This window comes from Gymnogyps californianus, chromosome Z, assembly GCF_018139145.2.
Source record: "Gymnogyps californianus isolate 813 chromosome Z, ASM1813914v2, whole genome shotgun sequence".
Classification (NCBI taxonomy): Eukaryota; Metazoa; Chordata; class Aves; order Accipitriformes; family Cathartidae; genus Gymnogyps; species Gymnogyps californianus.
The window spans coordinates 68,954,358-69,073,115 of NC_059500.1; the positions used below are offsets into that span (position 1 = coordinate 68,954,358).

General features: G+C 42.2%; 1 protein-coding gene across 1 annotated transcript; it reads left to right on the forward strand.

The window, feature by feature from the left end:
• The first annotated feature begins 9,434 nt into the window (after positions 1 to 9,434).
• On the forward strand, positions 9,435 to 91,565 carry PLCXD3 (phosphatidylinositol specific phospholipase C X domain containing 3). Its single transcript, XM_050913444.1, is given in 4 exon segments — positions 9,435 to 9,537; positions 63,964 to 64,578; positions 64,581 to 64,671; positions 91,359 to 91,565. Coding segments are annotated over 4 exon segments (966 nt in total). The 3' UTR covers positions 91,516 to 91,565.
• The last annotated feature ends 27,193 nt before the right edge of the window (positions 91,566 to 118,758 follow it).

Below are 118,758 nucleotides of genomic sequence, written 5' to 3' on the forward strand. Positions count from 1 at the left end.
AAATTACACTAATTAAGCCTACATAAATGCTTTGTTATGTTCTGCCACTGTGCTCTGCTCAGAAAGGTCTTTTCATTTGTCTGGAGAGAGATGAAAGCAAACACTGGGCTTTTTTCTCTCCAGCTTATTCCTCTTCTCCAAGTCTATCTGCGCCTCCTTCATTTCACAGTGTCTTTGCTGGTGCTGGGGACTGCCCTGACAGCAGCTGTGGACACAACACAGCTGTCCCCTGGCTCTCCAGACCCAGGCTCCATGTCAGCCCCAGTGCCTGAGGAGCTTTCTCTGCACCGCAGCCCGCTGATGCCAACATTCCCAGCACCGCTCCCGCCAGCCTCCTCCCAAGGCTAGTTTAGCTTCATCCTCAGGTATGTGGGCTTCGCAAAGCTGTAATTACCATGAGGAAAACACCCTGGATCTCCCCTTAGGTGAAAGAAAACAGCATGCGCACTGGCTGGATTAAGTTTCTGCTTTCCATAGCAGCAGAAATTGGAAATCTGGTGCTTTGCACACACACGAAAGCGTATTTCAGTGAAGTTTGTACTGTGTGCAGATTACGGCAGCATTCTTTCGCTTTTTGTTGTCTTGTCTGTACGAACTGCCCCCGACCTCCACAGGGTCTGTAGCCGACATGAGGAAGAGCAGCTGCTGCATATTATAGCACAGTTGTGCTCTAACCTGCTCAGCCCTTGCAAAAACGTGTTGAAAGCAGCTGGTTTGTGGAAAGGACAGGGAATATTTACTGCTGTAAAGGATGGCTTTTCCATATTGCCCCAAAAAATTGTAACAAGAAGACTGAGTATCTGAAAAAAAGCAGAACAACTAAAAGATCAGATGTATATTAAGGCAAAGTGATGGTACGCTGAGTTCACGCTATGGGTTGAGGAAAGGAGCTGCCCAGTGCTGTTGTGGGAAGCGCTGGGGCTTTGTTTTGTTGTTGCAGTGACGCTTTGCATTTGCAAGTGACACTGGCAAAGTGGAGTTTAGACCCCACTTTTGATGAGACACCCTTCTCCCCTTAAAAAAAAAAAAAAGATGATCTCTAGTGCCTGCAGTGGGTGTTGTGGGGGTAAAGCATGAACAGCCGTGCTCCCAGCCCTGGCGCCGGTCCTGCCGGCAAGGGCGCGAGCACTGCCTTTCCCTCCAGCTGCTCATTCCGAACGGCCCCATCCCTCCCACCGCCGTCCTGCTGGGATCCGTCTTCCCTGCCCCCTATTTGATTTAGTTGATGGCATAAGACAACTTTTGAAGGGATGATTTTAATTTGGCCAATATGTATTTTTCAACAGGGCTCTGGATGTCAGGAAAATGCGACCAGACTTTAAGGTCTTGAATCCAAAAAGCAGGTGCTGAAACATTCTTTGTTAGACTATGACCATATGTAGGTGTTTTAGTGGATCAAGGCCTTATTCTGATTTCCAAGCTACTGCATCCAATGAAAAATAGTTAAAAATGGGTAAAATGGAAAAACACTGCTAAAATACTGGCAGGCTGCGAGGAGCACTGTATTAAAGCTGCAACCTGCACGAGCTGCTGGAAGCATGCAGCACTTGCAGTGCCTTGGAGGGCGGTTTGCAGGCTCTCCTACCTGCTCGAGAGCAGCGGGAGGAGGCTGGTTGGAGCCAGACCGCACCTTTTGCCCTTTGTGTTGGTTTATGGTGCTTGCAGGTTATGTGGGGAGAAGTCTCTGATGGCCTTTTTAACTCTGGTCTTTCCCAAGAGCATTAGGCAAATATTTTACGGCCTAGCAGCTAAAATGTGTGACTTTATATTGCAAAAAATAGTAAGTTTTAATCTTAAGGGGATTGTATTTTTATTAGGAATTCCTCATATCTTTTATTCGCTCAGTGTCATGCGGATCATTACATTTTCAAACTTAATTATCTTTATAATCCAGAGCTGCACTGCATTTAATGAAACTGTTTTTAACAACTTTTCATTCTGGTAGCAAGTCGTGATGCACAGCAATTAGGGCCCAATCCTGCGTGCAGAAAATTCTTTCGGAAACTGATGCCTGATTTCCAAGCTCTAGTTAGAAATATTTACAGCTTTTTGGAATGGTTTATTAGGTGCAGTGCAGTCAGGCAATTAAGGTCTTAGGTGCATAATTTAATTTGCCACGCAGGTCAAGGGTGAGGCAGCAATTCAAAGCAGAGAGAAGTGGAGCAGAGTCCACAGGAATCAGGAGGAGCTGGATGGCAGAGGGACAGACACTCCCTGAAGGAAAGGCAAGACCAGCTCCTCCACCCCATTGCCCCAGAGGATGGAGGTCCAGGGGCAGAGATAAGCCCTAGAACTTGGTCTCTAACCTCTTGGTGATACCACCACCTTTGGATATCAACTTTCTCCATGCCCTTGGGGGATTCTTTTCCTCTCTTCGTTACCACCCACTTTTTCCATTTTCTTGTTCCATCCCTTTTTCTCTCTCACCTCATCTTCTTGGGCTGGAAGAAGAAATATCCCTGGTTTCAGGTAAGAAGTTTTAAGCACAGGATATTACCTTTCAGCAATGACCGCATAGCATTCCTTAGCATCACAAGGTAGAGTCGGGAACACCACGGAAACGCTGACTTCCCACAATTCGTTGTCATCTCTGTTTCTCTAGCGTCCATGTCGACCTCTTCCTACCTCTTCCTCTAGAGAAGCCAGGTGCACCACCCCTTTCTTTGGGGTTGAGACACTGCCCTGCATCCTGTACTACCCAACCTGCAAATGCCAAGCTGGAACAACTGCACCGCTCACACCGATCATGGGGTGTGTGTAATTCAAAAGGAACGTTACGTCTCATCCCCCCAGCAGGCACTGACTGCAGCCTGCGAAATGTGGCTAGCATACCAATTCGAGTAGTGTGCTAAAATCTCATTAGTCCTGCTGACTATTTTCAACACCTATTGGGAGTGCTTCATTACCATGCAAACAGCAGGAGCCTGTTTTGAAAGCCAGGAGGCAGAAATGCATCTTTCATGAAACATGACTCCCGTTGCCAAGAGTGGAACTGACCACTGTTAACACTCTGCAGCTCCTGTTGGTAAGTCTCACTGTCATCCATCATCCTTTCTATTTAAAAATAGAAAAAGACTTTTCACCTCCAGTGGCTTAGGATATAAGCACAGTAGATGTATCAGCTATTAACCAACTGATACTAGTTTTCCGTCCAGGGGATCCAAATCCTACTGAATTCAGTGGAGTATTTTCATTATCTCCACTGATTTTGGACTATTCTCCAACAGGCACAGAAATAAAAATTCTCCAACAGGCACAGAAATAAAAATAATTTGTTTATTATTGCTTAATATTCATTGCTTAAGCAACCATTATACATTTATTTGCTTTCACTGTTTTCTCATTTAATGCAGTTCCCATTTCTTTTAGCCTCTTTTAAATAACATTTACTACAGAACATGAATGGTTTGACTGATGTTTGCTCTTTTAAAAAAAAATCCTACAGCAAAGAAATGGGAACTACATAATAGTGCATATGTGCTGCTCAGTCATAGCCAAGATCAATTACAAGATGTCATTCTGAATATCTTGATGGTAAAGAAAGTTGTAAAATCTGAGAGTCCCTTTTTATAGCACTTAATTTCCATACTTTAACAAGTTAAAAAGTACTTTACTATCTATTTAGAAATACTGTTTTCCTCTTCTCCCTCAGTTGCTAAATACCCTGCCCGATAGGTCTGAACTACATCCTAAATGGCTGCCACATACAAACTGATTGCATCTTCTGTTTCTGGTGGTCCACCAGAATCAGGCAAATCCTGCAAGCACTATCCACTTCTGATTATCTCATCCATTTCATTCCTGCTACCTTCACTGATTTTTCTGTGTATGGGTTTGTATTTTCTCACCACTATGTGATAATATAATAAATATTGTCAATGAAAATAGTTTTTTTCTTGACTTGGTTCTGTCTTGCATTTTTAACAGTTTTTACCCTGCCTTGAATGTTCCTAATTTGTCTATGCTAGCTACAAACCCAAAGGCAAGATCTTAGCAGCCAGATACTCTGAATTCTTCTGGAGTGTGTTGTCTATTATTATATTGCTTTTTAGTGAAGATTTTAGTTAGACTGGTCAAAATTTTCTATTCATACGAAGGGCTCTGTTTTCTGACAAAACTAAATAGAGTCATTGGACTATCTGACTGCCTTGAAAACTTTTCATTCTTTTTTGCTGCTGCTGGAAAACTTAAAAGTTAGGAGGGGAGAGGTTGGTTTGCGGCTTTCAACTCTATTTTTTTTAACCAAAGGTAGATATTTTCATATTGATAAAGTCTTTTGTGACCACGTCAACAGTGCATTGGGTTGCTACATGTATTACGATCAGCACTGCAGCTTGCCTCTGCATTGCCTGTGTTAACTCCACCACTAAACTAGCTCATTTAGCTCGTTTGTATTAAAACTCGGTTTTCTACCTTGAGAATGTGCTGAAATTCAAAATGCTTGAATCAAGCTTTCTCTGCAAGTTCTTTATCAAGCTAAACATGGGCCCTTCAAGTCACAGAGACACTTGTTCATGATAAAAAGTTCATGAGCTTCTATAGAAGATTTTTAAACACTGTCAGGCCTGTTTAGAAGTAAAAAGCAACCTCTGTCTCATCCTTTCCTGTACCAAAGTTGCATACTTCACTGTGATCTTATAACACTGGCTAGAAAATAGGGTTTTTCATGTTCTGCCATCGCTGCTTTTGGTAATGCCATTAGAGTCTTTGCAGTAATGCCAATATAACCAAACTTGTTTGTTTTTAACCAGATAAAAAAGTAGCCACTGCTGTGTTTTTAAGCAAACATCTTAGGTGAGACACATCATGACTGCATGACAAACTTAGAAAAGAAAAACACAAAACAAACCTTCTTCCAGAAACAAAACAAACCTTACAGAAATCTGAGAAATACTCTTCAGAGAGGAGCAGCTATGGTGAAATTGATTTCCACCTGAGGACTGGATACAAATATTATAACTCATCTTTTAGGCTCTTTATTTCAAGTTTCCAGAATTTGGTTAACTAACAAACTGTCTTGCCATACACTTTAATTATTTTATTCTGTTCTAATAGTAGATGTAGTGTGCATTTTGGACTTGATTTTTATTTGCATTAAGACACATATACTCCCTTAGGTCCTCTCTATATTATTGTAATGTCTCTGCTCTGGTTATAAAGTACACAAGTAAAAACGTATGATGGATCTTTATATTAACCCATTATGTTCACAGGCTCTGTAGTTCACAACAACAAAGAGTGGGGATAACATTAACATCCTGATATTTGTCAGCTACCCAGAACAAATATGGCTCCTTCTCAGATTCAGTATCAGCACCAGCAAGGATGCTCAGATTTTCTTCGTAGAGAATAACAAATCAGAGTGCAGAATAAACCACATTTTCTTTTGCTTGAAAAGCAGAAACAGACTTATTCTTTACCATAAAATGAAGGAAAGACTATTTACTCTGTTTCTACAAGGCTTTTTTTCTGTCTACTCAGAAATTTTGTAAGCTGTTTTGACAGGATGAATGCTGCCAAATAGAGGTTGCTTAATGAATGCAAGGTGAGATTGTCAAAGTAACCAGATGAAGTATGAAATGACAATACCCTAACCCTCTTCTACTCACCCATATGGTCATTTAAAAAATTATCTCTTCTCATTCAATCAATCTACTTACCTTGACTCTTCAGGGTTTTATGTTCTTGTATTACAGATAAAAATGACTTTTTACACCTGTTAGCCATGAGGAGTAACGAAGTTGAGAGTAACGCAGATCCACTGCATTTTCAGGTAACAAGAAGATAATTAGGAACTCAGCTGCAAACAACTGCAATGGCTTTGCTGCCCAGATGTGACTGATGGCGTCACTTAAAGCCATGAGAGCTGCAAATATGGGATGGCAGCCAGGATTTGTCCTGAAAAACTTCTATTAATAGAAATGGGTGGTAAGGAGGAGGAAGAGACCAAACCTCAGAAGCAGAATCCACTGAAAAACTTTGAATATTTAAACAATAGTAATTCTTGTGTTCAAAGCCCCATTTTGAATTCATTAACAACAGATTGAGAGTAGCCTCTAAATAAATCAGATATAATAGGAAAATTACAGAGAGACAATGTCCCATTAAGCCATTTTTTTTTTTTACCTTTCAGAGTGGAATGTACTTTATGTAATTTAGAGAAAAAGATCCTGTTGCTCCTTTGTTATTCACATGATTAAAATAGATGCCAAGGACATATGAAAAGGCAAAGTATCTGGCTGTTAAAATGACAAAGTATAACAGTGAATGTTTACCATTAAAATGCTAATTTTTAAGAGACTAAAACCAATGGAAAGCCTTTTTTAACAATGAAATTAATTTTGAGTGCTCAAGTGCCATTCCTACTGGCTAAATTACTCTGTTTTTCTGTTCCATAGAAGCAGAGGTATCACTATTCATCCATGCTGTTATAGCTGCAGACTGGAGAGAACACAATACATGATGAACAGATAGTACAATTTCAATTTTTCTTCTCTTCATTGCATCGTCAGTGAGCTCACCATAGCTGTGAATAAAAGAGCAAAGATGGTGTTTTTCAGTATCTTGGCACTGCCTTTCATCAGGCACTGATGTATCAAGTATTTGATTCGTGGAATCCACTTTCTTTGACAGTTCAGACTTGTTATGTGTAGGGATTTCAGTAATTAGACCAAAAATGTGATTTTTATTGTTTTACTCTTTTTAAATAGGAACAAAAGTTTGTTTGGATGCTCTGATCTTGATTTACAGGCTGCCATTGTTTATAAATCAGTTAAAATTAGTAAAATGGCAGGTTCAAGCTAAACCACAATAAGCTGCTCTTCAATCAAGATAAGCAAAGAGCTAGCTCTGGTTTTTATTAAACTCTTCCCAAGCAGATACATAGACAAATGCTGAAGTTTCAAACCACTGAAAATCTTCAAAAAGCTACCTTTTTATTTTAAGTCAAAGCTTCCCCATAAATGTTTCTTCAGGTTGCTGTAGAAATGTTTCCTACTTTCTGTTCCATAAAAGCTTCCTCTCCCATCCCACTTCCCTCCAAATTATTTAAGCCTGCGTTCCCACAAGTTCATAGAGACCCAGTGACAGATTTTAAGGCTGCTATCTTAGCACTTACAGTGCATTAGAAATAGAGGCAAACCTCTTCAAATATGATTAGTGTGAGACATATTAGAGGGGACTGGTTTTTACAAAGCAGAGTATCCATGGTTTGAAAATCCAGACTATGAAGAATTTTGCTTTGGGCATTAAAAAAAAGACGAAGATACAAAAGCTCTAATTACTTGTGGAAGCTAAAGCCCAACAAGTTTCTAGTCAGCGTAGAGAGGGATATTTACAGTTCTCCAGTAAGGCAGAAAGCATTACTGAGAGACCTGGAATGATATCAGATAGTTTAGGCATTATTATACACAATAATACATTTTAAAATGACAGGATTTTGCAGGTATGTTTTATTTTGCTCTGAGCTACACCCAAAGCTTTAGAGACTGGAAGAGATCAACAACAGTATTAACAACATGTTTAACCTTTCAAAAAGCTGTATATTTCAGTTTTATCTCGGAAAAGATAGAACACATAGTGGAGTGGATAAAAATTCAGCAGCAGTTTTCCAGGTAACCAGTGCAATCCATTAATAACTTTTCCACTTAAAATGATTTGATCCAATCATGTTGATAAAAACATTCATTACTCCCTACTTGAATGCTCTTTAGAAATCTTGACTTTTTTTACTGTAATTTCTTCCTGTCCTTTGAAGATGATGTAAAGTAACATTTTCCATCTTTAGGTCATTAGTGGGTTTTATGTCTTTGTATCCAAAATGTGGATTTTTCTTCCCCCCCCCCCTTTACTTGTACCAGTGATTTTGGAAGGGGAGATTAGCATTCTAATAGGCAGGAAGTAATATTGCAAAAATTAAACCTGTCTCAGTGACTGCTTACTTCTCCCCCTTTTTCATGTACTACTCAATTCAGATTCAACATCTCCCCTGAGGTCAACCATCTGTTCACATTTCCCCAGTCAAATCCCACCTTAAGAGCTGCTTCTATTGCAAAAAGTGAGTCAGCAAAATTTCCTTTATTTAAATACCTCAGAAATATTAATTCATTTTCCAAGAAATCGTTTCTTTATTTTGTGGCTGAAGGAAGAGCTTTTCTTCATACTTGCTCTGGAAACTTAGACAGAAAGAGAAATGAGGGTTATTATTAGTTGTTCCCTGCATTTTTATTTTCAAAGCCAGCTGTTATAGAAGATGTTGAGTGAGAACACAAGCTACAGGACCACAGCTGACCCTCCTAGGAATTCAAGGTGTACTGACAGTTGATCCTGGCTCAGGCATGGCTCTCTGCAGGCACTGTTTTTGACAGATCTACCAGGTGAACTTCCACATGTGTATAAACAACTGTAATAAAAAAGAAACAGTCACACTAAAGTCAAAATATCAGGCTTGTTGTAACAGTTCAAGATGGCTCACAGAGCTTTATCAGAGGTTCATTCATTCGTTGATCTGGAGGCAGTAAATGCTTTGTTAACGCCAACATTTAAGACGCTTCTCCAAAGACAGCTGGGTTGGGAATGAGAATGGAAGATACTACTTTGGATCATCCTCAAAGGACAATAAAAACTTATTGCCAAAAAAATTACAGATCTTCAAGGAGCGTTCAAGTAAGGAGCAATGTTTTTTTAATATGAGTAACCCACTGCAAAAGGAGAAGTTTGTATCAGAGGCAGAAAAGCCTGCCACAGGAATCAGCTGCGAGATGTGCCCCGGTCCCAGCGGAGAAGGCATTCAACCAACTAATCGCCAAGGTCAGGGAGGTTATTGCAAAGTCACAGGGCTACGCAGGGGAACAAAAGCCAGCCAGTGCCCCTAAATGCCATTCCAGGAGCAGATGCCTTGCCAGCTACAGCTCTGTGGCCGTGGCCGCGGCCGAGCTCTCGGGTGGGTTCTGCGGCCTCCACCCGACCTGGGGGGCGGCGATAGGGCTGAGCCGGCCGGCTGGAGAGCTGCGTGTTGCCGGGTGCGAGAGGCCGGTGCAGATGTGGCTCCCGCCCAGGGCCTGGGCCGTGACCCTGCTCCCTCCCCCGAACCCCCTTTTTATTTAGGGCGGGTTCGCCCTCCCGAGCACCCTGGGCCGCGCCGCCGGTGATGCCGTCGGGCCCCGCCAGCACACGCCGCTGCGAGGGGACAGGGCGGCACCGGCGGGGATCCCGGCGGCCTCAGCCCTAGGAGCTCTCACCGGACCCGGCGCTCCGCCGCAGTGAGGCTCCCGGGGCCAGCGCCCGGGCTCGGCGGGGCGGGAGGAGGCGGCCGGGGCCAGCGCCCGGGCTCGGCGGGGCGGGAGGAGGCGGCGCGGGGCGGGGCCGGGCCGGGCGGGCTGGAGCGAGCGGCGGCGGCGGCGGCGGGAGAGCGGCCGGGGCGCGGCGGCGGCGGCATGGCTTCCTCGCAAGGGAAGAACGAGCTGCCGTTCGCCGACTGGATGGCAGCTCTGCCCGGCAGCATCCACCGCACCCCGCTCACCAACCTGGCCATCCCAGGTAGGTGCTCCCATCTGCCCTCCCCGCGGGCTGGGATGCGCCGGGGAGAGGAGAGCGGAGCCTTTAGCGCGTTTCACCTCTTCATGCCGCTGAGGAGGCAGCGACCCCGGGCTGCGCTGCTGTGGCTCTCCTCTTGAGATACCTTACCGTGCTCCCGTGCGGTGCCTCAGATATGAGCGAGCGGGGCATATGCATGGAGGGGTGCCCGCAGGACGCGGTTCTTGCGGCCCCGAACTGTAACGAAGTTGGGAGGCGATGGTTGGCAGAGTGCACAGGCTGGATCTGTTATTTGTGTGGAAAAGTAGCGTGTTCCTATACCGCTTTACTGGCGTAACAGTAAACACTTACTGGACCTCATGTACGACCGAAATGCCATGTATTGCCTGTTTCCTCGTAAACTTGTGTTGCGAGGTCGGGTCTGAGCTCGGGGGGAGCCGGGGAATGATGCAGGGCTGCCGGCTGTCGTGAGGGTAGACAGATTGCACCACTGTGCGACCTCATTTCTTGTCGCCTTCAGAAAACATTCAATTTCAGCACAAATTTAAGTAAGATGAGAAATGGCAGGTCATGGTGCTCTGACTATGAACCCTCTATTTCCTGTGCTCTCTGCATTTTTTTGGTAAGGTATTAACTATAACTGTAGACTTACGCAAGATACGTGTCGGAATCCAAAACAGTAATTGATTCAAATGATTCCTGGTTTGAGGGAGCACCTCATTTTGCAAGACCTCTTTACCAGCATCCTGTCCCCTCTGAGATGTCTAATGGGAATGAGGTTTCAGAGATGCTGAAGCTGTAACGTCTCTTAAGCTCCTTATGAGAAATATTAGCTTCTTGCAAGTTTTGTGTAGCAGCTGCTCATGTTACAGCAATTTTTATAACAGTAGTCAAAGATATTTTTTTAAGACAATGTAATTGGAGCAGCTATTTGCTAGAACGTGTTTTCTATAGTTTTGTTTAAACACAGATGTGCCCTTTTAAAATCATGTGTCTCTTAGTTTATTACAGTTTACTCAAGCTATGTCTAGTATTTGACTTGCTACACTGGTTTTTGCTATTGGTTGAATAGATCCTGTATAAAATTGTGTCCCTCCAAGGCACAGGAATCCAGCATCTCTAACTGTTATGTCAAATTATGTTGGAGCTGTAAAAGCTTCTGGTGTTAATAACTTTTCATTAACCTAAAAAAGAGTCTATTTACAATTAATTGGGCCTTTACAGGTTAAATGTATTGTTTTAGAGACTTTTTCTTGGTTTTGAGGAGATCATGATCAAACTTACTTGCTTCCAGATGCAAGAAATTGCCTTTGATACACATCACCTGTAACTGGCCTGCTTGACTGAAGCATCATGAGGCCGTTATGGGTGCATCTACCTCACCAAGATCTCTCAGTTACTTTCTCATAGCCTCTTTGTAAAATATAGGACAGTTTTTCACTAGTGGACATTTTTCAGAGCTTTGGCAGGAATAGTATAAGCTTTCACACTTTGTTAGCATGTTTAAATTAAAAAAACCCCAACTACTATGGGATGTAGTTAATCCCAGTACAGCATTAAGCAGTGGACAAGTTCTGCAGCCTGTAAGTGCAGAGATTGACCCCTTGCATTGGCAGAAAGGTTTTGTTCATGTAACAGCCGTGCACATAGTCTTGCTTTTTGTGAAATTAGCAGCAAAACTTCTATGACTTGAGTGGCATAGTGTTAAGACCTTTGAAATTTGCTCTTCTGTTGTTGTCAATTGACACAAACATCACTCATCTGCCTATCTCACTTTTAAAATGCCAGCTTTGGCAAATAGAGCCTTATGGGGAGGGGGGCAATACTTTTCATCTGAATTTGTCAATTAGGGAGCCTGGCACACAGGCTGTAGGTATCAGTGCAGTTTAAATATTATCTTCTAACAGTAGATTTATTATTTTATTCAACATACAATGTGGAAATATACAATATTAGTACAAAGGCAAACATGGGATTGGTTTCATCGTCTAAGAAGAAATAACCTTTGAGACATTCATAATGTTTATTTGGAAGTTTTCTTCTATATGACCACAGCTGAACATTAATGCTATGTGTGCGTAATAGCTAATAACATATAACTGCTATTCAAGTAGTTAATGCAAGCAACATGTGGAATCCAAAACCTCATATGTCAAATCTTCATAGTTTTAACTTGTGAATTTTTAACTGTTTTGGAAACTAACATTTAATTACTAATGTATTCATAGAATTACTTTTATATCTTGTAAATAGCATTTTGTTTACATTGCTTTTTTTTTTCCTTACCAAAAGAAGTTAACAGTACATTTTTATTTTTTCCAGCAGGATGTAAACTTCCCTTGCGCAGTAGGAATACTGATTTTGACCTTAATTCAGCAGGACAGAATTCAGTTCCGGAGCCAGAGTAACAGTCCAATGCTAATGTTGAAGAAGAAAAAAACTATTAGCTTGAAAATGTTAGAATGAATTTTCCAAATGAATGTATCCTCACTTATCCAATACAGAGGATGTTCCACTAGATTACAGGAAATTTTCTTAAGACCAGGAATCCAGTAGATGAGGCAGAGATCTCTAATGTAACTTGTGCCAGCTTGGTCAATCACAAACTTTTGCATTTGGATTTCTTCCAAATACAAGGATGATGCATTATACCATGATGTTTTCTTCTTTCATTGTGCTGTCTATATCTGTGTTCTCTTGCACTGCAAATGGCAGATTTTCCTCCAGTGAAGGACAGCAGTAGCAAATAATAGTATACACTATTCTGAAATAAAATAATCTCTTAGCTTCCAGAAAATACCAGCATATTTAATCTTCTATTGCTACCACAGTTAGAACAATGAAAGGATATATTCTTAGGATTTCAGCCCCAGGTGTATGTCTCCTAGTGTTTGTAAACTGGCTCTTATGTTAAACGATCTGCCTGGCTAAACTCACAACAGTCTGGCTAAGAAAAAGGTGGAGGAATGTGGATTAGTTTTTTTGTTGTTTGGGGGGGACGGTGTCTTTTGTTAGTTGGTAAAGTGTACTTTTGTTCAATGCCGGTACTTCTTTGACCGGGATAAGAAATAGTTTTTTGTAGATAATGTGCATTTATAGAACTGAAATCTTTGTGCCCTCAAGTTGAGGCTAGAAGGTGAGGTATAGAGACCCTATGTATTCTGCTGTATTAATGCCCTCTTCTTAATCCGGGTTGAGGATATAAGCTATGTGCAATGCAGTAAAATAGACATCAGTAGGCAGCATTTCCTTATGAATTGACCCACTTACTGATCAATTAACTTTCTTATTGACAATCTGTAAATATGTATTTAGTTTTATGTCAGTCTGAGTTTTTGTACAAATAATATGTGTAATACATGTTGCTTTTTCTCCTGGTGCTAATATTCCAAGCCTCTGAGAAGTCTGTAAGAATAGTTTATGATGGAAGAAAGTGTTTTCCTTCCCAGGTAACTAATCCCTCCGCCAAAATTGGTGGTAGCCTAAGATCTGCCATATGAGCAATCCTGATGTGTGCTAGGGACATGTCTGTCCTTCATACAGTGTAGGTAAAATCTTCTGAATGAATTTGAGACCCAAAATATGCCTTGAGTGCATAATTTTGAGAGTTGAGACTCTTCAGGCTTTTGTTTCATAGGAGAGTTTTCTACTTTCTTTGAGCAGATGAAACCTTTGGCCTCAGCATGTGCTCTTGTCGCTGGAGGATTCACTGTGAGCAATACAATTATCAGTGAAAATTATTTTCACAGTAATACCAGCTTGGCAGCTATGTTTGCTTAATGTAGTTCCTTAAGGGGAATGCACAGGACCTGACTGGCTTCTTTTGTTTCTCAGATGAGATTTTTTTTTTTTTTTTGTATTTTGACCTATAAGGTTCTTTGTCCATCAGCCAGAAAGCAATTAGTAGACACAGCAGAGCTGAAGTTCGCTCATTTTAAGTAGGAAGTTGTTGGCAGGTGGAATTTTTTTACACTACCCATCTTTAGAAAGAGGCTCTGAGACTTTAAATTTGTATTTCCCACTATCCCACCATCATCATGCTTTGAAAAGAAAGAGCAAGACCTCATAGAGAATTAGTTTACAAAAAGGGAGCATGTGTGTTAGTGTCGAAGATGTATTAAGAGATGGGAGATGGTACAGGGAGACTTGGGAAAAGCATGCATGTTACTGTACCTGGAATATTTTAGCCGTTTTGTGAATGACAGCACTGCTGAGGTAATGTAGCAGCTCTGTTTCAAATATTTTGAATTCCTGTCTTCTATTGTAATACCCTGCAAATGTTCAGGTGATTACTTCTTGGGTGGACACTTCTCATTCTCAGCCTCATGGGGAAATTCTTTCATCTTAAAAATGGCTAGAAATACTTCCTTGTTGGTTACATAAATACACAACATTTTCATTGTTTAAATGTTATTGGGGAGCTCTTTAATTTTGAGCTTGAATAGCCAATAAATTGGATCTTCTTAGAGTGAAGAGTGAGTGTCTTTGGGAAGTGCTTGGGACCTGTTTCATCCTTGTCTGTCCACTAGCGGTCAACAGAGTACCTCCGCTTCGCTTGCCGGAATCTGATTCTGTACAAAATTAGCTCTGCCTTGAACTGTAAACTGATGATGCAGGTAAACTTATAAATAAACCTATAATGCAGGTTGCCCATTAGCTTTTGACATGCATGTAGGTATCTGGAGGAACCGTTTCTTTTTCCAGTGCACCCTGTACTCTATTTCAGTGTTCTTCTACCTGAAATAAGTACTTTATGCTTTATTTTCTACTCAGAAAATGAGTGAAGATCTTCATAACTGACCTTCCTAACTTTTTTAGGATAACTCTCTTCTTCCTTATTGATAGTCTTCTTTTTACATCACTTTTATCCACAAAACAGTCTGTCCCTGGCCCTGCACATGCTAATGTGTCATTTCCAGCCCTTGCAGAAATATTTCTGTGTGATACAGTTTCCTGTGGCATTCACCATTAATTTCCCCTGCTGTGACATGTTTCTACATGCACAAAATGAAGCTGTTTGGTTCCTCACACTGCCATAAAAATCAAACAGTTCAAGCCCTTCAGTTACTTGCCCATCTGCTACAAGAAGTAATTTGAAACCACTTTTGCTTGGTTTCCCAACAGGAGCTATTTATTTAATCCAGCAATCTCTGTCCCCTCTGTCTCCCGTGGCTTAGTTCCAGCAGAGCTGGCTTCTTCTCTGACCTGCCTCGCATCCCACCACCATGGCAGGTGTGGCAGAGGGAACAGCTTTATTGCCATCTGGAATTATTCCTCTCTTTCCACTCCATTGAATTTCTGTTTCATTTAGTCTCTTGGCCGAAAACTTCTTAACTGTTCTGTGTATCCAAACTGCCCTTATGTTCTGACAATTTTTAACTTTGTGTTTGGTATGTGTTTTATGTTTGGTAACTTTCTACAGTTCTTACTATGGTGCAACTTGTACTGTGTCTTTCACACAAAATGATACTTGCTTTGAAGATGCTCAGAAACACTCAACTGTGCAAGTAATTAAAACTGCAGGTGCAAAATAGACAAAGTTGTGGAGACTGTAACTTTAAGCCCCCTAAGAGGGCTATGCAATCTCTTCTACTGCTGTGCATAGAGATACTAATTAAGATTTTTAGCTACTTAATTAGAAATCGATTGTATATCTTTAATAAATACTTTTCAGATTTAGTAAACAGATCTGTGTTTAACAGTTCTGCTCTTCAAAAAGCAGCCAGTTCCAGGGAGAATAACCTCCATGCCCGTCTTGTCCTTTCTTCAAAGTAGGTACAAATTATAGGTGCTTAATTTGTGAATAGATCTGCTTGTGCAGTCCTTACAGTAAAGCCCATGGGACACTGCAAAAAATATAATTTGGAAGAACGATGGTTCGAAATTTGAAAGTTTGGTTTTTAATCTAAACTTTTGCAAAGTTGAATGGTTTTTTCTTTGACCTACTGTAGCATACCTTGGTTTAATCTCATCTTTTCCATTATTCTGAACAGCTGTATGGTATCAGCTAATAACTGTGCAGAAATACTGAAATGCTGGGGTAAATAAATGTAAACAAATGCAGTGAAACACTTCTTTTCCCTTCTCAAGTAGCCTGCCAGAAATGGGAATCACTAGTGATTTCTTCTGGGGGATGCCCATCTACAAGAAGGGCCGGAAGGAGGATCTGGGCAACTACAGGCCTGTCAGCCTGACCTCGGTGCCAGGGAAGGTTATGGAACAGATCATCCTGAGTGCCATCAGATGTCATGTACAGGACAACCAGGTGATCAGGCCCAGTCAGCATGGGTTTATGAAACGCAGGTCCTGCTTGACTAACCTGATCTCCTTCTGTGACAAGGTGACCCACTTAGTGGATGAGGGAGAGGCTGTGGTTGTTGTTTACTTGGACTTTAGCAAAGCCTTTGACACCGTTTCCCACAGCATTCTCCTGGAGAAACTGGCTGCTCATGGCTTGGACGGGCATACTGTTCACTGGGTAAAAAACTGGCTGGATGGCCGAGCCCAGAGTGGTGGTGAATGGAGCTAAATGCAGTTGGTGGCCAGTCACAAGTGGTGTTCCCCAGGGCTCAGTATTGGGGCCAGTTCTGTTTAATTTCTTTATCAATGATCTGGATGAGGGGATCGAGTGCACCCTCAGTAAGTTTGCAGACGACAGCAAGCTGGGCGGGAGTGTTGATCTGCTTGAGGGCAGGAAGGCTCTACAGAGGGATCTGGACAGGCTGGAGCGATAGGCCAAGGCCAACTGTATGAGATTCAACAAGGCTAAGTGCCGGGTCCTGCACTTGGGTCACAACAACCCCATGCAACGCTACAGGCTTGGGGAAGAGTGGCTGGAAAGCTGCCTGGCGGAAAAGGCCCTGGGGGTGTTGGTCAACAGCTGGCTGAATATGAGCCAGCAGTGTGCTCAGGTGGCCAAGAAGGCCAATAGCATCCTGGCTTGTATCAGAAATCGTGTGGCCAGCAGGACTAGGGAAGTGATCGTTCCCCTGTAATCGGCCTTGGTGAGGCTGCACCTCGAATACTGTGTTCAGTTTTGGGCCCCTCGGTACAAGAAAGACATTGAGGTGCTGGAGTGTGTCCAAAGAAGGGCAGTGAAGCTGGTGAAGGGTCTAGAGAACAAGTCTTATGAGAAGCGGCTGAGGGAGCTGGAGTTGTTTAGTCTGGAGAAAAGGAGGCTGAGGGGAGACCTTATTGCTCTCTACAACTGCCTGAAAGGAGGTTGTAGCGAGGTGGGTGTCGGTGTCTTTTCCCAAGTAACAAGCAATAGGACGAAAGGAAGTGGCCTCAAGTTGTGCCAGGGGAGGTTTAGATTGGAAATTAGGAACAATTTCTTCATGGAAAGGGTTATTAAGCATTGGAACAGGCTGCCCAGGGAAGTGGTTGAGTCACTGTCCCTGGAGGTATTTAAAAGACATGTAGCTGTGGTGCTTAGGGATATGGTTTAGTGGTGGACTTGGCAGTGTTAGGTTAACGGTTGGACCTGATGATCTTAAAGGTCTTTTCCAACCTAAATGATTCTATGATTTCAGTGATGAATAGTTTGTGCGCTTCTTTTCATGTATTTATGCTTCTGATAGAAAACTGTACCTGTGCTGCACATGTTTGCACAGCTAGACCACTTGAGGTCATATTTCCCATTTTTATAGTAAGGGTTCAGTTTCCTTATTGGATATAGATAGGTAGCAAAGAAATAGTTTGTGCTAAGAAGTGGTTGGTTCATCTGAAGATCTGAAATAATTTAACTTTTTTCTACCATTGGCTACATGGAAGAACAGCTAAACAACAAAAATATAAATTGCAGTTTATAATACAAATAGTAACCCCTCCTTAAATTGTCATCTGTCCAAAATGCTTGAGGCAAAGGTGAAGATCTTTCTTCCCTCGTAGATTATTGCCTGGTAGATAGGGACTAAATGCTGAAAGGTCCTGAGTGCTGCCAACTCCCTTGGAAGCTAAGGGTCCTTAGTCTTCCATCAGCTCAGGTCCGAGTATCCAAAGAGAATCTCGCTGGGTGATGTTCCTACTGTAGCAAAATGTCATAGCCACTTAAAAGTTGTTTTTCTTGAGGTGAAATGGAATATATTGTTTCCTCTGTTTGGAAGTACAGATTTGGTCTTTTTCTGTCTATTTTTAAAACCATCTCACAGTTTTCACTGTTACCTAATATAAAACAAATCACTAGAACAGTTTTCTGATGCTTGCCACCTTTTAAGACATCTCTGTTCATATTAAATAAAGTTTAATCTTTGCTTCATCTAATCTCTTATCTGGTTAGCTTGCATACCTCATGCTTAAATACTTCAGCTTAGTGTTTCAACTATGAAATAAAATATTGCAGAATAGCTAGAAAAAGAGAAAGGGAGGGAAGAAAAAATGGATTTCCTTAGTTGTGGTTCCAGGCTTTGCTCCCCTCTGTGTGTGACACTTAGGGTGTTTCACATGATTGGAGGTGTATGACATCTGCTGCTGCTATGAAGTCGAAAACCTGTCCATGAAGTTTATTGGATTATAAATTTTGTTTGTAATTTAAAAAAGCCAGGATAAAGGGCACTGAAGTAACCTGGCCTTTAAATAAATTCTGTAGCTCTTTTTTTTTCTTTTTTTTTTTTTTAAACAAAACAAAACCTGGTAAGATGAGTAGTATAATTGATGCTTTACCTTGTTGTGCTATCCTCCACAATGTATTCGTGTTTTGATAGAAGATTTTTTTTTTAAAATCTTATTAATCATTTGGCATGTATTTATACTTTGGCAGCCATGCAGCTTGGCTTGGTAACTGTGAAAGGTTGCTAAACTGGGACTTAAGTGAGAGTAGGAAAAATGTACAATATATGAGTTACGTGTAGTGCCATGCAGTCAAACTGTTGGCTTAGGGCCTCAAAGTGTATTAGTTTGTTGGTTTTGCTAAATTCTTTTGTTAAAACTTTGTATTCTTCAAAAATACACACTTCAAACTAGTCTGTATGTTCACACCAAAGCCAAATGACATGTTTGTACATCTTCTGAACCAGTGCGTGACTCGAATTGTCTTCTGATGTTTCACTCAGATGCCTGTCATTAAAGGGTGGAAGACAAATAGAGAAGTTTTAGTCGTGTTCATTATCTGTGAAGCTGCTGTATGATCTTAAGAAAGCTGTTAGGAATCTTTGCCATGTTTTCTTCTTTGTAGACCGGGGCTGGTAATCCCAAGAAGACCACTCATACTGAGGCTGGCCTTGTTCTTAGGAGGAGAGCTGGGTTAGGAAGTGTGCTCCATGGGTTGTCAACATTTCACTGACCCCTAGGCAGTGCTTTGGGAGAAAGGCTGTTTGTTTTACACTGCAGAGCTCACACAAGCTTTTGGTGGAGTGCTGCTCTCCAGCCGTGTGAATGCTGCCCAGAAGTTGCTTTGTCAGCAGAGGAGAAGTTTGAGTAGGTACTGATTCTAGTTGCTAGCGCAGGAATCCCAACATGTTTGCTGTTCTAGGATTAGTCTTACTTCTTTCTGTTGAAGTCCTTGAATTTTGCAAGACTGTTTGTTTTAATTGTGTAGATCATGTTCACAAATACTGTCTCAGAAGCCGTGCAAGCCAGGGAGGTGGCGTTCCTTATATATCACGTGTGCAGATGCATGTTCCCATCATGTGATCCAAAAATGTGAATCTTTTGCATTGACACTTCTCAGACTTGAAGTGTCTGCTTTGACATCTCAGAAGTGGTTTATCTATGCATGATGGACAGATCAGGAGATCACTTTGAAGCTACTGCAGAAGACATCTGCCAGTTGCTTTTTCCATTGCTGGAAAGCAAGGAGGACTACATTGGCGCTCTGTGTTGCACTGCAGTAGGAGTGAATCATTAGTCAGTGCACTGGGGTGAGTGGGGGCTGGATGAAGCTGGTTTTGAACAGAAATTCCCCAGTTATCCTCAGCCACAAAAAGGGGGAGGAAGGTGTTGACTGGAAGTTCTCCTGGAGGCAAAGATCTGACTTGGACATTGAATAGCAGAAGCTATGGGTTTGTCTGTGTTCATCTCTGTATCCTCACGGCACTAAAAAAAATGCTTTTAGGGGGTTGCATCATTGGATCCCCAGAACCTCTTCTCAGCCGGTGCGTGCTGAAATTAGCTGTGCTCGCTGCCTGTGTGTAATGGGCCTCAGAGTACACCATGGGAGTCAGCAGTGCATTTTTTTGGTCAACAAACTGCATGTTTAAATTCAGGATTACTTAGGCCATGTAAGTATGTGAATCCAAGCCTGAAATTTTCTGTTTTGGATGCTGTTTGCGGGTTGGTGTTGGTTTTCATTGTTTTTTTGTTTTTTTTTTAATGCTTCAACTTTTCCCCCAGTTGGTATAGTTCTCTCATCATCTCCAGGGTTGAAGTGCAAGCTTTTTCCGATGGCATGGAGATGTTTGGTTTTGATGAACTTTAATCTTCAAAGCATTGCTTGGTTGGAGTTCTGGCTTACCCTGCTTCTGATGCAAAATTGACAGCCTTTATGCTTTCCAGTAGGAGAGATTGCCTCAAAAGAGTCCTGTCTGGGATGGGAATGGGGAGTGCGTGTATTTTCACCTTCTAGTCGTGCTTCAAAGCTTATCTAGTAGTGCAGGCTCTTGCTACGAGAGGGAGCTGGACTTGTGCCATTAGCCAAGTGTTACTTAGTGCATGTGCCCAGTGAATGTTTTGAGAAACATTTTGTAAGTTGACAATAAATAAGGAGAAATCAAGCCAGCTTTAGTAATTTTTGGATGTAGCTGTCTTATAGGCAAAACAAACCAAAGCACACTGTGAAGGACACAAACAGTGCATGTACATATGAATGCTGTTGCTTCTAGTGTGCAAAGGGCAGGAATCCCTTTAGAAATCACAGTGTGGAATATGGAGAAAACTGGGATTTCTAAGACCAGTTTTAATGAACTGGCTGTCAGTGATGCAGGCTCTTCTGGCTGGAAACAATGTCAGTATGGACGGATAAAACCAGACACTGACTTCTTTGAGAGCTCGGGATGATGTGGTGGTGGTACTGCAGAAAAACAGTTTGCTTTTGTGCCATTGTGTATTTGGCCCTGTCACATCCTCCTGCTCTGCAAGGATCATAACAAGTCACTGAAAGGTTGGCTGGTCTGGTCCTCCTTATGATTTCAATTCCGAGCTGTTTCTTAATGTGCTTTCTACACCACAAAATTCTTAGTTTCCTTTGAGGCAGCATCCTTTACAAAACCAGGATTAATCTCTGCTATTGGAAAGTGACTTCAGTTTTACAAGAGAGCCCTGTCAGTACATAGACAAGTAAACATAACAAGGATTAAACTGAGCCAGGGTTACATGGTGTGGGAGATGCAAGGGTGGAGATCTAAGGCCAGGGTGAGAAGTGCTGTGCTGAAGGAGATCAAAGGTGCTGTTAGTTTAGTGCTCTGGCATCTTCTATGCGCTGTGTCAGGGAAGGAGCTTAAGGACGAGGTGAGAATAAAGGGATATTCCCTCCCACACGTACCCCTTTACTCTTCTGGTCTGTGGATTTCTTGAGCCAAAAGGTTGCATCCATATTATTATGTTGTATAACCCCTGATGGACTGCTTTTCCAGTGGCTTTGAAGGGAGTACTGTGTTCCTTAGTCTGTAAATGAGGCTGGAGTAGGAACTTTCCCTATTCCCCTTGGCTGCTGGAGAGTGCGAGGTTTGTGTGACCATGGGGAGAGGGCATAAGAGGGTTTGTGACACTGGGTCAGTGATGGGAGGACATGACTGGAAGAAGAGAGGATGGAGACAAGTGTGGGTCCGCGCTTCTGGGACTGCTTAGTTTTTTGACACTGGATAGATACTGGATAGAGCAACAGAACCTGTGCTGGGGGCAGCAGGTGCAGCCTGAACGCTTCCTTCCCAACTGAGAATGGATGTTGGTCTTGTTTGTGGTCTCCTGGGGCCTGTGAATCTCGCCCACCGCTGCAGAGATGCAAGGGCATGGCTGGAGGATGTCCTCTTTGTTCTCCCAATGCTCAGTAGCTTCTAGCTATTTATAATACATATAAATCAACATTTCTCCGCTCTGGGGGAAACATAAATCTTTCTGAATCACAAGCATTGTGCCACCTACCCTAGAGGAACTAACATTTGTGGTGGCCTCTTTCCAGCCCAGTGTGCTTCTCAAGTAAGTCTTCAGACAACAATAAGCCACCAGTGTAATTTTCAGAACTGGATTTTATCTTTCTTTGGCATTGCTTTCCCAGATGTGCCAAGAGAGACAAGGTTTCTTAATCTTTAAACCACCTTTCTAGGCTGTGAATTAGGTTGAATTTTATCAGAGAGAGGGGAGGTGATGGTGTTTTGTTGTCATTTTAAGGTTTTATTAATAGATGTTTTCATATTTCAAATGGTATTCAGAAGTGCCAATAAACAAACAAACTTAGTGCCTTGAAAGCAACTTCTTTTAGTCAAGTGAGAGGTAATGCCCTTTCCTTTTGAAATTGCTGTTGTCTACAAGAGCATGCTGTTCCTGGAACACAGAAGCCAAGAAGCTAAACGCAATCTCTTTTAAGCCGCACTTTCCTTCAGGTGTCATTTCAACTCGGTCTTAAGTGTGGGATACAGGCCAGAAATACTTTGATAGAGAATATATAAAGCCAGTAGAAATATGGAGTATTCTTCTAACATGGAAATCATGTTTAAAAGTAAGTGGGGATAGGCTAGCAATCCTTTGTCTCTGTCTTAGATAATAATTTGTGAGCACTGTTTTAATCTAGGAGGCAAAGTAATGTGTTTTCGAACCTCCCACCAGCTTATGGACAAACCAGGAAAGAGCCAGGGGGGAGGAAAGGAAACATTATGCTTGAAGTAAGGTTTTTGCATGAGTTCAACCCAGTTCACAGTTAAGTTTGGGTGGGTTTTCTTGTTCGGTCTGGTTTTGGACAGTTTATTGGATAATAGAATTCACTGACTGCCAGGAGAAATTTTGACACTAATCTGGGCCTGGTTTTCCGCTGCCTTGTGCCATTTGTAAATGCAGATCTGTATGAAGTCTCACTAAATCAGAGCAGTGACTCTGTATTTTTACTTTGTGCACTATGCGGTGTGGAACTGAGTCTTGTCTTGGTTTGCTCTTGATGAATAAATTGCTCTGAGCAGCTGAAGAAAGCAATGCCGATTAGATGATGGACTTAAATATGGCCCTCTAAAATACCCAATGCAACTAATTTGTCAGAAAGATGAGTACCAGCTTATGTTGCTTCCAGTCTTTAAGTGAACCATTTTAAAATAGCTACATGAAAGAAAAAATAATCTGCCTTCAAAGTGAAAAAATCACAAGCTTTACAGTTCAGCCTTATCCAAAAATTCAATTGTCTTTGATTATGACCTAAATATAAATTAGGGAACAACTACAGAAAAGCAGGATTTGGGATTTTACCTATTGCATTTTGAAGTCGACTGACAGACACGCTGTTATGACTAATAGTGCTAGATCAGGCCCTTAGTTTGTTACTGTAGTCAGTTAAAGAACATACAGAAGAGGAGGAAACAGCAAATAATCTAATCTTTTTTGAGACAGTGTGCTACTGAAATACCACTAAGTAATATTTTGGTTTTGGTCTGCATTATAATGATACTGGAGCCAACTAGTCTTTCACAGACTTGCTCTTTTTTGCTGTACAATTAAGAAAATATATGAGGCTTTCAAATGTATTAACATTTATTTATAATAATGTGTTTTAATATTTAGGTAGCAGTATTTCAAAAACAAGCTAGCTTATTTTCAAAGTCTTAACGTGTCTTTTAAGATGTTCATATAATTGAAGTCTGGAGAACTCTTGGGACAAGTAAAGGTTGTAATTTCTGTTTTTGTCTCCCAGTTCAAATGTAGTGATCTGTTCCTGGAATTACTATGGAATTGAGATACACATAGAAACAGAAAATATTCTCCAAGAAAGGGCTTTAAAATGTCTGTGGTGTATTTGAGGCCATGTATGGCTGTTTCATGAGAGCAGTATCAGTCTGTTTTCTGAAGCGCTGGAACACCAAGGCTCTTTATATCTCTTTTGAACAGCTTCTTACGGAAGACCAGTCCTCTTGCTTTGGTCTCTGATCTTTGCTGGATTTTCACGTCGTATTACTAACTGTGGAATAGTTTGAAAACAGGTAGTTTAACTAATACTGAGGTGCAAGGGGAGAACAGAAGAGCAGCTGTCAGAAACACTGTGTGAATTTGTGTATTGCATTGAAGGTAAGGATTTACGGAGTTTTTGGTGCCTGGACTGGGCCCTGAGAAGAGCAGTAGAGCTGTAGATCCTTGAGACATCGCAGTGTAAGTGACCAGACTGGGTGACTTTTGATACTAGCCCAGCCAAAGTGTGCAGCAGACACATCTCTGTATCAATGTGTGAAAACACTGATGATTGGTGGTATGGCTGATCGAGGACAGGGCTTCTGACTTCTGGCTTTTACCGACGCTTCCAGAGGGAGGTGTGAGATCAAGTGGACTTAGAGCCAAAGACATGTACTTAAAGCTTGGCTAAAAGGAACAGTCAGAGCATGGAAAGTGTGTGCATCATTTAACCATCTCCATAGCCTCTGTACTAAACACAAATTGTAAAGGATTCATATTCTGTGTTACGACAGGATGTTTTCCATGTTTCATGGACCAGAAAACTAAATGGCTTGCTTAAAATGGGGGAGGCTGAGGCAGGAGGAGTAGGAAATGAACCCAGGTTTTACAGATCTTAATTTAGTGACTTAGCCTTTGAACCATGCTTTTTCCTAAACAGTAGTGTAATTTAGAGTTGATGTATTCTACTGTGACAGTGAATTACAGCATTGTCTAATAGAGGACAAAGAGGGTATCCAAAGCTTCTCATGCAGCTGACACATTAGGTTTTCATGTCTTGTACGTGAGACTTGTGTGGTTTGCACTTTGTCATACCAGCAAGGAAAGGAAACGTTTCCCACAGGAAAGCAATGCAAGTTCATTAGTCATCAGAGGGTGTGATGGTGTACGGAGCGCTAGATTGCATTGCCCACCTCTCAGGTGGTCTCTGAAGAGAAGGACCAGTCAGAGGCGAGACCAGATCATAAGCAATTGTGGCAGATCCCCACGGGTTAGAGGGTGAGCTGCAGGAGAAGAGGTTTCTGGCCTCATTTGAAAAGCAAAGAAACTGTTACAGCAACGTCAGCTAAGTGGGAGGTTTGCAAGGTCTGCAGAGGAAGGGCTGGCCAGTTAGCAACAAATTCTGAGTTATGTTAAGGGTTGCACGTGCCATCCATTGGAGTTACGTGCAAACACTGCCTCGCCATTGCACTGGATGTTTCCTGGTGCCATCCAGCAGCACTTCTTCCCCTTTCAGCAGGTGAACCATAGCCAGCTGGTTTTATCTGTGTCCTTCAGTCACCCATGCAAAGAACCAGTGTGGCATTTGTTTCCTGAAGATTGTTGAGCAAGTTGCATATCACCGTAGTTTTAATATATGCTAGTGGGAAGTGGGACAAGGTGTGAGCACTCAGAAGCCTCCTCTAGCACTGTCTGAAAGCTTGAAGGCACCAGTAGTTTCATCCATTCACCCAAAATCATGCAAGAGAGAGAATATAGTAAGTTAAAAGGGGAATAAATACACTGAAGGCTGGAGGGATGAGGACAAGCCATTTAGGTTACTACCCTAAATCCCTGCCCGCAGGTTAGGGGGTGAGCGCTGCCAGATTTAGCTCCATCTCTTTGCAAAGCATTGCTTCAGAAAGCATTTAGAGCACAGCCCAGGGGTGGTTTGCTGTCTGATTTTGCTTCTAAGACTTGAGCAAAAGTGAAGGAAAACATGTGCTCAGAAAGAGGGGGCACAGGTATTATGCTGTTATTGGGAAAATAAGTGAAGTTTACAGTAGCAAAAAACACATTTTACTGCTAAATAAAAGCATATACCCAGGCACTTCACCAGCTGCTACGTTAATTTGTGGGCTCTGAAAAGACTGCTTTACTTCTGTTGTTCTTATGTATATTCCGCAAGTATGTATTGCTGCGATATCCCTATCTATTAAATTTTGTCCTCATGACCTCTGTTTGGAAAGAACTGTCTGTATACCATTGCAGCCCAGGCCTTTCTTTAAAAAATGTGAAAATGACAGAATTAGCTGTGGAGAAGTTTAAGTAAAACGAATGAGAAACCATGCAGGAAAAAGGTTTCTGCAAGCTCCCAGCAGAATGGGGCTGTGTTCTGTTGATTCGGCACTGAGATCAAGCTATTTTGCAGTATTGAAATATTCCACGGGTGCCAAACTAGGATATTTAAAGTGAAGACTGTTGATGGAAGATTTTTTTTTTATAGCTGCCAAATTTAAATCAGGATATGGAATTGCTGAGGGCCTAAAATGGTGTTTGCCAGTAGGCCTGTGCCTACTGTTACACGCTTCTGGCTGCTGTCCTTGACAGTGAATTCATGTTGACTTTAGAGAAATAAGCTTCAAGTAATTTCTTTTGGGGGGGAGCTGATGAATGACTTTTGCAAAACCACAGGTTAAAACTTGTTTACTATTGTCCTGTTGTGTATGATCCTTGCTAAAAAAAAAAAATGAAATAACATCTTGGTATTAGTGTTTGCATCCAGTCAATCTGAACGGCTTTCAGGTAAAGACACTGAATTGGTAAAACTGGGTTCTGGGCAGGGTGTTTTTTCACTGCTGCAATGTTTGGGTCCTGTTTCATGTAATGTTTTTCATTAATAACCTAGATAAGAACAAGCTCATTATGGAAATATGTGAGTAATAACAATTGAAAGAAGCACATGAGGAAAACAGTAGCCCATACTGCACTGCAGTGAAATGAAATTAATTTGGATAAAAATGAACTAATAGGCTGGGCCTGAATTGCAGAATTATTCAAAAGGCAGTTGTTTTTCCAGAAGAGGGATTTAAAACATGATAATTCAGGAAGAGACCTGGAGGGTAGCGGTGGCTGGGATTTTGGCAGGTGAGGCAGCTGGGAAGAAATCACCACTGCAGGCTTCAGCCACACACACTCAGAAGCACGGTGTGTAGCGTAGAGATGGTAGTCTGGTGTGGCTGCAAATGAGGTATGGTATTCATTGTTACTGGCAATGCAGACAGAAATGGAAGCTGGAAGTGAAGTGACAAAGCCCTTTGAGATAGTGTGTCAGTGTGAGGAGTAGTGAAGCACCTGGGTACAACTCTGGAAATCAGGCTGAGATCAGCAAGAGGTGACAACAACAGGAAAATGTATTGATGGTGGATTAACTTACTATGTGTTTCAAAGAAAAAAAAAAAGAGGTATGATCCCTTTGAGCTCCTTTAAACATGGATTGGAAAGAGTGCCTCGCTGTAAAACAGAAAGTTATCACATTGCCAGGTGGGTGCCCTGCCTTACCTCAGAAACCCTCTCTTCCCATCCTTTATTCATCTTCAGGAAACGTAAGTTGAAATGTAGTATTTTTCAGCCAGCCTCAGTTGTAGTAATGAGAGATAAATCACAATAGTTCATATGTAAAAAAACTTGAGGGCTCCTGGGGGACCAAGCTTATGCAGTCTCTTGAAGCTGCAGCATGGCACATCTTCACCATCACCTGTAGCTATCTTCAAATCTGCCTTCTCTTCCAGCAGCTTTAGCTGTTGGCCCTCTTGGGGAAGTCATGCTGCATGTGGATAATGTCAGATATGTTCCACTGAGCAGCGGTCATCAGCTGTGCAGGGGACTTTCTGCTGCAGGTTGGCAGTACGTCAGTGATGGTTTGCTCGTGAGGGAACCTTCCATGGAACACTTCTAGAAACTTGTTAAGAGATGAAAAATGTTCATCCATGCCTCACTGATTTTTCTCGAATTGAGATCACCTTCTGGCAAAAAATATTTAGGAGAAGTAGTTTAGAGAGTAGCAATTAAGATGCTGTTATAGTTCTTCATCAGGGACAAGTTTGGAGGGGTACTGTAAAATCAGAGAGTTTGCTGCCAGTGCAAACCATGGATGAGTTACTGGAACTGTTGCTCTATAAAAATTGATGCTGCTAATGCCTTGGTAAGGTTGTTTTTGCCATGCTGTTATAAAAAGGCTAGGTGAGCACTGGAAGAGTGAATTTTCTTACATGACTTGGCCTTCTCTATGAGCTCTTCTCTGCAGGGGTCATCTTAAACTCTGTCAAAATGCAGTGCTCCTTTTCAGTGAAGTTTTGTGCTGAGTAGCTCCAGCTGGTAAAGAGCCAGGATCTGCGACCTTGGAGCCTCTCTCTAGATGGTTGTGTGTGTGGCAGAGCCTAGCCAATTGAATTACAGCCTGATAATCATGCAGAAATCACTCATCAAGAAGCAAATTTTGAATTCTGTTTCTCTTACCGGTGAGATTTTTTGCATGAACAAGCCTACTGGTAGAACTGCTTACACCTTAAGAAACCTCTTACAAACTGGAGGATGACAACCACAGTTGAGCCTTAACTAGTCATGGGTATAATTCAGGTGAGAATTAAATTCATGCCTTAATGCTGTGCTGGAATCAGAGCATGTTCTGTCTTAGAAGAAAATCTAAAGCGGGAAAGATGCGATGAAATATATTAACAATTAAATGCAATATTACTTTCCAAGGTACAGTAATACTTTGAGGTTAGCTGTCCCTGAGCCCTGGGGACACACCTGACCGAACACTGTACCAGGGCAGTTCCCTGGCAGCCATGCTGCCTGTAGCTCACTTCCCATTGGTTTTGAGCTAGGCAGGCTGAACCGTTATTTTTGGTTACTGCCTACACTGTCCTTACTGCTCTGCCAGCATTTCTGCCTTAACCACATGGAAGAACCTCTGCAAGATCCAGACAGAGAGGAAATTTGGCCCCTCCATGTGGGGTTCTGGGGTGCTAGTTGCATCCTGTGTTGCAGAAGTACTTCCATAAGACGAAGGCAAACCAGAGGTTTGGTGATGTGGAAAAAATGACTAGTGTCTCCCTTTCTGAAGCTTATCTTGTAAAAATATATACTTAAAAAGAATTCCTGTTAGTTTTAATTTATACGGTTCCTGAATGTGTGTTAAAATGTGATGCCCAGCAGGGAGCCCACATGGTATTAAATTATCCTCCTCTCCTTTAGAGAGTGATGCTAATTTTCTGAGCTGTCCCTGTATCTGCAAAGGAAAGAAAGAACCAAGCCAAACCCCACACAATTACCACAGTATTTGTTACTGTGTCCATACTAATTGAACAACCCTTCCATCCCTAATACAGTCTGTTCTTTGCTCTCGTAAAGGCATTATGCCTTTCAAAGAGTATTTGAGGTTCAGATATGTGGCAGTGTCATTCTGTATAAAAGTGTGTTTTCTGACTGTGCTGTGCTCTATAATAACAGTTCTCTGGTTGCCTAAGAAGAGGGTATTACTGTATAATATGTTGGAGTAGGATTTCAAAGCCTCAAGAAGAGAAAATGGTGAGGAATTGCTTATGTCAGCCAAAGGGAGGAGGGGGAAGCTGGTGATACTAGGAGAAGAGGCTGAAATCTTTGCTGCTGCTGTGTAGTTCAGTCTCAGTATCATTGGGGGTCAGTTGAAGATGATGTCCCATAAATTATTCCATGAGCTGCCCTTTTAAAGCTTTTAATGACACATTTTATTCTGACACTAGAAATTATGAAATCCTGAGGAGACCACTTGCTACATCAAGACCATGAGGAAGGCTGCTACATCAAGACCATGAGGAAGGTTGCTACACCAAGACCATGTTAGAGACCCTGTGAGATTCATATTTTTGATGGAACTGTCTCTTCCTGCAGAGTATGAAAATGTTTCTGAGTCTGATTAAAGAGTATGAGCAATGTTTTTTCAGGATGGCTCTCCGGTAGGAACATAACTATCACAGCATGCTCTGAGAGTAGTCAAGAAGTGAAATATAAATGTCACTTTTACTCCATATATATTCAGCTTGGAATTAAACTGTGCGTTTTTACCAATGAGACTGCTAGCACAACTGATAGGTTGAGAAGTGAAATCTGTTAAAGCGAGATTAGAGTTCTTTCCAGAAAAAAGACTCCATCTCAGCATGAAGATTTGGGGTTGCTGTAGAGTCTATTGAATGGAATTATTCTGTGGCTTGAACCGATTTCTTCTGTGCTATGCAACAATCCAGCATAAATAACCATTACCTATTGTGGCCTTAGAGGTCTGTAAAGAGACCCTGTTCTGAAATCCCCTAAAACTGTCGTCGTCTCTTTTCCAGTAAATTCCATATTATCAGGAAAAGAACTTGGAAAGTAACAGATGCTTTTCTTTATTAGCAGTTGACAAAAGCCAGCGAAAAAGGAATACTTTATTTGGGATGGAAAAATAGGCATTTTCTCATTCAAAAATAAAAAGTTTTACTTCAGTCATGAGCCAATTTAAGTGTATTAATTCAGTAATGGCAAGATGTATCAAACCCAAAGGTTTCATTTCAAACCAAGATGTTATGTTTAAAGCGCCATATAAATAGCTGTGCTGCCATCTCCCCATTTTCCTGCTCTCCAGCAGTGACTGTATGCAGAGTCGTAGGGAAGAGCAAGAACAGTGGCAAGCAGATCTCCTACTTCCCTTCTATACTCTAGCAGTTTTCAGCTACTACAAATGGCATAAAATTTGCTTTTGTTTCACTGAAGTACTTGTGCATCTTCTAAATCTTTTGGTGATGCTGGGTGGAGAGATGCATGCCTTTTCAAGACCATGAAAAATGTTCAGCTAGTTCTGTTCAGAAAGCCTCTAAGATCAAAGTAGCTTTTTATTTTGTGAGTTTTTCTAGATCTTGAGGGACTTCTAACTTCTGTCTGGGTCATTTTACAAATAGGACACTTCTTGTAAAGGATTCATTTGCAGGGAGCTGAACGCCCCTGTACAGAATGCTGTACTTCACCGAAACTACGCATATTAAGCTCCTATTTTAAAGCTATTTTAAAAAATGAACAGATTTCTTGTTGAAAGCTTCCCTTTCTGTGACATCTGTAATATAGATTTTTTTCTTTTTTTTTTTAAAAACCACTTACGTTACATATTTCAGGTTTTGGTGAGTGTGGACTTAGATCAGAAGTAGGAATTGTAGGATGGAAACTCTTGGCAAAGAGCCAAGATGAGCTGGAAATACTCGTGAACTAAGTACATCTCTGCCTCCAGTGTTTTAAATCCACTTCTCTTGTGAAGCTAGCTGTTGTAGGCTGTTTTTGTTGAACAGCCTATATAGAGTTCTAATATGATTTTGGTGTGAATCTGTAGATACTGTCTGTTAGTTCCCTTGGATGTTTCTGTTCTGTAAACCAACCACGTAAGATTACCTTCCTCTAAAATAGTATCTTGCAGGCATTCTTGAACAACAAAATGTGTAAGCTTGGATTGATAGGTGATCACACATAAAAAATTAATGTTTTCTCGTAGTGATTTAAGTAATAGAAAATATTTCAGGAAATGGACAAGCTGTCTTGTTAGCTTAGATCTAAGAAAAAAAAAAATCCTTTTTCTATTACCTGCAAGACCTGGAAAGTGTGGTAGTATTAGCACTTTGCAGAGGCTTCTGAGATCTCTGTCAGAAACCAAACCATTATCACTTCTTTTTATTAAAAAAAAAAAAAAAAAAATCCTGCAAGAGGCAGAGGCTACTCCTGACAAGGTTATGAAAGAATATTTCACTGCAATGCCAATTTTGCTGTCTGCTTCAGGAGGAATTTTACCTGGATGGCTAAATGACTGGTTTACTTGTACGTGCCCTGAAGCACTGAGTCTTTTTTAGTCTTTTAGGAGCCAGAAACAGGCCCTGATGTCTGAAAATACTCACTTGGACAATATGCAGAGAATACGTGGGCTGACACAGTATTGCTCTCCAGATTGAACCAGGAGCGATAATTGTGGCACAGTTAATCAAGGGCGTTTAATCATGGCTGCAACAATTTCTTCTAACTAGATTTTTTCCTCACTTCATTTCTTCCTTCATAGTCATTAGACTTAATTGACTTATACAACAGATAGTGCAATCCCACTGACTTGTAGCATTTTTGCTTTCCTTACTCCTACTGTCTTTTGACATTAGTTATAAAATTTTTCATCTTCAATCTTTTAAAAATCAAACCATTACTTTGTAGTATTGGAATTCGGTAGTTTATTTTGTCTTTTCATCCTTTTTTGGCAGAAAAAGTAATGTTTGGTCGGGGTTTTCCTTTGGATGTTTATTTTCCCTGCAGCAGAGTAAGATCTCAAATATGGACAGTTTAGAATGAATTTATAAACATGGACTGTCATGGGGTAGATTGGGGTAGACAGAGCAGGGTGTAGCAATGAAAAACATGTTGTTTTCAGCTGTAACTTGTGTTCAGTTTTTCTGGCTAAAGTATAATCCTTCCAGTATCAGAGTTGCTTAGGTAGAGCTTTGTTCTCAGGATGTTTTATGAAAGCTCAAATTCTAAAAGCTTACTCATATCCTCAAAACAGAAAAAGTCAGAATGTGAATAGGGTACAATGTGGCTGTGATCCTGGTTCAGTAGGTTTAAAAACATCTGGGATATGAAAAGACACTTCTTGAATGCAGTGACCCAGTGAACTTTCTTGAACACTCGCATAACCTTTCTTACGAGAAGCAATTATGTGTGGGGAAACTACTTTGAGGGAGTTTACTCACCGCTACTCATAGGCGAATAAATTGATGAATCTGACTGATAAGTAGGCTGCAAAATGCAGACTGTATTATTAGTCCCAGCCAAATTCACTGTTTCAAAGCAAACTGTGGACTAAGCTACATAATATGAACAGTAAATCTGTATGCTTGGAATATGTGTAAGGACTAGAAGCATGAACAGCTGAGCTACAAGATAATGAAAAAAAACAACCTATGAGCCACATAAAGGCAGTGAACCTTCTTGATAGCTGATCAGCAAAAGGTAAAGGTAATGTGCATGAAAGCATTTTTTAATTCCTTGTTTACAACACAACCACTGAAATACCAAGAAGCAAATGGTATCTGTATATACTTTTCCAGGCTTCCAGGTGCTTAATGTGAGGTAGAGATTTACAGAATGCAAATATTTTTCTGTGGTATTTAACACACTTAACAAGTGCATACCTGCCAGTTTGGGATTTTTGCCAGCACTTGCTCAGGTAACATGCGTATATGAGTTTATTTTCATGGGAACTGGTAAAGGTTTAAATGTGGGTTTTCAAATGCAGCTGGAGTTCACAAAACGACGCTCTCGAGAAGTCAGAATTAGGTCACTGATGAGGTCCATGTATGTGTTGCCCTAAGCTGGCCCATTTGAACCTTAAGTAAATGCATGTGGGCTCCCCTGAGGACAGCAAGTTTTTTATGTTTTTAAGGCATTTTGAAAGTGGCCCCGTTATGTGACCGCATTCGTAATGCTTGCCCCTTCCCTAACACAAGGCAGACTACTGTCTGTTTCTGTCTGGGTGTCCTGATTTCACTACATGTTCTTGAATTCCTGGAGAGGGCAGTGAGTAGGATTAGGATGTAACAAATGACTGCAAGGATCCATCACAGCCTTGTAAAGGTGGCTGTGCGCGTTGCAGGGTAACTCTTTAGGCTTCCATTCAAAGGAGTCCTGCACACTTTTTCATTCATATATATATATATATATATATGAGTGAAAAATATATTTTTAATTGGTGTGTGTATATGTATATTTATATTTATGTGTATGTATGTATATATATAATTCATCCATTCATGTTCTTTTCCGACTGTTGAGCTAGGCTTTCACCTATAGTGATCTTCTCAATTAATTATCCTCTCTGTACAGGTCTTCAGGGTAAAGAGGTAAAAACGCAGTATGAGTTTTCTGCTCAAAGTTCATCACTACTTAATTGGTACATCAGAGCTGGCAATGTTCAGTGTCCTGAGCTCTGGGTTGGACACCAGCTGTGCCAGTGATTTGAGAGGTGGTTATTAAAAGTACCTGAAAGACTACCTTCTCTTCATCAAATATTGTAATCAGCTGAACACAGGGCTTTGTAGCTAACTTACCTCCTCAAAGCTGAGTGAAAGCAGTAGTATCACTCATATTTGGACTTCAAGACTACTTGCTCACCTTTCTTCCAGAGAGATGCTTTCTTTCTTAAATTCTGGAAGTTAGCTCTTTGAAACACATTGTTAAAAATGGACTCCCAGGGGCAGGTTGGTTCGACCTGTCCCCCTCTCTGCTGTGCATACTCAAAGGGCTCCAAGATTAAAGAGCCTGGGCTTGCTCTGTGCTATGCTTGGGCACAGGCCTCGCATGCTGAAAAGAGTAGTTAGGAGATGCATTATTTTAAATCTTGTTGAATTTGTACAGTTACATAGAATCATAGAATCACACAGTAGTTTAGGTTGGAAGGGACCTTTAAAGGTCATCTAGGCCAACCCCCCTGCAATGAGCAGGGACATCTTCATGATCAAATGCTTGCTAGAGACCAGCACGATGTTACTTTAGTAAGTCAGCTCCTCGTTAGACCAACCCTTCAGGTAGGAGAGCCGAGGATGTCCTTGGCAGTAGCTGTGTTACTCTTCCTGCACTGGGAACAGGTATGCAAACCTGACATAAACATGAACAGGAATTTGAAACCCAAATTTTCCCTCCATTCATGGCTTCCACCAGTAGTGTTATGCAGATTTGTCTTTTTCTTCCTTTGCACTCTTTTGTCTGTCCATCTCTTGTCCCTGTTTTAGATTGTACGGTGTCCAGGGCAGAGGCTGCCCATGGCTTAGCATGCTTAAGTTCTACACAGGGGTAATTTTAGTGAAATCCTAAATTCTTTTTAAAAAAACCAAAAAACAAACCCCAGACCAAACCAAACAGGGTAAAGGGCCACAATTGGTGTTGCACTGGCTGCTGGGCTATTTTGATGAGTGAGTGAGAGTAGAGGTCTCAAGAACTGAAAAGCTATCCTGGGCCAAATCCTGATTGTTTTGAAGTCTGCCTTTTTGAAGACAAGGCAAAACTTTTCCTCCCCAGGAAAGCAGATTACCCCTTCAAAGGATAAAGAGCTAGGTTTCATGTGATGCTAAAGTAATCACTTGGTTAACAGATACCCTAATTTGGACATGCATTAATCATTGCATTGACTCCAATACGTGTGTGTGTTTGTGTGTACATATATTTTTCTGTGTTTGTTCATTCAGGTGACGACTCCCTGTTGAAAGTTCATAAGGGATGAAATTAGAATTTATTCTGCAAGCTGCACAAAGTATATGGGACAAATTGAGTGATAGATGAACAAGCTAGAAAAGGAAAACTTGTTTAGAAAGTTGTTATGTCTTTGTAGGAAACCCTCAAAAGCTGAACAGTCCTTTTTCAGAGTAAACATTGCCACTGTCTTCTCCAGTTCTCTGTTCCTCTGTTCTCCGTGTGTGTGGCACTGTTGAACACGTGGGCAGCCTACACCAGGTGGTGCAGAAGCAGTTGAGCAGCAATACCGGTCTTGCTCTGACAAGAACCCACGTGGGAACTCTCAGAGAACATACATAAGTTGTCTGCTCAGGTACTTTATAGTAGTGATTGCTGTACTGTTTGACAAAGAAAAAGAGTGTATTTGACAAAGCAAATTGTTTTTATTTACTAGATAGTTCATATCTTTACCTCTTGTAAATGAAAGTACCCCAGAGAAGTTAAGTTCAATTACCAGATCCTTGCACAGACACTCTACTGTAGTGTCTGGACATCTCCCAGGTTTTTAAAAGGTAAATGACAATTATTTCCTTCCTCTCAATTTTTTTTTTCCCTCCCCCAACACCTGTACATAATCTATCTGATTTGCCTGGAAAAAGCTGCTGGGGGAATCAAACTTGAAGGAGTGGGGATTGTGTTCTGGTACAGGGTGGCTTTAATTCCCTAGCTCCTCTGTGCAAGAGGAGCAGCCCACCTTCCCGCTGCAGGTGGCTACCAGGCACTTGTAGCAGCCCCACGCTTTGATCTTGCATGTTTGCAAGATTACACTTAAGCTCAGTAACCCTGTCTTGGGGGCACGTTCCCTGCGAATAACTCGGTGTTGATACTTCTTCTTAGGTTATGAAACTGTAGGATTTAGGGCCACAGGTCAAATGCCATCTCTCTTGGCAGAGAAGCCTTCTTAGTAGCTAAAGCATGCCTTTGGCAAAGCTCCGTCTGTGTGTGCACAGCAGCGTAGAGTGGTCTCATTCAGAACTCTGACCATTAACAGCAACTTCACACAGAAGTTCCCCTGGAACACACGTATTTTACCTGTGGACTAAAGCACGGGTCATCTGAAGCAAAATAACAAATGCCTATATGCAAAACCGCCTCTACATTTCCTTGGCTCTGCTGAAAATCTGCACTGTAGGCAAGGTTATTATGGCTCTATTTCTGTCCCCTTGCACAGCCTTTTCTTCTGTTCTTTTCTGGTCTCTTCTGATAGACATGATCTGCTTTACTGCATTGTCTCTTCCTGTCTTTTCTTTGAGGTTTTTCCATTTTCCATTTATGAGTTGTGATTTTCAGTATCTTCTCTCTCTGCTCCCCAGCCCCCCAGCAAATGGCTGCTGAATATTTGTGTTTGGTACAGTGGTTAGGAAACATTAGCAAGACAGTCATCTTTGGCTAGGAGTCATTATTGCCATGGATCAGTAATTACTTTCTCTGGACAGACACAGATATTTCACCTCCCTTGAGAAAAGAGGCATGGAGTAAATGTTAAAAGCAATTCAGGTCACTGCTACAGTGAGATTGGAATTTGTAAGATGATGCAGTCAGATTACCCACATTCACCCGGTGCCACAGTTTGTTTCCAGTTCTAGTGTTGTTCTGGTGGGTTTGAAGGGCTTCAGAAATGGTGATGGTTGTGGAGAGAGCTGTCACCTCTCCAGGGACAATATCATGAAGAAAGTGTGCCAGGTCAGAAGTCTGCAAAGGATATATGCACCATGTTTTCAAGCTGAAACGGATGCTATCTCTGTAACTGCACATATCATCAGTTGGACTGAAGGAGGAGTCTTACTTAATTTCACTGTGATGCTGCTTTTGAAGTGAAAGTTTTACATCTGTAGACTGAAGAAAATGGACACAGGAACCTTGTTTGGTAGGATTCATTAGAGGTAAGAAAATTTTTCGAAGTGTGGAATACAGATGTAGAACTAAACTTTTGGCAGTGAAATGGGCACTGGCTTTGGAGGCTTTAGGGAAACTCTGTGTCCTTCCACTTTCTTCAGGTAAATACTTGTCATCCTCCCCAGCTTTGCTGTGATTGTTCTGCAGGATGCTGCTGGATGCGTGCTGAGGAGGTTGTCTACTGAATGGAACCTAATAGGGCTTTGAAATATTGATGAATAAAAGGTTAATTTTTAATTCCCCATCAATCTGAACTAATTGGAATTCAATGTGCTTTTGTCCAAGAGACTTTCTGATATTATATGGTTTAATGTGTCTGTGTATTTAAATAAGCATGGAGCTACAGGATTTTACTTTCCCGGAGGCCGAGGTGTTGGGTTTAATAGAAGAAAATGGTTTTGTGTGCTTCTATTTATAGTTATGCCAATGGCCCAAATTCTGCTCTTGCATATTCTTGGACTGTCGTCACATAATGGTGCTTCCATTGAGCTAATCCAGCCATAAGGTCTTCAAGAGCTCATGCCACAGATCATGTATTAATAAATTAATATTGAGCCCATCTGAACAATGATATCCCATAAACACAGATATAAAACTTGTTGGTGTATATTTATGCCTGCCTTCCTTGTGCTGGATCACTGACCTGCTGTGGCTTCAGTCTCGAATGCCTGCGTTTGTGCTTGTGGCTTGGGAGACCTGAGCCAGCTAGAGTGATGGTCGTCTCACTTCTGTCCTCATTCGTGTTTTGGTTGTCTGATGGTTTTGCCTAATTAAAATTCATTAATTTCTATTATGTCTGTATTTGGAAATATAGAATGATGGTCACAAATCCTGATTTTTTTGTTAGCGGTATAGAACTTAAAGTACAATGGAAAAGAAATGTTTATCCCTGTTTTTCGTAGTCAAATGTTGTTTCATTTGAAATGGATGAAATATAACTAACATGTTATAACCTCTTTATGCTGCCAGGATAAAGGAGCTTAATAACACTACAAGAAATAGTGGCAAGGAACTGAAGAAGATGGGGAAATGTTTCCTTCTGCCCCAGAACAATACATTATTCAGTGACTGCCACTGTGACACGTGTCTGACTGAGCCAAAAACCAACACGGTTGGTGCTCAGATTGCATTTCTGTTTGAGTGAGCATGGACTATGTTTGCATAAGCAACAGCCACTCAGTAGATATGGCCACAAGGAGAAGCTGCTAATGGTAGGTCACCAAAGTATCTGTTTTACTGGTGGTTGTCCAAAGATCGGTTCCGTTTGTGTATTTGCCATCGAAGCATTTATGAGAGGCTATCTCTGGCATTATGAGTTCAGCCACTTCACTGCCAGAGAAGATCGACTTGGACTCTTTTGCTCTTGCCTCCTTAATGTTTTTTTTTCCTCCAAAACTGGGGAGATGATTGCTGATATGTGCACGGTAATAAAGCTTGTCAGACACAGCCAGCCAGAATTCTTCTGAATTCACATTTAATTTATTCACAGCACAGCATGCAGCAGAGCTGATGGCTGCAAGTTAATGTGCTGCACTTTAATGAGATAACTGTTTCCCTCCCAGGTGTTGAGGTTTATGCTAGTTTTATTTGTCAACCTGGCCAAAGCCAGAGCCATAAGGAATCACAGCTCTGCACTGAAATATTTTATTTACTTAGCTGATGCTTTTGCCAGAAGAGAAATCGGTGAAGTAATTAAATAGTTCTGCTTCTATTTTAGAACAGGCATTTTGTTTTTGGAGCCTGCAGTCTACAATATGTCCTTGTCAGTGTTCTGGCTCACGAGTATTACCTAGATAAAAATATTCTATTCACAATTTCTCTGTACTTGTGGAATTAAATTTCCACCTGTCTTTGAAAATTGATCCCCTCTTCTCGTCTCCTGTAGAGGTGTATATTGCTGGGGAGGAGGGGCAGGGGGAGAAATGTAGGAACTCTGTAATATCAAATGTAAATGTAGAAATTTCAGTGTGACAGAGCGAGCTGCAAAGTCTCCGGTTAAACGATAGCTTATATGGCTCCACTCAGGTTTTGAAATCCAGTTCATGCCAATCGCGTTCTTGCGTTACAACTGAGTCTTTTAACAGTGGCAGTTTCTCCTCATTAACTAATTACTGCATCCATAATGAAAAGATGAACCCTAGTCAAGAAAAATGAGGTTATGATGCGTCACTAATGAGACCATTTCTGTTGCGCGGTGGGAGCACACAGGGGTCGGGAGGCACCTGGGAGCGTCACCCCTGCAGATGGCTGTCGGGTGCCAGCCCTCGCAGGTCTGCTGTCCAAGCCACATCCGCCCCCGGGATGTGCAGAGAGGAGCACAGTGTGTGGACAGGGTGTCTCTTATAGCAGTCTTGCAGTCTGAACTGCTTAAATCAATGTAGGTCTCCTCTGAGAGGCTTGCATTGATTTATCTAAAGCCAGTTAAAATATCATTTTAAGTCTCACTTGTACTCATGCCACTCTTTGGTGGACTTGGCAGTGTTAGGTTAACAATTGGACTCAATGATCTTAAAGGTCTTTTCCAACCTAAACGACTCAATGGTTCTATGCAGAAACATTGTTTCTGTACACAAAAGAGTGCTTGGAAAGGAGTCTTTGAGGCGGAGCTAACATCTTTTGTGTGTGTTAACCTTTAATGTCTAAAACCTGTCAAAGTGAAGGTCAGATTGACCTTTCACTTCACCATTGTACCCTTGCATTATGTTTTCTGCCAAACCAAAGCCTGTTAAACTTGCCACCTTTTGCAGCAGTAATAAAGCCATGTTAAGAAGCTGTGTAGTTCTTGGTCAGTTTTGTGCACCATTTGTGACATGACCCATTGTCTGTTTGGATACAAATGCATAAAGAAATAATTATTAGGAAATAACTGATAGATTTATGGGAAAATGCTATAACAGGCTTCAGTTGAAATGTGCCTGATGTTAGTTATAATCTCCTCTTCTCTTGTTTCTTTGCTGCTAACAGAAGGTTGGGGGAGTGGAGGGGGATGAGGAGGGGATGTGCCACTGAACATAATTGGTTTTGGGAACAGGGACAACCAAATTTGTGTCCAGCCCTTCACTGAGAGACTTCAGAAAAAGACATACAGGGGCTATATTTGGAAATATTAAACTGTGTTTGGCAATCAGGTCAGGTAATGTAACCCACAGGAAGCACAAGATTGAGCTGACGTTCTATGCATTTCTTCAACCAAATTAAAAAATGTTGATTTCCAGTGCTGTGCAGGTGGAAAGAAGCACGTAGACAAAATATCATCACATTGGCCTATGTGTAATGCTTTTTATTTATAGGCATCTTTCCTTTCTCTTGGAGCATGAGGAGCCTGTTAACGTGTGTGTCTTCCCCGGATGCCAATAGCATATCAAAAAGAGAAGTCGTGCACATGTGCAGGGAGAGGTTGTGGAGGTGGCTGGGGGAGAGGGGGCTTTGCCTTTGAGCAAGTGCCACCTCTATAGCAAGACAATTCACAGCTTGTGGGGCTTCTTTCTCATCTTAATGATGGAGCCTTAGATATTAGAGCGGTCTGAGATTAATAGTTATTTACGTGGCAGAGGAAAAGGTAAATTACTGCCACAGATTGCCGAGTGCTGTTTCCTGTATTGTTAAGAGCTGGCAGTTGAGTTTATTACCTGTTGATCAGGAGTTAATGGGATTAGCTTAATGAAGAAACTCAGGGTTCACAAAAATATTAAAAGTTTAAGAGGTTTGGGTTTTTATTAGCCTCCTGCGGTTCAAAAAATAGTCTTTTTAAGGACTTGGCTTCAAATTTGTGTCTAAGGGTGTCCAATCTGACATTATTGTTATTTCTCTTGATGCTTTCATAGGGTTTCCAGGTCAATTTGTTGCTGGCATGGGTGTTTTCATCATGTTAACGAGATTTCTTTTTTTTTTTTCTTGTTTTGTCTGTTATCAAATTATTTTGGCAGCGCTTTAGGGTTTGCTGTATACTGGTTGGTTTTTTTTCAGGGATGTTTTTTTAGTGTGTTGTAGCATGTTTCGTGTTTCAATTATTTCCTGTGGACTTGAGTAGCTGAGTGAAAGAGATGATTTCTCAGTGTTTGAAATTCTCTACCTAGTAGTATATAGTAGTTAAAAATGAGTAATACTTACGTTTGGGTGTATAGGTCTTCTGGGTATGGTGTGTAAATTTGAGAACTAAATGGCAATGTGGCTTCATTTTTCTTCATTTTGGGCAATCTCCATTCAGACACCAAATTCAGTATCTTCCCATAATTGCGGTAGTTTTCTTATGGCTGCGATAGTCCCAGGCACGTAGAAAAGATACTGTCTTTTGAGGACTGGTGGCTATAATCGGAAAAAAATTGGATTAACTTTTAGGTATAGAAACCTTTCTCCAGGCCTGAAATGGAAGCAGTAGGCTTCAAGCTAAGTACAAAAATACAACCTGACGCTAATGCTAGTGCCATCTAAGAATAAACACAGTCTGAGTAGCTCAGTCTGTGAAACATGAAAGTGTTACTGTCTGGATATCAAATGGAGTCCAGCCTGGGTTGTGCTGAGCGTGTCCCAAAAGATGCTTTCCCTCAGACTGCCAAGGACTGACCATCTGGGCACTGTTCTCATGTTGTGGGGAGAGAAATACCAAGATGGCTTGTGTAATTTTAGTTTGTCCAACACAAAGTGTTATGGAGTGATACGCTGTTTCTCCCTGTAGGATGTCTGTCTCATAGCTTACAGAGAGCGCTCAGGTAGGGTTTGTGGTGGTTCTCTCTGGGCTGTGTGTGGCTATGTACCTTCCCTCTCTCCACTGCTTGTGTAGAGCAAACGCGCAAAGAGAACGGTGGATTTCCTCATGGGTGTTTCTGCAGGACTCGTAACAGCAACTGTGGTCTTGCAGGCTCTCCTTCCTTTTGTTCTTGTCACACACCTCCCTTCCCATCACATCAAACACAGGGTGCTCACCCCTGGTTTCAGAGCCGAGCTTGCCTCAGCCCAGCCTGTGAGTCCTGGGAGCCGTGGAGGGTTGGTTCTTGCCTGCGTTCCTGTAGTAATGGCCCCTTCTCTTGAACGTCAGTCGGCATTCCCCACAGGCACCCTTATGCTTTTTTCTGTATTTCTGTGAGGGAGAAACACTGTTTCAGAATGGAAGTCTTATTCCATTCTTTCCCTAAAATTGACCTCTACCATGATGTAAAAGCATGAAGCACTTAGCAAGCTATTGATGAGCTGTGACCTTTTTTTGTGCTGTTAGTTATTATCTTAGTGTTTCTTTCAGCTCTCCTCTTTTGATTTTTATTTCTACTTCATGCATTTCTTTTTATCCTTAGATGGCTAGATCCTTGAAGAGATACAGGCTGTCTGTGATGTGTCTCTGTAGAACTTTCTCCAACTTGTATCTTAAGCAAGGCAGTCATGCTCCTTGGTGAGGACCTCTTCAAGCTATCCCAACACAGATGTCACTGCTATAATTGTACCTCAGTGAGACAGAAAAGAAATGGAGATATTGCTGAATATGGGAGAGTACATTTAAAAATTTAAAAAAACCCAAACAAAACACACTGAACATTTCTGGTGCTCAGTTTGAAATACTGTGGGCCTGGATTTTGCAGGCTTCTTGCACTCTCAACTGTTTTCACCCCCCTGCAACACACACCCCTTATCTCTTAACCATACTCCTTCCTCTGGACCATGTGGCCTAATGTCCGGAGTTACTGAGCACCTTCAAGTCTTTCTGATGTTCTCTTGTGTGTGCTCACAGCTTAGTTCCTAAATAGGAATTTAGAGCAATGGCACTTTAAGTTTGTGCATCCAAACAGGGATTATATGCCGTTGGGACACTGAGCTGCTCATCCATGAGACTGACTCATTTCTGAGCAACTCTCACTTCTTGGGAAATGCTGTGGTAAGAAGTAAGACTTTCTACTCTTTGCCTGTCTGCCACAGAGGGGTTTTCAGGTTCGTAGTTTTAGACTTTAAACTTCTAAATTCCATGTAGATGGACTTTAAATTCTTTTAAGGTATGACTTTCAGCCTCGGGAGACCCTAACTTGCCCATTAGTAATACAGGGATCATATTTCCCTCCCCTTAAAGATGCAGTCATTAATAGCGGAGGTATGTATGCTGGGATTCATCTCACCTAATTTTAGCTGCCTGAAGTGAGCTGTTTGTTTCATTTAAAGAGCAGAGAAAAAGAATTACCTCCACTGGTGAATTATCCTAGCTCATATTAGACACCTATATCTAGACAAGGTAAGTACACACCAGAGGTCCCTCTCTTTCTCTCTTATCTCTGCAGGAATGTAGAGGACCAGTACCAGTTTAGATGAGAGGCTTAATTTTAAGCAGCTACAATTGGGTGAGGTGGTCGGGGTGATAAACATGGAACAGCTAAGTGGATGCTCATCTTTGTGATGAAATTAAATACCCAAGGCATTGCTGCTCCTGCAAACAGCACGTGTTCAGCTGGGGGAATTTTTACTGCTAGAATTTTGTAGAGATTTGCCACAATTTTTAATTTTAAATGCTGAGGATTCAAATCCACCCATACTGAGATCCTGGAAATCTCTATGTCTAAATATCACTGTACAGTTGCAGGAGCAAAATCATAAAAACCTTTATTTCCTTTGGCTTGGTTTCAAATAGGGTGACATCATTTTTATCAAACTACCTCTATTAGTGCTTTAATTCAGCAAACAGAGATTGCTAAGTAAGGTTCCTTTTCCAGCCAAAATGTCAATCAGAATTGCATGCTCCACAGAGTACTGTACAAATTGACATTTTAACATTGCTATTGTAGTAATTATTCTGAGCATCTTTCTTTTATGACACTCACAAGAAAAGGGATGACTTGTCGCTGAGTTTCCAGACTCTAATTTTCTCCCTATATAAGTGTGCTCTGCTGACATCTCTTTCCCCTCTGGCTGTGCAGTGTTTCTCTGCTGCTCATACCCAGCTGGGAGCTCCCTGTCTTAGTTATTGAGCTGCCACAATAGAGGGCAGGAAGGATCCAAACAGCCTTTGTGTATGTGAACAGGTGGTTTGAATGTTCAGAGGATCTGATGAATAGACAAACATATGATTTGACTGCTAGGGAGATGATTTGATGGCAAACAAAAGGTCACGTACCAGGAAAACTGTTAACTGGTGGCATGAGGGTGGGGACTACTGTTCTGCTCACTATTCATTTTCCCCCTACACTGAGGGGCAGATTCTGCCTCCATTGCAGCTGCTGTTGGTGCACAGGATGAGTGAGGTTTTTGGGTGATGTGCCTGTGTGCAGCTACTAAATAGAGCATGCAGCGGACAGGGGTGGATTTCAGCACAGATTGGTTGCCATGTGGGTTAACCCCAGCTGGCAACTAAGCCCCACACAGCTGCTTGCTCACTCTGCCCCTGGTGGGATGGAGGAGAGAATCAGAAGGGTAAAAGTGAGAAAACTCATGGGCTGAGATAAAGACAGTTTAATAGGTAAAGCAAAAGCTGCGCACGCAAGCAAAGCAAAACAAGGAATTCATTCAGCACTTCCCATCGGCAGGCAGGTGTTCAGCCATCTCCAGGAAAGCAGGGCTCCATCACGCATAACAGTTACTTGGGCAGACAAACGCCTTCACTCTGAACGTCCCCCCTCTTTTCTTCTTCTTCCCCCAGCTGTATACGCTGAGCATGACATTCCATGGTATGGAATATCCCTTTGGTCAGTTGGGGTCAGCTGTCCCAGCTGTGTCCCCTCCCAGCTTCTTGTGCACCCCCAGCCTCCTCGCTGGTGAGGTGGTGTGAGAAGCAGCAAAGGCCTTGACTCTGTGTAAGCACTGCTCAGCAGTAACGAAAACATCCCTGAATTATCAACACACTTTCCAGCACAAATCCAAAACATAGCCCCATACTAGGTACTGTGAAGAAAATTAACTCTACCCCAGCCAAAACCAGCACAGTCTCCTATTCCTGTTTATGGGCTGTTTATGTGTGGCATCATACACAAACCTGTGCCTGGCACCTGCATTCATACTTGCCTTGTCATCCTTGAATGCTTCATTTACTGTCCAGAGTGCAGTGCCCTTGCGTGCCTCTTTGTTGCTGCTTGACTGGTGAAAATCAATCAGTGCCATGAAATCTGGCTTTCTGTATGCAAATAATTGAAGTATCTTGTTTCTGGAGTTCTTCAAAGGAGGCTCACTTGTAGAAGAAGGAAACAATTAGTTTTTAATGTGGATTTGTACCTCTGCACAGAGAGAGGTATGTTAGTGAAATAAGGCAAAAAGTGGAATATATCTTTTCCTTGGGGATCAGGTGCAATTCTGGCATTATTTATTTTTGGACAGCTAAGCACCTGGAGTGAGAAGTACCTGTGCTTGAAGTGCACTGCAGCAAATAAAGAAGCCATTGTATTGCCAGTCTCTGCTCAGACAAAATAGCTTGCAATTTAAAAGCTTTTTTTCTCAAGTTTTTGTGCTGATTATTCCTTTGGCTTTCATTCACCTGCACCAGGTTTGCTTTTTATTCCTACTACTTAGGGGAAATTATGGTTCACCTAGCAGATCCAGCAAATTCCTAAAACTCTGCACTTGATAACTGGGCTCCATTAAACCTGCCTGGAACAATGCTCGGAAATCAACTGTGGATGTTGAAGAACTGTGTAGTAATGAGATCTGAACTTTAGTAACACCAGCAGCTATGTCACTATTATAAAGGGTAGAAACCTTTAATTTCAATTTTCAATTCCTGCCTATGCTGGTTTTGGCTGGAATAGAGTATATTGCTCTTCAATAGCAATGATACTGCATGTTGCAGTTAAGCACTGCCAGGCTTGAAACCGTCTATCTCGCTTGGAAGAGCCTAGATGTCACTGACTCCCAGCAATAGACAGACTCCTGCAAGTCAAGAGTTGCAAAGGTATTTGGGAACAGAAAGATAGAAGTATATGCTCAGAGGGTTTTTCAAAAGAACTGAAGAAGATTAGTTTCTATGTCCTGTTGAAAGGTATTTAAAGAAAATGCTAGTCCCTATAGCAAAGGAATGATTTCTTCCTTTTTTCTTTATTGTGTTCAAGGAAGAGAGATTTTTAGTACTTAGTTTGCAAGTGGCTTTCAAAAAACCAGAGTACTTAATTGGAAGACAGGTATGTTATAATTCATGATGCGAAAAGAGATCTTTTTTGTTGCATTAGTGACTTCTGTAAGATTAAAGCAACTGTGTGTTGATAAAGATGCAAAACTGCTTCATAACAACTGCATTGCAAATTTTCTAGACAGTGATTATAATGTGTGAATTAGAGCTAATTAAAGCATGTCAGTAACATAATGTACAAAATGGCTGATTGCCAGTTGCAGGAACAGATTTAGGAGCTTCCTGCAAATTTTAATTTTGATGAATATGTTTAGATTTCAAAACATGCCCTCTGATAAGAGGTATTTATTCTTTGTTTATATGTCAGTGCTCTTGCTAGTAACAGAAGATTACAGACGAGGTGTTTGTCATAGGTGAGAAATAATTTGCCATGCAATTATTTTGGTATTTTCTTTTTAAAATATTGAACTTTTTCACCATATGCAAGGGTGAATGTTTTACAGTCGTGAGCGCAGCACAAAACCAAACTTCCGCAAAAAGGCCTCTAGTGTTGTACGTGGGATCTGTCCGATCAGTGATGATGCTACTGGGCCGGGAGGGGAGGATGGTGTCCTCCTTGTGGCACCATCTGGAGCACCGTGTGCCTCTGAGGACGAAATACAGGCTCTGCAGCTGCCATCGTGACTTGTGTTCAGCTCGCTGAACTGGCAGCAGTGCTGAGGGGCTGCCTGGCTGCCCATGGCGCGCGGGTTTGCAGGGTGGAGGGTGGCAATGCAGCAAGGTGGCTCTTGTGGGTGAGAGGGATATCCCTATGGTCTGTGACAGGCATTAAAAAGAATATTGTTAAAGCCGTTGACTGAGTGTCTGCTTGCACTGGGTACTCCATCAACTAAAAATTCAGCAATGCCTAGTTCCTATGCAGCACTTTTTACTAGGAGACTTTTAATGGGAGAGAGCGTATTAATATCCTCCGTTTTGCAGAAATGACAATTCAGCGATGAAGAGATTTCCACCAAAGCTAAGCGCTGAATTTGTCTTCCACACCGCTCTCTGGGTCACAACTGTGTGTCAGAGGGATGAGGAGTCCTGGGAACTTTGGCTCCACACGCTCCACAGCTTCAGTAATGTCCTGGCAGGAGGGCGGTTCTGCATCCAACAGAGAGGTTAAGGTTGTGAAAAAGCTTTTTAAACAAAGTTAAATATGAAGATCTAGGTCTCTATCCAACTCGATCCACTTTTAGATAACTGCAAGTGGCTTGCTGGGTTGGTTTTTTTCCCAGTACAGCTGCTCCTAAAAGAAGTAACAAGGATTTTATTTTTTGAAAAATCTCAGTTACTCAGAATTTGTCAAATTCCTGAATTAATATGTATGTCTATAACTGGAAGAAAGGCAGAGAGAAAAAAAGATACTGTCTGATGAAGACTCAGCTTTGACAATCTCCTTGAAAAACGGCAATAATAGCAGTATGGAACAGCTGCCATTGTGTTTGGCTGTGGAGTGGGACTGTCGAACCGAGACGCTGTCTGCCAATGCCATTTTATTAAAGAATTACTTAATGGTTTAAAGCTAAGGGCCTCCTTTCACACAAGCCGCTCACATCCTGTCACAACTGAGTCAGAAATGGGCCATCTTGAGCAAGTCCTTGCAAATGTCTTGAAATAATAAATATTCAGGATGGTATAGAGCTAGAGAGTAGAGGGGAAGGGGATGTTAAGGCTGTTTGGCCTGTGATACTCCTGCCTGAGTAATAAGGGCAATCTCTAACCAGAAGAAAATGGTGACACAGGAGTTATTAGAGAATTCAAAGGAAGCATGAAGAATTTTTGCTGGCATCATCACTGCACTGTAAGTGTCAGCTTTACCAATATCGTCAGCTTTACCAGTATCACCAGCTGTGGGATTATTGTAGATAACAACAATATTTTGACTTCTAAGCTGAGGAAGTGCAATGTTAAAGCCAAAACGCAGTCAGTCTAGGTGGACTGTGGTCATTGCTGTGATATTCAGCGAAAACGTGGCTTTTTTGGGCACATTCAAGACTGAAAACATTCCATGTTCGCATGCTTTGAGAGGTCCTTAAAACAGATTTACTAATTTGTAAGGTTTACTGGATCAAAGTTAGCTTTTGAGCCAGGGGGATGAAAGCATCTGAAGTAAGTTAGAGGGAGGAAGAGGATAGTATCCAATTACATGTTAGGAAATTACTATGAAATGATGTATTTATGTAGTGTTAGTATGAAACAGCTAAACTAATTATTGTTTTTAAAGACATGAGCATATCCAGTGTAAATTAGATGGATCCTGAGCCTGGACAAAGCACAGAGCAGCTGACTGTTCATTCAGTTAATCAATAGTACTGCCTGTGCTTTTTCATTGACTTGTTAATGCTAAATGGTAAACACTAACAGCCAGATCTGCAGCAGTCTAAATTGGCCTAATGGGTCATTAGAGCTATACTGATAAATACCAACTGGGAATCTGGTGTGGACTGTAGACTGGAAATTTAGGAAATGGAATACTGCTATTTTATAACTGGTTTCATTCATTTCTTATAGTCCTCGGTGTTGTATAGTGGCTTATTTGATTGCTGTATTGAATCAAGCAGGGATACTGTTAGCAACAAATAATGCAAGAAGAACTGGATTGAAATTGGATTGCTAGGCACAGTGTGTTTGACAGGACTCTGTGTTGATCGATTGTGTGGGGCTTTAAATTGCCTGTTCAGTGATGGTAGAAGAGATGAGTGAAAGGCAGGCATTGGCAGTTTGAATCCTCTCTATTCTGTGTGTCTTTACTTGTCACCATTCTGTTTGCAAAATAGAATTATTAGTCTCTTTATGTTCCTGGACCAGAAAGCATGTGCACCTGCTGATATGGCTGACAGACACATTTTGCAATCCTAGCTAAGAGTCTTCCAACAGTGGCACTTGTAACGCTTACCTGTATTAGCGTGGGTTTTTTATTTGATCTACCAGCTAAAATAGCATCCAAGTGAGTCCCGTTTCCTGCCTGTTGGTTGAGATTGAGACATTTCTTTAGGCCTCTGGTGTTTCGCTGTGTTTTCTTTTCTGTTCTTTTGTGATGTCTCTTGGTCTTCAAGGTCAAAAATGAAACGAGTCACTTGTGTGGATAGGAAGATTATCCAGACTTATAATTAAAAGCACGAAAACTTTGGAAGGGGTATTATTAAACCTCATATTTTAGGGTTGAACCTTATTCAGAAGTCAGATTGTGTACCTGTGGAGAAAAGGGAGTGGCAGATTATCCCATACCTCTGTCTGGAGGGCTCTTAAACCTCTGCTGAGGTGTAGCCCCTGACAGAAAGGGGATACTGCCTCGTCACAGTGTGGCTGGTCTGACAATACTTACGTGAACCATGCTGGGCTGCAAACATGCTTGCACCCAGCTTGGATAGGATTTATTTTTAAACCTCCCTGTTTTGTTGCAGAGAGGTCTCGTGTCTATCCACACCTCACAGTCAAGGAGTAAAAACACAGCTCATCTTTGCTTATGTTTCCATTTAGTAGTGACCAGACAAATAGTTTTATTTAAACTTGTTCTCTGGATTCTCCTTTTCCAGCTGGGTGCATCTTTCCACTGTTCCCCCTCTATAAGGCCTCTTGGCTCATTGTCTTCTGGTCTTGGTGTTGTCTCACTGCAAAAGGCTATTTTTCTGGCATTTTTTTTTAGTGTTTTACAGATAGTGTAGTTGCTTTTCTTCACTCAGCGTGCAGGCAGTCACATTTTTATCTTCTGTATGTGCTCCTAGAAAGGATAGTTTACAGTGGCTACATGTGACTGTGGAGATCTTCCATGAGAGTTTGAGCAGCAAAGTATGGTGCAAGAAGGCGGTGAAAGACATGAGGGCGGCATTGGCTGTGAGGAGGACGTGCTCTGACACCTGCCACAGACTCTGGGTGCCAGCAAGCTCAGTGTGTCATTGTCTGATGGTTCATGATGCCTTGCAGCTGACATCTTAGGAAAGCCACAACCATCTTGAACTCTCACACACAAGATCTTTGAATGAGATTTTTTCCTTGTTCTGCAGTTGGATATAAAAGTCAAATACTGATTATGTGGAGGAGACAGCGAGGCCTCCTATAAAGGTTTTTTCCTCTGTAGTACTTTCTCAGGGAGTCGTGTTGTAAAGCAGTGGTTGTATGTAGTAAAGCAGAGCTGTGCTGTATTTTCAGACCTCTGGGCTTGAGAAGGCCACTGACACTGTGGTGTGGTAGCTGGGTGGAAGGGTTATGTTTATGGCCAGCTAAATGAGCCCATATGCTTCCTCATGGTGACGCTGCTCCAGTTGCCCATTCCCTTCCACACTGTTGAGTTACAGCAAAGCAAACTGAGTGCGGGGGATACCCTGGGCCAGAGGGATACTCCATTTGTACATGTGTAGCTGGTGACTTCCTAAAGTTCAGGCTTCAAGTGCCTAGGGCGGTTTATCTGGATTTTTTTGCAGGAAAAAATTGCTTTGGCAAAGGTGATGGAGTGTTTTCCATTTGCATGTCAGGGCTTGAGGGAGAATATTTCATTATTTCCTTCTAGTGAACCTGAAGTCAAACATTACAGTGTTTTTGCTTATAGTTGAGGAGACCTTGCATGAGAGAGACGAGTTCTAGAGCACCTTGTCTCGGGAGACATGTTTTGCATTCAGCACAGTGGCTGAGGCAGTTATTTTGTTTGTAGCAGTTTGTCAAATGTGCCAGGCAATACACAAAAGTAGAACAATGTCCAATGTAAAGATTGGAGGCAACCAAAGGATAAGAAAAGGTGCAGAGCAAGGGGAACGGTCAAAATATAACACCTTACATGCTTCCCTCTTCCTCCCCTTCCTTTGCAGCATTTTACGTCCTTTTGTTATCGCTCAGCCTTGGCGTGGTCTGTCAGCAAGTTTATATGGACAGCTTATTAAAAGTGGTCTTTTAAGAGGGTTTGTATGTGAAAGCCTTTGTGAACTGACTCAGAAAAGGGAATAATATTTCTCCCACCTGCTTTCCCAGTGTTCTCCCGCAAGAATTGGATGAACTGCTCAGATTTGCCCCAGCTTTTCAAGCTCAGTGACTGAGAAAATGAAAAGGAATCTAGCCTGGATATCTTGCATGGTAATAGAAAACTCTATCAATATCGTCCCTAGGACAGCCCATCCTGCAGTGCTGATAAACTGACTGTCAGTGCACTCATTACAGTGCAGGAAGAGTCCTTATTCTCTGCGTTGCAGGTGTCCTTGCAGCAGAGTTTGATGCTTGTACAAACAATTGAAAAATCTTGTCTTTTAAAGTTCTTGTGGAGATCCATCTCAGATGGCAGTGGCTTTCTTGTAGGTATCTTAAAAGTAATAGAAAACCTGTTTTAAGGCATCATTCTTCCACTGGCTTTGCAATGCAATCTCATTTTATCCAGCCACACCTCCTGGTTTTCCTTTTCTTGGCCTTAAAATAATGGGTAAAGATGCAGAAACTGCATATGCTGTGCAAGTAATTTCTGTCAGCTGCAAGATCACTAGAACTGTTCAGTAGTGATGCTCAGATTTAATAGAAAATACTGCACTGTTATTTGTTTTGTTTTTTTTAAAAAAAAAAAAAAAAACAAGAGAAGGGAGAGCACAATGAAATAAGAACTGTACTAAGGCTAATACATGCATCAATGCAGCCATGAGTTAGGAAAGGGCTACACTGTATATGCCAGAGAAAAAAAATGTAGGTCAAAGAAGAGGGGAGAGGCAAGAGATGGAGGAAATGCAAAATCAAGTATCAAAAATGTTCTGTGTTGCCGAAAAGATGCAATAAGTGGCAAGAGAGAGATCTGTGTAATCAGAAGCAATTATTTCAAGGGAAATTTCTCTTGTTACCAAGAGTATTAAAGGACGTTTTCCATGAAAAGAAATCAAATAAATAAGAGCACAAGAAGCAGAGGTTGTCTGATTTGATCCTATTTTAGAGTGCGAACATTGAATTACTTGTGGCTATACATAGTAAGTAGTGCTTTATGTGTGCATGGAGAGGAAGAGAGATGAACAGATAAACGGCCTGCTCTGTTTTTTTAATAAGCCTCCTCAGTTGCATACTGCCCTTCAAGGCTGTCCTGTCAATGGTAGCATTAGGATTATAAACAAGAATTATGGTCGGAAGGCACTCACTGTGGGGAGATGCCATTTTGCATACTCAGCAGAGCTGGCTGAGGTCATCACAGCTTCTTGCTAGTCCCAAAGCTATTGGCTCACAATTCAAGTGCTGCTGATTGCCCCAGGAGATACGACTTGGATGCTGATGACATTTTCGGCCAGACTGAGCTGGTGCTGGAATAAAATACGCCCCAAACTATTCCTGGCACATCAATTTTATGCTTAGAATCAGATATACCTATTGCTATTTTTTCTCCCTGAAATGTTCACATTCTTGTATGTTAGTCCCTGAATTAAGAAGAAAAATAGTTAATATGGTACTTCTGAGACTAGCGTTTAACTAAAATGTCAGATCTGATAGACATCTCTGATGCGTCTGAACATGCAGCAGTGAGCTTGCAGAGCAAAAAGAAAAAATAGCATAGTAGATTTGTTCGCAGTGTTCCCAAAAAAGCAAAAACTTGAAAGAATTGTCATTTCTGAAGTGCTGGTGATAGACAGTAGCTACAGCTCTGCTCCCAAATATTTTATTTCCAAGTGGTTAGATAGCTAATTCATCTTCAGATTATAGTTGTCCATAAAATACAAGGTTGTATGTGATGCTTATTAATGTGATATAGAATATTCTATTCAATCTTCATATATGCAGTCAAATTCATAAATGAGAAGGCCGTGGCAGTCTGCCTATCACAGCGCTTGACCTGCATCGTGCAAGCCATAGCGTGTTGTCCAGTCTGCTGTTCAACTTGTAACTTTTGATGATCTTAAACTGTATGTTTTAGGTGCTTGGTGAATCCTAATGTAAAGATTCTTTTAAAAAATTGGTAGTTACTCTTGCCGTGTCAGAAATAAGAGCTGATTTACTAATTTTTATAAGTCTGAGTTGAACTTCTTGTTCCATGAATCCTGCTGGGTTTTAGCCTGATAGGTGAAGGGAGCCTTCTTCTGTTAAAGAATTTGTGCTAAGTGTCTGCTCATAAACCGTCGTGAAATCATGTTTACAGTTTCACTTGGCTGAACAAATAAAACCAAGTTTTTTAGTGGCTTATTATAGGGCAGGTTTTAAAAGTTTTAAGGCTTTTGCACCTTTTAAAATTTCAGTGCAGTGCACAAATGTCCAACAGAGGGTTTTTTTGCATTTGGTATATGCACAGGCGGTATCACTGCCTTCCTCCTCCGCCTTTTCTTCTGGTACAGTTGAGAGTTTTAGATTACATTTGGAAAAAATAGCGGGGAAGGCACACCAACTGATTCTCTTAGTCCTCAACGTGATCATATCCGCTTCTACATCTATAATGCAAAAACGTTCCCCAAGCTGTTTGCATTTAGATGTCTGTTGGAAATCTGGTGGCCTGACTTGTGCTTGGCAGAGCGGCTGGGTATGGCTCTAGGGGCCGTGGAGATGGGGAGAGCTTGTGAGCAGTGCTGCTGCCCAGAGCTTGCCCTGCTGCTACTGTGGCATTGGGTGAGGTCTCCACTGAGCTGATTAAATGTGAGAATTAGCCTGCTCCGTTCTGTGCCGTGGCCTGATCTTGCAGCCCTTTTTCAGGTTTCCAGTGGTGTTAATCTTGCATTTGTCTGAGTAAAGACTGGCTTGTTTAGAACCTACATTTGATGAAACTAATAATTCACTTAATGGTGAGCTTTTAGATTACAGTAATCTAGGGCTCTTGGAAAGCCCCCACCATTTGCATACTGCTCCACCGTGCTGTCTTCTGTGTGCTGTCTGCATGAAGTCTGCAAGGAAATCTGTCTGGAGGTGGTTTGACTGGGAAGAGGTAGGAGGCTATGTACACTTAGCAGTGTCTCAGAAAACATTATAGCACCTCCTCCTACAGAAATAATCACAGGACAGTAAGGAAGTTACTAAGTGAGAGGGGAAACATGCTCTCAGGAAGGCAGCATGTGCTAATTTTCTGTTAAAGAATAGTTTCTTTAGCAGAATTGGCCTCGTGATGTCCATAGTTGTGAAAGTGCTCACGCTGTTCGGAGAGCTAGAAATGTAATTACAGCTTGCTTTTTCTTATTTCTTTACTTTTCAGCAGAGTATTGAGAATTTGAAATGTGGAATTAACTGATGTAGTGTTCTAAGAGCAAGAAGAGCTGGCCTTTTCATTTGCAGGGGGGAGCTGTAAGAGCCTGAATGTGTATACTTTTACGTACACTAAACATATTAGTATGAATTGAATAATGAGTAACCTAATCAGATTTTTAGCCAAGCTTGCCTGTCATACTGTGATAATTTCCAGTTATCTTGGGCCTTAAAGCCAAGTAGATCCTTCCCCACCTTCCAACCTGTTTGATTTTAGAAGTGAGTTCCTTACAGGAAAGAAGACGTGCTTAGGTGAGGCACTGGTCTTGGCTCAGTCTAGTGACCAGAAACACTTCCTCAGAGCAGGCACTGCCATAGTCCACAAGCTGTCTCTTAAAAAACAACTTAAAATGGTAACAGCTTCAGCCTGAGTCTAGAGCACTTTTTCATGGTCATGGAGATTACTGGCAGTGTCAACAGTCATAGGCTCCCCTTGGCAGCAATTGTAGACATGTTCAAAAGCACAAAACAAAATGATCGTCAGGAGTATTTCATAGGTGATAAGGAGATGCCAGAGGAACAAGAGTAAGTAGTTGCTTAAAATCCTTTCTTGTGCGTGAAAATTTTATTTGTGTATAGGGAGGACAAAAAAATAGAGTCATTCCAGGTCTGAAAGTTGGTCGCTAGATACAGGATGCCGTCTCTAAACTGATGGACTACCAGTTCTTCTTTCTTCCCAGATAAGAAGCTGGTTCAGACAGGTCTTTATGTATAGTCTTCAATGATTTGTTGTAATCTGTGCAAACATTTTTCTTTCTTCCACGTACTTCTCTTTGGACTCAGGAGAAGGGGGGGTTGAACCAGATGACCTCCAGAGGTCTCTTCCAAACTCAACTATTCTGTGATTCTCTGAAGGATAAACTCTGCTCTGTATTATGTTGATCAAAGAGCAGTTGCTTTGTGCTGGGTTTTGAGTGTTTTGTACTTTGCTACGTGCAGCTCTAGGCTGTGTCCATTGATCCAGTAGTTGGTGCGTCTGTTGTAGTTGTGCTGTGACATTTGATGTGGATTAAGGTGCTCCAGCTGAGATGTTTTGGCTGAGACATGCAGAGTTCCACCTATGGCAGAACTAGTATTAGAAACCTTGTCTGTCAGAGGTTGACAAAATATGACTTTGAAGTGGTTTTTAATACAGCGTAGTACTTCTCACCCTTGCAAGCAAACTGTGTTAAAATGTTTGCATTCTAATTACTGTGCACCTATCTGGTTTCTCAGATTGTCCCTTCGACATGCAACTTTGCCTGCAATAACAGTCCCGATAAGGCAGCACAGTGCAGACTCCTGATGCGGTGTCCCTAGGCACAGGAGCCAGGTCAGAGTTATGGTTAGGTGCAATTCTGATGGCTGGTCCAGGACTGACCTGGTGATGGAGGGAAAATGCACCTTTATCTCCTGCAGGAGGAAGGTGGGGGTTGAGGGAGAGGCTACCAGTTCCGGGAAGTAACAGGGCAGGAAGGAAGCAAACGTTTCCTTTCCTTTTCCCACATTATCAATGAGGTCTTCAAGGCAGAAGGGGATACAAGCACAGGAAGAGAAGAGTTTGTTGGAGGCAATAGGACTAGCACAGAGGGCGTGGGCAGACTGGGGAGTGGATATCTGATGGGGAAATTGTGATTGTGCCATATTTGCAGCAGCATCTAAATTCTCATGAAGTTAATAGTAATGTAATAAATGTTGCTTTAACAGCTTCATTCTCTGTCACTCCTGTCACCTTTTTTGCTTATGTTCTCAAACACAACCAGAATACATCTTCTCTTTTGTCACTACCTGCCTCTTCTTGCTCCCTGATATTCGACGACTTCAATTTATCTGGTGTTAATGTAACTCCAAAGCAATGTGGAATTCTGTTCTTCTGAAAGAAGCTAAAGCAAAATGGGTGTCTTTCTTGCAGACATTTGTGCACATAACTAAAATCATTCAAACAGTTAAGTGTGCTTAGAATTGGTCTCTGGATTTGTACTTTATCGTTACTCTCCTGTTGAAAACCAGGTTAATTCATCTGTGTAGTTATAGTTTGAAAGCATTAAAATGCTTACTTAACAGGTTAAAACTGTTGACTTTGGAAGATTTAACTGTCTGGATATAAAGTTGTTTGTGCTGTATGACCTGGAAAAAGATTTGATTTAAAAAGTGGAATGATTTGTGTTCATGTTACCTCACAGACATTTCAGGCTTGTTTAATGGGCTTATTTTAAAAATGTCTTCATTTTGGTTTATGTCTTTTTTTCAATACAAGCTATAGGGCTTTATATACAAAAAGTGAAATAGCTCTTCTGTTTTCACCACTTGAGAGGGAGTGATTCAGTTTGATTTGAGTTATGTATGGGCTAGCTCACTACCTACAAAATGCAGGCTTATAAAATATTTTTTTCTTACTTTCTGATCAGGCAATTCACTTGAATAAAACCCAGATATTCTTACATATTAAAAAATATTCCTCTCATGTAAAGAAAAGTCCAACTTTTTATTTTTAATGAAAATCCCAATTTCCATGCTGAGACCAAGTTACAAGAATGTGTGGTTGTTTGGCTGGCCAGGACTCTGCGAAGAGCACCCACTGCTCTGACTTCCCATTGAGAAGGTTTCCTGAGCCTTCAGAAAGCCAAAAGGTAGGCATGATCCTGCTGGTGCTGCAGGCAACCTTGCCTGAAAAAGTTGTACTGATTTATGGGCAGTGCGGGAACTCACGGGAAGGGAGTTGCAGAAATTCCATGCGACTCTTGGAGGCTGAGATGGGTGAACGAGACTGTGGATGAGTTTCCTTGCCAGGTACTTGCACCCTTAGCTTACCGTGGTGGTTTGGCTGGTTGAGACCCAGGTGGGTGGGTGGGTGAGACCTGGGAGGTGGTCAGCTCAGTCTCTGCAGGCTTCTAAATTCAGACACAGAACAAAACGAAAGTTTTGGGGATTACAGGGAGAAAGCTCCCTGGTCTCTGTGCAGGGGGGCAGTTTTGGGCTTCTCAGTTCCTTTTCTTCACTAGATCTAAGTTGACTTGCATGGGCTATCTGTGCCTCTTTAACTGGTTTACCTAGAAACAGCAGCATGGTGCTTGGAGAACTGAGCTGTCTCTCATAGGGTTTTGACAGAGTTTATGAGCCTAGAAAGAGGTTTCATGGGTAGCAGAGCATCGTCTGTACACATTACATCGTAACTTAATGTGATCAGATACATGGCCAGTGGGCCTATGTATACAAGAATGGGTCATACATGTACTCTTGTTCTGACTCTGACTTGTTCATTATCTGGATTTTTGCATTACTTGAGGTACTGTCTGCATCTCTTCCCATGCCTTTGGATCATGGAGTGCTGAGTGCATATAGGTCGCTAAGCCCTGTGACTTTAGGTTGGTGTCAGGGGCGCACAACTGGTGATGAACACTGGAAGAACAGCTGATAAGCAAGGCAGTTACCTGTGGGGAAGCTGAGTCACTGCACAATCTATAATCTCTTTTTTCCCCAGTTTTTTTTGTTTTGCTCTCCTGGGTAATCTTTTTATCAAACAAAGCTTGTATCACTCAAGCAGTTGGAATGCTAAAGGTAACTGGACTGTGAAGTCTGAATTGCATTGCTCTTGGTAGCACATTTTGACTTCCTGAGATGTGCTGTGGCTTTCATGGAGAGAACAGTGCTCAGCCATCTTAAAGAGAAGGTGAAACACAATATTGAGAGGCACCAACTCTAGTGTTCATAGGCTTTGCTGTTCCTTGAAATCACAGTGTGGCTAGGTAAAGATTCATAGGGCTTTTGCCTTGTTTGTTTGATTTTTAAGGCCAAACAAGGCAGTGAGAACAGACCAAATGAGACTGCAAGAACATCTGCATTGGTCTACTGTACCAGAGGTCATGGAATTTGTCCTAGCTGTTCTCTGCAACATCCAAGAAATGTGTTGTGATCTGCTGTCAGTCACTGTAGAGCCCTCATTGACAAGGAAGTTTTCAAAAAAGTTAGGCTGCACCGCGTGTGACATTTCAGCAATAGCACCAAGGGATGTCATCTAAATACAGGAAGACAACAGCAGGTAAAGCTTTTAATGACACCTAAAGCAGTAGTAAAAGACTCCACTTCCAACAGCTGTTGAATAACTCCCGGCTCAGAGACTAGAGGAGCTTGAGATCTGTGGGAGAAGGGGAAGAGAGTAAAACGTGCCAAAAACTGTGGAACTTTGCTTCTATCTGTTTGTGGTTTTTCTGTGATTGTGGATCGTCAGGGTGTGATTGCTGCTGTCAGGGGCATGTTGGGCAGCGCTGTTCAATTCAGTACCTCTATTTTAGGTGCTGTTTACCAGGCTGTTGTTACGAGGGATGGCCAGAGCCGACAGTGAGGTGAGGGGAGGGCAGAGCGAAGTTCAGCTATGCTTGCTGGCTTTATGAATGATATGTTAAAGCTTAGCCACCAAAAATAGCAGCTTTGCTGTGCCTCTGTGTAAATCTCTGTGGGACTGAAGAAACGATTCTGAACTGAAACGCACTCTCCCTCGGGGACTTTTTTCAGCCCTGAGCCCAATTAGTTTTTAAATGGGGGGTTTAGCCCTCCAGGAAACCTATAAATATGTCCATAGCTGAGCTGTAGTGGGTTATATATTCCCGGTTGTTCTATTATGGGAATTCAGTAAAGAAAACGGGACACCGTTCTCCCTAGTAAAAGTACTAGCAGCTGTTTTCTTGCAATCTAAGTAACATTGCACATTTTACTCTTGAATATCTAAATAGTGTTTGGCCACATCTAAGTTCATGAAAATTTAATGTCTTGATGGTTGAAACTGGCCACTTTTGTTTTTTGGATCACGGCTGGTGCAGACATTTTAAGTATCTCTTGATAATTGCTTCTAAGGTTGAGAGACAAGAAATGAATCTTTTTTATCTTGGGGGAGGGGAAAAATAAGTGGACACAGAATAATTTACATTGGAAGGGAGCTCCAGAAGTCATCTGGTCCATCCCTGCTCAAAGCAGAGCTAACTCCAAGTTAGATGAGGCTGTCGAGCCAAGCATTGAGAATCAGGGATAGAGTCCAGTCCTACTGCGCTCCCACTCCAGGGCTTAACTGGTCTTGTGGGAAAGTTGGTTTTTTCCTTATGTCAAAGTGAACAAGTCTTTTTCTGCAGGGCTGCTTTCTAGCCAGTTGGTCCCCAGCTGTGCTACTGAATGGCGTTGTCTGTCCTGGGTCCATCTTGCCTTTGAACTTCTTAAGATTCCTGTCATCCAGCTTCTCTGCTGTGCTCAAGTTTCTCTGAATATGAACTTTCCCCTCCAGAACTAACCTCTTCCCCCAACTTGGTTTCACCTGCAGACTTGCTGAGGGTGCTCCCCATCACGTTGTCCATGTCACTGATGAAGATGTTAAAGAGAATTGGTTTGTAATCCGCTGCGAGTTAGATTTTGAACCTTCAGCCACAACCTTTTGAGCCTGATGGTCCAGGCAGTTTTTCACATACCTTATAGTGCACTTGTCTAGTTGGTATCTTCCCAGTTAGACTGCAAACATATTAAGGGAGACTGTGTTAAAAGCCTTGCTGAAGTAAAAGGAAAATTTTGTTTTCGGCAAAGCCAGTCATTCTGTCCTAGAAGGCAATAACGTTAGTCAGTCATGATTTTCTCTTGCTAAATCCGTGGCAGCTGTTCCCAGTCACCTTTTTACCGTTCGTAAGCTGGAAAGGGTTGCCATGAAGACTTGCTCTGTGATCTTCCCTGGAACTGAAATGAATCTGACAGACTGTTGTTCCCTGGATTGTCCTGCTTTCCCATTTTGAAGATGAGTGTAACTTTTGCCTCCTCCAGTCAACATGACCTGTCAAAGGTGAGAGAGGGCAGCCTTACAGTGATCTTGGCCTGCGCCTTCTGCATGTTCAGATGAATCCTATCTTGTCCTGTCTACTTATATGTGTCTAATCTATACAAGTAGTCCTTAACTTGGTCACCTTTTACTAATGAGAAGCAGTTTGAAAAAGAATAAGTACTAGGCAGAGAGACGTGGGGTGCTTGAGAGCAGACTTTGCCAGCGAAGACTAAGGCAAGGAAGATACCAAGTACTTCAGTAGTTTCCTTGTCCTGCATTATGAGGTCTCCTGCCCTGTTCAGTAGTGGGCCGGCATTCTCCTTGCTCCCTTTTGCTGCTGACATATCTGCAGGAGCTCTCTGTTGCCTTATGCATCCCTTGCAGGTTTCACATCCCTTGCAGGAACTCCAGCTAAGCTGTGCCTTTCCGAACTCCTTCCCTGCATTCCTCCTCTGTTCCTCCCATGGAGCCTGTTCCTGCTTACACCTTCTGTACATGGCTTTTTAAGTTTGAGTTCACTCAGGAGTTGTCCATTCAGCCAAACTTGCCTCCTGCCTTACCTCCTTGTTTTCTTGCACACTGTTCGTATGCTTTAGAGAGGTTGTCTTTCAAGGTCAACCATTTCTTCTGAGTTCCTTGGCATTTAAGGTAATTCTCCCACAGGCTACCAATTTCCTGAACAAGCTAAGACTGCTGCTCTGAAATCCAGGATCTTTATTCTGCTATTTGCCTTCCTCACTTGCCTCAGTATTTTAAATTCTTCTATCATCTCATAGTCACTCTGGCTAAGGCTGCTGTCAGCCTTCATGTCCCTAGCCATTTCTGCCTTAATTCGTACCATGTCCAGCAGCGCACGTTGTATACTTAAAGGAGTGCCTGCAGAAAAAAAGTCTTTGATGCTCTCCAGATTGCCTGTGCTCTGCTGTTCTGCTCTTGCAGCAAATGTCTCAAAGTTCCCCATGAAAACAAGCCCTGTAATTTTGAGGCTTCTTCTAGTTGTTTAAAGAAAGCTTTGTCCACTTTCTCTTCTTGATTGAGCAGTCTGTAGCATGTGCACACCATGGTTACCCCTTGTTCGCCACCCCCATGATCCTGATCTACGAGCCTTCGTCCTTGACTCCTTGGATCAGTGATACGTTGTGTTGTTGAAATAGTGGGAAAACAGTGTGCAATATTTTAAGAAAGTGCTAGACACTTAGTAAACTGGTGAGAAAATATGTTTGCACGCAAGAGGAATATCAGCTTACTCCTCCTCCCTGCGTGATTTGGGACAAGTCATTTCCCCTCTCTTTGCTTCCCCATGTTTCAGACTATGAAGTCTCTGTGGTAGAGACTGTCCCATACATCAGTTCGGTGTGTCCCCTGCCCTACTGTAATAAAGATAGCTGATGTGCAAGCACTGCTACCTTCCACAGTTTGCAGGCATCATTGCATTAGTATTTCTGAATGTACCCTGCATCCTGTCTTCATGGGAGCTGAGATTTGGTGATACAGAGAACCTGCAAGTCCACTTCCCAGTGGCAAAGTAGGATGGGAATGTCCCCATGCACCAAAGCAAGGCTGGAAGGAAACCTGGTTGCTAAAAACAAGTGTATGTTTGTACAGGATTCTCTCATTTACCAGGAACATGGTGATTTTGGGCATGACAGTGGAAAAGGTCATAATCTAATTTGCTCTGCCAAGTGTAAGGATTTTGAATTTCCCTGAGTTACATGAGTAAGCTGCTTAGGACAACGGGGCAGGATGAAGGCAAAAGGAAATCACAGAAAGTAGATGAGTGCGTGATGAAAATAAATATTTAAACGGCCTGTTCAAATTACTTACACATGTGGAAAGACAAAATGTTTGCTGTATTTTTTCCATCAGGAGGAATCTTCACATGCTCTTGAATAGCTGGCATCTGCTTTGTTCAGTGTCAACCAAGTTAAGTCAAGCCTTATTTTCATTTTGTAGTATTTATCAGGGCTTCCTTGTTTTGGGTTACAACACATGGAGTTTCTCAGTGCACTGTGTCCTTTCCTGTGTACCTTCAACATAGGAATCCCCATTTTTAGGCTCAAATATGTGCATGAAGACCTTAATTAAGAAAAAATATTTTTCTAAACTGTCCTGCTTGTAATGTTCAGTCATTTGTAACTGTGGTGTTACACACTCTCTTCTCTGTTTTGCATTACCAGTAGCTAAAAGCTACCTGCTGACAAGTTGTTCACCTTAGTTTTCTGCTGTAAGAACTGTGCTGCTTCTCTCGACTTAAGTGGTCTTAAGTAGTGTTTGGCACTGTGTTGCATATTGGCTGTGGTGGTCAAGTTTAGCTACCTCTTCTGCAACTTCAGATTGCCAGTGGTTGTAGATCAGACAATAAAGGACAAATGGTTTAATTGATCTTAATACCATTTTGAGCCTACTGCTGCAATCAGTTGATCATATTTATACATGTACTTATTCTGAGATAAAATCCTACTGAAATAAAAGAGACTTCAGTGGACAAAGTGAGGGTTTGCAAGATCCATGCCTTGCTAGTATCAGTAGCTATGACTTGTTTTAAACAAGACTGGATTTACTTTGATTTCTAGATTAGTGCAGGTTGCATTGAGCAGAACATTTAGTGTATCTCATTGATTTTTCCCTATAATACTGTTGAAACAGAAGTTACTGCTCTAATCGTTTGTTTTACCATTAAAATTCTGTATGCAGATTTAGTCCCCTGGGATACCCGTGTGTAACCAGATACTCCATGATCTAATCAGGTTCTGTAAGGCACATGCTGTCGCTTCAACACTTAGCAGTAGAAGGCTTCATCAAAATGGAAAATTTATCTAATATTTAAAGTAAAATGCAGTTCAGAGAGACAACCATGAAAAGCAGGGGTGTACAAAATTTTAAGACATTTCTTGGATTAAACAAAGCCAAATCCAAGCCAGAGTCTAAAATGATTTGTCATGACTCCATTTATTGTTAAAGAAGAAGGTGTTATAGCTGTCACTTCAGTTTATAGAGTTTGTTCCAGTTCAGTTAGAATAGTATTGCCATCAGAAATGACTGACTAGCAGGATTTCATTAATGCGATACTTATTTGCCACAGCATGCGTGCTTTGGAAAGTAATTTTGAAAAGCACCTACAAAAGCATCAGTAGCAGGCCAGACTTGTGCTCTGAACTCATTGTGATGCTAAGATTTGGATCTCTGAGGGCGTAGTGCTGCAGTCCATTTGAGAAATACAAGTTCTGCTGACCTTGAAGGAGTTTAGCAGGTAGTGTGATGTAGGCTGAGGAACAGATGTGCTTGCCGCCGTGAGTCTGACCAGAAGCATCCCCTCTGGCTGGGACAGTGGGAATGTGGCTCTGCCTGCAGCTGGACGATATTTCTGTACAAACTGCCAGATTTCACCACCAGGTATTCAGAAGGCTAGTGGTAGACAAGGGTGATGAGCATCTTGTAGGGTCAGCTCACCTCTCCGTAAAGGAAGACAAAGTCCCTTGCAAAGGAATGATCATGTGTTTGCAGATGTCCTTAGCTGTATCAGCTGCTTTCATGTAAATGTCTAAATGCTGACCAAAATAAGTTGTTGTTTTTTTTTGTTTTGTGGTTGTTTTTTTAATGGACATACCTTGAGACAGAGAGAATTTTGCACAGCAAAGTATCTTACATATTTGTATTCAACTTTGTTATGTGTGGAAAATAACTGCTGCACATAGGCTTGTTAAGTAGTACGTCTTGTTCTTGTCAAGAGCATGCAGTGGAGTTTCTGTATTTTATCAGTGGAATGCAATGCTATTCTTGGGTCTATCTGTTGTACTTACATAGCAAAGGAAATCAAAGAATTTTAGAAGCAAATTTAAGAAGGATGACAGCATTCAGTAACCTTGTTGATGACCAGATGAGACCTGAAATAAAGAAAAAGTCAGAAAGGTTACAAGTCCTTGGCATTTTTCAAGTCATATTTTAGCCCACTACAAAGGTGTGTGTGCAATGTTGTTGGTTTGGTTTGATTTTTTCTTTGGTTCTGCAAAATAGACAGTGCACGATTCAGTGTGCAGGGCCAGACTCTCCTCTTCTCGTTGGCTCTAGGGATTTATTATGTGACTAGCTTTGCTGGAGTTACACCAGGATTGCTTTGACGTTCAGAGCCTGCTGACTTCAGTGAGCTTAAAGGCATAAGTAAGAGCCAGAAGAGAGTGAAGGAGTGCCGAGACAAGCAGTGAAACAGTCGCTACCTTTCCTTCAAGTTCCTGTGAGGTGCTGGTGGGTAAATGCTGCCAGACAAATGTAGTGTATTGAGAAAAAGGGCAGGGGAGGAGTCCATTGGCGAGTGTTGGTAAAGGTCAGAAAATTATGTTTATTAAGAAAGAATCACTAATGACTTTTAATATATGAATACAATATTGATCGTTTTCCTCTGTTGTGTTTTTAGGGTCTCATGACTCATTTAGCTTCTACATCGATGAAGCCTCTCCAGTTGGGCCTGAACAGCCAGAGACGGTCCAGAATTTTGTGTCTGTTTTTGGGACTGTGGCTAAAAAACTGATGAGGAAGTGGTTGGCTACACAGACAATGAACTTCACCAGCCAGCTGGGGGCAGGTATACGGTATTTTGATCTTAGAATTTCCACCAAGCCCAGAGACCCAGACAATGAACTCTACTTTGCTCATGGTTTATTCAGTGCCAAAGTCAAGGAGGGTCTGGAAGAGATCAATGCGTTTCTCACTGACCACCCAAAAGAAGTGGTCTTCTTGGACTTCAATCACTTCTATGGGATGCAGAAATACCATCATGAAAAGCTTGTCCAAATGCTCAAAGACACGTACGGAAACAAAATGTGTCCTGCTATATTTGCCCATGAAGTCAGCCTCCAGTACCTGTGGGAGAAGGAACACCAAGTGCTGGTGTTCTACCACAGTCCAGTGGCTCTCGAGGTACCATTTCTTTGGCCAGGCCAGATGATGCCAGCTCCGTGGGCAAACACAACAGATCCGGAAAAACTGATTCAATTCCTCCAGGCATCAATCACTGAAAGAAGAAAGAAGGGCTCTTTTTTATATCTCAAGTAGTGCTGACACCAAAGGCTAGTACAGTGGTGAAAGGAGTTGCCAGTGGTCTCAGAGAAACGATCACAGAAAGGTAAGTTTTTGATGGGTAATATGTGCTGGCTGTGCTGAATGTGTGTTGGTAATGCTGCTTTTCTAATTCCTTTTAAAGAAACTCCAGCAGATGTGTTTCTTCCATGCTACTGTGGGTTAGTCAGAAGTTGGGCATAATCCTAAAATATTTAAAGAGAAACACATTGAAGGAGAAGTTTTTGTACCTTGAAAGAAAATCTGGCACTAAAGCCTAATGAGATCTTACGGGATTGGCTTAGCCTTTTTTTTTTCTGAATGCAAGTTTTTCTATGTGTTTTGTTTTTCAAATGTGGTTTCTTACCATGAGCAGTGAACATCTTGCCTTGGATTTCCTTACTGGATGTGGAGAAATCTATCTGAATGATGTAGATAGTTTTTATTTATGCATCAGGCTTCAGGTATTGGGTAAATAATTTTTTCATTTTGGCTCATCAGCAAAGCCTGACACTGCAGAATTTGCGTCCTTAACTACCTTTACACACCTTGAAGATGCATGGCTTTTCTCTCTGTATACCATCACACGTTATACCACAGATATCAGGACACCATTAGAGTAAGTTTGCCTCCTAACAGGCCTTCATTTATCATACAGGAAAGAGACTGCAGACCATTGTAGAGGTTCTGTACATGGAATACTGTGTTGACAGGCCATTGGTTGTTACATTACAAAAAACGCCGTCTGTGCAAGACATGCAGTATTTATACCATTCTGACTTTGATAAATCACAGCCAATTTTCAGCTTAAAGGCGTATATGTGTGATTATGCTCTTGACAACTTGGTAGGAAACCTCAAATTTAATGCCAAGACACAAGAGCTATTTTTTTTTTTCCTCAAAAAACCAGAAGGGTTGCAGAGTGTAAAAAATTTATAATGGGGGTCAGTGGCCTGCTAATATTCTGCTCTCTGCATGGATGTGGCTGTGCCAGGAAGACCTGTTGGGAACACTGTCCCCTTCTATGAGATGAATGACTCAGTGTCTATGACACTACAACCTGCAAAGAAAACATGCCTGATTTTTGAGAAAGGTTGACCCATTTATGGCAGCTTTCCCAAGTGACTGTAAACTTGAAAAAACAGGGAAAAACTTTACCTGAAATAGTAAAACACTGACACAGAAGGTTTTATAAGCAGTGGAATACGATTCAGAATTGCTTGTGCGACTGCTCTTGCAGCTGTTTGTGTATCTTCCACATATGTTTTTAGAGGCTGCATTGGACTGGGGATCTCCCTTTCTCCTGAGTCTGAAGGGCACTTCTCTGTACTGAAATACTATGTTGATGGATTTTACTGTTAAACACTTGCCTTGTTGTTCAGGGATTTGTTTTCCCTAGTAAACATCTTTCTGCATGTTCTTTAGAACATGAAGTAGCACAATCAAGAAACTACCACGCTCTTCTTAAAACTTGCTGCATCAATAAAACAGCCATTACAAAACCTTTTCTTCTTCTCTGGCTCATAATGTGCTTCCTTGAAGCTGTTTGGAAAAATAAAAAATTCAAATGGATTCTGAATATGTTTGGCTGAGCTCTGAATGACTTGAGCCTTTGAACTGTTAGTGTGCCTTTCTATAGAGCAAATTTTGAGATTATAACTAACTTGAAATGCCAGTAAATAATTGGGCTGGAATACTTGGAAATGTTGTTTTTCCAAATTGCAACTGAGATTTTTCACATGAGCCTCAAGTGTGTAATCACGTCTGCTGCATGAATACTTTTTTCCTTCTTTGCGTAACTCTTTTAACCATTGTAGAAGAAATAGACCTTTAAAATCATCTCCAAAGCTTGTATTTAGTCTTCCAAGTGTGGCATCTCATTTTGAATTTTTATTTGTATTTTTTATTACAAAAATACATTGCAGGAAGACACAGGTTTGGAATGTGTGTTAATCTACATAGAAACTGAGCTTGTATATTGAGTTAACTGCTCTAAGACTAAACATCAAGTATACTCAGAACTGCTCCTCATTTGATGATGATCCAGTTAAAAATAAATAGATGAGCAATTAAAGGATGCAGCACAATTAGTAGAATTTGCAGAATTCTCTTCAATCTCACTGCATTAATGTTTCAGTAACTTAAAAGTATGTAATCCATACTAAAGGAGCCAGGGCATATGTTCCAGCTGCGCTGTGTTTGCTACTTCAAACCATCTCATAATTATTTGTAGAAAGATTATTCTGTCCTTTTCAGAATAAATACACAGATCAAATCCCATTATTGTGTCCAGGTAGATAACATATGTGCTTATGTTGCCAGTTGCTGCATAGATTTATACATTTTATGCTATTTTCTACTTGTTAATAAATGCTGGCGAAGGGCTTTGCATTAGGAATGCAGTATCTTGCTTTTGGCAGCAGTTTTGTAACCATACTTGAGTGGGTTTTTTCCCCTCACATTGAATTTTGAAAGATCTGAATGCAAACGTGGAATAAGGTTGAATTTTTCAAATAATTCTGGTGTGGGTTTTTTCCCCCCTAAATTAAATATTACATTTAAGAAATGTTCCTTTGGCATTCTCAAATAAAACCTGTAGTTGTCTCTTCCCCCCCCCCCATCTGTACAGTGGCCATTTTCATTTACATATTGACTTAATTCTGAAAGTAGAGTAAAGTTTAGATCCTTTCAGATCTGATAAAACATACTAGGTTTTGATCTCTGAAGTTGTTTGTTAGTCATGGGATTATTTATGATTTGAAAAGCAGTGGCCACCTTAGAGGGAGAACCTGGTTTCTCTCAGCTGCAGCATCTGTCAGACCAGAAAAACTGCAAGCAGACACTGTGCAGCAGTCTATGCTCCGTTCTGGTGCTTTGTAGCTCATGTTGTGAAAGAGCATGGTGAACTATTCCGCTGTAGCCAAGATGGTTGGTTTAATAGCTTTTCATCATGGCTACTTGTGGTGGTGGAGGTCCACATTTCAGAAGAAGTGATGTTATTCCTCAACCTGTCCCCACAGCACAGATAGGTAAGATGGGAGGGGAGGCCCACGGTAACCTTGATTTAGAAAAAAACCAGTTTCATGCTCCTAAGACTGCAGCAGAGGACTGTTTTTTAGTGATAATGCTTGCTCACAGGCTTTGCTGTGATCATAGATAATGCTCTGTGCAACAATAATTTGAAAGAAGGAGAAATTATAAAGTCATCGAGCTTTCTGTCCTGCACAACTACAAGAGGGAAAAGCTATTTCTCGTAAGCTCTTCTTAGGACCACAGCTCAGTGTTATGAAACTTCATAACACAGCTTCATCTTCATTACTTGAATGAGGAGAATCGCTCACACGCATGCACGTTATGTTTCTTGGATTTGATGAAAAACTTTGAGAGCTAACAGTATGTTTTCAGGCTTAACATTCTGTCATGCAGAGTTTAGATGCCAAGAAATACTCTTTGATTAGCAAACAGTACGTACCAAATGAATTACGTTCCCTCTGCTTATTGAATTAACTTCACAGTGAGGCAGCTGCATTTAGTACATATGAAAGGCGGTTCTGAAACAACCTTTTGATGAGTGTAGAGCTGTTCTTCATAATAATCTAGTTTGTTTTCTGATTTTTAGTGAAATTGCTAATTTTATCTCTGGCGCTGGAGATAAGTATGATATTCTCTTTGTTGTCTCTGAGGTTGAATAATATAGAAGAAGAACAGATCTCCTTCAGAGGATGCAAAAATCCTGTGGTACTTTTAAAGCTTTCGAGAAATAGAAAATAAACACATATGCAGCCAATTGTCACTTGATTTCCAAATTAATCTCCAAGGATAATGTTCCCTGTAGCTCACATGTGACTAAATCCTTGCCTACCATGCTAAAGCTTCCCCCTTAGCAACCAAAGCAAATAAAAAAAAAAATTCTGCACATGAGAATGAACCTTTGAAGTGGAGGCAAAGCAGCCACACGATTAACAAAAGGGGTGGTAAGTAGGCCACAGAAGCTGTCTGGAGAAAAGGCATCTCTGGGTGCAGTCATAAACTAAGCAGGGTCAAATTTAGCTAGTGAATAGGTGGATATTATATGAAAAATAATCCCTGAAGTTGCAAGAAGTGGGATTTTTTGAGTCAGTTATTGAGGGTGCACTCCTCCAAGCCGTATCTCAGCCAGCTGAATTTTTGAGAGTTTCTGTGTTGCTGGAAGAGTGGGATTTAATGATATTTTGATTCATACTTGGTACTGACTGATGCTGTTCTTGAACTATTTTATGTGAAAAAGAAAACAGAAATGGCAACTGTGGCAACTGTATTTTGCTAATTGTCTGGGCGTCCTTCCTGCGTGTAACCTTGATGTCTGTCTCCATTATGGGCTGCAGGAGAGCAGCAGGCTCTGATGAGCTGGTTTGGGTTTAGAACTTGGTGACCCCATAGCAGCACAGGTGGTGTGTGAGCTCTTTAACTGCTGAGGCAAGTGTAGACTCGGTCCCTCGCTAATGTGTATGGTACAAGCAAACTTGTCCCTCCCTGCGTTTGACTTTGGAGGCGATTGTCTTTTTTTTTTTTTTTTTCCTTTTTTTTTGACACCCAGAAGGCACAAACTATCATTCTGGTATATTGTTAGGGAATTGAAAAGTACTCTGGGCAATCCAGCCAAATCCTTAGTATTTCTATTCTTCCTCAAACTGTCCTTAATTACTTTTCTAGCCTTTCCACACAAGAGGCAATCTCCTTCATTTGAAGCATCTATCTGCCACGTCAACAGGCCTGCACAGTAAAATCCCGAATGGGCTGTGTATGTTCAGGCTGATTTTGCTGGCAGGCATTCTAGTGGCATTTCATCATCGGAGCATCTGTCTGCACAAGGATTTTAGTATAGCGTTCCCTTGGGAAGTGCTAGGTGATTGTGTCTGATGGCTTTGGTCGTGAACCTGGAATAGTATTAAAATGCCACAAAATACAAAAGCACAGGATTTTTAATAACTTTGTTAGGGAAAAGTATTTATTTACATACCTATTAGTAGCTTGTGCGATTTAGTCCAGAAAGGAAGTCGGCATGGTCATCACCAGCTCTGCAATCACCAGCTTTATTGGTGGCATAGCTTTGGGGTGTTTGTTTGAGGTAGTTGGCTTGGTGTTTTCCTGTGGGGTGTGGGGGTGTCTCACAGTCTTTTCCTCTCTTTGGCCTACTTGTAACTTTTATCATGTTATGCACCAAAATGCCTGCTTGCAGTTACAGTATGTGCTGTGTGACTACTTGTAAAGATATTTTATATGATCCCATCATCACACTCTGAGTACAGTCTGACACTGCATATACAGAAAGCAGCAAGTGTTTTTCATCACGAAAAGGAAATGTTCATTCCCTCAGCCCTGCTGCTGTAAGCTGTCACTAACGTCTACTTATCTCAAAGATTTCATCCTTCTATCTCCATGGCTGCTGTAGTGAAATTGCAAATGGCTCATTAAGTCAGCTGGGTTTTCTTTGATCCTTCTGACATTACTTAGATCACTAAGGAAACTCTACAGATAGTAGATGCTAACAAGTGCTGACCCTGGGGGAAATACGTTTGTTGATACTGGGCCTGGGTCTGCCTAGCTGCTTTTACCTCCTTGTGAAGGGAATGGTTACTTGATGGGTTGGTCCTTCTCCTCTTCATTTATAAGGTACAAAATGAGCAGAGACATTTACACAAACAAGCCTTTCCAGATTTATTCAAAAGGTGGCTTTCAAGCTGATAATGACTTTCTGTAATACAAAGACATTTAATACAAACTCAGGCAAATACAAACTCAGCAGGTATGACAACATCCATGTCTCTATGTTGTATTAGCACTTGCATGCTTCAAACCATTGCCTTCAGGACTATGTAAGTAAGTAGATCTATAGGCACATCCTTGTCAATTTTTAAGGAGAGAACTGGGCAGTTCTGGACTAACACTATATGTTTGGAAGTTTGAATTTTTAATCTGCTGTAGCTGCTCCATGGTCCTGGAGTGGTAGGATGTGGATAGAAGTTGTCAAAAAATTCCTGTCAGCTCTTAAAACCCTGGTGCACATGATGTATCATTCCTGATGGATTTGGGCAATTCTCAGCATCCTCCAAAGTCTTAGAGGTCTTTCAGTTGTAATCTAGAGAGAATGCATCTGCACTCTCCCTAGAGAACTCACCTGCATATCCCCAGCTTCTGCAGTGGCTATCTCCAGTTGAGTGATACGCTAAGGAAGCCTTAGCTACAGAAAGCCCCTGGCATCCATTGTCAGAACGTACACCAAGCCTGCAATTAATTTTATTAAATGTTTCCCTAGGCTTACAAACAAGTAGCCTTTGTGGACTGAATGAGCAGTTAGGCATTCAGGCTATAGCTAGAGTTGTGTTGGGACAAAGCATGCAGAGGAAGCAGTAAGGGATCCTGGCACCCTGGTGCCACATTTGTACAAAAGAAATGGCTGGAACAGGGGGAGTGGAAAAGGAATTGTAAATAGGAAAGGCAGCCAGACCAAAGGTCTTGGTGATGTGCTGCCTTCTGTATGATGCAGAACTTGCACAGGCTATAAAAACACCCATGTTTTTCTTCTATTAAAACAGAGATGATAAAGTTTGTTCCCTAGGAATTCAGTAATGTCCGTGGGATGCAATGCAATTCTTTCTTAGGGAGCCACTGTCATTGTGAAATATGCTGGTTTGATACAATATAAAGCTTATTTCTTTTGTTCTTAAAGCCTGGAAATGTTTAACCTCATTTTATTGATCTTTTCTCTACAACTTTACTCCTAGGCAAATGTTTCCTAATTCCATTTTCTTCCAGGACTGATTTTTGGGGGGGGGGGGGGGGGGGGGGGGGGGGGACGGACGCGGGAGGGGGCTAAGATATAATCTCTGACTACATATAGTTTATAATAAGAGTTTGTCTATAATTATAATGATAGCATTGCATGTATTGTCCCAGGCTGTACAGTTGCTTCAACAGAGCACAACCTATTATAGTAAAATGTCTTTCAGTATTTATCTCAGACACTAAGAAAAATAATAAAAGACATGTTTTTGTGGTGGGTTGACCCTGGTTGGATGCCAGGTGCCCACCAAAGCTGCTCTATCACTCCCCCTCCTCAGCTGGACAGGGGAGAGAAAATATAACGACAGGCTCGTGGATCGAGATAAGGACAGGGAGATCACTCAGCAATTACCATCACGGGCAAAACAGACTCGATTTGGGGGGAAAATTAGTTTAATTTATTAGTAGTCAAATCAGAGTAGGATAATGAGAAATAAAACCAAATCTTAAAAACACCTTCCCCCCGACTCCTCCCTTCTTCCTGGGCTTAACTTCAGTCCCAAGTTCTCTACCTCGTTCCCCCAGCGGCGCTGGGGGACAGGGAATGGGGGTTGCGGTCAGTTCGTCAGACGTTGTCTCTGCCGCTCCTTCTTCCTCAGGAGGAGGACTCCTCACACTCTTCCCCTGCTCCAGCGTGGGGTCCCTCCCACGGGAGACAGTCCTCCACGAACTTCTCCAACACGAGTCCTTCCCACAGGCTACAGTTCTTCACGAACTGATCCAGCGTGGGTCCCTTCCATGGAGTGCAGTCCTTCAGGAACAGACTGTTCCAGCGTGGGTCCCCCACAGGGTCACAAGCCCTGCCAGCAAACCTGCTCCAGCGTGGGCTCCTCTCTCTCCACAGGTTCACAGGTCCTGCCAGGAGCCTGCTCCAGCGCAGGCTTCCCACAGGGCCACAGCCTCCTTTGGGCATCCGCCTGCTCTGGCGTGGGGTCCTCCACGGGCTGCAGGTGGATATCTGCTCCACCGTGGACCTCCGTGGGCTGCAGGGGGACAGCCTGCCTCACCATGGTCTTCACCATGGGCTGCAGGGGGATCTCTGCTCCTGTGCCTGGAGCACCTCCTCCCCCTCCTTCTTCACTGACCTTGGTGTTTGCAGAGTTGTTTCTCTCACATATTCTCACTCCTCTCTCCAGCTGCAATTGCTGCTGCACAGTAACTTTTTTCCCCTGGGCTCGGCCTTGGCCAGTGGCAGGTCTGTCTTGGAGCTGGCTGGCATTAACTTTATCGGACATAGGGGAAGCTGCTAGCAGGTTCTCACAGAAGCCACCCCTGTAGCCCCCCTGCTACCAAAACCTTGCCACTCAAACCCAATACAGTCTTTAAGACACTGAATGATCATGCAGTGGAATTTGACCTTTGGCAAGATTTTAATATTGTAGCTGTTGATCAGAGTTTTGTAACTATGCAACTGTCATTCAGAATATATTATATCATAAAATAGTATTAAGATATGAAGGAGACTGAGTGGTTAGAGTGGAGTAGGAGCCATGGTGAGATGCAGGTACTTTCCCACTGAAAATCTTTGTTTTCTGAGCTATAGCACAAAGGAGGAACCTTAAGATCATTTGTTTTATGGTGAGGTATTGAAACCTGCTTAACTTTGTTTTTCAAACAGCGCTGTGGTGCTCTAAGTTGTGCCAGCAAGCACTATTGTGTAGTAAATCAAGAATGAAATCAGATCTTGGGTGATGGGCTCCTTAATTTTGCTGCTGGACAGCAAAGGGGGACAGCCATGGACCCTTATTCCCTTCCTACTTGGATTTACATACTCTGTAGTCTGAAACTGGCTTCTCTCCTTTTCCAGTGAGACCTGTTCAAATTACAGCTCTGAGGCAATGCCGTAATCCAAATAATTCCTACAGGTATGGTAGTGTACTGTGTTGCTTGAGTAACTGGGAAGGGATCATTTTAGCCAGTGCGTTTGCTGCCTTGTTTCCCAAGGTTTGAGGGGATATTGCAAAGAAACGTGCCTGCTTGTGAGCAGGCTTTTTCTCAGAGCTAAGTTCATTATGGTTTGCCTTGGTTTTGCTGCTTAGCAGAGGAAGCAACAACAGGGCCACCCTTCTGTCCCTGCCTTTGAGGAAAATGCTGAAGCAGTGAGGGCTCGACTCCTCACTACCATTCCCTGCTGTCTCAACTGAGCTGTCGGCTGTGCAGGGCTTGTGACCACCATCCCTGTGTCAGGAGGAGGATCTGCCTCCGCTCAGGACCACTGTCACATCCTTTCCTTAGCTGCCTTTCACCATCTCTCTCCTCCCATGTACACTCTTTTTACTTTGTTTTCATTTCTTCCTCTGGGCTCTTGCAAGCAGTCAGCCTAGCAAGTTTCATTCCTACTTCAGCTGCATGCGTGATGATGGTTAGGATTTGGACAATTAAGATGAAATAATTAAATCTGAAACCAGAGTGTTACCATCAGCCTTTAAAGTTGCCACTGGGACGAATTAGGAAAGGATGTTTCATACCCAGAGATGCTGTTTCAGGCTGTCATTGGATGCTAGGCGGGTGGTCCTGAAGCTCATTGCTGGAAGGTCATCAAGGTACTTGTGTGTTATCTAAGACTGCCACTGTTCCTCTGAAAAGTATGAGCATGTGGCATGGCGAGTGTCTGTGCCAGCTTTGGTCCATCTGTTAAGCATCCTTCTTCAGAAGGTAAAGGACAGGGCTCAGCCGAGAGAGGTAAGGTCACCACTGCGGTACTGGAAATGAGAACTGTGCTCTCGCCCTGCTCTCACACCAGGCACAGTAAGTTCTTCAGAGCCTGTTGCTAATCTCAGCTCAGAGAGTGTTTGGCTGATAATGATCTGTCTCACCTAGTGGTGTTTGCTGCTGGCTCCCTCTCTCCATCAGACAGTGTTTCAGTGCTATTACTGTCTGGCTGCGCTAGAACAGAAGAGACATAAATCCAACTGAATGGTTTTCTCTTGGTAGAAAGCTCCCTCCTTTGAGCTCTGCAGTCTGAGGAATATTTGTGGAAGTAGTAATACATATGATGAACATCTGGATTTTTTTCTTCTAAGCTCTTTCTCATGAGAGTTATAGGTGGGCTCTTGCTTGAAAAATATGTTCCAGCTCAGGCAGGACTTTTCTTTATTCTCTAGTAACTGGAAATAATGCATTGGATGCAGTATTGTAATTCCCTCTCAGTAACCTTCTGGGCTTCTCTCCTGCTTACAGCCAGCATCGACTGTACTGGCTGTGCAGCTCTTCTCAGAGTACATCTCTTCTGAAATGCAGACTCACATCTGCTTTTTTTTTTTTTTTTTTTTTTTAGTGCTGTGTATTTTTCTCCAGGCCTAAGCTTGTGAACCCTTGTCATCTCTTAAATAATGTGTCTGCACAATATACCAGCGCGTTGAGTCACACTGACAGAGCCTGTGCTGTCTAGCACATCTGCCCCTGAGTCAGTGCTGGGTAGAGGGGTGCAAGGTCTCTCTCGCCGGTCTTTGATGCTTGATGCAAGGCAGATGCTCAGCTGAGGCTGAGCACCATCAGCATCTGGTGTGAGAGGTCTGTAGGAGGAAGGGGACTGCAGCAGCTCTGTGGTGAATGTGCAGCTTGGTCTGTATCCCACAAGAGGAGCGTGAGCCACCTCAGGGACTCTTGCGCTCAGTGCGTGGCTGACGTGACAGGTCTGCGTTTCCCTGTGCCGATGGAGGGGAGTGGTCCAGCACAACTCTGTGTCACGGTAAAGGAGGAGGGAATGACCTCTTTTGGCAACCTCTCTTCCCACACCTGTCGAGTGGATGGACCTCAAGACAGGGACTGGGGGAGCAAAGTCCCTCCCACTGTAAGAGAAGATCAGGTTCGAGACCCCCTGAAAAACCTGAACATACAGAAGTCTATGGGACCTGACAAGATGCATCCCAGAGTCCTGAGGGAATTGGCTGATGCAGTTGCCAAGCCACTCTCCATGATATTTGAAAAGTCATGGCAGTCAGGTGAACTCCCCAGAAACTGGAAAAAGGAAAACATTGCACCCATTTTTACAAAGGGTAGAAAGGAGAAACCTGGGAGCTACCGACCTGTCAGCCTGCCCTCTGTGCCTGGGAAGATCATGGAACAGATCCTCATGGAAGCTATGCTAAGGGACATGGAGGACAGGGAGGTGATTGGAGACAGCCAGCATGGCTTCACCAAGGGCAAGTCCTGCCTGACCAACCTAGTGGCCTTCTCTGATGGAGTGACTACATCGGTGGACAAGGGAGGAGCTATGGATGTCATCTCTCTGGACTTCTGTAAGGCCTTTGACACGGTCCCCCACAACATCCTTCTCTCTAAATTGGAGAGAGATGGATTTGATGGAAGGACTGTTGGGTGGATAAGGAATTGGCTGGATGGTTGCATCCAGAGAGTAGTGGGCAACGGCTCAATGTCCAGATGGAGATCTGTGACAAGTGGTGTCCCTCAGGGGTCCATATTGGGACCAGTACTGTTTAATATCCTCATCAATGATATAGACAGTGGGATCGACTGCACCCTCAGCAGATTTGCAGGTGACACCAAGCTGAGTGGTGCAGTTGACATGCCTAAGGGACAGGATGCCATCCAGAGGGACCTGGACAAGCTTGAGAAGTGGGCCCATGTGAACCTCATGAGGTTCAACAAGGCCAAGTGCAAGGTCCTGCACCTGGGTTGGGGCAACCCCTGGTATCAGTACAGGCTGGGGGATAAAGGGATTGAGAGCAGCCCTGTGGAGAAGGACTTGGGGGGACTGGTGGATGACAAGCTGGACACGAGCCGGCAATGTGCGCTCGCAGCCCAGAAAGCCAACTGTATCCTGGGCTGCATCCAAAGAAGCGTGGCCAGCAGGTCAAGTGAGGTGATTCTGCCACTCTACTCCACCCTGCTGAAATCCCACCTGGAGTACTGCATCCAGCTCTGGAGTCATCAGCACAAGAAAGACATGGACCTGTTGGAGTGAGTCCAGAGGAGGGCTACAAAAATGATCAGAGGGCTGGAGAACGTCTCCTGTGAGGACAGGCTGAGAGAGTTGGGGTTGTTCAGCCTGGAGAAGAAGAAGGCTTCAGGGAGACCTTGTTGTGGCCTTTCAATACTTAAAGGGGGCTTATAATGAAAGATGGGGACAGACTTTTGAGCAGAGCCTGTAGCGGTAGGACAAGGGGTAATGGTTTTAAACTAAAAGAGGGTAGATTCAGACTAGATCTAAGGAAGAAATTTTTTGCAATGAGGGTGGTGAAACACTGGAACAGGTTGCCCAGAGAGGTGGTAGATGCCCCCTCCCTGGAAACACCCAAGGTCAGGTTGGACAGGGCTCTGAGCCACCTAATCTTGTTGAAGACATCCCTACTGATTGCAGGGAGGTTGGACTAGATGGCCTTTAAAGGTCCCTTGCAACCCAAACTATTCTATGATTCTATGACCTCTTTGTTGTGGCGTGTCTCAACCAAATATCTATCCTGGCTTCACTCCAGGAGGATTTTAGTTTATTGTTGATGTGTGCTCTGCAATCCCTTGCTATATTTTTACAAGCTATATAATGCATTTTTTAGTCTACCTTTTCCCTCATGGTCTGTGATGTGGTTTGTTTCATTTGTGGTATAGCAACCCCCTAGTTCATCAATGTGTAGTTCTCATTAAATAAAATATGAGATCAATTCAGAAGTTACCAGTATTACTGGAAACATGATACTTCTCACAATGTCTGCCTGTTTTTAATGCTGATTAGAACCAGTAAGAGCTCTCCAAATCATCAAAACAGTTTTGCTTTTAAGGCTAATTTGAGATCACATCAGTGGTATATTGGTTAATATTTTATTTCCTTTTTTAAGAGCTTGGTCTACAGTTGTTAGTTTTGTTAGATGTGGCAGCAAGTGCATGTTTGTGTAAATTGTTTCAACCCAGCGATTACAAAACCATTTGTTCTTTTTCCCATTGGTGCAGCTTTTTATTGAAAACTGCAGGTATCTTAAAGTCTACTCTTTTTTTCAGGAATGCATCTTTCAGTGTTTTTTTCCAGGAAGAAGTCTATTTTAGCGAAATAGTTTATGTCAAAACATTTCAACTTTGTACTTCTATTAATTCTGTCTTGTCTTCAGATTTATGTTACAGTGTTAATTGCAATATTTAATGCTGTTTCTATATTCACAGCTTTTCATTTTTGTATTCAGAAATAGGTCTTGAACTTTATTTGATGGGAAAGCCAACGTTTTGTATTTGCTTTCTAATTTGAAACAAAATCACATTTTGAAATGCTGGAGTTTCTCACAGAACAGCAGTTCTTGGTTTTGGGCCAGATCTATTTAATACCACAGTGGGTGTCTAGCACTGAAGTACTCAGCTTTTACTTGCCCCTCGATATCACTGTTGATCAAGTGGCAGTCTGCAGACAATATCATACTTTTTCTCTCATTCCTAATGTCCATTTTAATTTTGCTTATGACTATTGGAAATTACAGTTTTACCCATTAACTATAGGGTGAATACCACTGGCCAAGCAAAGTAGCAGTATTATTAACAATAATTCACCTGGTGTGCATGGTAATAAACACTGTAGAAGGACAGAGTTCTTCAGGGAGACACTATCATCTAAGTAATACTGTGGCACATGTTCAGGACTTTTTTTCAGGAAAAATAAGTCAGAACCTGTTCTTAATTTTTCTCTAAGAAAGTTCAACCTCGTTATTTTGGCCAAAAGTGAAATGGCCCGACTGCCCTCTTTAAATTTTAAAATTATTTGAAGTCAAGGCAAACAGCATGATGGTAAATGTATTCTAGAGTTAGTGTTTCGGGACTATGCAATGTGGAAGAGTCTGACTCAGCTTTATGACTGATCTGAGTTTTGCTGTCAGTCATGTTATGTTGCCATTGATTGCATCATCTAGACATTTCAAGACTGTTGGCTATAAGGTTGAGTTAAAAGAAAAGATGACTATTAGCATTTGATTATAAAATCTGCTAGTAATGAATGTTAAAAAGGATGGCTCAAAGGTCAGCAGAAATATCTACCAGAGTGAAACAAGCAGATTTTATTCCTTCCAGTGGATTCCTTTCCACAGTGTAGTAAGTAAACTCTACCACTGTTACCTTAATGATAGGCCCTTGTGAATCGGTTAAAATAACTGTATTAATCCTGCTTATCTTCATGTTAAGTTCTGCTATATTCAGTGTGGAGCTTGGAAGTTTTTCATTCAGTGTTTGAATTGTCGAGATTCCTCTTGGAGCCTTCTTTGCGACTCCCAGTATCACTGGGGAAGATGTTTTATAAAGCTGTAAGAAGTAAATGCATTCAAGCAGAGGGGAGAGTGATCTGTCTCATCTCCATAGCAGGATTGCTGAAGAACTAGCATAAGCATTGCACACATTAAAGCAGACCTATGAAAACAGTGGTTTAGAGTAAAGAGCAGCAAACATAACACTTTTATCTAAAAATGGCAGGGGAATGGTTCTGAGCCCTCACAGGCTTTCAGGAGAAGGCGACGCTGAAGAGCTTAACTGAAAAGAAGTGGTAATTAAAGATACAGAGGTTAATGGAAAGTAGGATAAATGTTGATGAGGTTTTGCCAAAGGTGGATGGTGTCAAAAGGTCTTCTAGTTTTTTTGTAACTAATTCTATGGAAATTTTACAGGAAAATTTCGGGATTTCAGTAATGCAGCTAGTAAAGCGTTAAGCAGGATATTATCAAGCGAAATGGAATTTGGGATTTGGAAATGGAGTTGGGACTGGTTGGAAGTACCAGACTGAAGAGAAGGTAATAGTAGCATTCCTCAAAGAGCCTGGTCGTCCTTAATGTTTCCATGAAGGATCTTGGATTCAGCTGTAGGAGACTGCTAATGGAGTTTGCTGATAACACAAAGTAAGAGGCTATCATCATAACAGAGGACAGCTGAGGGGTAACATACAGCAAGAACTGGATGCCTGCAGTATTTAAAATGAGCTGGAATTCAGTGGTATAAAATGCAAGGCCATAACAATGGGAGCATGCTCTGGTAAGGTGGGATCTCATCAGCTGGAAGCCAGGCAAGGCAGATGGTGGAGTGTCACCCATGGCTGGCTGAAGCTGAGCCCTCAGTGGAAAGCACCTGGGAAAAAGAGCGGTATCCTCTTGATACACACCGAGGCATTTCCATTATGCACAGAAAGGTGGTGATACTACTGCCCAAGGTGTGGGTAGGATATCTTTTTGGATATCCTGTGCACTTCTGATCATCCGTGTTCTGGGGAGTAGATTAAAATTGGCACAGATGCAGAGAGGGACCACTAACTAGGATAATCAGGGAATGAATTGCTGAAGACATCGAGAGAGCTTGTCTTGTTTATCCTAGCACAATGAAGCCTGAGAGCCTGTGTGATTACTGTCTATAAATATCACAGGGGAATAAATACCAGGGAGGGAAAAGAACAGTTTAGGCTGAAGGCCGGTGTTCTCACAAGAGCAACGGTTATGCAGTGACAAAATAAATTCAGGCTGGACGTGAGAGAAGGGCTCCCTGGCATCAGAACAGTGAAGTTTTCCAGCAGTCTTACAGCTGGAAAAGTGGGAGTGAGAAAGCTGACTGCTTTTAAGATGAGCTCTGTCAGCCTTTGAAAGAGGAACAGAGATCATTAGCAGATTCCTCCCAGGCCCTCTTCTACGGGAGAACGTCACGGCTGCTAACCCACCTTTTCAAAGGCAGCTGTGCACGGTCTTGTCCATGCCACTTGCTTTGTCACTGGAGATGGGAGGACAGGACCGTGTGGCACAGCATTCCTCTGCCTGCTAGGTTGCTTGCGGGAGCCTCAGGAGCAGCCTGGTCTCAAGGCATGTGAGAAACCACTGCCTGGGGATGGGGAAGCAGGTGCCCTTGCAGTATTCGTTCATAGCCTCACTGGTCATTGAGGAGTCAGAGAAGTCTGTGTTAGGGGCACAAATCCTCCTGACGTGGGACCGCCTTGGCAGGAAGATAGCCCGGAGAGCATATCTCCCCCAGCTGTACCCAGAACAAACATTTCTCACTGTGAAAGAGCAGTGGCTATTCTGTAATATCTCCTGGGTACTGTATTTGGCATAATTCTAATTGGTGTAATACAGAGTTTATCATATGAATGTTTTGGGCTTGTTCGTACTGGGTTGTGAGGAAGGCAAGTGGAAAGAATGAGGAATAGCTCAGGGAAGGCTGCTCCTGGTAAATGATTCACAGCAATGCCCAGGATGCTATTTAGGAGGATATTGCCTCTGGGATCCGGCTGATTAACAAAGCTGGCTTAGCTGTGTGAGGCCAGAGCTAGAAGCCAGAAAATGTATAAAGGATAATAAGCAGCTTAGTCTCCCTCTCTGGTGAGATGAAGCAGTTGCTGCAGGGGTCTAGGGTCGTCACACACCCACTAGCTCCTCCACGCCCTGTGGTCCGGGCGCCGGGCTGGGGTGCTGGGCAGCAAAACCCTGGGTGGCAATGATGGCAGTGTAATAAGGATCCTTGGTGCTGTGTATCTATTTGATACACACCTTGCAAGGGAAATGATAAAACCAGCTTTGCATGTGAAGGCTTGGTGGAGAAAGGTGGAGGAAGTTCAGTCCACACAAAAAGGCAGTTGCTAATATAATCAAATGAAACGACAGCAGGAAGCAGAAGAGGTAGTGCCTCAGATGGGGGGAGGTACAGCAGGGAGGAATTTAGATGCTGAACAGGAATTGCTGGAAAAACCGATTTGTGAGCACCATTGATACTATTTGTGAAATTGGGTCAAACTTGATGACTAATTGTATTTGAGGAAAATACGTAGGAAAACATTTCATCTTGATATTTTCTAACTTAATGTTTTAGAAATATTGAAGTGTTTTGACAGTTTCAAAATAACTTTATATTTTAAAATGACCCCTAATTTAAAATTATTTAAATTTTAAAAGACCAAAAAGTAAGAAAAGAATGTTTAATTGGCTACGTTGAACATTAACTATACATTTAGTTTTTTTAATTAACTGAAAAACTGTATGTTCCTATATGATTTTGTCCCCCACCATCTCATTTCCTGACTTGTGTTAATCACAACATGATCGAAATCAGAGCTCTAATTATACCCAATTTCTGTTGCTTGGATGTGCAGCCTGAAGCTCTTATATAGTCTCTGCTGCTTCTTGCTGTCCAGATAGCAGCAGCGATGAAAAATGTCTATTTCCCTGTACCTTTTTTCAAAGGCAATTATTTTTGTCATAATTTTCCATTTAAACTTTGGGTGGATTGCTTCATTGCAATCTACTTGCTGATGTTTCCCGAATGAAGCAGATTTCCACCTTCTCTGAAGAATCAGAAAGTGTTAAGTTCCTGGGAATGCTGCAAGACCCATCTCTTTACTGCAGCTTTCTCTGATTTGTATATGGTTATTTTCCTTGCATTTTTCAACGTTACATTCAATATGAATTATTCTACAGTATGTCTGTCTGAATAATGTATTGTGGAACATACTGAGCAAGTTACTACGGCAAACAGCTGCGTGCAGTTTTGTATACTTTGGTTGTCTGTTCTCTGCCACTGCAGACTGACTTTATATCTCCACTTGATGGAACAAAAAAGTTAGAACCACTTAGAGCTGTTTATCTGAAAGAAAATGGAAATTGCTTTGCTTTGTATTCAGTAGCAAAGGATTCAAATATAGTGAGGTTTAGTTTAATTCCGAAGCATCTGCAGGAAGAAAACATTAATTTTGCAGGCTACGCTATTAGACTAAAAAAAAAAAATCCATATTTTACATATTTAAGTAAGTAATTTAGATCTATTGTAGTATCTATTTCAGTGGAAACTGTGCAATGATCTGTGAAATTCTGTTATAGGTCATACAGTGGAGTGATAGCGCTGGCAGCCAGAAGTTTCTTGAATAAACTCTGCCTTCCACCTAGCTGCTCTGCTTTCCCTGATAGTGATACGGACCTTTCTACTAACTTTTCCAGTTACTCAAAAGTGGGTTTTTTTCAGAATTGCTCTGCTAATTCATCTGTGTTCCAAGGTTCTGGGCAGAGCTAAACACTGGTAAAAATCACCTCTTCTTGTTTGCTCTGGTAGACGCATTGTTTTCCACATGAAATTTCAGAGTATTTCCTCCATGCGCAACCTTTTTTTAAAATTTTTTATTCATTGCCTTTTAATCTCTCTCTTCTTTCTTACATCATTCAAATTTTACATGCTCAAGAATGTGAGCTTTGTAACGAGGGGCTGAGCCATCAGCAGCAAGTGAAACTGAACTGGGGTGTAGCTGGGCAGCTCTGTACCTGGAGTCCCCTACCAAGTTCCTCAGCAGCAGAGCTCTTTGAAAGGTCCCAGGCAACACATTGTGGCAACCCTTGGAGAAAATGAAGCCCGTGGCCGAGTATGGTGGAGGAGACCTTGGCCGTGAATGGTCTAGTACTGGCTACAGCATATACCTCTGACAAAGCAGTTCCCGCTCTACAGTCAACTCTAACACCTGGTTTGAATGGTTTAATACAATGATTCAAGCGTAATGAGAGTATGAATAAATCATAACTCTTTTTTTAAAGAGCTAGAAGATAGGCGGGAAAAAAGCCCCAGACCGGTAGCTATTCCCTTGATTGGTGACAGATGTTTTCTTATGTAAAGCAGAGGTTTTCTCTGTTTCGCAGGTAGTGGAGTAAGTTCTAGTTCCTATTTCCACAGTCGATGCTTATTGTCATTTCTGTTAATTTCCTGGTATTTCTTGAACAGTCAGATTGCTGTGTGGAACTGGGACCAGGACCCACTGTCTCAAGCAGGTGAACTACGCCATGTGCAGGCACCTGTGTAAATGAGTGTTCTGGCTTATCTCTGTTTGGGCCCTGAAAGGTTGAAAGGAATGACATCTGAACAGCACTCAGAACTCTGTTCCCCTCCGTTTTCATAGCTTAAGACTTGCACCACTGTTATGAAAATGGGGAGATGTTTCTCCCCCATGTGATCTCCAAAGAGATAACTGATTAGAAGAGCAGTTGATGAGCTTGTCTAACTTGATCTGCTGGATCACTGAGAAAAGCCAGCCTTTGAACACAGGCATCCTCATGGCAGGCAGTAGTTTTCCTGTTAATCCATGGACTATCACGTATTTGTCCTTACTAGCATAACTATGTGTGTTATGAGGCCGCCTTCAGTCATGATGTAAAAGCTAAATGTTTCACTTTGTGTGGTAGCAGTTTAAGCTTTTAGCTCTGGCATTGCCCACTTCAGTTCCCCACTACATTGACCAAGAGGGTAGACAAAATACTAGAATTGCCTCATTAATGAGATCTTTTATACTACAGGTCCACTGAGTCCTTTCCCTTCTGTCTGCATTCCTGATGCTATTAGTTAATGCCCTAGGTGCAATGGCTAAAAACACAAAATCAGGGAAAAATAGGACGTTGAACATTAATCACCTCCAGAACCACCATTTGCTGCTATTAAATATCCCATTGCATTTTTGTACAAGCGTAGAGGTGTAGGGTCAATAAATTCAGCTGAAATGTTCTTTGAAGGGAAGGTGGGAAGGGCCCTTTTGAGCTCGTTTCTGCCTCCCCTTAAAAATGAAACCCAGAAAGCCAACAGCAGCTCAACAGGAGAATGAAGACATCTGGTCCCTGGTGACTCTGCAGAGTACAATGCTATGATCAATTACCTTGAAATACTGACCTGACCCCAGCACGGTAGTCTGTTTCATCTGATTAGGTGCATTTCCAAACTGTTTAAAGCAATTGGAGATGATTGAATTATAGATAAGCATTTCAGAAGAATAAATTCAGGGCTGTTGGACGTTAAGGTAGGTAGTTCTTGCAACATGACAGCTTGTGGGCAGTGTAACATCCATTCAGGATCCTGGGAAAGGAATTCCCACCTGTGTGCCTTCGAGGCTATTAATAATAAAATTTCACCCAGTGTTGCCCAAATTTTCTGGTTCTAGTCAATCTGGCCTTGGTAGTACCAATTTTATGGCCACGCTACTGCTGCCTAGAGAGGATCTGAGGGGTAAGGAAGTGAATCTAAGGAGTTCCTTCCCACCCCCATTCATGCTGAGCTCATGTAAATCTATGTGCTTCAGTTCATTTGTTCCTTGGTTGTGTCAATTCAACAATTTGGGAGGTCCTGTTATAAATCAAATCTTGTCAATGAACTGGGCCATTTGGGACAGAGGGAGAGCAAAAATGGTTGATCTGTTTCTATTAATCCAGACCATTTCCATGTGCTGGTTTTTATTTTGTCCCTACAGGTCTATTAGCACAACTGAGAGAATGATAAATTTTGATCAGGGAGCAGAAACAAACAGCTGGCATGTAAAAGAAGAGGACCTTTTAAACTAGTTTTGCCACAGAGAAAATTATGGTAGAATGATGTACTGTGGAGTGGTACCTAAGGTTCATGTTCTGCAGGGAAGCTTATTTACTGATGAACAGTAAATCTTTAGCGGGAGCAAAGTGAGGACATGGTAAACACTCTTGAGCAGCACACCTTAATGCCATTATTTTTGGTGACATCTTTTTATGGGTACTCCAGTTAAAGCTAATGAGGATATGTAAGGATATTTATGTAGGGATGCTCTGAATACAGAGGAAGCTTGTGACATCTCCATCACTGGGGGCTTGTAAGTACTGATTAAGTTGAACATTTACCAGGGGTGGTTTGTATTGTTGATCTTTGTGTAGTTGTTCCTGCCCAGGATGGACTGGATGAACTTGAACAGCTTTTCAAGGTTCTTTCCAGTTGTGATTTTTGTGATTCAGTGACACACAAGACATCCACTGCTCCCACTGGAGCGATGAATTCTCAGCATCCTTGAAAAGCCAAAGTCAGCGTGTGCTGAATTACGGCGCCAGAATTAATCAGTGTTCTTGCAAACGTGGGTAAAACTGGATGGAGGCGGGAAAACTTAACGAGAATAGGGATTGAGATTCAGGCTCATGTGAGTACGTCTTCCTGCAGAGTAGTGCTGTTTTTCTTGAACAGTAACACCTATTTGCAAAAGGCTGCACGGAGGCAGGGTGTGTGCTTCGCTGGAGAGGGAAGAAATGTCACATGTCGCTTTGCCTGAGGAAGCGGACCTGCTTCAGTTCTTGCTGGTGTTACTGGTAATGGGTGCTTAATGCTAGGCAGCATTGCGTTCTGTAGATGAGACTAGTTTCTCACTCTGGATTAGGTTGTACTGGCTCCCTGCATTTGAGAAGAAAACCTGTTCTCTGCCTTTAGTGATCAAACTCTCATTAAACAGTGAGCAGCCCTTTTGTTTTGTGTTTACGAAGTTGCTTTTCCTCCTCCCCTCACTTGAAAGCTCTGCAGAGAGGAATGGCTGTTTCACCTCGGGATGTCCTGTCTTAGAGCGCTGCTGTCATTAGTCTTCTGTCACGTTGTCAGGCTTTGATGACTCAGGCATTAAAAAAAAAAAAAAACAACCACCCCTCTTTCTGAACTAAAATAGCCTAAGAACAATTTTTTTAAAGCAAATTTTAATGCAATTAGTTAGGTCATATTTTCTTTCTGAAAGCTCGTAATGGGACTCACAGTTCTGCTGCTTGAGCTGAAGCTACTTGAATGTTTAATTATTATTTTTTAAACAAAATTCAATACCATTGGAGCCCACTTAAGATCTTTGATAGATTAAAAAAAGAAAAAGAGGTCTTGAATATTTAATAGCTTTGAAAAGGGCTCTGCGTGTTTTGTAGTTTAGGGCAGTGTTTCTCAGCTGAATTCTTTCATGCATCAGAAAATTGTTCCTGAAAGAAGTGAAAAACTTAAAAAGAAATCTGCACACATTTCTGTTTATACGAGCAAGCAAACAGAACAGGGAAAATAGAGGTAATAAAGTAACTGTCAAAGCTGAGCCTAGATTTTACTGGGTTGTAAATGAAAATCACTGTAGCAATGCTATATGAGAAACTACATGGTTCCTCAACAAAAAAAGGCTGGAAACGGTGATGTAGGGTATGTTTGCATGCGTGATGTAAGCCATCCTGACACCTACGCCATGCCCAGCTGATTAGTACCTCTGACTGACCTAGTGAAGAGCCACCTAGAGATAAAAGCTTTGATCTCAGAAGAAATATAGCCACACTGAGTATCTCTGCATGACACTGCGTTGTCCAGCGTAGGTAGGTCCCTACTGCCCAGATCTCCTCCGCTGTCCCCCTTCTCATGCAGACTTTTTGGCAGGTCCAGGACCCCCTGTGGGAGGCTGCTGGGCGGCGTGGGTGGCAGGGTGGTCTGGCCCCTGGTGCCGAGGTGCAGCAGTGGTGGGCTGGGACTGGACCACAGCCCTTCCCATGAGGTCCTTCCACGCTGCGTCCGGTCATGTCGCTTTCATCCCCCTGGTCTCTTGCCCTTGTGGGCGTGAGGGGCAGCAGTCTGGTACCTCCTAGTTCCCAGTCAGTGCAAATAAATGATATATTCTATGTATTCCTTCAGGACAGAAAATTTTTCATCAAGATTACTGATCCCAGTCCATAGTCAAACGCAGGTAACATGCCATTCCCCTCCTTCCCTGCCACTGCTCAAGCCCCACAGGCCTGTGGCTTTCCCCTGCCTGCCCTGCTCGTGCCCCTAGCCCTCCCCTCCTGCTGGGGACATGGAAAAAGGAGTCGACTTCAGATGCTGGTTTGTGGGGCAGTGCTGCACTGGCCTGGCAGCGTCGGATCTGGCCAGCCCCGACCGAGGTTGCTGGTGCTGCAGCAGGATGAAAACAGTGCCCCGGGTAGTGGGATGAGAGGAGAAGACTCCTCTCTTTCTCCCCGTGCAGGTTTTGCTGATGAGCATGCCTTTTCTCCTCCCTAGGCTAAGGCAAGCAGCACCCTTCTGTGTGTGTGGCTCAAGTGTTGCATGGTGGCTTTTGCAACCCTTAGGGGTTAGAAGTGATTCCTTCCAAGAACTGGGATTGTGGCTGCAAGGGCTGGACTACACAGCTGCGGGACACAGCTGACTTCAGTAAGTTTAAGGGCTGACAGTATTCTGCATCTGTCAGCTTTTCCAGCTGCCTGGCTCTTTGTTTGTAGCATGTTAACGTAGGACTTTTCATCTTGTATGCCCTTCAGAACGTTTACTCACGGCACTGAAACCTCACAACACATCTCTGAGGCCAGTAGGACTCCTTATCAACTCATCCAGTTTCACTGCATCATTTACAGTGGAGGCAGCTGAAGCACAGGAGGGCTGGAAGACTTGAGGTTGCCCTCCGGAGAGCTAGAGCCTGTCCTGCATGCAGTTTCAGTAGTGGCATTGCTGTCATTATTGCCAGCATGACAGTGTTTTATTAGGAAAACTCGTCACACTAGCCCAATGGCGCTGTGGATGTAGTTACAGTATGACTACACCACTGTAGTTAGTGGGGTAACAGCAGGGATTACTAACCTTGAGTATCCAGAAGTGTGGCCCATACTCACATGGCTGGGCTGTCCTCAGCCCTTGCAGGGTTGGGATTTGGACGATTGCTGCCGGAGCTTCAGTGAGACCCTTAAGCACGGACATCAACATCCTCCATAGGAGTGCCAGGACCTGGCTAATATGGAGGCAGTAATGCTGTCAGGGTTTGCAAGCTGAGAGGCTTGCATATGCTCACGCGCAAAATCTCTTCTTTTCAACATTGCAAGAATATCTACAAAGACCATGGTACATACTGGGTTTCTGTGAGCACAGTCATGTAGGTGGCTGCCACACAGCATGATTTGTGTTCCTCTGACTAAAACCCTTAATGAGAACAATTACTAGTTTGAGGCATGCGGAGACTGGAAATTACAAGGAAGGGTGAACGAGGTTTGTGCTGCTATCACAAAGGCACCCTGAGAAATGTTAAAGCAGGCTTATTCTAATAATTGTTGTGAGCATGTGAGATATTTGTACTGAAACTGAGCAACGTGTGGTTTCTTACAGCCATTGATGTAATCTACTTTCAGGATGGCACTATGGGAGGAAGGTGATCTGTATGGGTTTTTTCTATGAATTTCTATCATAAGCAGAGTTGCATAGCCTAGATCAAATCTTTAAGGTCAGTGGAATCTTTTGTTCAGGTATTTTTTCTTAGAGGATTGTGTTCTTTGACTTTGCTATGTAAATAAGCTTCTTGTTGGATAATCTGATTCAGTTTTTGACTTATCTTTGAATGCTCTCTAGTCTTGTGAACAAAAGATTTCTGTGACTTTATCTAACAATTTGCGTATGAGTGTCCTGGTTTCGGCTGGGACAGAGTTAACTCTCTTCTTAGTAGCTGGTACAGTGCTGTGTTTTGGATTTAGTGTGAGAATGATGTTGATAACACACTGATGTTTTAGTTGTTGCTAAGTAGCACTTATCTTAAGCCAAGGACTTTTCAGTTTCCCATGCTCTGCCAGCAAGCAGGTGTGCAAGAAGCTGGGAGGGAGCAGAGCCGGGGCAGCTGACCTGAACTAGCCAAAGGGGTATTCCATACCATGGAATGTCATGCCCAGTATATAAACAGGGGGGAGCTGGCCGGGAGGGGCAGATCGTGGTTCTGGCATCCGTCAGCGGGTGGTGAGCAATTGCATTGTGCATCACTGGTTTCCCTTCCCCCCCCTCCTTTTTTTGTTATATTCCTTTTCATTACTATTATTGCTATTATATTTCATTATTACTATTGTTAGTATTATATTTTACTTTAGTTATGAAACTGTTCTTATCTCAACCCACAAGTTTTACTTTTTTTTTCCTTTCCTCCTCCTCACCCCACTGGGAGCGGGGAGGGGGAAGCGGCTGCGTGGTGCTTAGTTGCTGACTGGGGTTAAACCACGACAGCAAAGGGTCTTGCAACTGTGTCCTCTGTGAAATATCAGTAAAATGTAAATAACCCATTTAACTACCAAGCCTAACCGGAGATGAAATGGCAGGGCAAACTGAGTTTAAGATAGAGCACTAATCAAAAGGAGGCATGACTATCTGTTAAACGCTGGTTTAATGAGAACACAGTAGGAAAAAGAAAACAGTATTTCAGTCTATATGGCTAAATGTATAGACAGCAAACTCTATGGTCTGAAGACAGAATTGCATCAGAACCAGCTTCAGAACAAATAAAGGACACCAAAAGAAGTTAATTATGCCTCAAGGGGGAGTAAAATATCAAGGGTATCAACTTATGCAGAAGGAAGGAAGAAAAAATCTGTGCCTGCCTACAATCAATCAGTTCACCTTTAAACCTCAAACTCTTTGAGCTTAAATAGGATGATATTAAAGACAAAGGCAACATACTGCCATCTTAGAAGTTCAGCCTTGTGTCTTTGTCCAGTGTTCAGCAGTATCTCTTGCATGTGAAGACGCAGTGGAGTTTTCAACTGCTTTGAGCTGCCTTTTATCACCTTGGTGGTCCATGCTGTTCTGCTGAGATCTGTCCTGGTTCTGGTTGCTCACAGATCTTTTCAAATAGTCCAGGCATTGCGGGATATTTAACACCTGACCTGTGCCTGTTACGGTTCCATGGAGTGCAGCTTTTCAGGATTACATAAACTTAAATCTAAAGATGCTGGCTGTGTTCTTATATAGCAGAGTGCTTAAGCTCAGTTTTATGAGCTGGTGTGCATACATACACATGCGTCAGTCATATTGAATCAAGGAGTGAAATAAAATGCGTTGCTACACTTAAACGTGGATCTACGGTGGATTTAAGCACATTTTGCTGAAGCCAGACCTTAGTGTTGTGCATTCTTCTGTAAAATCGTAGAGGGGGCTAATTGTAACTGCTTGGGTTTTTCTGTACTAAATTGTTTTTTAAAACGACTGATTCTGGTGGCCACTGACAAGTACAATCTGTGTCTGCTAATAGTTCTGTTTTCTTTACATCTGTTTTCCTAAAGCTTTTGGGAGCAGATTTAGGTTCAGCATGTTCAGCTTGATTTAAATTACTGTCAGGCCAACATTTTATGTGTACCTTGCCTCTGTGAAAAAGGCTGTACAACATGCTGGCTGAGGGGGAATCACAGGTTTATAGATTTTAGAGCAAAGGGAGAACACGACATTCATCTAAACTGACTGCGGCCCTGCCCAATCTGTAGGTTCTTTTATTTAACTCAGCAGCTTGAGGTTGACTGAGAGTGTATTTTTGGAATGACATCCAGACTTGATTTAAAGACTCCAAGTGCTGCAGAGTTTGTCACAGTCGTTGGGAGTTTGTTCCTATGGACAATTACCCTTTCTCTGAAAAATCTGTACCTTTTTTTTTTTTTTTTTTTTTTTGGAACTCTGTTAACTTTTGTCTTCTGAAAACTGGATCTTGCTGCTTGACTTCCTCAGCAGGACCGGGGAGCCCTTTATTTCCCATAGATATTTCTTGTGATCATTAGTTTATGTTTTCATGGTGTCAGAAAAATTTCTTTATACTCACAAACGCAGTTAGGCAGACATCTTTTACACCCCAGTGTTCCTATGCTAAGGGTCTGACATAATAAAAATTCGCCATCTTAGAAAAGAGTCGATATGACTGTGGTGCCTTTTATTTCAGTTACTAACCACTGGTTTATGATTAAATATAATTCATGGCTAGGATATTAATACTGGGAAAGAAAGGGTATTTGGTATATGCTGTACTTATACTGTAGAAATCATGGTTGCTCCATTTTCCCCCAAAATACTGTTTTCAGTATTTCCTTGAATGTGTCAAACATGCTTTGGAAATGGCTTGAGTTCTCTGTTGCTTCTTTTTCCATAAATAAGTCCCATGGAGTCATATGGCCGGATGATATCGAAAAGGTGTCTGGTCCATGCCCTTGCCCTTAAGCAAGATCAATAATTACTGTGAGCCTGTATGATCTTCCTTTCATTCTTTTCTACTGAGAAGTTGAAATGCAATCAGCATATTATTTCCATACAGAATGAAAATTATAAAAAGAAGGGTTTTCAAAAAACCTGAGCAGTAGCCTGTGTCCTTTCTCACATGGTTCCCTTAGAAACCAAGTAAGATCAATGGGAGTCACTGTTGGTGAATCCTGCCTTGATGCATTTGTCTCGCTGCTTTATGAGTAATTATTGTTCCTGTTTTCTCCTTAGGGCTCTTCCTGCAATGATGCAGTGGGTCCGAACTCAGAAACCAGGAGAAAGTGGTGTGAATATTATCACTGCAGATTTTGTAGAACTTGGTGACTTTATCAGCACAGTCATAAAGCTCAACTATGCCCTGGATGAAGGTGAAGATGACACTACTTGATAGTACTATAATATGTGTGTTGTTGCATTATTTAGAATTTAAAAAAAAGATTGCATTTTAAAAGAATTATCTTGTAAAACACTAATCTTCCTATAACACGCTGAGGTGTTTAGGGCTTTAGTGGGTGGGCGTAGGGGAAATGTTTTAATCAATTATGATCATTTTTTACGTTTGTGTTTCATGTGAAGAGCAAAACTAAACATGTTTACAGTGTTTGATAAAAGAAGGCCATTTACATGTTTTCCATGAGGTACCAAATGCGATTCATGTGTCTTGTATGGTTATGAACAGTGCCAAGAAATCTGCTGCTTTCGGAGCAGTGGGATGTATATTGCCCTCTGCCTGCCCACAACAGGATTCCCGACAGTGTAAGCATTACACTGGGAGACTGCGTATATCTGGCCTGAAAATTTTAAGCCGCTACACTTCATCTATTAGGTGGTTTAACTGATCATATTTATCAGTGAGCTACAGGTTTAAATGCCTTTGTGAAGTAAATCCAAAGTCATGCCTCTAACACACGCATAATTAGTGGACGGTAAACATGATGTATTACGTAGCTTGCACAGAGCACAGACTAAATCCTGCTTGCTTTTCATTCTCAAAATGGGGTTTTCCAGTGTCTCTGCCCCAGGTCAAGTCAGCAGATACGTGGTGCTGGCCTGACTCTGTACTAGGAGCTGCCAGTGCATATTTTCCCTGGTTCTAGCAGGAACAAAGTTAGGCCAGCTTGGAGCACCACTTCCTCCCAGGAGTAATCTTATGTAAGACCCTGATCCAATGTCCACTGAATTTAATAGGAAAATTTCCTGTGTTTAGCATGGATTGGGCATAGAATCAGTAAATTGTGTGTACTGTAAGGTGGGCAGGATTTTGTCCCATAGTGGAAACCTGCTTTCTGCAGGACTAAAACTGCACTTAAAAAAATACAGGTGCAGTCTAAGCTTCTCTTTAAAGCAGCTACGAACACAATATTTCTCTGCTGATTACAAAAAAATCAGTGCCAGTTTCATCAGTGAAAAATCACTGTACTAAAGAGTGTAGTAGTTCAATTTCTAGCTAATAACAATACTCCATAGTCCTTAAATTAATTGTGGGATATAATATTGCATAACACAAGGTTGGAATTCTACTGAATGGCACTGTTCTAGCAGCAGAATCGCTGATCATCCTACTTTTAATGAAACATATATAAAAATCAAATATATGGAAAAATTAGTGATTTATAAAATGAGAGCGTTGCCACTGCATGGCACCTAACTGGATACAAATCATATCTCCTGGACACATCAATGCACAGGCACACAACGCTGTAAAGCAAAACATTTCATTTGTGCAAAACAATAGATGCTGTAATGTCTTACAAGGAAAATGCTCTTTGAAATATTGCAGGGCTTTGTGGGATAAGACTAAGGTCAAGTTTCCATTGATATTACTAGAACTTTTGGTTGAGTGAGAAAAGAGAATGGCATCATACGGTCCTTTGCTATTTTCTGTCAGATGATAAGGAATCCTATCTACCATCAGAGTTTAATAAAACAAAAATGGTCTTATCGAACAGGTGGGTTATGGGGGGGGGGGGGGTTATAGGGTTTTTGTTGTTGTTTTTAGTTTAAGAAGAAATGGGATAAAATGAACACTTGCTCCTATTTTGTACTGAGAGGGTGCCTTGGAAAAAGTGTGCGTGTGTGTGCACTATAAAGAAATATTTAAGTGTACGTGTAGTATAATGACACACTTAAATGTATGTATATGACACGAAGACATCCATGCACACTTGCATAATGATATTCGGGTTTCTGGACAGAAATATAATAAATTTGGTTGGAAAAAACGGTGCAGCTGTTACGAAGTTATGATGCAGTAGTAGTTTTTTCTGTATAGGTTAGGACTGTAAGATTCATCCCCAGTGAAATCTGTGATCTAAGCCAGTTAGGTTTTTTTACAGCATTAAAACTTTACCCAAACTGCCTCAAAAATTTACCAAGAGTCACAGCCCATCTTTGCATTGAACGAGGGGTAGGACTCTAGTGCTTTCACCCACAACTAAGCAAGATATGGGGTGGATTGATGCACTTTGCTTCCAGTTTCCACAGGCTCTCCAAGCAAAGTTCATGTAACAGACACATAAAATGAAACATGAGCATATGTTTTTTTTAGAACCCACCCTATGTGGGTGTCACACATTGAAACATGAAAATGTTTGCTTATTTATTGGCGATGTGGTGTGAAATTCTTCATTTTTCTGTTTAGCTGGATTTGTTTGCTTCCAGACTGTTCCTGTCATCCTTTAGCTGCTTAAGTGTAGTCAAAACAGTTAACCTATCCTTTTAATATAGTAAAGTAATCTGAATCCTTGGGTGGAGCAAAAACTAGGTTTCTTTTTTTGGATTCTGATTGAAATTCTGTTGAATCTGAGAGCATCAACAACAGCAAGTTCCTCCTGGGACCCTCTGCTCAAATACACACCAGACACACCGACCTTTTCGCTTACACAGAGGTGTACTCAAAGCAAATGTTCTGCTGTATTTAAGAAAAAGTGTGTGTGTGTGTGTATATGAATAAATATAGAGCTATCCTGAGCTTGTTAGCATTGTTACGAAATGTTTGCTTAGCATCAGTTTTATTCTAATTGTCATTTGGGTGCTGGAAAATAAAAGAAAAGCAAAAAAAAAGAAATCCCTTGACAAGAAGGATAATAGACAAATCATATAGTTTCTCCATTAATGGGGGGGGGGAATCTTAGCAAAATGTTAAATTTTGGTCAGAAAAATTATGTTTTCATTTAGCTGTCGATCTCCTTTCTGTTGGAGAAGCACAGCACTTCATGTTAGGGACAGGTAAGCAAACTTGCCTTAATTACTAAAACAAAAAGGGGGTGGGGAGGGCGGCATACTATCCACGCTTTTCTGGCGATTTCATCTGCGACACCTCAAAACTATAAGTCCTGATAGGGGTGCACTCCCTGTTGATATTGTTTGGGAGATCTTGCCAGAAAAGAACAAGCCAGAAGGGACTATGCAGCACAACTGGACCGTTCAAGAGCCCAGTTTTGCCACCCATATGCAGCTAAAACTCTCTCTGATTTCAACTAGAAATGTGCTTGCGGGGTTGGGTCAAATGAGTTGTTCTGACCTGATTCGTTTGGGAGGTTTCTACGCATGTATTATGGGGAGCCTTGCATGGGAAATTAGATGACTGTAATCAGCCCCTCAGAGGAAAAATAGCTGTCTACACTATTGATCTTCATAAGCATCTATTTACTCAAACTGTCATGTCATTCTCCGCCAAAACATTTTTTTTCTTCCTCCGCTCATTTTCCTCCTCGCTATGTTCATTGTATACAGATTAAGTAGTATGGTTTTCTGACGTTTTCACGTGATTATTTGATCCTTTCTTTTCAGTTGTACTTCAAAAATTGCAACTGCGCTGCACAACACATGCAGTGTCTCAGCTGGTGTAAACTTACCTGGCTCCATTTTTCAGTTTACCCAAGCTGAGATGTCTTTGTTCGGTACTGATCCAACCTGCAGCAATTTGGACCAAATAGCAGCTGGTCCCAGGGTCTGATTCCTGCCTTGTGTGGAGAGGAGTAAGATCAGAATCAGACCGCAGGACTAGTTTTAAAATTAGTGGGTTATTTGCATTCCTTTGCTGTTGGTTACATTACTGGTTTTGTAGGTCCTGCCATTTCAAGCCATTCTTTTAAACATACATGTGTGTGTGTATATATGCATATGTGCACGAGAGGGAATGTATGATCCTGTATACTGGGCTAAATCTTTCTGTCATGCTGATACAAATCTAGACCATTTCTACTAACTTCAAAGTAGTTACTAAACCTTTACCCTGGGTTGAGAGGGAGCAGATAGTCAGTGTGTAGTAAGTATATGCTCTGTTGCAAAGGAAATTTAAAATTGTGGAGCTTAGCTCTGCAATATCAAAAAAGTGGAGTGCCCTGAAAACACAGCTCCAGTGCTGTTTGTCCTGAATATAGTGTATGGAGCACTGGGTATTAGCAACTGAATAGGCTATTTGGTGATTTCAAGAGTTCAGGTAACACCATTTTAAACTTCTAAACTCATTTTCAGTGAATTAAAAGCTAATAGTGTATATGATGTATTTGCCATATCTCGGTGGTAGCTTCTGTGTTACATACAGTCAGCGTTGTTCTGAATTGTATATGTTTACCCAATGATGAGATTAAAATATGCTGTATAGTATGTGCAATGTATTGATTACAAGTATGTTGGAGTTCAGTGATCTGTTTAGTTTTTACTGTGCTGCTGTTTTGTAGGTATGTGTGTGTATGGGAGTATGGATTGTCTACAATGTACGAGGAAATAATAATGAATCCTAAAGGAAAAGGGCAGTTATGTAACCTGCCTTAATGCATTCACATAATATTGTTTAAATCCCATAATTATCAGTTCTGATTTAAAATGTTACCAAGGATTATCCATAGGGCTGACTCCCTCACTTTTTGGCACTAAGGACTTAAACTTGAAGTTACTTGGAGCTCACTTACATATTGGTAAATAAAGAACAGGATGTTTGCCTGATTGACTACCACGATTGTACAAGGTGGCAAAGACACGGTTTCCAGTGTGATACAGATGAAATCACTTCTGTGCACACACAGCTCCTGCTGATGCCAGCGGGAATTGTGATTGTGTAGTTGAAAATTCATCTTGTGGGATACAGTCATGATAGGAGGGTCGTGATACCCTAGCTTTGGGGAAGTGCCTGGATGCTATGCAATACTGCTCATGTCCCATGCTGGAATGTAGCTGTAAATTTGCAGGAAGAGCTTTGAACTCTGCTCCAGTCTAGGTTGGACTGTAAAAATCCTTATGTAAAAATGATAAATGTCAGAGGCTGAGCAGCCTGGCCTGGCCTGTCCACGTACAGCATTCTGCTTTCAGGAGCCATGGCAGCTTGAATTAAAAAAGCTATAATAATTTCCCAGTGGCTCGCAGGACCTAGTGCTCTACTTAGCAATCTTTACTTCGCCCACAGGTATGACCCCTCTACCATTCCCACAGCCAGGTTTAGCTCTCCCTTCATGGTTTCTGTCTGAGATGCCTCTGCCTGATGCCAAGGGTAATGCTGAAAGATGTACTGAACACAGAGAGGGTCCACCTCGTGCCTGGCCAGTGGGACAGGAGTAGGCAGAGCGTGCCTGCCCTGTGGTGTGTTTGGTGTGAGGTCAGCTTCAGTCAGATTCACCTGAACAGTGATTGAGGGAAGGCAGAAGTCTGATTTCAGACCCTCTTCTGTTATCTTTGTCTAGTTAAAATGTACCATCTTCCCACTCTTCTCCTTTGCCTCTGCTCAGTGCTCCTTATCTCAACTTCTGCACACACATCCCTTTAACTGCCAGCTGTGAGCAACACTGCTCAGACTGAGTATTATAGGTTTGTCATCCTCAGTACACCATAGCAATCCACAAGTTCTTACAAGACGTTAAGTACAGGACTAAAAGATGGCAGTATCCCACATCTGATGTCTGGGGGTGGTTTATGTCCGCACTCCAAGTTATGTACACGTCTCCTCTTAGATGGGCCTCACCTTGCCTGATGAGAATTCAGTTATAAACTTTCTCCTTCCAAATTAAAAACAGGTTGGATGATATGTCAATGAGTATCTCCTAAGGTGGAGGTACACTTAGGCTTTTTTTTCTGCAGTGAGATGACACGTGGTAGTCTCTTCCCTCAGCTCTGGGTCCTACACAAGTCAATTTGATTGGGAGAGATTCCTCGAGTAGCTGAAATCAGTTTTGCTGTGAAGCTGGGATCCTTAAAGCAGAATCCTGGGTTTATGTGCAATTATTATTGTTGAAAGTAAAAATACGTGGTTAAAAATACAATTTTAAAAAGAAAAAGAAGAAATATCTGGGCTTGCCAGGACAGTTGTTAAGTTTTTGACTGCCGCAGTCATCAGTAGCTTTAGGATCATGTAGGTGATGATTAGGATGTTATTGCCACACTGCCTCCTGACACTGTTCAGAGTCTCTGTACAGAAGCCTTATTACTCCCAATGAGCATTAATGCATTTGAATGACTTTTCTCCATTTTGGTGGGAAGGATGATTGTGTAACACTGAGGACAGGGAGCTCCCTGTGTGTTGTGCCCACAAAGGTTCACAGAGCTGCACCTTCTCTTTTTAGGATCTATTCAATGGTACTTAATAAATGTTGTGTAAAAAACGCCTACAGTTCTGTATAGCAAATGTGAATTTTTATGACAAGAATGTGTATTTAATGTTAAAAAAGAGTAATATAAAATCCAATTTCTTTGTATCCAGTGAAACATCTAATAAAGCTCTGGTACCTGTATTCTTGGTTTATGGCTTCATTGCTGCATTCAAGACTTTACATGTAGGAGGCTTCTTAAACACAGTTTTGCGATATGGGGTGGAGTCGGATGTTAGACCCAGGCTGTGCTGTTATGTTAGGGGCGTACATGGACTGCCCCGTGAGGGCACTGCAGCGGGAGTACTGTTTCCACGTGGCTACTGTGAGACCCTTGGATACCACAGGATGCTGTGATGTGTTTGTGCTGCCAGGGGCACAGCAGGCTCTTGGCTACCTCTTTCCCCAGCAGGGCTTTCCGGCCCCCATTTGCCTCAAGCACCAAATCGTATGACCCACCTCTGTAGCCTGCATGAGCCCATGCTGCTACTCTTGCTATTGGTGGTATCTTGTAAGAAGGAGGGAGATGGAAAGCAGGGACTAGACCTCTGAAATGTTAGTCTGTCCCGTTGCTCCTCTGGGCCCTTTCAGCATTGCTGCCTGCAGCTCATGTAGGCATGGTGAGGAGTGCCCACCACTGATGCATACTCAGCTTGCCTGCAGGTGCTGGTGGAGCAGACTAGCCGCTGCCTCAAGCCTGGCTGCAGGACATGCCAGCCAGCAAGTGAGTTCCCTCCATCATTTCCCTGGTGCCTCCTGTGGGGTTTGGGGACCTGTTGCTCAGAGTGGGACACAGGCAAGCCTCCACCAAGAGCTCTCTGCACCCAGGAGCACGGGCAGCAAGGCTGGGCTTTGCAGCTTCATGCAAAGGTGAAGTGTGGCATGTTAGAAGCTAAAGTCTTTCTCCATGGCAACAGCTTCGAGTGTAAGGTTCCTATTACTTTTTCTTCCTAGCGAGGTCAGAAGTGTTGTTTTCCAGGACAGACCTCTTTTGCTCACCTCTCTTACCAACTCACAGGCAAACCCAGCCCAAGTGCTCTGCTCCCGCACTCTTCATGCCCTCTCACTTGGCCCAGTTTGAAGCCAAGGAGTCAGGCACAGGCTGCCAGGGTTGCAGAATAAGATGCCATGAAAGATAAGCAATGCCAAGGAGGCCTCTCCATCAGTGCCTCCCTGCAGAAACCCATGAATTAAATTTGCCTGCTGCTTAAAATGTCTCCCCTCCTCTTCGTATTCCACAGGTACTGTCTTACTAATGGGAGCATATAGGTTGCTCTGTACACAGAATAAATTTTCCTCATTGCAAAAGTGGTTCTCTCTCTTTTTTTCACTTGAACTCCTCCAATAAAAGAATCAGCAGGCCAGCTTTATCCTGCTGTTGCAATAGCTACTTTACTCCAAATACAGGTTGTCTCTGTTGTAACTGTTAATACAGTGATCTAATGATACATGAGAACACAGCCAGCTGAGATGCTGATGTCTTTAAGAAAGCATGTGTAACACTAGGTGAGACAGGTATTTAGTAAAGGGTTCTGATTCCAGACAGTAATTGTATATTAAATCACTGGATTTGAGAGGAGAGGAAAAAAAAAAGAAAAATGTTTTACATGTTTTTAATTTGATAAGAGTTCAATTAAAATGCAACTGTTTTCTCAGAAGGTCAATTTTAAATAGATTTTATGGAAATAAGCAGTTTATGGGCATAGGCACAGTGTAAGTGATAAATAGGACTTCCACATTTTTGGCCCAGCTTTTTGGTCCTTAGTGCCCTAGCTGCAGTTTCTGGCATTATTCATTTATTTTTGTTTTTTCTCCCAGCAGCTGTGAAATTTCTGAGGAAAAAATAATTGCATTGTAAATGTATTGATTGAAATCAAAGTAACTTGAATAACTGGTCTTAATCAGGTTTAAATCGTCGAGTACAAAACAGCGATTTAGATAATGGATTTTAGTCTTACTTTCCCTTTTTTCATAATAGTTTTTTGTTGTCTAAAGACGAGTTAATCCTTACAGATATCCATTAAGATCTGATTTAGCAACTAAGTGGAGTAGCACATTAGACTTGGTGTGTCTTTGCTAAACAGGCGAAACAGGAGGGTAAGCTATACACATGGGTAAACAATATCTGTCTTAACATACATTAATGTAGGTTGTTATTTCATCTTTTATTTTGTGAGGAAACAGAAAAAGGCATTTCCTATTTATGAAATTAATTTTTTTGAGTTTTTTTCATGCTGTTTCCTGAAGATGATTAGAGCGAATTAACACATATAAAATCAGCACTATGGCTAATAAACAAAGTGTAAATAAAATGGAGCTAAATATGCTGGATCCCAAAGAAAATCTATATCAACACTGAAATCTATGGAAAGTCATTTACTAAATGAAAAAAGTTTGATCTAGAGTTAAGGATTTGAGTAGGATTTTTTTTTTTTAATAATTATCAAATTTTCTGTATTTTTTTAGGACCAAAAGGCTCAAAAAGTGTGCATATACTTTTTGTTCATAGGTGAGCAGGAAAGGGAAGTCTTCCTGGCTTTTAAGTCAATTTTTCTCATCTTTGAAAAAGCTAATTATTGAATTAAACTAAAGAGAGGAGAGCTTACTGATTTCTGCTGCAGAGGTGTCACATGCCAAAAAAGTCGGTCACTTCAGGAAACTATTCCTCGGTGCTTAGAGCTGGGGACCTCACCCAATTCAGCTTTTTACATTTGTCCGTGTTTCAGTGTGAACAAAGTGGAAATTATTTTACAGTACTAATAGTAAATGTAAGCTTTAATTTGGATCAGTGTTGATCAACAAAGCTTCCATCTCTCCTTTAAAATGGTGGAAGTGAGAGCCAATTTTCGTATAGTCATTAACAGCTAGCAAACCTACCCAGAAATGAGGGCAGCTGGAATAAAATCTGCAGCTCTTGGGAGAGGGAGAATTTGACTCTTGTGCTGGTAGAGAGGAGCGTGGCAAGGGTGGCACAAACTGCAGAAGGAGCTGATCAGCTGGAAGGGACCCAAATGCGGGGCTGAATTTCAAAGGCTGGCTCTGAATGGGATGTCCTGGGGGGCTGTGGTATGGAAAAAGAAATGTATTTTGAGGAGAGTCAATGAGAAAGTGGCAAAATCGAAGAACGGGGGGCTTTGTTCACCTGAGAGGGGAATTATTGCGTCAGGAGGCATCACATGGGAAGGGACTGGGTTTGCTACTTCATAAAATGCAACAGTAAATGCTCCAGGTGTTTTGGTTCACTGGGAGATGCAGATGTAAATACCCTGCCTGGTTGATCACACAGATTCAGCCCAGCCAATATGGCCTGAAAGACATACCTGAGCACCTTCACCTTCAAATAAGCACATTCGAGCCAGATCAAGCCAAGGAAATAGAAAAACATTAAGACTGAACTATGAGCTGCAGGCAGATAGGAGCTCGCAGGGCTTCAGGAGAGCCATTGCTCTGTCACAGCATTCAGCTTAAAAGGAAGAGAGCTTTAAAAAACTCCTGTGCTTGATTTACATGATGCACGTGGTCCTTGCTCATTAGCACCACACGATCTATGCAGATATATTCTGTTTTCTTGTTCCTGTGCAGTTTGCACAGGTGAGGAAGCATCATCCTCATTAGCAAAACTATTGTCTGACCAAACTGCTTCCATTCCCAGAGTAGCCATCACATTTCTCAAACTCATAAACATCTTAAAATAAAGCTTGTACAATTTGCAAGGAAGAATTGGAGGGCATGAGCTGGGGTGTATTTTAGATATGTTGGGTACCACATGGATGAAACAGCCAGAATAGATCTTACTTTGGAGTACAAAAGCCTATTATTAGCCAATTGTCTAAGTCCTCTGGCTTCGCTTTTCTAGTAACTTAGAAAAAACATGAAACCCATCTCTCAGCTTGTATTCAAATCCAGGAGGATGGCACATTATATTACTGGGTGATACCTGAACGAACAAGCTTTCAAGCCCTGCCTGCCCCAATGCAGATCTATCCTGTGGACACGGCACTGCAGGTGAGAGCACTGACACCAGCCAGGGTTTAGCGCTTTCATCTTTCTCTAATGCTGTACTCATCAACCTGGCACTCATCTGACCAGAGTCATCAAAGATCTTCCAAAAGGTTTTTGAGGGTTGGTTTCGTGATAGCGAATCACCATTTATTTCCCTGCAGTTATGGGAAGATTTGCCCATGTTCGTTAAAACACTTGACCTAAAATCTGAGCGAACTTCTTTTCCACTGTGTCGTGTATCTGGTACCCCATAAAATTCACCTCTGCTCTTTCTCTGATCACAGCATTGAAAAATAGAAAGTGTGAGGAGAAGTCAGAAATAAAGCATACTGTATGTACTTTTACATGCTCAAGCCTTGTAGCTCATACAGCGTCACTGCAAGCTCCCAAAATGGCCAATACATTTTAATAATCCCATTGGCATTGGATTGTTTCAAGAATAAGTGTCTGGTTTTATATTTTAACTGAAATTAAATATGCAATTAGCAGTGAATACAGACAGTGAATGGCTGTAGCCTATTCTCCGGGCTATTGAGAAAAGTGTATTTGTGATCTGTACCTTTGATTGTCTGATGACTGCTAGCATCAGCACTGAAAAAAACTGTAAATAATGGAGCAATAAAATTCATTTGCTTTGGTGGTCAAAAAAGCAAATCATAGTAGGGATCATGAGGAAAGAAATAGGAACAAACCAGAGCACATCATTATGTGTTCATCTAAGCAGCATCTGCATCTCGAGTACTGAGTGCGGTTTGGTTAGCCAGTCTTAAGGAGCATGTGACAGATCTGAAAAAGACTCAGAGAGGGGCAACAAGGATGAGCAAAGTTGGAGCTAACTTCCACCTCAGTGAAGACTAGGTCAGGACTCTTCAGACTGGAGAAGAGGCTGATACAAGGAGGTATGATAGATGGCTATGAAACCATGAGTGGCATGGGAAGGGTGGACTGCAACTGGTGGCCCACAAGCGGGAGGAGGCATCAGCTGAATCTTGCTGGAGGCATGTTCAGAGCAAACAAAAGGAGAGGGTTTCACCTGCTGTGTAGTTACACCCGGGAGCTCCTTGCACGGGATGCTTGGGTGGGTGTTGAATGTTTTCATCAGCCCAAAGAGAGACTAGGCAAGTTCATGAAAAATGAATTTATTGAAGGTTACTAAACACACAGTGGATTCGTCTCAGGGAGTTCCTCAGCTGCGAATAGTTGGGGGCTGGGAGGGTGCTTAGGAGCTGTTGTTTCATAACAGAAAGAAAAATTACTACTTTTGATGGTAGTAATCTTTCACACAAATCAAAATCCGATAGCACTTGTCTAGTGATGAATAGGAAAAAAGTTAATTCATGTTATATGGATGTGAAGGTATACTCTGCTTGAATAGCTCACCCTTGAGCACCCCACTGATTTGTTATCATAGGGTCACAGAATAATTCAGGTTCATCTATTTCCATATTTAATCCTTTCTGATATCCTTAGCTAGACAGGATTATCAGATGCTGAAAACATTATCTTGGAGGAAAAGATCTTGTTATGCCTTCATTCATCTGTTTGATGTACTGATTTTCATAAGACTGCCTGGCTATTCACCCAGCCTGCATTTGTGTAACAGTATGTTTGTGGGCTAAAGATTTGCACGTGTAATTTACAGCAGAGTGGAGAGCCAGAAGTACTTTATTAGCTGTAGTCACAGCTTGTCACAGGGCCTAGAATCAAACCAACCTGTGTGCCTTGTCTCCACAGTCCAATCTAACAAGCTATTGTGTCTTCATGCTCCGTGTTCAATGAAATAAAGACCGCAATAGCCTTTTCCAGATGAAAAGCAAGCTTCCACATTGAATGCCGTGGGATGATTAACTACATAGTTATACAAATAGGTAATCATGCCCACGATTCATGGACTTGCACAAAATAGCAGTGCTCCGATTAATCAAACCTTTTAGAGACAAGTTTGTCGTCTGCTTGAATTACTGCATTACTAAAGCTCTAATATGGTCAGATCAGGTGCTTTTTTGTAATATGAGGATTATTACTCTGTACATCTGTTTGTGCAGACAATGTACTCTGCAAGAAGATCAGGTAATCTGTATTCTCCTTACTAGAACGGTTAAATGTGCAAGCCAAACTTGGCTGAACCTTTTTGTACTTGTGCATAATCGGTCTGCATGTAACGGGGAAGGGAGGGGGAACTTCTTTCAAAAAGCTGCTTGCAAAATCCAACAGCACCACCATAAGCAACGACTACATAGTCTGAACACTGGGATTTTAGCTGGCGTATAGCAAAATCAAAGTTGAAAGCGAGGGAATGGTTGGGGCAATTAGCTGCCTCATCTTTGAAGTGCAGCAAGGCAACGCTGGTGTCTCAGGGTTAGTGAAAATTGATGGGGGCTGTTATATCACACGTCGCCAGCTAGTGCTGGAAGTACACTTGCTTTTTTAGTGAGGACTAAGGGTCCTTGCATTTACTGCAGAAGAGGAGCATGGACCACCCAGCCAGCCATTATGGAGTACTTAAGATACAAGAAATTTAGGCTTTGGGCTTTATTGGCAATAATTTATTAAGAGCTGGTACCCTGGGCTACCCCACCCCTCTGTCCAGAGGAAAGCACATCAGGTAGGATCTCAACTTTCTTTGAGTTCAACTAAATGGTTCTGGTTTTATAAAATTTGGCTGCAGTTTAGCCTGATGATGACAAATTAGCAATTTAAAACCAGAAATAGGAGCAGACGAAAGCAAATGCAACCCCACCCTTCCTGGAGCCACGTAAGAGGAGGCTGTTTGCTGGTGAAGGGAGTAAACACGGCTGCTGCTCTCAAACATTTGTCATCTTCCCTCTGCTTTCTTTTTAATAAAGCCTGAGTCCTAAATTAGAGCTTGCTAAAAGGACTTGGCAAAGAGAAATGTAAATCAACAATTTATGATGAAGCTGCTTTTCAACTTTCAGGGCTGCTTTCTGTACATTGAAAGTGTCAGTTGTGCAAAGGCTGCAGTTAACAAATAAGTGTAAAGAGTGTTAATTTGCCTGTCATCATAATGTTTAACACAGTAGAGCTCTGAGGAGCTTTTCCCCTGATTTTCTCTTTGTGCAGCTAAGATTAGATTTTGGATTAAGTAAATACAACTTTTAGAGTAGAAAAGAACCTTAATTTATAAGACCAAGTTACTGATGTGAGAACTTGTATATATGTTACTAAATTAATTATTCAGTGAACCTCCTGCTACTTTTTTTTTTTAATTTGCCCTTTTTCCAGACATTCAGAAAAAAATCTTGACCTTCTAGAATAATTAAATAAATAGCTTGGAGACTTACACTGACAATTTTGTAGTAACTTTTAGTCCCATAGCATTGTGCAGAAGAATAGAGAATTGGACCAGAATGTCTCACTCTTCATATCAAACCAAACACTTGACCTGCTACTGCTGCAAGGAGCTCTTTTTTTCTCTTTCTTGGGCATCGTGGACAAAAACAAGACAAAAACCTGATACCATTAACCAGTGATGTTTAATGCCAATGTCCTGCAGCTCCTATTACAGCCTTTGCTGCATTGATCGGATCAGGTGAGTGGAAGGAAATGGTTTAGTGGAACCTTCATGCACGCAAAGTATCAGTGGTAACTTTTGGTCTTGTGCGTCTTGTGGGACCAAGTGCATGCTCAGAAATAGTTTGTTAATAAATATAAATGGGATTTATTTACAGGTCTGCACAAGTTCTCTCTTCAAAGCAACTTACAAGAACCTTGTCAAATTTGTTGAAAGGCCATGTAAAGGAGCTGAGCCAAACTATGTTTACAAAGATTTGATGGTAAACCTGTATGTTTTTACCCTCTAAGAAAAAAGAAACAGTGATTCTGCCTTGTAAACATCGTACGTGCGTATATGTGAACACTTGGCTGTGAGTATGCACTTGAAGGGGAGAGAGGTGACCTCCTCCGAAGAGGAATTATCCTGTGTTTTTATATTTTACAAGCTTGTCTATGGTTTTTTTTTTTTTCCTTTTTGAAGTTTGTTTCCTGAAACGTACAGTTTTTCAACACAAAATTGCTAATCTCTATCATGTTAGTCAAATATTTTGGCAGTGTGGGAGTCCTGGGCTCCAGCCCCAGGCAGCTCCCCAGGAACAGGTCCATGTGCCGGCTGGTCTGCAGCTCTTCCATTCTCTTCTCCTGGGGCTCTTTTATGTTGCATAGAGCACTTAAATACCAACACACGTGTGGAAAATAGAATATGTTTGTTCAAGTCCACACTCCCCTAATAATTGGATGAGATGGAAAGAAACAAAATGGTTTAGGGCCTTTTCTGTCGCTATTTTTATGATTATAAAGGGGATGGGTAGCTTCAGAAGAGTGAGGGAGAAGAGAAGACACAACATGTTTGTCCCCTGTTGTTTCTCATGCATCTTTCTTGAATTGCTATACAAAACCTGTGTGGCGGATGGTTCAGAGCACATTGACCTTCCAAACAGAAAAGCCTTTTCCTTTCTGAGTAAAAACAGATGTTGATCCTCCCTGTCTGTGTTAACATGTATTTGCATATGTGCAGCTGTTTGGGGGTCAGGTGCCGTCTTTTAACATGAGAGGCATGCCTTGTGCTTGCCTCTTACTGCATTTCTGGTGTGAGGATGTGCCCAGGTCTTGCTCTATTTTGCCTGCTCTCAGTGTGTTTGCTCCACTACCTCGGAGCTTGCCTGACATCTATACCTCTACAAAGTGTGGGTAAGATATTGGTGCTCTAATTTGCTAGCACTTCATATTCACTTGGCAAAAGCGTAAAGCCTTGGGAATGGGAACTTTTGCAGGCAGCCAGGGATGCCAATGGTGGGAGGCTTGTGGTCCGGCACGTGCCCAGCTGCCAGTGGGTGAGCAGAAACAGCATTCCCATCCGCTGGGGAAGGCAACCTCTGCTACATCATGTTGCAAAGGATTCCCTTTTAAACTACAATATGACTGCCAGTTTCTATACCTTTAAGCTGTTCTTAAACAACAGCATTTTCTTTGTCTGTCTAACTGTTGTATCTAAGCTGTGTTACTTGAGATCTCATTAACTGCATTTTTATGACAGATGGAGATGGCTCTTCCATTTCTATGCTGTATCTCAAAGTTTGCCTTCAAATGTGCAGCTGACACTTCTGTATGGGTAACATCTCCCTGATAGTTCCTGGGCATGTCAGGATATAAGCAAGGGTCCATTAACACATCCAGGTGCCTCTATGTTGCAGCTGTGTGTCCAGATGGCAGATAGAATACTTTCTTTAAAACACTGTCTGCAAGCTACACTAATCCTGTTGCTTTGAAGGTGATGAACTGTGCAATTCTGAATGTATTTGCATATTGATGAAAGAAAAGAATTTTCAGGAAAGTCAGGAGAGACATCTGACACTGAAATGAGCTCCTTCTTCAGATCAGGCCTGGGGCTTGGACAAATCTCAGGCTTTAAGGACCCGGTTCTTGGTTACCATAAATCCGTGTGGTCCCGTTGCAGTTATTAAAGCAGCATATGTACCAGCGTATTGCCTGGCTCTCATCTATGTTTATGTCTCGTTTATGTTTAATGACACTGAATCCAGCCCCCTAGGAATCATCAAGGGTTCAAAATACTGCCACTCAGGCTGACCTGCAAGTCCTATGCAAAGAATATTGCACTGGCACTGGGGGATTTACAGGAATTTTGCAGTGGCTAATTGTGAACTAAGCTACCCCCAGGCACCTCTCCCGGTCCTTCTGTTTTCAAACCCAAAAGTCTAGGATGGACTTTTTTTTGGTGGGGAGGGGGACAAGAAAACATCCGCTTTCTGGACAGTGTCCCTCCCTTCCCCATCCCCTCCCTGCCTGAAAATGTGCTTGTGAAACGTAAATACACTGAAGTTTGATAGGATTTAGAGGATCTGGGTTGCATAAGTCTGTGATAATTCCTTTCACAGTGTTGCTCAAGGACCAAATCGGGTGAAAATGGGCTGTTGGAAAACAAACAATGAATGTGCAGCTGTGAAGCTGCGGGGACAGTTTACCTTAGTGCCACCAGCCAAACGTTCTAATGTGTTTGTGTGGTACTTTGAACAATTCAAGACTTAAATCAAGGTGAGTGCTTTACAGCAGCTGTAAAAATCCTACATTAAGGAGCCCAACACATGTAATGCAAGATGTGTTTGTTTTGTCTTGAAGTCCATAACTGTTGCTCTGCAGGTGCTCAGTGTATTATTTCCAGTGCCAGCCACTGTTAAGGGTGGCATGACTTGTTTTGTAAGTCTCTGCTGCTTGATTCAGCAGTGTTGTGATCTGAAAGTTATATTGTCATGAATTATAAAACACGGTAATTCTTACTGCAACACTGATCCATAGAGTCTCAGCGTATGTTAGCCCTGGACTTACTGCTGAATACTAAGCTATTAAATGGGAGTGTTTGCTTCCCCTTACAAGGGGTGATGGTGCGGCTGCAAATCACTCACCTGAATGCAGGTAACAATGTTCTGCTGTGACTTAATTAATACAGATCTAGTTTTCGTGGTTATCCCTGAGGACTTGAAAAAGATCAGTTATTGCTCATGTTTGTAAATTCTCAAGTGAATAGTGCAATTAGGCTTCAAGTGATATGTAAAAAATTAAATCAATATTTTAATAGCACTGTTGTCCCAAAAATCAGAATTCTTTTACCCGGTGTGCAAAAAGCCGATTAACACACAGAGTCGAGATATTTGTTTATTTCATGTCTGCGCAGAGATGGGTGCTAGGTGGTAGCTCCACAAAGCTAGCACACCCGGTTAACACACGGTAAAGCATTTTATACCTTTCGAGCAACAGTTATCAGTATCTTTACAGTTTCGCTGAGTTACCCTCGTTCCTATTGATTCTCGCAAGCCTCATCTCCACTTAAAGTCGCAGCGTCCTCCTTTTTGACTGCGCATGTTCTGTGAGGAAGGGGCTTCTGCTGGCAGGGGGCTCTCCCTACCCGAGGGCGGGTTTTCTAGTATGTTAATTAGGATGGTTCACTCACAGTTCAAGCAGCTCTTTGGTCGCCCTTGTGCTTATCCTGGTATTTCTTTACCCGGCTGGGTTACGATGTCATCTTGTTTCTTTTCTCAAGGTTGCGCCTCCTTAACGAAGTAGCATCCTTTGGTCTTTTCTTGCATATCTCCAACAGCACCTCTTCAGCATTCTTGCCTTGTGTTAGGCAGAGAACAGTAAGCCTGGCTATAATATACACACATGCATGCACATATACACAAGGCAGTAGTTGTATTAAATAAGTTGTGATTTCTCTTGGGAGAGCATTCAGCACAAGCTCCCTGTTGTACAGCACTGTTCTCTCACTTCACTTGTAGCTGAATGTGTCCTACAAATCCACTGTGTATAGTTTCAGTACTATTTTGCTTTATTTAATTTAGTAGCCTTAAAAACTGCCTCTGGATCACATAATCTTTCACTTTAGTCAGATTGTGAGGATTCTAGAAATGGGAAGTCTTTATGCACAGCTGCTATGTGATACCAGCTGGATCATGTCTAATTAGATAGCACACACTCTGCGTAATTAATTTTTCTTTTTAGGCAATGGATCCTTCTTTTTCTCAACTGTTCTAATTCTTCCACAAGACCTTTACGATCATCAAAACAATAAAACCAAATTCCTGTCAGTGAAACTGAATCTCACCTCGCTCATTCATAAGAGAAATGAAGCTGAGTTAATGTGGTGATACCAAACCCCTAATTTTTTAATTTAGATATCTTGTTCAAAACCAATTCAAATTCCTTCATGGGCTTGGTCATACAGAACATGGTCCTCTTTGCTATCATCTTCTTCTCCACCCTTCCAGCTCCAGTCACGGTACTAATCCCTCCTCTGCATACTCACCTTCTGTTACACTCATTGAGTCTCTCTGACATGTCATCTAAGAGAAACTTCTCACCTGACTTGCTCTTAACTTTTTTTTTAAATTAAAAAAAGCTCCAGCTGCTATGATCACAAAATATCGAAAGAATTTCAAAATGAAGAGTCCTTTGCTGTTCTTCCCAATGCTCTGCTTATGACCTTGCTTTTAAGTTTGACCTTTTCTAATTTTTGTCTGAAGGAATAGCTTGTTTATACCTAGAGATGGAGCTAACCCTGGCTGTAGCATTGTAATTGCACCCTGCTGTTTCTATGCAGCTTAAAAAATTCAGGTCACTGGCCATTTTCTTATCTCTGCAGAGCAGAATTAACACTACAGTGTCAGATGGACATTAATGACTTAAATTGCCCTTAATGAAATGAAAGATATTTTGCATGACCTTCTTGGCTGGGGTGAATAGCTGAAAAAAGAAGGCAAATCTCTGATACATGTTGCTTAATTTGTTTCTACAGGTTCCCTTGTGCTAAATTACTGCAGTGGTGCAGTCAGCTTTCTTCACAAGGCCTGCCATCATGAGCAGTGCTGAAAAACCTCTCATTATGAGTATCTTTACAGGGCAAAGGTGGTGTTAAGCAAGTGTTCATGTAATGTACCATGGGTCTGGCAATTGCAATATGCTGATGCTGCACTAAATGTTCAGCTCATTCCAGGTTCTTTCACCAGCACTCACTTCAGACGCCGAAATGGGAAATTGTATAGCCAAAACTGCAATCTTGGACTATCCGTTTCGTAGTCACCAGGCCTACGTGCCCCTCTAGTTGGCTGTGAAGCAGCCTGTGGTGCCTCAGTGGAGAGCGATGTGACGGCAGTCTGGAGCAGCCTATGGAGGAGAAACCATAACCAGGGCAGCTTAGAGTGCTGTCAAACCTGTGTGCAAACAGGGTGGGTGAGTGGATGTAGGGATGGATGGATGGATGGATGGATGGATGGAGAGAACGGAACTATTGGAGGATGGTGCACTGTCAACTGGACAAGCAAAGATGAGTGTCACAGCTGGGGTGGTTATGTACCAGGAATGTATAAAGAAGCTGGGAGCCAGGGCTGTCTGTGCCCAAGTACTGGGAACAGGAGGATTTAGTGGAGAAAGGGTGGGCAGGAAAGCAAGCCTCAAAATGCCTGCAGTTAGCAATGTTGACACACCAGGGGCCCAAGTGTGGTGCATTAGTCATGAGACCTCCTTGCTGTGGAGTTAAATCCCGGAGGGCAGCGTGGGCTTGCATCTTCACCAGCTTCCTCCATTGGCAGCCTCCTTGCATCTTGCATCCTCGTGGCTCACAAGTGCAGAACAAAACCCCTTCTGGCATGTTCCCCCCTTCTGCACAGCACTGTCTTCTCTCTCCAGTGTGAGTTCATGCAGCTGGCAGGGAGCGGAGAGGCGAGTCCAGGCTGCACTTGGCTGTGCTGCAACATGTGTGATGAGAAGCAGAGCTGGTTGTCAGTGATGTCTTTATCCAAGAAAATTAGTAACTTGAAGATTGTGTAGTGGATTTAGAGGTGAACAAATCTTTTTTTAAAATAGGTGAATAAAAATAGTGTCTAAAAATAGTTGAGGAAAAGGGCAAGAAAAGTAAGTGACTCAGTATAATCCATAGAAAAGAAGGCATGGGACTGGGTGTTGCAATTTCTAGTTCTTAAACTTGTGTTTGGCTGTCTGGACTACGCTTCCCTCTGCTGCCCTATCTTGAATTTCATTAATTTAATTACTTCAATGGGAACAGGAGGAAGACCTTAGGCTGGGATTTTCAAGGACAGTTGAGGGAGTCAGAGACTCACTGCTGGTTTCCGGGCAATTTTGTTGTTTTTAAAACCTATTGGAAAGCCAAGATCTGTTACTTGTAAATGGTGGCTTAGGGAATTTGAAGTTCTTCTATTCACCTCCTGCTTGCAAAGCAAGGAGGTCAGAAGAATTACGTGGACCCTGGTTAAGCTGTCAGTTGATTGTTGTGTTTGTTGACCATTGCACGTAGCCATCAGGTTCCTTGACAGGTAAGTATGTATATATACTTTCTGCAATACATTTTTAAGACAATTAAAAAAACCCATAAAACTAACAGTTGTGTGACAGATAGACTTACAACAACAAAATTGCAGTATGACCTACTGGATCCACCTCTTGAATGCCTCAAAAGATGTTAATACAGGTAAGGCTAAAGATCTTAAACTCAAAAATGACTCACTGAAGACCTATTGACACCTTGGGCAGGGGAAGAGACAGCCTGTGACTGCGTGGACATCCACAGCGGGGAGCAAGGAGGAAGTTGGTTTTACGTCGTCATCAGTCTAACTGTGTGTTTCCACCCATGTCTGCTACAGAGAACTTAGCAGCATGAGTAGATCATGTAGGCATAATGGAGATCCCCCTTTATTTTCCTGGATATGCAAGGATTTATAGTGCAGCTCAGGAGATTAAGGCTGCCAGATGCGGCCGAGCTGGGAGTTCGGTCAGCCTGAGGGTCTCACCATGCACTCTGAAGGACCTCAGTGGGAAGGATAAGAAGGAGGGTGTCTGGCAGAATCACTGCCTAAGCCATACGACATAGCATATAATTTTTCTCCCATCTTCATACAGGTGTTCAAGGAGTCATGCACACAGTTACCCTTGGATACAGAGGCACACACATTAAATTTGCACAGCCAGCTGCGCTCTGCACGCAGGTCACATGCAGGTAAATGCACATGCAGCAAGTTTGGCATGCAACTCTCCTTCAGACACACAAATGACAGCATAAGGCATGAGAATTAGAGTCCCACAGTTGAAACCCTAGCCATTAGCATGCAAAGGAGTTTCAGTATCATCAGAGTCCCCTGTGCTTTGTCTTACCATAAATGGATCATGAATAAAACATTCTGAGTCACGGAGAAGAGCGCAGCTCCCATAATTGCGGGTGAGTGATGTAAAGATGGCATGGCAACACCACCAACTCCATCCCACTGTTGGACATGGGGAGTGACAGAGAAACAGTCATCTCAGCTTCATCAGCAGAGCCATCTCAGGAGCCTGTCTGCCTGCCACGGAGGCACGTGTGTGCCTACAAAGCATCATTAGATAAATCTACAACCACAGTTCCTGGCTCTGCTGCCAGGATGCTGGGCCAGGAGTTTAGGTCCATCCCAAGGCTTGGGTGGAGAGCTGAGAGCATGCCTTTCTAAAGCAACTCCTCCATTGACTTTTGGATTTCATCAGTAAATTCTGTCCAGCATTGGACAGAATTACCTCACCACAAAAATGCATACATGTAAATGTTTATTCATGTTTGCAGAACTGTAACTAAAAAGGGGACAGAGCTGACTTTGAGACAAAATTCCTTTCAGGATTTGTGGAAAGCTGTGGTAACTTATAACTCTCATTGTGCCCATGGCAAAGATGTTACCATCCAGCAGGAACTCTGGTGTAACCTGCTGTCTCTAAAGCCTCTCTATAGGGGTACGGACACTAATGGAGGAAGATAGGGGTGGTGTTTAGTCCCAGGGAAAGGAAAGCAAAGCACCATTTCCAGATTTGCCCTTTTTCTGGGAATACTTTGTATAGAGTTTCCTATGTGAAGAAGGACGTGCTGCTTGCTCCTCTACTTTTCTTGTGGGTGACCTGTAAAACAAGAACACAAATATGCATGCACACGTCTGTCATTCCAGCTGCTGCTCTGATTAGAAACATCTAACCATATACTTGTTCAAGTTACTTTCTAAATCGTGATAGGTAATGTGTCATGTTTCTTGGAAGCAGCCTGTTTCAGGTCACAGGGTGTAATTAGAGGCAATTAATGCAATTACTCACAACTGTGCTACTGATAATGCTCCAGATGCCATTACGGCACGATGCTTCCTGCTGCTGGCCCTCACAGGCTGTGCCTTTATGTTCTCCTAGTGTTGTCATTGTGGTTAAACCAGGGGGCTGGAAATGGGAGAAAAGTACAATTTATTGTTACTAACTTCCCTCACTCTGAAAATTTCAAGTGTGCTAGGCAGACCTCAAACCAATTTGTCTATTCTCTTTTCTATTCACTGACTGATGAAGAGTAAGAAGGAGGCAAGGGTGAAGAATGCCATGGAAAATGGTCATAGCTGGAATGTTATAAAGCTTATATATAAAAAATATATTTTACAGTAGTCTGTTCTACAATTAAACATGTACTAAATGCGTCGATTTCCATTAATGAGTTTTATAATTATGGGGTAACTATTCAAAGGGACTATAACTTCAGGCAGTAAAATCTGAAAGACTTGAATTAGCTGTGAACTTCAAAATTTTTGTTTGGAATCCAGCCCTGTCTTTCCCTTTTGTCTCAGCTGCTGCCAAGTAATTTACAGTTCAAGAAAGGCTAATGGAGCTATAAACAAAGCACAGATGCCTCTCACATTTCCTTTATTGTGCTGTGGTATGAAAATAGCCACTGCTTCCAGAGGAGGGCACATGCCTAATTACACAAGTGCCTCAAGTCTCCTGCCTGTCTGCAGAACAGGTACACCATAAATCATCTTTCATCTTCAGTGGGGCTGGCTTAAGGGGCTGAAACCTACCTGAATTCGCTCTCTGTCCTCTGGATTTATTTTTGTAAAGTGAGCATTGGCCTACTGGGATGATCATTAAACTCATTAAGTCTCTAAAGAAGGATTGACTACTGTAAGCTCGGTTTTAAAAGCTGTCTGAGATAGTGGGATATCTTTGGATCACCTCATGAGCCTGTCAATCACTACAAGCACATTAAAGTTCAACATTTTCCACTCTCACCAGCATGAAACAAAAATATCTTAGCTAAGCTGAATGGTGTTGAAACCGTTTTATAGCGATGCAGTTGTGACTGAGTTCATTAGTACCAGGTCAGGGCTGCCTTGTGTTCTCCTATGCCTTTCCCGAAATGCAGGTTCAGCAGTGCTGGAGCCTGGGCAAACAGCATTGTCCTGCTGCATCTGATGTCTCTGAGCGCTGCCTGCCTCCAGGGCCAGCTCCTGCTGCTGCTGCTGCTGCTGCTGCTGCTGGGACATGGGCACGAGGTGGCCTAGGCAAGCCAAAAGCTTTGGCACGAGGGCTGAAACCCTCTCCCTGCTTCCCACGGGGATAGTTGCAGAAAAGGGGAGTCCATGTCCTTGGAAAGACGCAGTAGGATTCATCCAGCACTTCCTTTGGAGAAGGCTGACTGTTAGCAGATGCTGGTAGCTGATGGTCAGCTTCACTGCAAGCAGGTGTGTTTGTTAGTGCAAGAAGAAGGAAAAGTGGGGACGTTCGGAGTTATGGCGTTTGTCTGCCCAAGTAACTGTTATGCGTGATGGAGCCTTGCTTTCCCAGAGATGGCTGAACACCTGCCTGCCGATGGGAAGCAGTGATTAAATTCCTTGTTTTGCTTTGCTCGCATGCATGGCTTTTGCTTTACTTATTAAACTGTCTTTATCTCAACCCATGAGTTTTCCCATTTTTACCCTTCCAATTCTCTCCCCCATCCCACAGGGGTGGGGAGTGAGCAAGCAGCTGTGTGGGGCTTAGTTGCCAGCTGGGGTTAAACCATGACATGCATACATATATATTTCAAGACATGAGTCCAAATGAGCAGAGGTAAGCTAGCCTGCATGTGCACCTTGCAGTTCACTCCCCGGTTTTCTGAAGCTACGTTTGCTGGCTCTGGGACCTTGCAGGACAAGCAGTCTTGTCAGATACAGACAGGCTCTGTGCAAAGCTGAGGTTGATATTCAGCTCTTTAGTAGTCAGCATTGCCCTGCAATGAAGAGGCAAAGAGGCTGGCTCGTGTACGTACCAGCCAGCCAGAAGAAAAGCTTTCCATATTGACAGTTTTCATGAGCCCTGATGTTAAGCATTTGCCTCTCAGCTAACAAAAGACATGGTTTGATTTTTAGGTCTGCACAGAAATATCACTGGTCAAAGCACGGCAGAGTTGCAGCAGAGACCTTGGGACCCCTCACATCTCAGGGCCCTTTTCATGCACCCCTGCTCCTCACCAAACTTTAGCTGTTGCACTGTGTGGCTTGCAAGGCATTTTGGAGAGCCACCCTTTAGATGGGTGGTGTGACTATAAAGGGAGGTCAGAAACCGGGTCTCTAAGATATGATATTTAGGATAGTTGTTCTGATACTAAAGGGAAAGCAGCTTCTACCTGCATAGGGCATTATTCCTGTACTGCATTGTACAGCCCATACAATGCCCAGCAACCCTCAAGACTTTCACCCTCTGTATGGTTTCTCCTATGCAGCTTTGCAAACCATTTCAAGCATAACTTAGATATGTACCCACTTTCTCAGTTCAATTTCATCTCAGCTGCCCCACTTCTGCTCCCATCCCCATTGCCTTCAAACACACAGTGCCCAGGTGGACTATGGAGTCCCCAGCTGGGGATTGGTGTCCCTGGCCAGCCCAGGAGCACCGCAGCGCGGAAGCCGTCCCTCTGCGTGTGATCAGGAATGTCACCTTAAATGTCATTGCAATGTATAAGTGAACAGGAGCTTTCCTACTGAATTCAATTACACATTCTCTTGATATTTAGAGCACATTCACTACAGTGATGTGACTATTGGGAAGAACAAGATATGAAACAACATTCCATTGGGGAAAGGGAGAGCATTAATCCCACTGGAAATGGGCTACCACAGCAGGCTAGATGAATGCAGTTTAGTTTCCATACAATAACCAAAAGGGTTTTTGTAAGAGTGCTCAGTGTGCCATCATCCACTGCATCAGGTTTGTGGAGCTTTGCATCTTGCGTCTTTTGACAGCTACGGCACATGCATGTTTGCTTGGAGAGTTTCCTTGCAGTCGCGGCTCCAGCCACAGAGGAGAGCGCCTATGAGCAGTGGCTATAGACTAGTCTCCAGTTAAACCTCCTCTGTTTTGTGGGAATCAGTGTGAGGTATGCCAGGGCTGCTTTCCAAATGGATGGCACTATCATGAGTACACATCCTGGTTGCTGGGGAAAATGAAGACTTGGAAGAGCTGCAGCTTGGGTGGCTGCTGAGTCACTGAATAATCAAGGCTAATCCCATCTTCTAGTGTTAGAAGCAGAAGGTAAGATGTGAAATCTTACACTGATGATCAGTTTATTATACACTTTGGTCTGTATCCACGAAGCTATTTAGGAGTTGAGGTTGTGTTTACTTGAGCCTTGCCTTCATTTCAATGTCCTGAGGCTCCTGAACCTGGTTGATGAGGCATACAGCTAAAACCAGAACAGCCAGAGAGTTTCACAGCACAGTCTGACACCGTCCTTAATATCACCCCTCTCTGCACAGACATGACAGCAATGCTGATGTATTGTGTCCAACTTAGACAGAAAGAGAGTGTAAGGAAGACATATAGTTGTGCTTCTGGCAAGACGAAGAGGAATTGAAGATGTACAGGGTGAGCTGTTCGCAATCATCTCTGGTCAGTCAGTTCTGCTGTGTAGACTGGGATTTGAGCTACAGCTCTGAATTTTCTCCGTCTGCCTCTGAGTCACTGCCAAACATCATCAGGAACCTCTGATCCTGATTTGCCACAGAAAAAAGAAAAGCTGTTTGTTCTCTTGGCTCTGTAATGTACTTCGGATTTGACCTAAAAGGTTAATATCTGGTGGAGAAAGACTCCTTCGGTGCCTGGTATTTGTCTTTTTTTATCATGATAAAGTTACCAATCATACAGAAACTTGGAAAATAATATCCACAAGTTGTAGAAATGAATCAGCAGAGCTCTTGATTGGTATCAATTTACAGACTTTGCCTAGTGATCAAATAAATTAAAATCTCTTGCCCCATTACTCCTGATTCATCTAGTTTCTCAGTGGGCAGTTTTAAAAAATCGCAATTTAAAATATTTATTGTGTCAGTGTTATATGCATTCTGTATTTTATATTTGTAGTTTGATTTCAATACTGGAAATCTCTAAAAAACTTTGTCTGTTGGTGCTCCCTAGTGGTGAAATTTGCCTGCCATAAAGCTGCAGGAATTTTGCTAATGATTGTGAACTTCCCTATCTTAATTACTTTAAATTTAAGTCCCTCAAAAAGCCTGTTTGGGGGTATAAAGTCGTTCACACAGTGCTTGCAGGACTGTGCTTTCATGTAGCACAGGGCCTTTATGATGTGAAAAATGTACACAGCAGCAAAGAAAATCCTTTTTCCTTCCTAGGCTTTGTTAATTTCTGTCCTTAGCGTTAACGTGCTACATAAACTGTCCTAAATAAGACAAGATACGCCACTTTTGTTTCTTTTCTTATTCTGTATCAGACAGAAAGCCAGGCACCAATGCAGTCAGGAAGACCCCCCTGCCCCCCACGCGTGGAGAATATTTCTGCTCTCAAACCCATCCCCGGGGTCCATGTCCAGCAGCAAGTGGTGCAGTTCCCAGTAGGGTGGTCACTCCTGTGCTGGGCTCCATGGCTCCCTCCCCATAAATGTGCCAGGCTGGGGACAAAGCATCGATGAAAAGGGCTTTGATGAATGCCAACCTGGCATCAACCCATGCCTCTCTCTTGGGCTGAACTTTACCAACTTGAGAAATATCTGAGAGAGGAGGAAACCCCACAGCCATGAGTCTACTCTTGCCTGCAAAATAGCTGTACGCAGCCAAGTGCCACACCTCGCTAGTGCAGCAGGAGCCAAGCATAACCATGTTGGCCCTGAGCAACAGCAGTTAAACCAAAAAAAGTCTCTTCTGTCCTCATCCACTGCCAGCTGTGGTACAGGAATTACTCTGAGCCTGAGCTGATGGACAAAGCCTTGCAGACTGGATCTGCACTGGTAAATCCTCATTGTGCCAGTCTCCTCTAGCACGAACCCCCTAAAGCCTTTGGGTTTCCCCAGCACACGCTGGAATTTATGTCTACACGGGCAAATGAAGAAACAAAAGGAGAAGTTGGTGCAACCTATATATCCAGATCTGATATCTTTTAAATACTTCTATGTAATACATATATAAGCATATAAAACATGTACATACCTTTTAAATGACACCACTCTCAAACACTCAAGCCCAGCACAGTAGTGTTGGCTCAGGTTCATTTATGTGAAAGGTTGCTAAGGCTGTATTGCAGGAAAAGGAGTACCACAGCAGTGCATACGCAGAGGCAGTGGGGTGCTTCTGCCCCAGTGAAATTGCCACTGATCCTGCTCCAGTAAAGGGCAAGGCTGACTGTGATGGTTTAGATTCTGCTGAGAAAGGGAAATTGTCCCAGGACTTTGAAAGGGCCAGGAGAAAACC